General features: G+C 43.7%; 2 protein-coding genes and 1 pseudogene across 7 annotated transcripts in view; 2 read left to right on the top strand and 1 right to left on the bottom strand.

The window, feature by feature from the left end:
- The first annotated feature begins 10,131 nt into the window (after nucleotides 1-10,131).
- Nucleotides 10,132-26,025, top strand: LOC132418631 (small integral membrane protein 10-like protein 2A). Of its 2 annotated transcripts, none has more exons than XM_060002619.1 (2): nucleotides 10,132-10,824; nucleotides 26,002-26,025. In XM_060002619.1, exon 1 carries the CDS (start codon nucleotides 10,247-10,249, stop codon nucleotides 10,478-10,480), a length of 234 nt encoding a protein of 77 aa, XP_059858602.1. In that variant the 5' UTR covers nucleotides 10,132-10,246; the 3' UTR covers nucleotides 10,481-10,824; nucleotides 26,002-26,025. The 2 variants fall into 2 exon arrangements, with proteins under 2 accessions (XP_059858602.1, XP_059858601.1); XM_060002618.2 differs by lacking the exon at nucleotides 26,002-26,025 and adding an exon at nucleotides 12,398-14,342.
- LOC132418766 (myosin regulatory light chain 12B-like) lies at nucleotides 25,806-54,908 on the bottom strand (annotated as a pseudogene).
- A 19,970-nt stretch (nucleotides 54,909-74,878) lies between these two features.
- The window catches only part of LOC132419043 (integrator complex subunit 6-like), a 50,451-nt gene continuing 18,479 nt past the window's right edge, over nucleotides 74,879-106,850 (top strand). For all 5 annotated transcript variants that reach the window (XR_009518069.1, XM_060003169.1, XM_060003167.1 and 2 more), the window contains exons 1-8: nucleotides 74,879-75,340; nucleotides 75,482-75,559; nucleotides 97,091-97,240; nucleotides 98,046-98,135; nucleotides 98,352-98,535; nucleotides 98,795-98,923; nucleotides 101,314-101,477; nucleotides 103,954-104,106. Coding sequence is in view for 4 of the 5 variants with exons in the window: in XM_060003169.1 (XP_059859152.1) it covers nucleotides 75,230-75,340; nucleotides 75,482-75,559; nucleotides 97,091-97,240; nucleotides 98,046-98,135; nucleotides 98,352-98,535; nucleotides 98,795-98,923; nucleotides 101,314-101,477; nucleotides 103,954-104,106 (1,059 nt within the window). In the remaining variant the exon portion in view is untranslated. The remainder of the gene's footprint in view (nucleotides 75,341-75,481; nucleotides 75,560-97,090; nucleotides 97,241-98,045; nucleotides 98,136-98,351; nucleotides 98,536-98,794; nucleotides 98,924-101,313; nucleotides 101,478-103,953; nucleotides 104,107-106,850) is intronic.

The raw sequence follows: 106,850 nt of genomic DNA, 5'->3' as shown, positions 1-106,850 counted from the left end.
GGCAGTAACTTAGAGGAGATTGCCTTGCTCCCCGTTCGGCCCCCCTGCAAGTTTGTACTCCCCATTCCCTTGGTAAGAGTTTTATTGGGTCCATTTTATGGATGTTGTATGGCGATTCTTAACAGCTGTGCAGCTATCAAGGCTGGCCCTAAAAGCAGGAGGCTAAAAGACCTCGGAGAGACTTAGCCTTTCCCAGCCAGGCTGAGAAAGCTCTCCCTCGGGATTCCACAGTGGTCTGTCCTGAAAGCAGCGAGAACCTGCGATGGGCACTTTGAGGTTTTTGCAACAGTGGCCCTGCTGAATCAGCAGGGATTGTTTCCCAGTGTGCTGGCGAGGTTGTCTAGGGAACATACAGGTGAATCAGTGCCCAACTGGCTCACCATCAGGTGGGTGAACAGAGACATGAAGATTTGCCCTCTTGCACCTGCATCACCATAACATTCTGAAAAGAAACCGTCTTAGGCACTTCCAGGAAACTGCATGCTCTTTCTTTCTGCAACCCTCTCTCATTTCTAGCCCAGTGTATAAACTGAACATTCTTAAAAAGAACCAAAGCTTACACTTAAGCCTTGGGCAGCTCCTGCTTCTTTTTGAGTCCTCTGTAACAGATATGGAACAGATGAGAAGACAGCTCATCTCTTAGTCTTTCTTCAGCATTAATAATCAGCTTAGTTCCCCATTTCTGGAAATTCAACTACTGGGATTGGGGGTGGGGGGGTTAAGTTCTCTTCTCACCAAAGTGATGTGTAAGTTAGTCATTATCTAGTCTTTTTCAGCTTGCATTGTCAAACAGGACTTCTCAGAGGTCTAGCATGGCCTAGATTCACATTTTTTAAGGATCAGAAGGTATTAAAATGTCATCTTTCCTCTGAGTGAGTGAAGCCCATCACAATCTCCAACATGATACACTGATTTTCAAAAACAAAATTTTATTTCCAAGGATTACCTGGAAACCTGATTCATATATTAGAGAACCAGTTTACATTCAAAATATATATAACTCCTGAGTCACTGAAGAATTCCTCTAGATATTTTTTAGAAACAACGTTAGTAGTCCAGGTTGATTGTATGCAACCACTTACTGCTGCACTCAGAGTTTCCTTTCAACACAACAATGATGAGTCCGTCCGTGGTCTTCCCTCTCCTGGATACTCCTACTGCTGTCTTAACCTTTCACTGTGGCCTGCATTTTGAAGTGCTTAGTGCTAAAGGGAATGTTACCGAACTCAGGTTCGGCTGTTCACCACTTGAAAAGTCAATATTAAAGAGACAAGAGTTGGTTGGAAAGGAAATGTTGCTTTAATCAGGAAACCGGCTACCCAGGGAGAAGGTGGAATTCCAAAACCAACCCCAAAGACTCTGCTCAGTCATGAAAGTTTTTAAAGGGAAAAAGGGGAAATAATCTCAGTTAATCATTAAGGTAGAGGGTCAGATTCTTCGTCATTTTTCTGTTGCGTGCAGATCTGCTGACTCGTGGTCTTCCTTTGGATGCTATCTTGTCCACGTGGTTCACCTGCAAATTTGCTAATGGGGAAATTAGGAGTAGAGGGTCAGTCATTCTTCAACTATTTAATTCTTCATTCTTACTCCTTAGAATCCAGGAAATGACTCAACACGTTAGGGAAGGCATGGTGTACATTCAGAAGAGCATAAGTCAGGAGTTAGGTTAAACGTTACCTAGTGATCTCATTTTTATAACTAAGGTCTGAGGGGAAACAGAGATAGACAAACAGAAAAGGGGCAAAAGAGCTGCTTACAGGAAGATTGTGCAGGATGAATAATATTCTGTACTTCACACCACACTTTATATCCCTTAAACCACTTGCTTCTTCATACTCCCTTTCAAAACACAATACCTTTCGGCTCAGTCTTACCAAAGCCCCTGCTCTGACTTCTACATACACTGACCCAGATTGGATGCCCCTAGAGAAGTCAAAAGCATGAAATAGAGAAGCCGGACCACCCTTCTTCATGCAACTTCACGCTTATCCTTCAACTACTCCAGCTGCTGAAGAGCTCTAGAAGTTAAAGAAATCTCCCTGTGTTGTGTGTGCAGCACCTTGCCTGAGAGCGATTAAGTCAAGCCAGGCTGCTTCCCCTGTCCAGCTCAGCAAGCTTCGGGTTCCATTCAGACCTCCTTCTTCACACACTGAACTCTGAACAATAGAATCTCCAAGCTTCCGGAATTCCCTGGCAATCCAGTGGTTAGGACTCTGCGCTTCCACTGCAGGGGTCACAGGTTCGATCCCTGGTTGGGGAACTAAGATCCCGCAAGCTGCGGGGCGCGGCCAGGAAAAGAAAGAAAAAGAAAAGAATCTCCAAGCTTTGGAGTCTGGTTTTCCACTTAGAGAGCATTATCTTAACTTTCCCACACCACTACATTCCGATTCACCTCTCTAAAGGCCACTGAGATTAAGAGCATCAGCTAGCTCTTGGATTAATATATATAGCTGTACCAAGACCCATATACACGGGGAGAGGTCACCCATATTGGTAAAGGTGGGACTGAAAGTTCAATTCTATGTGATGCCAGGAAGCCTCTTAGTAGAAGTCATTTGGTCATAGTAAAGGTGCACGTCGCTACTAGATTTAGCTGCCTAACAGCTTTAATATGGAGAAGTTGATTTACCCTCAAGAAAATGGCTCACTCTCCTTTCTTCTCTGCTAAAAGCCATTGGCTGTTGGTTGTCTGAACACAGCTGTCAGTCTGACCTTCTTGGAGGGGCACCAGCTTTGCCTCAAAGGGGCGTTGCTTACCACTCTGCATTCCACTCTACAAAATGAATTGCAAGGTTTCCCCTTGTCCGCACCTTATAGTGTGATGACGTTGCTCCCCTAAGGAGCAAACAATACATGCTTTAAAGTGGACTTGTAGGATTTGAGTGTCTTTCTTTTGATTTGAAACTACATCAGTAGTTTGGTTCAGGGTTTGGTAGTTGTCCTGATCCCAAGCCTGTGCCATCTTTGTTATTGTTTTTTTCTTTAATTGGAGTATAGTTGCCTGTGCCATCTTTGTAACCTAACCTTTTCCTGCCTTTGAGGCAGCCCACGGGTATGTGCCCTCTTAGGCACTGAGGAGTAGTAGGGGTTTAGCAGCCAGTCTGGAGACCTGATCTGGGAGAGAGCCAGGCATTCAGTTTCATCTACAAATGCCCATTAGGATTCAAAGTCGACCATCCTGAAAAAGGGTAAGGCCAGCATGAAGCTGGCCTTGGGATAAGTTCAAGTTAAAAATGAGATAAGTATAAGGGTGTTCAGTGGAGTAAGTTTAAGGTTTATTGGGAGACAATGAGAATGATGATAATACCTGGAACTGTTACTGGTCAGGAGACAAAAAACATTAAGACAAAGATTTGAATAATGTTAATGTCGTGTGTGACAACAGCATAAAAATGACTGCTCGGGGTCCTGGCTCAGCGGGGAAGCGCGGTTGCACGTCAGAGCTGAGTGCGGCCGACACAGGGCCACCTTCACCGGGTTGCTGGGCAGTGGCGCGCCTCCCAAGGGGCAGTGGGTTCCTCATCTCCACACCCTCCCGTCCGTAATCAGTGACCAGGGCTACTGCAGAAATCACATCGCAGCAGGATAAATGAAGAAGGAAACGGGGAAGGGGCAAAGCATTGATTGCAAATGGCAAATGTCTTAATAATGAACAAATGTGGCAGGAAAAAAAAAGAAGGCAACTGACCATGGAAACAGTTGAATCCCAGCAGGATGGATCAGATTCTGTGTGACAGATTCTGTAACAGGTGTAACAGATTCTGTGGCAGAGTGAATCTGCTCATATGCAGACTCAGACTAGTCAAAATTCAATCCCTGGTTTAGCTCATGTTTCTGTAGCTGCGTCAGGCACCAGAAGAGCCTCCCCAGCTGTCACTCTAGTGCTGTCACCTTCTGGCCAAACAGTACATGCCCAGGGAATAATAAATGAGACACCACAGCCATCGGTTATTCAGTCACCACGAATACAAACTGTTCAGACAGCAGCGATTGCAGAGACAGATGAGTCTGCAGAATCAGAAGGTGTGATTGAATCTCGTAGAGGAATCCTTTCACGAAGACCCTTTATAGAAAAATACTGAATGAACTTTTCTCTGATGTGCCTAGTGTTCCCAAGATTGAGGAATAAAATGCAGAGGACCAAGGAATGTCCCCTAGCCTGACTACCATGGCAGTACCAACTACCATATATCAGACTAGCCAGCGCAATACAGCGTGTAAGATACAGTGTTAGGTTAGGCATCATTAATACCTAACCTGTGTATATAAAATTAAAAGTGAATGTTAAAGTGAGACATTTGCACTGGTAGCTGTCATATACTATTGAAAAGTAAAAAACAAAAATTATTACTGAATATAGAAGAAAACTGGGGGTAAAAATAAACAAGGGACAGTTTTTCCTATTTATATGTTATATCTACCCCTCATGAAAGTTTTCAACATGTTTTATGTTGTCTTTCTAATGCACGCAAACATGATAAGATGTAAATGTCTGTATTTCATTCTTGTTGGTTTTGTTACCAACAATTACATATCATACATACTAACCTAAAATAAGCACATTTGATTTCAAAATTATGTTTGAAATGTAATTCTGTTTTCACTACTTTCTACTGAGTTACTTTGTGCTGCACTTTTTTCCTAAAAGAGAATGGAAAAATGATCTACTTTTTAAAACTATAGCAATTGGACAGATCATTTTATTTTAAATGTTAAGCACCAAACAGATACAGTCACATTTACTTTTCAGATGACTTACATGAATTATATTAAGGTTCAGAGTGAGACAACAAGCATAAGTGACACCTGGAATAAAGTTAAGGTTCAGTATTTGGTAACAGGAATATAGATCTTCTATGGTTCAGCATGAAACAACACACATAAAGGGGACCGCTGGAATAAAGTTTAAGATTCAGGCTGAAACCGCAAGCGCAAAGACAACTATTTGTTCAGTGTGAGACAAAAACAGGAAATTTTCACTGGGAAAAGGTTATGGTTCAGTGTGAAAAAACAATCCTGAAGATTGGATTGGAATCTTCAATCCTCATTCTGCTGGAATGAGGTCAAGGTTCACTAGGCAACGCAAGCAATTAGATGACTGCTCAAATAAGATCACGTTTCAGTTTGGTGCAGGAAGCATAACAATGAATGGCAGAATTTATTCTTCAGTGTGAGACCAAAAGCATCCAGCTGACTGCTGAATGAGGTGAGTTTGGTGTGCGACGAGAAAGAAGATCACCAGGGAAATAAGTATAAAGCTCAGTGTGCCACAGGATTCCTGAACATGACGCTGGAATTAGGTAAAGGCTTAGAGGATGACAAGCTGGAAGGTCACTGCAGCAATAGGATAACGTTCAGTGTGACACAACCACCACGAAAATGATGGATTATTGTTAAGGATAAGAGTGAGACAAGAGCGTGAAGATGACTCCTGGGAGAAGGTTAAAAGGCCCAGTGTGAGATGCAATCAGAAAGATAAACACTGGACGAAGGTTATTCTTCAGTGTGGGACAAAATCTAGAAGATGAGTGCTGGAATAAACTTAGAGTCAATGGGAGAAAACAGGCCTGTTGCTGACTGCTAGAATTAAGGTACACGCGGTTCAGTGTGACCTGACAAACATGTTGGTGACTGCTTCAATAAAGGTTCAGGATGAGACCACCAACCTGAAAATGACTGTGGAAATATGGTTAGGATTGAAAGGGTGACGATGTGTATGAAGATGGCTGCTGGAATAAGGTTAAGGTTCAGTGTGCAACAATAAGCAAGTGGATGGATTACAAAAATAATTAGGCTTCAGTGTGAGGCAACAAGCAAGAAGATGGCCTCTGGAATAAAGGTCAGTTAAGTGTGAGACTATAATTATGAGGAAGACCACTGGAATACAGATAAGGTTTACTGAAAAACATCAAGCATGAAGCTGACCACTGCTATTCCGTTACTGTTCAGTATGAGTCAACCAACGTGAAGATGACCACTGATATAAGGTTAAGGTTAAGTGTCAAACATTGTCAGAAACATGATTGCTTGAATGAGGTTAAGGTTGAGTGTGGGATGGCAAACATGGTATGACTGCTGGAACCAACTCAAGATTCAGTATGAGACAAAATGCGTGAAGATGGCTGGTAGACTCATGTCTTGCTATGATGTGTGATCAAGCATTCAGTTGACTGCTGGAAGAAAGTTAAGGTTCACCAAGCCAACACAAACAAGATGAGTCGTGGAAAAGTTAAAGTTCAATGTGACACCAACAAACATTAGCACAGCCACTGGAATAAGATTAATATTTAAAGAGTGTCAACAATCTAGAATATTACTGATGGAACAAGTTAAGGTTCAGTGTGACACAACTACCAAGAGGATGCCTGTTGGAATAAGGGCAACATTCAGGTGAGTTAAGAAGCATAAAACAACAAGGTCCTACTGTATAGCTCAGGGAACTATATTCCATATCTTGTGATAAACCATAATGGAAAAGAATATGAAAAAGAATGTATATATCTATAACTGAATCACTTTGCTATACAGTAGAAATTAACACAAAACATTGTAAATTAACTATACTTCAATTTAAAAAAAGATGCATGAAGGTGACTACTGGAATAAGTTTAAGTTTCAGCATATGTCTGACCACAAGCATGACGATGAATGCTGATAGAAGGCAATTATTCAGGGTTTCCCTGGTGGTGCAGTGGTTAAGAATCCGCCTGCCAACGCAGGGGACACGGGTTCGAGCCCTGGTCTGGGAAGATCCCACATGCCGCAGAGCAGCTAAGCCCATGAGCCTACAACTACTGAGCCTGCACTCTAGAGCCCGCGAGCCACAACTACTGAAGCCCACGCACCTAGCGCCCGTGCTCTGCAGCAAGAGAAGCCACTACAATGAGAAGCCCGCGCACCGCATCGCACACTGCAACAAAGAGTAGACCCCGCTCACCGCAACTAGAGAAAGCCCGCGCGCAGCAACAAAGACCCAACGCAGCCATAAATAAATAAATTTATATTAAAAAAAAACAAAAAACAAACGGTTCAATTAGAACATGACAAAAGACATTTCACTAAAGAAGACATACAGATAGAAATAAGCACATAAAATGATTTTCACCATTATTAGCCATTAGAGAAATATAAATTAAACCACAATGAGATATCACTATACACCTATCAGAATGTCAAGAATAAAAAATAGTGATAATACCAAATGTTGATGAGTATGAAGAGAAACTGGATCTATTCACAAATTGCTGATGGGAATGTAAAATGCTACAGCCACGATGGAAAAGTTTAGCTGAGTCTTATGAAACTAAACACGCACTTACCATACAACCCAGCAATTGCACTCTTGGGCATTTATCCCAGATAAATAGAAATTTTTGTTCACACAGTAACCCGTGAACAAATATTCACAGCAGCATTATTCCTAATAGCCAAAAACTGGAAACTCTGGTGTGCTTCCTGGGTAAGTGGTATACAAACTATGGTACAACCATCCCAAGGAATACTAACTCAGCAATAAAAGCAGTGAACTATCGACACGACATTCCCAGCAAATTGGATGACTCTCCAAAGAATGATGTTGAGTGACAAAGCCAATCCCCAAAGGTTACATACTGTATGAGTCCATTTGTATAACATTCTCAAAAAGACGAAATTATAGAAATAGACAACAGATTAGTGATTGCCAGGCATTAAGGAGGAAGGGCAGGAAGGAAGTGGGTGTGGCCAAAAAAGGGCAACACAAGGGATCCTGACAGTTATGAAACTGTTCTATATCTTGAGTATGATGGTGGATGCATGAATCCACACGTGATAAAATTGCATAGAACTAAACACACACACACACACACACACACACACACACACAAAGTAAACTGGGGAAATCTGAACAAGATAGATAGATTTGTGTCAATGTCCTGATTTTGATATTGTACAGTACTGCAGTTTTGAAAGATGCTACCACTGTGGAAAACTGGGTAAAATGTACATGGGACCTCTCTATTTTTTCTTGCAATTGTATGTAAATCTACAATTATCTCAAAAGAAAAGCTTTAATTAAAAAATCAATTGCAGTTCTATATACTAACAATGAACATGTGGAAACCAAAATTAAACACACAGTACCACTTACAGCCACTCTAAAGGAAATGAGATAGATGTAACTCTAACAAAATATCTACAGGGTTGCTGAGTAAGTACAAAGAGGTAGCCCAAAGCAGTTCTTCTGTGGTGATGGAATATTTTTGTATCTTGATTGTAGTAGTGGTTACATGAATCCTGACATGGGATAAAATTGCTAGAGCTGGGCTTCCCTGGTGGCGCAGTGGTTGAGAGTCCGCCTGCCGATGCAGGGGACACGGGTTCGTGCCCTGGTCCAGGAAGATCCCACATGCCATGGAGCGGCTGGGCCCGTGAGCCATGGCCACTGAACCTGCGTGTCCAGAGCCTGTGCTCCGCAACGGGAGAGGCCACAACAGTGAGAGGCCCGCGTACCGCAAAAAAAAAAAAAAAAAAAAAAAAATTGCTAGAGCTATACATGCACACACACACACACACACACACGAATTAATGCAGGTTAGAAAAATGGTGAAAACTGAATTAGGCCTGTAGTCTAGTCAAGAGTAATATACCAGTGTCAGTTTCCTGGTTTTGATATTATACTCTGTCTATAGAAAATGCCACCATTGGGGAAGCTGGGTGAAAGGCACAATGTCTTTTTTGTTCTATTTGTGCAACTTCCTGTGAGTCTATAATTATTTCAAAATAAAATGTTAAAAATAAATGAGATGAGGCCAAGGAGAGGTTTCAGAAATGATTGGAGGAAACAGGTTCTGCAAATGAATGACGCTGGATCCAGTCTGGAACAAAGGGTTTCTATAAAGCATAAGTCTATATTCCTGTGCCCCTTCTTTTTCAAATAATTTTTATTGCATTATACAAGTAATACTTATAGATATACATATGGATATACATACATATACATGGAGAATAAAAAGTATGTCCTCCTTCCTACTGCCTTAACCAGAGTAAACAATGTTCCGTAATTTGATATATATCTGCCCTGGTGTTTTTTATGCATTCATATCCATGCATGGTTATATTGTTGATAAAATCATGATGCAATCCAATAACCTAGTGTCTCTCAGACTTACTTTTCTTCCTTGATCATGCAGGTAGACATTTGCTCAGTGTATATGAATCTGCTGGGTTCCTTAAACACTTATACAGAGGCTACAGAGATATTCAGTGTGATGGTGAACAGGCATTTTGAGAGAGACTATTAAGGTATTAATTTAGGCCAGTCCTCCTTGTGAAAATTGGGATGAGGTCTTCGTGAATCAGCTTCATGCAGACAGCTTTTTAAAAGTCCTGACCATAACGAAGCATGCGCATTTCAATAGTCTTGAAAACGTGACGGAGTTTGGATTGGATGTGGTTTAGAAAAAGATTAGACGAAACCACGAAAAGGCTTTAAAGCCCAAAGCAAGAAAAAGGCAATGAATGAGAGCAGATTAATACCTGAGAGGACCTTGTGCGGTATCCAGGGCAAAGATAGACTAAGAGGAGTGCTTAGAAATCACTACAGAGTGAAAGGTAAGGAAAACGAGGCAATGGAGCAATTCACGAATAAAGAAATACACATGACCAGCCAATATACCCGAAAGGAAAAAAATGCGCGTGTGGGTTTGGTGAAACTCCATAGGGCAGAGTTACCATAAACATGTGAATTCTTAGAAAAGTACAGTGGGTTGGCTGGCCCGGTTTTCTGTGGAGACAGGGAGGGAGAGGAGATGGTGTAAACGGGGCAGAGGGTTCAGGGTGGGCCTTCTGTGCAGAATCAGCCCAGCGGTCCAGACCCTCACGGCCTCTACTCCTCTGCTCTAGCGCATTCTGCAAAAGGATCCCAGGGCAGCAGCGCCTTACAACGCACTCTGGCCCTCTGGCCCTGTTCTTGGGAGTCGGGCAGGAGGCGGGGCTTGCCGGCGGGGCGTGTCCCGTGGGTGGGGCTGAGTCCGCGGCGGCCAATCTGTAGCCCCAGAAAAGGGCACGGCCACGCTAGGGGCGGGGTTAAGCTGGCGGCCGCCACTCAGGGAGCAGGCGAGGGGGTGGAGCTGTCTGTGGCGGTGGCTGCTGCTGCCTCGGGAGACGGCGGAGCGGGCGGGGCGGGCTGTCGCCTCCAGGCCTCACGTCCACCTGCCCACCCGCTCCCACTGCGGTCAGTCAGCGGGGTGTGCGCCGGGCCGAACCCATGGCGGCGTCGGCGGCCCTGTCTGCGGCGGCGGCGGCTGCCATGTCGGGCGTGGCGGTGCGGCTGTCTCGCTCAGCTGCGGCCCGCGGCTCGTACGGCGCCTTCTGCAAGGGGCTCACGCGCACGCTGATCACCTTCTTCGACCTGGCCTGGCGGCTGCGCATGAACTTCCCCTACTTCTACATCGTGGCCTCGGTGATGCTCAACGTCCGCCTGCAGGTGCGGATCGAGTGAGCGCCCGCAACCACCGCGCGGCCGCGACGGCAGGGGCGCCGGCATGAAGCTCCGCGGGACTCAGGGCCGCCGGGACGCGGCGGGGGAAGGAGAAGGGGCGGCCCGGGCCCCCGGACCCTAGACCTCGGCGGAGGTCACGGCCACCGAGCCCCAAGCCCCGGCTCTGGTGACCCACGTCGCGGCCGGTGACGAACTGCACAGAAACTCGCGAAACGGGCCCTTTCCATCGAACTCGAGAAAATTACTTGAGTGCGGCCGACCTGTTGCCTCACCTTGGGCGAAGTGGGGAGCAGAAGGAAGAAATTCTGCAGCAGGAACGTGAATGACTGGCCCTGACCAAAGAGGTAGGAGGCCAGAGGTTGGACTTCGGGCTGGAGGGAGGTGGTTGCCATGACATGTAGATGTCCAGGCCCCTCGGTGGTTTGGGGGAGACGTGGAAGGGGCCCGAGAAAGCCAGCCGGGAAAGCTGCCGAGCCGCGAGCAGGCAAGGCAGGGCGGGCGCATGCCCTCCAGAGTCCCTTGTCATATTTCCAAGATGGGGGTGAGAGGCGGCGGCCTCGGCATCTTGGAGGGTCAGCCCATCACCTCCCGGCCACGGCCTCAGTGGTGTCACCTGAAAACGGGGGAGTGGAGGGAAATGGGCTCAGGGAGGCCCAGGGAAGGCCCTAGAGGAGAAAAGATGCTGCTACCCTTGTCCTCTACACGCTGGGGGGCAGCCTGGAAGGGCGGCTGTGTTCTTGGCCAAAGCCCAGGTCTGTTTCTCAGAGCTTTGCAAACCGGCCCCCTGCCTGGTCTCTGCGGCCGGGGGACTGCTCTCTGCCTGCTGCTGCTGGCCCTGTTGCTCCCCTCTCCGCTCTCCTGGGGCATCCTCCAAAGCTCCGCATCTGCGGCCACGGAAGAGCAGGAAAGGTGCATTCCTCCCCGGCCCTCCCGCCATCTCAGCCACGCTCCCTCCAGCTCCTCCCCGTGCCCTCCCGGTGCCACAGCCCTGGACGGCCTCCAGCAGCCCCCGTGTCCCAGAGGATTTGGGAAAGGGGGGATCTCCTTGAGCGGAGGGCAGCTCTCAGGCTGGGGTGGAGGGGAGATGGAGAAGGGGCTTGTAGAGGAGGTGACACTTGGCGAGACAGGGACCTCTCTGGGTGGGGAGGCAGCTCTCAAGTCCCCATCTCTTTCTTTGTCTCAGGAACTGGTGTTATAGGAAGTGACCTGCCCCTTCTCTGGTCTTGTCAAGAGAGTGCCTAACCCTAACCCTGACCCTGACCCTAGAGCTGCCTGGGGAGCAGCCTAGAGAAGGGCCTGACCCACGAGGACAGGAAGGGACCAGGCACAGACCCCGAGGGGTGGGGAGGCCCAGTGCTCCGGTTCTGACACGGGGCAGGAAGGACAGACCTAGCGACGCTCTGCGGGAGCTCTGTCCTCCCCACCTACTGGGGCTCTGGGAGGGGAGCGCTTTGCCCTTATCACACAGGTAAGAAGTGGTGGAGCCGAATCTGCCTCTGGGCCTGCACTCTCCCACCTTCTTCTGGAAGACCTAGCACCGTGGGATGGGGGAAGGGAGCAGAGGCTCCCAGGGGACCTAGAGACAGAGGGGCCCATGGTAGGAAAAGTGGAGTGTATGGGAAGTCACAGGGAAGACCGGGGGACAGTCTGAGCTGAGATGGGCACGGGAGAGATGAGTCCCAGCACCCCCGGCGAGCAAGGTCCTCACCCACAGAGCCGGACCTCCCCACCCTGCCGCAAATCCCACCCAAGGCTGGACCAAGGGCTCCTCAGTGTTGAGTGGCACAACCCTCTCAGTTTGGGTGGTGGGACGGGAGGGTGGGTGGCTCCTGGGGACCGTGTCACCAGGAGGGGAAGGGACAGTGGTGGGTGGGGTGGGGCTGAGACCCACGCCTGACCCCATGTCTCTGTCCCCAGGCTGGCCCCTGGGCCCAGCATCTCACGGGAGAGTCTCCTCTGGATGGGCCTGCATTGGTCCTGGAGGCCTTGGCTGCGCTGCTGACTGACGCCCCAGGAGCGGCGCAGAGGGGAGGCAGGACAGACCCTGGCCCTCACCCCGCACCGCTGCCACGTCTGCTCGGGCGGTGGTTGCTCATGGTCGATGCACTCAGAGTTCCTGGGGCTGAGCACCCCAGCAGCCTGGTTGCCCCCAGGACAGAGCGGCCGAGCCTCACACCATGTGCCCTCCTCAGCTGCCCAGCTGGAGCCCGGGTCCCAGGTGAGGATCTCTGCCTGCCTCACCCCGGGGCCGGAGGCTGCACCGCGGCCACCACGTGCCCCCCACAGATGCCCACCGACGGGGCCTGATGGCTTCCTTCCTTGTGCCAAGTCACCCGGGAGCCCTGGTCCTGGTGGCCCTCCTCCAGCCCAACTGTGCCCACCCAGGGCCACTTCTGGGAGCCTGCCAGCCTGCGGACTGCATCCCCGGAGCTCTGGGGACAGCCTCTGAGACTGTGCCACGGGGCTGCATGGGAGGAGAGCAGAGGACGAGGGGCCTCCTTGGGGCTGATTCGCAGACGTGCCCCTTTCAAGCCCAGCTCTCACTCTCCGGGTGGCTCGATCCCCAGCTCCAGCCTCTTGCTGGGCCAGCCTGAGAGGGCCTGAGAATGGCACAGGGGAGGCTCTTCACTGACCGCGTGGGTGCCCGTGTGTGAGTGCGCATGTATGAGTGTGTGCGGGTGTGAGCGCGTGTGTGTGAGTGAACGTGCGGGTGTGAGCGTGTGTGGGGGTGCTTGTGCACACACACGAGTGGCTGTGCGTTGCAGCGGGCGCGGAGCTGTTGAGCAGTGAGCTGTGCAGGGTGCCCTGTCCTCCCTGGGCTCGGGGCTCAGCTAGAGCTGCCTGGGGCTGCTTCCCAACAGGGAGAATGCGCGCTGGAGGCCCAGGGGCCCGGGCTCAGAGACCCCCTCCCACCCATCGTGGGAGGGGCACGGCGGTGGCCCTGGCTGGGGCTGTCTGCGCTCTGAGGGGCTGGCCGTGGGAGGGGCTGGGGACGCGTCCTTAGCATGCGCTCCTGCCGCGGCTGTTCTTACGGTTCTGGCCCCGAGTCCTGAGCTGCTTCCGCTTCCCCACCTCTTCCTCGTCTCCCCCGCTGGGCCCTTGCTGCTTGACGGGCTCTCAGAGCACTTTATTTATTTGCCGTCTGTTTCTCAGGCAGTGGAGCTTTCACAATATCAGACACCGACTTGAATGAGACAACTTCCACTTTCCTGTGTGTGATGTACTCTGCACCGGGCAGCAGCGTCTGGTCAGAGAAATGTTCTTGTTTCGGGTGTTGTTAAATCTTGTTGTCTGTCTCAGTTAAGAAGAAAGTCCTTTGAGTTCAATCAAATAAAACCTGGAGGCCTCCTGTTTCTGCCGCCTCGGAGGAGAGAGGGGCAGCGAGCTCACCCCACTCTGTTGGCCGGGAGCTGGGGGAGGGGAGCACCCCGAGGGCTCTAAGGGGGCGGGGCTGAGGGCGGGGCTGGTGCCGGGTCAGAAGATGTGGCGAGACCCGAGCTGACCTGGACCACTGCTCCCGTGAGGGGAAGGCAGCAGCACAGGCCTGGCCCAAGAGGTGGCACTTTGTCCCATTCACAAACTTTATTTGAATCAACTAACGCCTAGGCCTTTTCTTCATCTTAGAGGCTGGTGTTAGAAGGCGCGTAATTCAGCTGAACCCCGAGGGTGGGCTGCGGTAGGTGAGGTGGAATGGACTGTCTGCAGATCATTTTGTGTCCCCGAAGGCCCTTCCGCAGCCACAGGTGGCAGGGTCTCCATCACCTCCCAGCTGGCCAGGTGGTGTCTGAGTTTTGGAGAAGATCAACCTCTGGGACTGGAAACCTGCCTCCCTTACTCCCACCTTAGACGCAAGCTGTCCCGGCAGAGAAGCCAGGGCGGGGGCTCTGAGGCTGCTGCAGGGGGAGGGTGGGCCGAGGACAAAGGGCTGGGGAGGGACGCCTGCAGGGGAGGGCAGCACCCGCCTCGGAGGAATGCAGGCCCATAGGACCCAGGAGAGGGGTGTCCTGAGGACTCGGGGTGTGGTCACACGAGGAGCGCAGCCTGGGGTAAGACACCTGTCGCCAAGAGCTCCGCAGGGGTCAGAGCAACTTGACAAGAGGGCCTCTTCCAGCATCCGCCACCCTAGGAGGGAGGGGTAGACTCCAGTCCCGGCCAGAGCCCCAAGCTTCCCGTCCCTTGGTCCAGATGGTCCTGTTCAGTCCCTGATGGTTCTGCACCCACTTCAGGGACCAGGTAGCCTGGCACAGCCAGATGGGAGAGAGGATCCAGCACCCAGGGCCCAAGGGACCGTGATGAGGGAGGACCGTATTCCCCCGCGAGGGAGGACCGTATTCCCCCGCGAGGGAGGCAGGCAGGCTGGCGCATCACACTCTGGTTAAGAGGGGTGCCTAGGACACCAGAGACCTGCGCGCTGAGCCCAGCTCTTCCACTGACCACAGCGGAGCCCCAGGCCAGCCACGGGCACTCGTGCATTTTCAGAAAGGAGCCTTCAGGGTGCTGTGGGCCTTCAGTGTGAGGATGTCTCTTCAACAAATGGCCCCAGGTCTCAGCCAGAGCAGCCCTGTCACCATGAGGAAAGGAAACGAACTGGCAGGTGATGAGAGCCTGCCGAGCTCCAGGCACCATGCCTTAACCTCATCATCCCCATGGCCACCTTCTGGAGGAGGTCACCACTAGGATGTCACTGAGGTTGAACCTCGAGCTGGCCTCAGCTCCTCACCCTTCCCCGCTCCTTGGGTTGCACGTTCTGCCCACTGTTCCCACAGCCAGAGCCCTTTTGAGGACGCGGCCTTGAGAGAGTAAGGCGTCTCTGGGACTATCTGGACCGAATATGTGACTGAATTCCATTAAGACCTCTACAGACTTTAAAGATTCTGCCAGGTGGGTGGGGAGAGCTGCTTGTCTTGTGGCCTCAAGACAAGCCTCATCTGTAAGTTCCTTTGCTTAGTAACCGTGCCCCCTTCCCAGTCTGGAGTGGTCTGCTTCTTTCTAGGTCTCTCCTTGCCTTCTGTGTACAGGACCAGTTTGCAAACCAGCACCACGGTTATCCCCATTTTTCGGAGAAACTGAGTCTCGGAGCCCAGTCTGAACTAGAAGCCCAAGCAGAAGCTGTTTTCCTGAGGCCCCAGTGCCTCTTGCAGGGGCAGGGAATTAGGCTGGAGGGGTGGTGCAAGGACACAGTCTGAAGGCGACCCTGGTCTTTCTGGGTAGGGGCCAGGGGCCAGATAAGGAACCCAGGGCTTGGGGGCGGAGCTGGGAGCCTTAGCAACGTGGAGCTCCCCATTGGAGCAGCTGGGGCCACGCTGAGGTGGGGCCACCTGTCTTCTTACGAACCTCCCACCTCTGCAGACTGACTGGGATCCAAGCAGCTGAGTCAGGGGAGGGCGAAAGAGCAGCTGAGAGGGCAGTTCCAGGAGGGCCAGTCAGAACCCAATACAGTCAGAACACGAGAGAGAGAAACGGCGTACAGAGTCCCAGCCCAGCCCACCCCGAGGGAAACTGCCCAGTTTCGGATGAATTTTCACTTTGTGTGCATGTCCTTTATATACGTAAAATTAGGAACATATGACTTTTTTCACTTTATGACATAAACACTTCCTGCTCATCTTCCTGTGTGATGAAGTAGGCTTCTGCTTCCAAAGCCACAGAGTATCTCTGGTATGAAGCTCTCATCATGTATTTTGCACTGCCTCTTGCTTGTTTTCCTTTGTTGTTGTTTGTTTGGGGGGTTGAGTTTGAGGTTGTTGTTGGCTTTGGTTTGCTTTTGTGGTTTTTATTGGGTTTTACTGATGACGCGGTGACAGGTGTCCTTGTGGATAAATGTTGTGGTGCAGTCATGGTCGATCTCTTACCATACACTCCTGCACGTGGGCCGCAGGGTAGGCATGCCTCAGGGGTTTGACACCCTCCAGAGCAGCGGTGCCACGTTACTGTGCTCATGCCACTCAGGAGTGAGACTGTTGTGAGACAAGGGTGGCAATTGTGGGTCACAACACGTTTCAAAATCTGTTACTGCCTTTCCTGCCTCAAGCTGGGTGCATTTCTCTCTCCTCAAGATCAGTGTAATCTTTCATTTAACTCATCATTTCCCTCAAACTCTTCCTTTCCCATCATCCCCAGTTCACGGCTAGAATTAAATCCACTCTCCAGTTGTCCTGGGATAAAGTCGTGGTTCCTTTCTTTCTGCTCCTCACCTTTGCCTGTAGCGAAGTCTCAAGACAGGTTTTGAATCTCTCAATTGGATAAGCCAAATTGTTTATTTTGATATTTTATTTTGCATGCCTTTCAACACATATCAAAATTACATTTTTTTCATATGTTCATTGGCCATTTGTAGTTTTCTTTTAAATTGTAGGGAGTAATTTTTTATTGAGATATAATTGATATATAAATTGTGTACCTTTAAGGTGTACACATGTTGGTTTGGTACATTTATATATTGCAATTTGATTACCACCAGTAGTGTTAGCTCACACCTCCATCACATCACATAATTATCCTTTCTTTTTTGTAGTATGAATCATTAAGATCTAGTCTCTTAGCAACTTTGAAGTTCATGATACAATATTGTTGACTATAATCGCTATGCTGTGCATTAGATCTCCAGAACTTATTCATCTACTTGTTGCAAGTGTGTATCCTTAAATAACTGATCCCTGATTTTCCCGCCTCCCAGCCCCTACTAACCATCATTCTACTCTCTGTTTGGCTTTCTTGGATTCTACATAATGTAACATCATATAGTATTTGTCTTTTTCTGTTGTTCTTGTCTCACTTAGCATAATGCCCTCAAGGTCCATCCATGTTGTCACAATTGGAAGGACTTCCTTCTTTTTCCACTACTGAATAATATTCCTTCGTGTGTGTGTGTGTGTGTGTGTGTGTGTGTGTGTGTATCTCACATCTTCTTTATCCATTCATCCACTGATGGATAATTAACCTTTTTTATTTTTAAATAGCCACACCACGTGGCTTGTGGGATCTCACTTCCCCAACCAGGGATTGAACCCGGGCCATGGTAGTGAAAGCCCAGTATGCTAACCACTAGGCCACCAGCGAACTCCCCACTGATGGATACTTAGATTGTTTCCATGTCTTGGCTATTGTGTATAATGTTGCAATAAACATGGGAGTTCAGATATCTTTTTGATATCCTGTTTTCATTTCCTTTAAATATATACCCGGAAGTGGAATTGCTGGACCATATGGCAGTTCTGTTTTTAAAACCTAGAACCTAGGGACATAGAGTTGTCCTGGTGCTGAGGCCAGCCTGCCTGTGGTTCAGGGTGAAGTCGGGTGCTCACTTCCCTCTCCTGCCAGGGCACAGACAAGTACTCAACAAACAATAGAATTAATGCAATCAGCACGGATGCCACTTTCCCCAGCAAACTTTCTCAGTTTAATGGATTCCCACCAACAAAATGACGCTTTCTCAGTGTCCCCCAAGTCATCCCTTCAGTGCCAGACTCGGGGGCAGGTTTTTAGGGCACAAAGGTGAGCAAGTTCAACGTGGCCCCTGCCCTCCGACCGGGGACAGATCCATGGTTCTTCCACTTGGCTTCAAATACACAGGCGTTTGTGAAAAAAAACCAAATTCACCCTTAGCTCAGGGTGATGCACCGTAGGGGAAATCTGGAAAGGCATCTGCTGCAGGAGCAGCTGGGGAAATGCAGGGCCGGGAAGCGCCCCCGTGGGCCTTCTCTGCCCCTGTCTTCCCCACTTGGGATCAATGCACACAAGACGGAGCCGCCTCTGCCGCCCAGACCAGGGGTGCTGTGGGGGGACAAGGGGACTGAGAGGTACCTGGTGGGAGCCCTGGCTGCCTGGGGCACTCTCCCTCTGCAGGGTCCCCCTCCTCCGGAAGACGGGCACCGCCCTGGTCAGAGGCCTGAGCGTGGTCACCGCAGCCTGGTCACGCACCACAGGAGATGATGCACGAGGTCTGCTTCTGTCGAAGCCGCTGCCTCACAGATGCCCTCTAGTCAAAGTGACCTCTCAGGGCCTGAGCCTCCTGCTGTCGGTTCTCAGCCTCGGTGCCCCCAGGGAACCCTGCTGCCACCCTAGGAGGTGACACGGGCCCCATGCTCCAGTCCCTGGGTGCGCAATGTGCAGGGCCCACCTCCGTGGCCGTCCAGCCAATGAGGGTGCAGCAGGTAGGCTCCTGTGGCCGCTAAGAGGAGGTGGGCGGGGACATCCTGGCTCCTCCCATCATTGGTGAGGGTGCCAATTTGGTGGCCATAGGGAAATGGGCTGGGGTCTATGCCCTGTGTGTGCTTCAGGGGGATGAGGGGCTCCTCTGTGGGGTCCTTGGGAGGATGGGAGACTGGCATGGAAGGTGTGGCTTTTTGATCAGAGATACAGCCCTAGAAGAAGCTGGGGGATCTGCACCCTCCTCACTATGATTCTCTTTTTTCTGCTTCATGGATCACATCCTCTGTGAATGGGAAGTAGGGAGACCAGCAAAGGCCTGGTCTAAACCCCCTAGACATACATACCATGACCAAGTGGCATTTATCCCAGGAACGCAAAGTTGGTTTCCGTCTCTATCTATATGCTTTTCATGGATATTTCAAAAAAAATGGAATCATACGATATGTGACCTTTTATATCTGGCTTCTTTAACTTAGGATAATATTTTGGCAGTTCATTCACATTATTGTATTATCAGTACCTTTTTCCTTTTATGGCTGAATAATATTCCATTTTATGGATATATGACATTTATCCATTCATATGTTGATGGACATTTGTGTTGCTTCCACCTTTTGGCCATTGTGAATAGCCCTACTATGGACATTCAAGTACAAGTTTGTTTGAACACCTGATTTCAATTTTGGGGGTCCACATCTAGGAGTGGAATTGCTGGATCACTTGGTAGTTCTATATTTAACTTATTGAGAAACCACCAAACTGTTTTACATAGAAGCTGCGCCATTTACAGTCTCACTCAGTAATGTATGATGGTTCCACATGCTCTCTAACAGTTGTTATTTTTCTTTTTTTAATTTATGGCTATCCTAGTATGTGTGAAGTAGTATCTCATTGTAATTCTCATTTGCATTTCCCTAGGGTTAATGATGTGGAGCATCTGTTCATTTGCTTGGTGGCCATTTATACGTCTTCTTTGCAGAAATATTAAGTACTTAGGGATAAATTTGACAAAAGGTCTGCAAGACCTGTACACTGAAAACTACAGAAGAAATTAAATAATACATACATAAATAAATGGAGTGATATACCATGCTCACAGATTTGAAAACTCAGTGTTGCTGGATGTCAGCTCTACCAAACTGATCTATAGATTCAGTGCATTCCCAATAAAATCACAGTAGGACTTTTAAAAGAAATTGACATTGACAAAGTGATTCCAACATTTCTATAGAAATGCAAAAGGCTAAGGACAGCCAAAAAATTTTGAAAAAGAACAAAGATGCAGGATTTACACTACATTTCAGGACTTAGTATAGAACCACAATAATCCAGGCAGTGTGGTATTGGCATTAAGATAGATTTAGAGATCAATGGAACAGAACAGAGAGTTCAGAATATACTCACAACTATATGGACAATTGACTTTTGACTGAGGTGCCAAGGCAATACAATGGAGAAAAAGATAACATTGTCAACAAAGTACTGGAAACATTGGAAAAGCACATCTTTAAAACCAAACTTGACTTAAAAATTTTTTTTAATTTATTTATGTATTTATTTTGCTGTGCTGGGTCTTAGTTGCAGCACGTGGGATCTTTGCTGCCACGTGCAAAACTTGACTCTTACATCATATACAAAAATTAACTCGATATCATGACATACATATGAGATAAAACCATAATACATGCCACCTGCGAATTACTGCAGTTCAGTATTGCACTGCTGGGTGCCCTTTCCCCGATGCCAATTTTAATAAGAAGTTAGATTCTATCACCCTGGGGATCACAGCGGAATGGCTAAAGCAGAGGCTCTACAACCTCACGTTGACACCCACTCCCTCCACTCCCTTCCTGTGTCCCAAAACCTCTCTTCTCTTTCTTCTCTTCCCCTTATCAAAACTGGCTGTGCACGGGTGCTGTCCCCATGTCTGAAGGCCTTGGCAACACAACACCCTCCAGTGGTTTCTGATGTAGTTCACGGAATCCACCAGGAGATGGCGCTGCTCCACTAGCGCCGGCCAGCCTCGGGCTGGAGCGTGGAGCTTTCACCCAGCTTTGGCAGAATTCGCTTTCTGTAAATGAACAAACCATGAGGACGAGATATATAGGTTTTCGAGTTATACGAGGTGCAAGATCTTGGGCAAATAAGAACCTATGAACTGATTACGTGCTTCCGATTTCCATGCACGCTACAACAAGACTTGCAGATGCATCCGGCGGGCAGGGCATCCCAGTAAGTCACCAGGGACTTTTCAGAACACCATCAGTACTGGAGATGGGCCGTCCCATCTTTAAACCAGACGCACGGCGGGTGGAGCAGGCTTGGGAGGGAGAAACCAGCTGGGCTCGAACCCGGCGTCTTCAGGTTACGAGCGGAGTCACTTTGGCCAGGTCCTTCAGGCTCTCTGCGCTTCGCTTCCTTCATCTGCGAGATGATTAGTAATTCCCAGGTTCTCTGAGGAATCGGTGAACTAACGCACGTCAGTCAGTGAACACCGAGCACGGTGGCTGACACGTGGGAGAGGTTCGAACACGAGGACTCGCCTTTATTAATGATCAGCCTGATTCGGAGCTGGTCGGACGAGCTGCTCAGTCTCAGGACGTCAAAAGGCAGCACTGCGTCAGGGTCAAGGGCGCAAACTGTCGTTGGACACAGCAGCTCTACCACTTAATCAGGGAGGCGGGATGGCCCTGGCCTCTCTGAGCCGCAGCGCCGTGACCGGTCCAATTGGCGTGGGCAGCACCCAGCTGGCGGGCTGTCGCGGGGTCCTAGGCGGCCGCGAGCGTGGGGAGGGCCTGGCTCGTGGGAAGGGCTGGGTGGGTGGCGGCTGCCGTGGGAACCCGGCCGCAGGTGCGGCGCCGCCGCGCACCGCCCGGAATCAAAGGTCTCCTTGCGCCCGGTCCGCGCCTAGTTCCCCCAGTTCTCCTCTGCTCGCCCTCAGCCACACAGAGGCGGTAGCCGAGCTCCAAAGGGAGAAAAGGAAACGGGAAACACAGGCGATTCTATCCATCAACATTTCCCCGGATTTGGAAAAGACAAAGCCACCCTGTGACTTTGATGGCGGTACTACCGCTGAAATCCGCGGTGGGCCTTCCTGAAGCTCACAGCCTGCCTCCGCTGCCTCCCAGCTTTGCTGGAAACGTCCAGAGGCCTAGTTCGCTGGAACCTTTAACCTCGCACCGCCTCTTAGAGCTGTCTCTCCTCGCCAGTGCCTCTGGGAGGACAACTGAAGGACAAGAGCCCGGCCACATTCCTGTCCCCACTCCGTCCTTCTTGTGACTTCACCTTGTCAGGGAGAAGCCGGCCTTGTAATGCTTTGTGCAGTTCCCTGTCCCTGCTTCCCGAGGTCGCTCCAAACCGGGCCCAGTTGTCCATTCAGTCCAGCCAGTGAGGCTCTGGAGCTTGTTGGTAGTGCGAAGAATTTTGAACCCCAGCATTTCAGAAACCAAAGATAGTCTTCAGGTTCGCTTGTAGTTGCTTTAAACAGAAGGCAACAAACAAACAAATCAACCAAACAGATTTAACAAAAAGTCTGGTTTGGTTTCATCGTCATCGCTAATAGTATTGTGACCACCTAGAGGGTGGGATAGGGAGGGTGGGAGGGAGACACAAAAGGGAGGAGATATGGGGATATATGTATATGTATAGCTGATTCACTTTGTTATACAGCAGAAACTTAGACAACAACATAAAGCAATTATACTCCAATAAAGATGTTAAAAAAATAATAATATTTATTGGACCCTGAAGAGGAACAAGGTTCTGGCCTAGGCACCTCATAGTACTGGATTCTACAACACTCTTTATAGACAATATAGATGAAACAGAGCAGCTTGTGTCAGATAAACATAAGGCATTCAAGGAACAACCAAGTTTTTTTTTTTAATCTTGAAAGCTTTCCCCCCCCAAGCTTTTAAATCTGGCTTCAAGCAGAGCAATAGAATAAATGTATTAAAATTATGCCAGAAAGATGGTAGTTGGAGGGGAGGAAGTAGGTTAGACAAGGAGAGGCATTTTATAGCCACATCCTCAATCATTTTCCGGGTCCAAGCTGTCCTCATGTCTTGCCTGGATGATGGCGACAGCCTCCTCCTACCTGGAAGCCTTTTGCCCCTCTACACAGCAGCAAGGTTGAGTTTTTTAAAACGTGAATCACGTTTCTTCCCTGCCTAAAGCCCTAGGATTCCACACTTAAACTACGCAGCAAACACCATCCTTGTGTTCTCTCGTGCTCCCCCAACACTCCTGCCACATGTGCCTTGGGAGGAGCTGTCCCTTTTGAACCCCGATCATCTCATGGGACCTCCTTCTTGTCATTCAGACCTCAGCTTAACGTGACATCTCAAAGAGGCCCTTCCTGACTACCCTCTGCTTCATTTGCTCAGTTCTTTGTCGCACAGGACTTATTTGAGATGAGTTATTGATCACCTGGCTCTCACTAGAGAGCGTGTATCCCAGGAGGGCAGCGTCCTTGTCTGTCCTGCCCCCCAGCTGTCCCCAACACTTAAACGGTGCCTGAGAAACAGTGGTTTAATGATGATCAAGATAATCCCACCACCTTTTCCCCTTTCCCTAAACATACAGTGATTTTCCACCTGGTTTTGTGACACTTCACGGTGACTTTACGCTTGTAAGTGGAAAAGGGAGCAGGATGTGAACCCTTGTACTTGAGAAACCTTAGATAAGTGCTTTGACTTTTTGAAACTTCAACTTGACTTACACTCTACTTACCCTGTGGGCTGTGAGGATTAGATAATAAATGTGAAATCTCTTATGAACTGCAAAGCACTGTACTAGGCCACCATAGTCGAACTGCTCCCTCATTTTTTTTTTATTGAAGTAGAGTTGATTTCCAATATTGTGTTAGTTTCAAGTGTACAACATAGTGATTCAGGGTTTGTTTGTTTTTTTTGCAGATTCTTTTCCATTATAGGTTATTAGCAGGTATTGAATATTGTTCCCTGTGCTATACAGTAGGTCCTTGTGGCTTATCTATTTTATGTATAGTAGTTTGTTAATCCCAGACTCCTAATTCACTCCGCCCCCCGCTCCTTTCCCCTTTGGTAGCCATAAGTTTGTTTTCTATGTCTGTGGGGAAAGGAAGCCAAGAAAAAAAATTCTTTTAAGTGATAGCAAGTCAACAGAGATCTGCCTACTGCACCCAGCTATAAAGCACAAATATTAAACAATATGTAAATGCATTGATTTTAAGGAGACAAAATTCCAATATGCTTTTAGGAGAGGGAATAGGTGTTGAACAGTGTTGAAAAACTTCTTTCAGTGGATATTTTCCTTTTTAAAATTGTTCTCTCCTGTTTGTCAAATTGCTGGGCCTTGAGAATTTAAAATGAGCTCGTAGCAGCCTTGTTTCCGTGTTTTTCAGTCCTTCGCCTTCCCTAGAGTCTACACTACATGAACTGCCTTCAAACAGACAATAGTATTGCTTATCATCTTTGTCTTCTGTAGTTTTTTTAAACCTGGGATAGAATTTTTTGAAATTCTATTCACATAATCAATTACCCCAATTATTTTAAATTTCAATAGTGACTACAGAATTATGTTATAATGTAATGGAAATGTCTTGATTCTTTTAGACATTTGCGGGTTTTCATAGAGACAACCTAGTGGTTCCAGCACTGTAAGCTCTGGGGTGAGGTGCCCTAGGTTGGAATTCCAACTGTCATGTTGGGAGGATTCAGTGAAAATCGTATATGTGCAATGCCTCAGACACAGTAAATGCTCAGTCATAACTATTCTATGGAATTTTGCCTCATCTTAGAATCTTAGATCAATAAAATGTTTAATGTTCTCCCAGATACATTCTACATGTGTCATTCAGTAGTTTAAGGCATCTTAACTTACCAGAAGCATAAAAAAACCAAACACATAACTAGTTTTTACTGCATAATAATGTTAAAGTGTACTTAAGAGTTTTGAAGGACACTGTCCCGCATATGAGAAAAATCAAGTTTACCATGAAACCTGAATTCTATGACATTGCAAGCTGAAAAAAGAACTATCCCCAAACCTCCACTCACTCATTTGTTTAACTTGCCATTATATTCCATTTCAGTCAGAATAATCTTTATTTCAAAATATCATTTTAATTATACAAAATTATAAAAATCTAGCAAAGCCAGAGATATGGATATATTTTCCTGGAGGTTCACATGTCAATTTTTATTCACAATGTCTTTTTCAATACAATTTACAACCTCATCCCCATTTCCAGTCTGATTATACAAATGCTAAGTGGCAGAAAGGTCTGGAATAAATATATCAAAAAAAAGTGGGGTGGGAGCTGTGAAACTAAGTTGCATTCAACAGGTTCTATGAGGGTGGGGTTAAGTGTCTGGGAAATAAAAAAGCGTAAGACACATAAAATAAGCTACAAGGATATATGTAACAATACAGGGAATATAGCAAATATTTTATAACAGTAAATGGAGTATAACCTTTAAAACTTGTAAATCACTATATTGTACACCTGTAACATATAATAGTGTATATCAACTATACTTCAATTTTAAAAAAGAGTAAGACAAACTACTATATATAAAATAGATAAACAACAAGATCCTACTGTATAGCACAGGGAACGATATTCAACATCTTGTAATAAAGTGTAATGAAAAAGAATAAATATATGTATATTTATACATATATACATATATGTATAACTGAATCACTTTGCTGTACACCAGAAACTAACACAACATTGTAAATTAACTATAGTCTAATAAAAACATTATTTTTAAAAAGTAAGATATAGTAAGTAGAAGTTGGTGTTTTGTTTTTTGTTTTTTAAAGATTTTTTTGATGTGGACCATTTTTAAAGTCTTTTATGGAATTTGTTACAACATTGCTTCTGTTTTATGTTTTTTTGGTTTTGTGGTCCCAAGGCATGTAGGATCTTAGCTCCCTAACCAGGGATCAGACATGTACCCCCTGCATTGGAAGGCAAAGTCTGAACCCCTGCACCGCAAGGGAAGTCCCTGGAAGTTTTTTGGTTTTTAATTTTTTAAAACCATTTATTTATTTAGGCTCCTCCGGGTCTTCATTGTGGCATGCAGGATCTTAGTTGCAGCACGCGGGCTTCTTAGTTGCGACATGTGGGATCTAGTTCCCCGACCAGGGATCGAACCCGGGCCCCCTGCTTTGGGATCACGGAGTCTTACCCACTGGACCACCAGGGAAGTCCCAGTAGTTGGAAGTTTTTAGCTAAAGTTCTTTCAATGTCTTCTTTGCCTTTTGCTCCAAGTTTAATAATGCACGTGAACTCAGTTAAATGAAAGTTTCCCTTTTTGTCAATTGTCTCTGAACAGCTCATCCACTTCTTCATCTACCAACTGAACTCCCATTGTCGTCAGATCTCTCTTGGATAATCCTCCTGAATGGTGCCTACTGCTTCTTTATCAAAGCAAGCAAGAGCATTCTTCTGGATCTGCACCATTTAACTTCTCACCAAACACCAGGAGGAGCAAGGTGAAATTTATGGGCCCTGGGACCTCATTCATCATGGCATTGAGGTATGCATCAGCTGGATTCTTCCCTGGAGAAACAAACACATCACGCAAGTTTTCCTTGATGAAACCATCTCTGTTCTGATCAATTACATTGGAGGCCTCTTTGAACACTTGAATCTGTTGTTGGTCAAATATGGCAAACACATTGGAGGTGGCGAATTGAGGACATTTCTTGGTGGTCTTAGTCTTTGCCATTTTGCTCTATGTGGTGGCTGTTTAACTCTGGGAATCGGTCCTTCAGAAGTTGCAGTTAATCTTGTCCAAACTCAGTCCCATTAAAGCATGAATGAATATCCCAGTCAGCCACTGTAGAAGTCTCTTCAACAGAGCCCAAGGCCAGACACAAGAGCTGCCCTGTGCCCTGTTTTTTTTAAGTTCCTATCAGTTGGATATGAAACGAGATTGACAAATTGCGGTACTTGTTGAATCTTAGTAATGGGTACTTGCAAGTTTGTTAGACTTTTCTTTTGAATTTGTTGTATGTTTGAAATCTTCCATAATAAAACTAGGTTAAATTATCCTATCCCCCCAAAGGGCTGCAATTCAATGGTTGTCAAGCTCTTAAAAAAATAAACAAACTGACTCCTTTTATTTTTCAAATAAAATCTTAGGTGGAACCCTAATGTAAAACAAATCAAAGGTGAGGTGCTCTGGCTGAAGCTAGGGTGTGGGGTGACTAGAGTCCTGCCTCTGGCCTTCCATCCACACCAGCAGTGAGAGCCCTTGAGCCACTTCTGTAATATATGCTTACTTGCTACTCAAAGTGTGGGTCAGGGCCCAGCAGCACGAGCATCACCTGGAAGCTTGTGACTCTGAGGCCTCCACCCCAGACCAACTGAATCAGGACTTGCACTTTCACAATGTGCCCAGTGATTCCAGTGCTCATTAGAGTTTGAGAAGCACAACTCCGTGGTAGCTTGAGGCTGGAGAGGCTAAGTGAGCTATATTTTACAAATGAACTAAGGAAGGCTCACAACCATGTGCACAAAGCCACACAGCTAGTGGGTGGGAGAGCCAAGGTTAGCAGCCAGGTTGCCTGACTTTCAGCTCAGCCATTTCTGCACTATTCTTGTCGATTGCACCCTATGGCAGATTCCCCTCCGGTCCCAGGGGACAAGTTCATGCTTTGTTTCTGGGACCAAGCCCCTGTCTCATGTCCTTGCATCTAAATCCATGGCTTGCTTCCTTACCTAACATCAAGGTGCTCCAGAACTGGGGTCAAGGGGCTTCCCTGGTGGCACAGTGGATAAGAATCTGCCTGCCAATTCAGGGGACACGGGTTTGATACCTGGTCCAGGAAGATCCCACATGCCGCAGAGCAACTAAGCCCGCAAGCCACAACTACTGAAGCCCGCGTGCCTAGAGCCTGTGCTCCGCAACAGAAGAAGCCACTGCAATGAGAAGCCCGCGCACCGCAATGAAGGGTAGCCCCCGCTCGCCTCAACTAGAGAAAAGCCCATGCGCAGCAACGAAGACCCAACACAGCCAAAAATAAATAAATAAATAGATAGATAAAAGAACTGGGGTCAAACCTGGTCCCCACTATTCCTCTCTCCTGACACATTCCTCACCCTGGTCCTTGCTAGAAACTGCCTTGGGAGTCTGACAGTCTGATAGGAAAAGGTCTAGGAGGGTAGGCATTTGGCACTGTGATGTCCCTAAGCTGGTGGGAATTCAAGGCTAGGATTCCAGTTTCTGGCAAGGACTGGCATGAACAATATGGGGACCGCTGTCCACTTCTTTGGACATGTGATCACCAATTGCTTCTGCTTCTGCTGTCAGGCAGGGCAGCTGCCACATACAATAAACATTTCAGCCTTGTTCCTTCTAAAGACCATTTTAAAATATAACAGATGCACCGAAATACTCTTTTTAAAAATTATACCTAATAAAATAATTTTATTTTTAATTTTTTAAATTTAAGTATTGTTGATTTACAGTATTAGTTTCAGATGTACAACATAGTGATTCAATATTTTTATAGATTATACTCCATCTAGCATTATTATAAAATATTGGCTATATTTCTTGTGCTGTATAATATATCCTTGCTGCTTATTTATTTTATACATAGTAGTTTGTACCTCTTAATCCCCTACCCCTATCTTGCCTCTTCCCCGCCCCTCCCCACTGGTAAACCACTAGTTTGTTCTCTATATCTGGATACACCAGAACATTCTTAAATAGAAAGCCTTAGTTTCTTTTTTTTTTTTTCACGGCTTGCGCGATCTTAGTTCCCTGACCAGGCATTGAACCCGGGGCCATGGTAGTGAAAACATGGAGTCCTAACCGCTGGACCACCAGGGAAGTCCCAAGCCTTAATTTCTTAATTCCTGATCCCAAAACCACTCTCACTCAGGCTGGGAATGCTTGATGTAGCCCTTGTCCTCGGCCACCCTGGCCTGGGTGAAACAAGGAGTAGGGTTTCATGGTGCTTGTGGTGTGTCCTGGCCCAGGACTGCAGGAATGGATTCCTCTGCAGAGCCTTGGCACCTTGTGACCAGCAGTAAGTAGGCTGGCACTATTTATTTAATTGGACTCTGCATACAATCTGAAATGCAACAATCTACCAGCAGATGGCAATGAGGAGGGAAGGAAACAAATCCCAGGACTTCTTCCTTCCTCCTGGGCTTTATTCAATGAAAACTAAACATCTGAGTAATGATGGCTTTGCCCACCGAGTAGAAGGAAAGGCTGGAAGGGCAGGGGAGCCTTCTGCCTAGTACTAAGGTATATTTTTCTCAGCATGAATAGGATGTGGGTATGGATCAGGGGAGAAGCACCCTACATTTTGAAATGACTTAGAGCTTTTCTGGACATGACTTGCTGAAGAGGAAAGATTTACTGATATGTTAAAGAACTGCTGTGAACATTTCCAAAGCTCAAGTCCATGCACGTGTCCGGTTGTGGGAGTAAGAAAAAAGGCTGGAAAACTGGAATGTTCATGGGTGCTTTTTCTATACCTTTCCTGGCCAGCCTGATGCTGTCTCATGTACAGTACCCATGAATGTAAAATGCATGACTTGGACTTCCCTGGTGGCGCAGCGGTTAAGAATCCACCTGCCAATGCACGGTACACGGGTTCGAACCCTGGTCTGGGAAGATCCCACATCCTGTGGAGCAACTAAGTCCGTGCGCCACAACTACTGAGCCTGTGCTCTAGAGCCCGTGAGCCACAACTACTGAGCCCACGAGCCACAACTACTGAAGCCTGCATGCCTAGAGCCCATGCTCCACAACAAGAGAAGCCACCGCAATGAGAAGCCCGCGCACAGCAACGAAGACCCAATGCAGCCAAAAACAATAAATAAAAATAAAAAAAGTAAATTAAAAAAATAAAATATTAAAAATAAATTCTTTCCTCACCACCTGGCCACTTTCCAACAACTACCAGGAATGAAAGACTTCTGGTTTCTGTGGATCCTAGAAGATATTTGTGAAAACTAACTCCATTAGTGCAAGCCCCTTAATTGTCCTTGAGGAAGGGTGTCCACTCTGAACTGGGGCCTTGGCAGGGAAACGGGCAGGCCAAGGAGAAGTAGGGCAAGAGTCAGGAGTCTGGGAACAAGTTAGCTGGGTCCTCTGCTCTGGGTTGAAACCAGACTGCTATTTTCATCTGAGGCTCAGGGTCCTCTTCCAAGATCCCTGGTTGTTAATAGAATTCCTTTCTTTGTGATTTTATGACTTTCTTGCTGGCTGTCAGTCAGCTGGGGGTCGCTCTCAGGTTCTAGAGGCTTGCCACAGTTCCTTGCCAAGTGGCCTCCGTACTTTTTTTTTTTTTTTTTTTTGCGGTACGCGGGCCTCTCACTGTTGTGGCCTCTCCCGTTTCGGAGCACAGGCTCCGGACGCGCAGGCTCAGCGGCCATGGCTCACGGGCCCAGCCGCTCCGCGGCATGTGGGATCTTCCCAGACCTGGGCACGAACTCGTGTCCCCTGCATCAGCAGGCGGACTCTCAACCACTGAGCCACCAGGGAAGCCCTCCATACTTTTGTAAAAAGAGAGAAGTTAAAAAGGCCTGGATAGTGATGGGAAGTCCGGAAAGGCAGGGTGAGGACGTCCATAAACCTGCTCCTCCATAAAAGCAAAGAAACGCTGGCAAAACTTGTCAGTATCCATTTGTTCAGAACTCTGGAAATTAACCAAAGGCTTGCAACACTCTGAGATGCTTCTATTCAAGCAAAACTGCTGAATCTCATAAGAACAGTGAGAACAACAGGCTTTATGGCTTTTTAACTTGGACTACTCCCATCCCCTTCTCCCCAGCTCCACGGGACCCTTAAAATCCAGCAGCCTCAACCATCAACCTGAAAAATGAACCAAAAAAAGCCCAAATGGAAACAGTCCAAATGTCCTTCCATTAATAGTGATTATCTATGACTGGGGAGTGAGATTTGAGAGACTTTTGCTTTTTTACTTTATAGCACTTCTATACAATTAAATTGTTACAAGAGTGCTACTTTAAAAATAAACAACAGTAATAAAGATAAAACAGAGGAAGAGAGGGTTCCTAAAAATGCTGTAATGATCGAGGAATGGTAGATGGAAATTGTACAGAACTCTTCATGGCTCTTTCTAAATTAAAACCTATATAAAACATTGACGTTCTTTTTATTTGATGTGCCGTCTTTAACATTTCATTTTAGTGAAAGCCAAAAAAAAGTTTCTAAGAGCTTTTATAGACACAGATTTGACTTTCGGTTCCTGATTCTACTTTCCCTGTAAGGTTCTAAGTTCATCAACTGTAAATTCTCTTACCATGATGGTTTTCAGGGACGTAACCATAGCAAGTGGGGAGAGACTATGGTACAGGACTTTATCTGGCAAGCTTACTTTACTACTCTGCAAAAATAACTATGTGTTAACTCGGCTATAATCTTAAAAGCTAACCCAAAGCAATTATAAGCAGCTTTTTGTTCCCAATGTTAAAGCCCCTCCTGGAGACTGAAACTATTTTTGACAGTCAGTGCAGGATAATGTATCCCGCGCCTAAGAGGTACATTAATTAGCAGGAAGACTTTGGGTAGCCACCTACTGTGATAACATCCCTACAGTTCTCTAGGAGGCCATCCGTGTGAATAAGCCTAGGAAAAAAACCTGCCACGAAAAATGTCCCCCACCTTCCACTCCAGACACAACAATTATCCATGTTTTGTTTGAGACAAGGAAGTAACCTGCAGGGTTCAAATTCTCCCCATGATTATTAGAAAGTATCTCTGCTGAAAACTAGGATGTAACCACTGTGATCGAATCTCTTACCATTACCCATTGACCTTGGATGGGATTCAGATGGTCTTTGATGGCCCTGAAATTGTAGGTATAATTTTGTGCTAATGTGAATTTGAGAGAGTGTCTGTTGCTTTCATCAGTTTCCTAAGGTGGCCTGTGGCCAAAAGAAATATAAGATCCACTGATCTAAGGGTTTCCTGGATTGAGACTAGAAGTAACAGACTGATGAAAGGCATTCCTTCCCCCCCACTTCCCTCCCCCCTGCCCCCTCCCCTGCCGATTCTTCAAAGACAGCTCTGAGTCTGGGGTTATCCCTGTACCTGCAGTTTCCTTGACACTATATCCGGGCAGAGGATGGAAGCCCTGAGGGGAGGGCTGGAGGAGGGAAAACATAACAATGACAGAATGGTATTTGCAAGCTCCTGAACTGAAAGGGTCTTCTGGGAGAAAAATCTGTCCCAGCTTTGAGAGTAGCCCCAGTCTTAGCCAAGCTGTGGAGCCTAGAGGAGAGGGAAGCTGGATGTTTCCGGATGTGAGGACCAGGCAATGAGTAATGACTGCCATGTTAAGAACCACCATAGTCCCAGTTTCTAGTGGCATCACAAGTCCAGAAATCTCAGTCCTTGGCTAACTGTGTGCACTTGAGCAAGACCCTTAAATTTGGAGATCGTATTTTCTTCTCTGCAGACTGTGAATTTTGGACTAATGACACAAGCATGTATCGTTTTGAGTTTAAAATTTTGTTTATGTTTCCAAAACTTGGAAAAGTCTGACTTAGAAGCTAATTTGAACCAAATAAGATGTGACTAAGGTGATCACCTATATAGGGTACCTACCTGGGACCCTGAGATGCCTCACACCACACTAGAGTAGATTTTGATGTCTCAATTGCTATCTTAGAGTGTTCGGCTTTGAATGAGATGCCAGGAGGAAAAGGCAGGAGGTGGAATGATGCTCTGAGCTGCAGCCAGAAAATCGCTGTCCGAAGAGAACTACGTGCATGAATCCCTCTGGTGGCAGCAGAATTGATCCGAGGGAAACGACGAGAAGATTCTCTTTGGGTGTGCAGCTTTATCACGTGGATCACAAATAAACTTGGAGGGATGATTCTTAGTCAATCTATGTAGAGGATAACCACAGAGGCTTGCCTATTCCCTCAGAGCTCAAGGCTATATTTGCGGAGCATTAAATTTCAGAAGTAGTTGATGAAACGTATAGGAACACTCTCCTATGTTACTAGTAGGAATGTCAATTGCTCTAACTCTTTTTGGAAGCAGTTTTCAAACATTTAGTAAGAGCCATGAAACTATTTGTACCTTCTGAAATTCCAATTTCGGACACTATCCTTAGGAAATGATCCAAATGATTGGAAATTCGTCGTGCGCAGATTGTCAGCAAGGCGCCATTGATCCTACTAGAATATGGGAAAATGATGCATAAAGTCTGTAAAACAACTGATGTTCACTGTCGTCTAACCTCTCCCCCCTTCCCCAGCCCCCAGCAGCTGCCTAGCACCCACATGCACACTCTTCTTTCTATTCATTTACTTGCAAAAATGCTCCTTATCATAATGTCACTATGTCACATGCGTTATGCCAAAGGCACTCACCCCCCTCTCAAAGGAGACAGCCCAAAGTCTCATCCTTGTTTTACATCGAGCTTCAAGTGCAGTACCTCGGGGTGATTATCCTCCTTCTTGATCCTTTCTGGATGCGGCACCTCATAATTCAAAGACCTACAGTTAAAGGATAACATTAACCGTCCCTAACAGTCACAATACAAGATGAGAATAAGATAACAGAATACCTGCAATACAATATCCATTTAGAAAGGGGGAGGGGAGAAATCATCCTCGGTGGTCCCCAAATGCTCACATATCTCACGTTCTGCTGGACAAGAGAAGCAGGGCCGCCCCACTCTGGCAAAGGCGTGAGTTTCTTAGGCGACCTTTCTGCTGCTCCTGGTTTCTGCTCTCTGGGAAGATCAACCTTGTCCATCTTTTGTCGTGGCCACATCTGAGGAAGGCACGGGGAAGCAGTCCCCTTCTGGGATGCAGCACCCACTTCCAGGTGGTAAGCTATGTGAGTGGTGGGGTAAGCACTCACACGTCCTTGATGGTGAAGCTAGAGGTTTCTCCAGCAAGATGACCCCTTTATCAACTGAGGAGGTTAGGCATCTCTTTGCTTCTGATCAATTCTATAGACTGATGACGAAAGCAGACAGTTACCAAGCACTAGATTCCAGACTGGGTGGTTTTGTCTCTTAGCATCAATCTGTGTTGGCTAAGCCCATTCCCTTGTCTCTGAGTTTAATGACCTCCTTGGTTTCTGCTTTAGGACAGTTCACAACAATACCCTGGGATGGAGAGGCCCCGTGAGGATAATTGGTATCTTTCCCAGGCCTAAGGTGTTTGGGAAAGACTGAGACGATCAGGCTCTGGCTCCCCCGAGGTCTCTGCCTTCACTGGTCCTACTTCACCTTGGGGCAAATAATTGGGCTTTGTTCACCTTGTACAATAGTCATCACTCAGCCATCTTGGAGTGTAGGCTACAGGGCTTCTATTAGGAGAGCTGTGTTTTCTTCCCTCTCTGCTTTCAGATGGATCAGTTTCACCAGCCAAAATTTGTCTCTTGCTTGTAGAACCTTTCTGAATGCCACAAGGAGCAACTAAATCAACACCAGTATCTCGATCCTCTACAAAATCCCATAAGGCCCTAGCCTTACTAGGCACACAATTGACAAAAAATGACCACTTTGAGGCCATATAACTGGTCTGCCCATTTCCCAACTCAAGACAGAGGGCTTTTCACTGCCATTCACCCAACCTTGCCTTAGACAATTCCACATTATTTGGCTTGTTTCTTTTCCAGGCCCTACTTCTAGGGACCAATTTCTGCATAGGAACACTTTAGTTGCCTGTGACAGCAAAACCTAATTGCTGTGTTCTTGTGATAAATTCAGCTGAATGGGTGTCAAGTAATGCTGGCTTGTGAGATGGGGATGGAGGAGTGAAAATTTTCCATACTTCATTTTTAGTCTTTCTGATGCCTATCAGCGCTTCTTATGCCCCAATGTTTGGGTAACTTGAAAGTGTCATGCCCTTCAGGCAATGGTCACCAGGAGCACACCTGCAGTCAGATGAGTTGGGTTTATTACTCACTTTGCAGTGAGGAAGAATGAACACCATGGAGAAACAACGAGGTCTTTCAGTAAAAGAAGTGTGATGGAGTTCTTCCAAGTATGTAGGACTGAAGGGTAAAGGGGGCCAGAAAGTGATATTAGCAAGAAAGTAATTGAAGGGTTGGACCTTGCAGTTCAGGCTAAATAAGAAGTCATGTGTGAAGGATAATTTTGAGGGCGGGGGAGAGGAGGACAGCAATCAACAATATCCAATACTAGGGAGATGACCAGAAAGAAAAAGACCATTTTGTCAAGACCGTATCAATTGAATGATGGGGGTAGAAGCCAGATTGCAGTAGTTGAGGAGTACATAGGAGAGTAAGATGTGAAGGCAGAAAATATAGACAATTCTTTGGAGAAGCATGACCTTGAAGGAAGAAGAAAGGGCAATAGCTAAAGATGGACAGAGTCGACGGTGCTGATTATGTTGGTGTTATTTTAATGGGAAAGACTTGAATTTGTTTAAATGTTGATGAGAAACATTAAAGGGTAGAGAAGGGGTTGAAAATAGAGAGTACAAGGGAGGAATGGAGGAAAGGGGTCAGGAGAGGATTCCTTCAAATGTTTGAGGGGCTACCATTTCCCTCACACTATATAGGTCCTGAAAATGCAGTAGTAATCAAAACCCAAAGCCCAGGTGGAGAGACTGGGCTCAGAAGGAGTGACCCCTCTTCCTCTGTGACAAAAAGAGAGGAGGCAAGGCTGGCTGCTGAAATGAGTGGGTTTTAGTGGCTTGAAGGTAGAAAGCTGAGGGGCTTCCTGCTTTAAAACATCCGTTTTCCCTGAAGAGTAAGAAGCATCTTTTACTGAGGGTTAAAAGTGGGACATGGAAAAATGTGATGGTTAATTTGATGTGTCAACTTGGGTGGGCCACACTACGGTGATATTTGGTCAAACACTAGTCTAGATGTTGCTGGGAAGTTATTTTTCAGATGAGATTAACTTTTAAGTTAGTACACTTTGAGTAAAGTGAGTTACCCTCCATAAAATGGGTGGGCCTCATCAGTTGAAGACCTTAAGAGCAAAAGACTGAGATCCTCTGAGGAAGAAGGAATTCTGTCAACTCAAAGGAACTGAGACTGTGGACTCAAGCTGCAACATCAACTCTTCCCTGGGTCCCCAGCTTGCTGGCCTGCCCTGCAGATTTCAGACTCGCCAGCCCTCACAATCGTGTGAACTAATTCCTCAGAATCCTGATAGATAGGTAGACATATGTTTACATAGAGATATATCCTATTGGTTTTGTTCTCTGGAGAAGCCTGACTAATACAGAGAGAGACTGAGACTGCTGGCTTGGGATACAGAGAAGACTGCTAGATGGCATCCAGGACTGAGTTCGGGGTGGTGACCAGGAATTTGTAGTGGCCAGCACCCATCCACATGGTGGCAGGGTTTCCTCTTGCAGCACTCAGCAGCCCTCCAGTAAGAAAGCAGAAGGAAGGCAGGTGCAGTTGGATTGATCCAGGCTTGGAGTTCTTCTGGGGAAGTGGAATGAAAATATAAGAGGATATGGAGTCATTGAATTATGTACCACAGTCTGTTCTGGATCGGGAAGGAATTGAAGACAGAGGTTAATTGACTACGAGAACATGGAAGCGTCAGAGGACTGAAATCTGCTGAGATTAAAAACCAAACCAAAACAACAACAACAAACACGTATGTTATGTGTTGAATTGTGTCCACTCCAAAAAAGATACGCTAGGGGCTTCCCTGGTGGCGCAATGGTTAAAAATCCACCTGCCAATGCAGGGGACACGGGTTCAAGCCCTGGCCTGGGAAGATCCCGTATGCCACGGAGCAATGAAGCCCTTGCACCACAACTACTGAGCCTGCACTCTAGAGCTCGCGTGCCACAACTACTGAACCCACATGCCACAACTACTGAAGCCCGCGCCTAGAGCCCATGCTCCGCAACAAGAGAAGCCACTGTGATGAGAAGCCTGCACACCACAACGAAGAGTAGCCTCTGCTCACCGCAAGCAGAGAAAGCCCGTGCGCAGCAATGAAGACCCAACGCAGCCAAAAATTTAAAAATTAATTAATTATTTTTTAAATATGCTGAAGTCCTAACCTCCAGTGCCTCAGAGTGTGACCTTATTTGGAACTAGGATCTTTATAGAGGTAATCCAGTTAAAATGAGGTCATTGGTATGGGCTCTAATCCAATAGGACTTTATACGTCCTTATAAAATGGGGAAGTTTGGACACAGAGACAGACACGTATAGAAGAAAGACAAAATGTAGACACAGGAAGAACATCATGTGAAGAAAGAGGATTGGAGTGATGAATCTACAATCCAAGGAATTGCTAAAGATTGCTGGCAAGCCACCAGAAGGTAGTAAGAGGGAAGGAAGGAATCCCTTAGAGGTGTCAGAAGGAGCACGACCCTGCCAACACTTGAACTTCAGACTTCTAGCTTCCGGAAGTGTGAGACAATAAATTTCTGTTATTTTAAGCCATCCAGTTTGTGGTACTTGTTATAGGAGCCCTAGCAAGCTAATACCAGCTATATGGAGAGTAAGGGAGTCAAAGAGCCGGAAGGATCAGAGTTGAGTAGAGAGTAGACGCTAATTGAGTTCAGACCCCTGAAGCAGTTAGGACGTTTTGAGGAGATGTACAGAATAATCAGTTGCCCCAGAGTTTCTGAAAAACCCAGATTTATAGAGGGTGATACCAGGTAACTAGGGGGCTTCACTGGAGCCACTGGACTCTTTCTTATCTCAGCCCAAATCTTGCTGGTGGTCCTAGGTCACCCCAGAGAAAGCCAGGGGTTCAGAATGTAGCCTCCCCAAGGTAACCATTTGGGGATCAAATGATCACTCTCTTGCTTTCACCAAACATTGCTACAAGGGCATTTTGTGTGAAACTGTAATGGCAAACAGACTTTCGGTTCACCAGAGGGTGACTTCCTTTGTCCGTCACTAGGCAACAAATCAAGATGGATCCATCTGTAGCCAATTACATGCTCTCCAAAAAAGACACTTTCTTTAGGAAGCAAACCTACAAGTCCTGTACAATACCATACCCACAGCAGAAATCCTTTACTTTGCTAAAAGCACTTTCACCTTTTGGAGTTTCTTCAAAATGAAGACGAAAACTTCACGCCGTACACTGGCTTATATGTGTAGTTAAGACACTCGTTATTGTATGAGGAGTGTCTGGTTTTGTTTTATAAAGCGAGGGTGGCAGGTGACCCATTTCATTGACCTACTTTCAGTCTAAATCGAAAGTGTCAACTAACACCCATCTCATGTCAGTTGCAGAGATCTGTCTTTCAAAATTGAAGTACTAAAGAAAAATATTACTTCAGGTTTCCTCATAATCAACAACAAATGTCTACTGGACATCGACTCCAAAGATGAATGGCACACAGTTCCTGCCCTCAGTGATATGTGCTACGACCTAGTTGGGGAGACAGTATATGTAAATAGAAAGATAATAATCAAAAGTAGCATAGAGATGATCTCATTTAATCCTCAGAAGAATCTTGTGAGGGAGGTACGATTATTGTGGCCATTTTACAGATGAGGAAATCAAGGCACACAGAGGTTAAATAAATTGCCTAAGAAAACATAACTATCACGTAGTACCTCCAGTGTTTGAGTCCAGGTAGTCTGGTTTCAGAGTCCACACTCTTAGAACCACATGACAGTAAAAATGAATGACTCTTTTAATGGCAGCCTCTTAGGTATTCTAAGTCTTGGACTAGGACAAGAAGATGGATTATTAAGAGAGAAAAGCCTTTTGAACAAAATTTCATATTCAGGGTCACAGGAGCTTTAAAATATGCATAGCTTTTTCAAAGTACACTAAGTTGTTATAAATAGAAAGTCAGCCAGTACTAATCAATTATAGAAATCATAGGTGAGTGCGATGAAGGCTCTGGCTTCTTGCCTTAATCATGTCCATCACTGTCCTCTAACTCCACTGTGATGGTTGGCCATCTGGCCACTTGAGAAAATACTACCACCAATAAGGAACATGCAACCTTCCATTTGCATTTAAAGAACAATAGCTATTATGACTATGTACAATAGCCAAGACATGGAAGTAAGCCAAATGTCCATTGACAGATGAATGGATAAAGAATATGTGGAATATATATATATATATATATATATATATATATAATGCACACACACACACACACACAGTGGAATATTACTCAGCCATAAAGAGAATGAAATAATGCCATTTGCAGCAACATGGATGGACCTAGAGATTATCATACTAAGTGAAGTAAGCCAGACAGAGAAAGACAAATATGTTATATCACTTATACGTGGAATCTAAAACAATCATACAAATGGACCTATTTACAAAACGGAAATAGACTGACAGATATAGAAAACAAACTTATGATTACCAAAGGGGAAAGAGGGAGGGGTAAACTGGGAATTTGGGTTTAACAGATACACACTATTATATATAAAATAGATAAACAAGGACCAGCTGTATAGCACAGGGAACTATATTCAATATCTTGTAATAAACTATAATGGAAAAGAATCTGAAAAAGAATATATATATATATATCTGAATCACTTTGCTGCACACCTGAAACTAATACAACATTGTAAATTAACTATACTTCAAAAACAAAACAATGGCTCATGCATTGAGCACCATCATGTATCAGCCTGTTTGTATATATTATTTCAATCTTCATGAGAAACCTATGGAATTAGTATTATCATTACCCTACTTGATGTCTGAGGAAACTGAGGCACAGAGAGGTTAAAGTACACACAGCTAGTGAGTGGTGGCTGGGACTTGAACCAGGTCTGACTATGGTCTGTTCTCTTAAACACTGCACCCTAATCAATTCCATACAATATTGAACGAGAAAATTATGTCTACGCGGCAATTGACTGTGCTGTTTTATATTCCTATCAATGTTTATATGTCCATTCTGCATGCCTCTTTTTAGCTTATTTTGAATATCATTGCTCTAGGACTTACGGTCATTAATTTTTGTGGAGAAACCAGAACTCCCCTATTTCTATAATGTATGGCAAACTTCTCTAATTTGGGCTAACTCATTCAATTCATCCACTCTTTCTATTTAGGGGTGTGCAGGTGCATGTGCACCAATGTGTGTGTGTGTGTGCGTGCGTGTGTGTGTGAAGCAACAAGTTAGCTCAGCATATCTATCAAATGAAGGACCGTACCTATAACAGCCTTGCATTTCTAGATGCTATTGCTGTGAGAGAGCTACTACTGCTACTACTACTGCTACTACTGCTACACACACACACACACACACACGATGTGCCTCAAGTTAGCAAAGTCATCCCCACCTTAAGGTCAGTTGGGGAAGTGGCCTTGGGAGCCCCCCATGCTGGGACTCATGTACAGGGAGTGCTGGGAGAAAATAATAAGTGTCTGATATAGAAAAATCAAACTTACCTGAGGCTCCCTAAGTGAGGTTGTAAAGTGCTCAGAGACCAGCTTCTCTGGCAGCCGCTCTTCAGCACCCACTGTCAGTCATCGTGCTCTGTGACTCCTTTTCCCTTTAAAACAATCTTGGCATGCATTTGAACTTGACTTTTTCCGGATTTGAAAAACAGACTGCAATGATCAGAGATGGCATTGTGAGGTGATTTTCTGAGGCTCCTGGTGATGGGGACTTAAAATGTTCTGTCACCATCTATTCTTCTCCAGTCCCACCACCTCCACCACAGCCCGGGCTCCCATTTTCTCCTGCCTGCTGGATCACTGGGTGGCCTGAATAACCACAATGACTCCCCGCTTCAATCCATCCCACATACCAGGTACCCGAGTAATAATCCTTACACATCCACACGTGACACTTACTCCTCTGAGCTACGCTTTTCAATGGCTCCCCTGATTTCCAATAGCAGAAAGTCTAAACTTACCTGTTAGTGGGAACTCTGCTCAATGTTATGTAGCAGCCTGGATGGGAGGGGAGTCTAGGGCAGAATGGATACATGTATATGTATGGCTGAGTCACTTTGCTGTGCGCCTGAAACTATCACGTCATTGTTAATCAGCTATACTCCAATATATAAATATATAAATATATATATATATATATATATATATATATATTTGCTTTGAAAAAAAAAAAACTTACCTGTTAGCCTATCCAGACCTTCCCCCATCAGGCCTCATCTCGGCCTCCACCTACTCTCACTTCCCAGACTCCTAACACGCCTCTTCTACTCTGATCAGGTCTGTCCCATCAGTGTCCCATGAACCCGGCAAGCACATTCATTCACAGGTTGTCATATCACAATGAGATGCTGTATTTGTTTCATTCAAAAACATATTGGAGGCCCGCTCCGTGCCAGAATCTCAATCAGCTTCTAGATCACAAAGTTGAGCAAGATGGTCCCTAGCCATCTGGTGGAGGTGACAGACAGCTAACCAGGCAATCAGATTGCAGCGTGATGGGCGGTGTGATGAGGGAGGTCCAGGGAGCTGTGGGAGCCCAGAGGAGAGGCCCCTAACCCAGGCTTGGGAGAGCAGGGAAGGACCCAAGTTCCGGAGGCATGAAGGATGAGTGAGAGCTCACCAGGCAAGGAGCTGGAAAGGGGAAAAGGCATCCCCAGAAGAAAGAGTAGCATTGACAAAGGCCTGGAGAGAGATCCTGACCTGTTCCCAGAACTGCCAGTAAGTAGTTCAGCCTGGCTGCAGGGTTGAGAGTGAGGGCGAGGAGAAAGGGTTATGAAAGCACACAGGAGGAAGCATTCAGTCCTGTCCACTGGGTAGCCAGGGGGATGGGGGCTAGGCAATCAAAGAAGACGCCAGAGGCAGTGAGTTTGAATATGTTTCAGACATCTTTGCACTGTGCGTGCACCTAGCCCTCTCCTGGGCACACAGGAATCACTTAGGAATTAATTCTTAGTTGGACATCAGCCTCTTCAGCCGATAGGCCATATAACGTTCATTTTGGCCAAGGGATGCTGTATTAGCTATGCCTTGGTAACGAACAACGCTAAAATCTCAGTGGCTGACGTCGATAAAATTTAATTTCTTGCCCTCACAAAGTCCATTGCCAGTCCAGGTGACACTCTGGAGCAGCCTTCCCCCATGTGGTGACTCAGTGATACCTGCTGCTCTGATTTTGTGACACCTGTGTCTCTACCTACGCTTCCACGATCACTGTGGGAGGCAGAAGAGAAAGTGGAAGGGCTCACACCGAAAATTGAAATATGTCATGAAATATGTCACTTCGTCTCACAAGTCATTGGCCAGAGTGAGTGACATGGTCCCTCCCAACAGCAAAAGGGCATGGAGAAGTGGAACCTTCCAGAGTGCTCAGAAGAAGAGAACCAGCTCAACTAACACCGGCTAGGTGAGGGCGAGACTTCTCCTAAGCATATTACTTAGGATTATTGTGTGCTAAGTGGGTCTGTTGGCTTATTGTTTTCAGAGAGCCAAGTACCCAAATGTTTGGGCTTAGACGGTTTTGTTACAGTTGTTACTTTTCCTAGCTGGAATCTATGCCATCATCTGCTCTTGGGTTTGAGCCAACAATGCTAGGCCATTTGGCAAAGTGATACATTACTTGAGCCGCAGTATTAGTGAAGTTGTTGTCACCATTTGGAAAATGCAATTTGTCCATGGTGTGAATGAAGCAAGACAAAGGGGTAAGCTGCAGACCCAGGACAGATGCTCTGCACTCGCTAGGTATTTATTGCCTGATGAAGATCTTCTTCATCTATGGCTTTTGACGGGCAATTCGGCTATTTCCTTGGATCAGGCTAGTGTGTAACCTATGTTACACTTTTATCCATTTTTATCTATATTTCCTATATACAAACTCTATGAAGTAATATGTACAAGGCATATGTCTGGTGTGTGCTCCCAGAGTGGGTACCTAACATGGCAGCTCCTGGAAAATGGCCCTCAGAACTTTCTGAAGACATTTGCAACTTATATGGAAGAATGATAGAGACCAGTTAACACTAGCTTCCTAATTCACTCTAAATATGGGTGCTTACCATATATGCATTGATTGTTGGAACAATAAGATATCATTTTTTGTCCATCATAGTAGGAAAGGTTTAAAAGTTTGATAATATTAAAGAGGATGTGGAAAAGCTAGCACACTCTTGCTGAAAGTGAAAATTGGTATAACATTTTCAAAGGGCAACTTGATAGTATCTATTAAAAGGTAAATTTCAGACCCAGTGATCCACCATTTCAAGTGCTAGAAATTTATCCTATAGAGACGTCACCACAAATGTGCAAAGATTTATGTACAAGGATGTTTATTGCAGTATTGTTCATAAGGGAAAAACAACCCAAATGTCTATTAATAAAGGAACTGAGAAAATATACAACAGTGCATTAAAAAAAACACCTAGATAGATCTAGTGTACTAATATGGAAAAATGTTCATGTTGTACAGATCAGTGAAGAAAGAAAGTTTAAAAATAGTATGGGACTTCCCTGGTGGCGCAGCGGTTTAGAATCTGCCTACCAATGCTGGGGACATGGGATCAAGCCTTGGTCCAGGAATATCCCACATGCCGCGGAGCAGCTAAGCCCATGCGCCACAACTACTGAGCCTGAGCTCTAGAGCCGCGAGCCACAACTACTGAGCCGGCATGCTGCAACTACTGAAGCCCATGCGCTCTAGGGCCTGCATGCCATGACTACTGAGCCCGTGCGCCTAGAGCCCGTGCTCTGCAACAAGAGAAGGCACCGCAATGAGAAGCCCGGACACTGAAACGAAGAGTAGCCCCCGCTCACCGCAACTAGAGAAAGCCCGCACGCAGCAACGAAGACCCAATGTGGCCAAAAATAAATAAATAAATAAACAAATAATAAATAAAATTTTAAAAATAGTATGAATAGGTTGTTTAAAAAATTGTTTTGTCTTAAAAAATGCTATTATACATACAAGAAAAATGTTTGGAAGAATAGATACCAACTCAACAGTCGTAATCTTTGTAGTGCTGGGACTATGGGATACTTTCGCTTTCTAGAATACTTGTATGGCTCTGTAATGATTTTGGAATCAGGAAATGACATTATTTTTTTTCTAATTTAAAAGACAATGTAAAAACTTCCTCTGAGAAGACATATAATAGCATTCTTTGAATAAAACCTAACTTCTGAGAAAATCCTGGTTTACTCTAGATCAGGGAGTAGATTTGACAGCACTTAACTTGACCAGTCATGTGTAACAGAGTAGAGTTTAGCAAAAGGCTCTGAGCAATTAAAGCTGCAGCATAATTACCAGGCATCAGAGCTTCTGATGGAACCCAGGCCTTTGCACTGTTGTCTTTGATCTGCTCTCAGGGCCTAATGTTCTAAGCACTTAACACTTTGGGGGATGAGAGCACAGTTCACATGAGACTACCTTCCTTAAAACCTTCCATGGCTACCAGTTGCCTACAGACTAAATCCAAATCATTTAACATGGCATTCAAAGCCCTATGCCATTTCCCAACCCTAAATTCCCAACCCAGTCAAAGGGCTTATACAGCATAATGTTTAAGAGTTCAGGCTTTAGATCTCCAGCCAGATCTAGGATTGAATTTTCTGCCTCAGCTCCCTTTCAACAAACCCTAAACTATTTGTAGCTCAAAGCCAAGTTCACCCATCCTTTCTCCATACGCTGCCCTTCCCAGATCCCCATCGGAAAGCATTAAACTGTTTTCCCCCTAAACTCTTGCATAGCTGTAACTGCACTACTTTCATGGTATGCACTTACACTATCTTACAGAGTGGTTTTTTTGTGATGACCTCCCTTAAAAAGGTCAGCCCGATGAAGTTAAACCCCATAGTGCACAGCATATTGCTTGCACATGCCAGGCTGATAGCAAATATTTATGGAATTGAATGAATAAACGAATGAATTTCCCTTTTAATAACCACCCGGCGAATTCATACCTGCTGCCAGCAGGTGGCGGTATTCTCCGTTGGCTCGTACCATTCAGCACACTGCTGTTCATCAGAGCCTAAAATCATTCTGCAAGTCGAGCAAATCCCAGTTTAAGATAGTTTGGCAGAGATGAAAGTTCTGAACTCAGGGTTAGGTAACCTGGCCTTTTAGCTCCATATCTGCCACTAACTACATATGTGACGTTCAAATCTGTTCCTTCACTTCCTGGATCTGTTTCCGTGTCTCCAAAATGAAGTAGTAGGATGGGATGATTTGCATAGCTTGACATTCTGTGATTTTCATACTCTGCAAACTCAAGATAACTAGAGGTATGAGATCCTTGGATAGTTGCCACCATTATTTCTCATGTATTCTAGAATGTTCTTGTGATAACAATATGGTCAGAGGCATTTCCTTAGAAGTCCTCTCCAAATACTCTTGCCTTGTTTGGATATAATGGGCTACACCAGGGCCTGATCATCCTGAGTCTCTGACTAGTGTTGACTCTCAGGAAGAAACTGGGTAATGATCCTTAGAAGTGGGGGAAAGAGGTGGATGAGGGGAGGAAACTCAGTTCAAGAACTGTGGAGTCAGCCAAAGCCTCTAATAGTGGGAAGAAACTCTGTTGCATGTATTTTGAAACTGCTTTTCTTCTGTATAAATGTGTTTCAAAAATCAGATTTTGGGGGAAAGGAGTAGTTACTTCTTATCTCTACTATTATAATTCAGCTGTTTAAATTTTTTAAAAACCACAGTTCTACATCAATTAAGCACTGTCCCTGCCTTCCCAGTTGGGGAGTAGACAGGAGGCCTAGGGAAGTACAGGTGGGACTAAGGAGAAGAGAAATTCTTATTGTCCAGGTCAGGTTCTAAAGGCAAGAAAGGACAAGGGGCTGCCAAGTTATTTAAAGAAAAAGATGTACATAGACAGGGTTTTATATTTGGTTACCAGAGTTAATGGGCATTGCATTTAAAGTTTTGGTACTTATAAACTTGTCATAAAGAGATATATTCTTTTTTTAATTTATTTATTCATTTATGGCTGCATTGGGTCTTCGTTGCTGCACGTGGGCTTTCTTTAGTTGTGGCCTTACGGGCTTAGTTGCTCCGCGGCATGTGGGATCCTCCCTGACCAGGGCCCGAACCCGTGTCCCCTGCATTGGCAGGCAGACTCCCAACCGCTGTGCCACCAGGGAAGCCCAAGAGATATATTCTTTTGATAAAAAGTTGAACTTAGTGTAGAAGTCCGATTCTAGATCCAAGGGAGAATCTTCACCCTTGATGAAATTTGGAATAAGGATCTCCTCTGAGAGGGAAACTAACAGGTAGGGGAAAAAATGCTTCCTAATTACAAAGAAAAACTGCTTAAACTTTAGCTGAATCAATGACCTTAATGCATCTAAAGAAATGATGTCTTTATAGATGACAGCAGGAGAGAGAGAGAGAGAGAGAGGTTTTTTTTTGGTACATGTGCAGCATTAAGGGACAGAGAGAATGAATCTCATGATATTAAGTGAAAAAAAACTAGATTTCAACCTCTATACACAATATGATCCATTGTCTTTCATTGTAGTGTATACACACAGAAAATGAATGGCAGAAAATATAAAAAATGTTCATAGCAATTATGATGGAATGACAGGTGATAAGCAATTTTTGTTTTCTTCTGTATAATTTTCTGTATCCTCTCAATTCTCTGTGGAACTTGTAGAATCTTTACAATGTGAAAAGTGAAACGAACATCAAGGCCTATTATGTTAAGAGTGGAAAAGGCAGGTAAGGTTAAATTTCTGTGGACCCTTGAAGCCCATCTTACTGCCCAACCCCACAGATTCCCAAGGGTAAGATATAGTCACAAAGATGGTCCAGGAAAGAGCCTACTTAGTACTGAATCACTAAGTAGTTACGTATCCTGCTAAACTGACCTGCATTACCTGTGAGGTGAAAAGAGCCCTTTTGCCCCTTGAGCTTAAGGAACTTAGGTCAGAAGCAGGCCTCAGCAGAACTAAGGTAGGCCTACTTTTTTCTCCTTGGTCCACCCTGCTTTCCTCTTTGGGCAAGGTCAAAGGTGCCTGTTCATAACAGGAGGTGACCCTGGTCTGTCATGTCATAACAGCCCAGAAGATGCAAGGGTTAGGGCAGTGGTCCCCAACCTTTTTGGCACCAATGACCTGCTTTGTGGAAGACAATTTTTCCACGGACCGGGGATGGGGGCTGGTTTCGGGATGATTCAAGCGCATTACGTTTATTGTGCACTTTATTTCTATTATTATTACATTGTAATGCATAATGAAATAATTATACAACTCACCATAATGCAGAATCAGTGGGAGCCCTGAGCTTGTTTTCACTTGTCACTCACTGATACGGTTTTGGTGTGAGTCTATAAGCAATGGATTTATTATGGTCTCTGTGCAGACAAACCTCTCTGCTGATGATAATCTGTATTTGCAGCCGCTCCCCAGCACTAGCATCACTGCCTGAGCTCCACCTCAGATCATCAGGCATTAGATTCTCATTAGGAGCACGCAGCCTAGATCCCTCGCATGCGCAGTTCACAGTAGGGTTCGTGCTCCTATGAGAATCTAATGCAGCTGCTGATCTGGCAGGAGGCGGAGCTCAGGCGATAATGTGAGTGATGGGGAATGGCTGTAAATACAGACAGAGCTTCGCTCGCTTGCCTGCTGCCCACCTCCTGCTGTGCAGCCCGGTTCCTAACAGACCACGGACTGGCACCAGTCTGTGGCCCGGGGGATGGGGACACCCCTGGGTTGAGGGATAACGTGGAGAGAACTTGCTCCACACTGAAGAGCAGTCCCCAGTCCTCTTCTAACTAAAATCACTTTACCACACCCCCCCGAAAAATCTCCAGCCCCTAGTAGAGGGGGGGAAGGGGAAAAGTAGGGGCTCTCAAACATTGATGACAATCCCAGTACACACATAGCACACACTCACTCACACACTTGGAATAAAATATCCAGAGACAATACCTCCTTTTTTTTGAAGTATAGTTGATTTACAGTGTCATGTTAGTTTCAGGTGTACAGCAAAGTGAATCAGTTATACATATACCCATTCTTTTTCAGATTTTTCCCATATAGGTTATTACAGAATACTGAGTAGTGTTCCCTATGCTATACAGTAGGTCCTGTTGCTTATCTATTTTATATATAGTAGTGTGTATATGTTAATCCCAAGCTCCTAATTTATACCCTCCTCCCCCTTTGGTCACCATAAGTTTGTTTTCTATGCACAGACAATACCTTTTGATCAGGGCCGGCTGCCTAGGCATGTGACCTCCAAGGTAGCACAGGATTCCGTGCTCGGGCCCACATTTGATTTAATGTCCTGCTGTCGCTGTCTTGAAATTCTGAATAATTTGATTTTTGAACTTGTGCTTTGCAAGTGAAGTCAGGTGGAAGAGTAGAGCATGGCTGCGAGCAGACACCATTCAGGCGGTATGTGTGGGTGCTGCCACCTCTTGCTGGCCCGCTGGCACGTAGTGTTTTTGATGCCCTGTAATCAGGGAACTGCCCTGGCCTGCGACGCTTGGGAGTTCAGGACAAGGTGAGTGGGAGTTCAGCAAGGACAAGGTGAGTGTGCTGAGGAAGGTGGGGCTGGGGTGGGGGAGTAGTGGTGGTGACAAACAAAAGAGGCCCTCTTTTCCTCTCGCTGGAGAGGAAACTTGTTTCCAGCGCAGAAGGCATGCAATCGAGTTCTGAGAAACATGAAGGCCGAGGAACCGTATCACATCCTATTGTGTTACTTTCCTATATTAGCTAACCTCTTATGCTGGAAATGATGACAGAGAAGGAAAGCGGACGATAAGGCAAGGCTTTCCCTCTCATCGTCCCTTACTCATCAGTCAGCTGAAGGGAGGGTGTGGGTAGAAGTCTTGTGTGCGAAGAAGTGCAGAGTGAAGTAAGTCAGAAAGAGAAAAACAAATACCGTATGCTAACACATATATATGGAATCTAAAAAAAAAAAATGGTCATGAAGAACCTAGGGGAAAGATGGGAATAAAGGCACAGACTTACTAAAGAATGGACTTGAGGATACGGGGAGGGGGAAGGGACAAAGCGAGAGAGAGGCATGGACATACATACACTACCAAACGTAAAATAGCTAGCTAGTGGGAAGCAGCCGCATAGCACAGGGAGATCAGCTCAGTGCTTCGTGACCACCTAGAGGGGTGGCATAGGGAGGGTGGGAGGGAGGGAGACGTAAGAAGGAAGACATATGGGAACATATGTATATGTATAACTGATTCACTTTGTTATAAAGCAGAAACTAACACACCATTGTAAAGCAATCATACTCCAGTAAGGATGTTAAAAAAGAAAAAAACAGTTGAATTAGTTTTGTGCAGAGCCAGCCCATTGCTCTGGTAAGAACGACCTACATAATATATATGCATGTATGAGCTGTAGAATTATGTAATTTTGGTGATTTTGCATATAAGTTAGATGCTCTTACATTTGCGTTTATTTTATTTTTTAATTTTTATTGGAGTACAGTTGATGTAAAATGTTGTGTTAGTTTCAGGTGTACAGCAAAGTGAATCAGTTATGCATATACATATATCCACACTTTAAAAAACTCTTTTCCAATATAGGTCATTACAGAGTACTGACATTTGCGTTTTAAACTGGCATCGCAAGACAAAAAGATGTAAGGGAAAATTCCCGTTAATAACGAAAAACATCTTTTTTAACTTAGGATGACAATCAATAGCACATGAAAAAATACTATGACAAGTGAAGCGGGAGGTTGTGGAAGAAAGGAAAAATGCTTATATTTGAACAACTTTAACAATACTTTTTATCTGCTTTTTGATAAGGGAGTCCCACATTTCCATTTTGCTCTGCAAACTCTGTCACCGGTCCTGCTTATAGTGTGTGAGGCCTTTTGATACTTGCTACTCTGGTCTCCTCTATTGGTTTTCAAATGATTTCCTGACCCCGAAAGGGTTGTGATGGGCACTTGAGAGAACACTGCATTAGAGGTTAGAGTGCGTGGTCTACATTCCCCCGGAACATTTTTCTCCTCAACTAAAGCAAAGGGCTTAACAGCCAGGCCTGGGGTCAATCAGAGGTGGTATTGTTCCCCCTTGAGGGAGATAATCAAAGGTATCAGAAAGAGTCCTGCCAACATCTTCACAAGACTGCTTGATTCATTATCGCCATGGCTTCTAGAACCAATGAGATGGGTAATTTGGTGCCTCGAGGCCTTATTCGCATCTCTTTGATCTTACCTCACCTCAGAAGTCTCTGTAATCCATCAAAGTAATGCTTCAATTACGTTTATCCCAAAGCTATTCCAGGTACTAGGTCAAGAAGTCACCCTCTATTCTATTTCCCATTTAAAATCATGCATGATTCTATGATCCCAGTAAGGTCATCAGACAGGATTATACAATATGTGCCAGTATTAATATACTGCGGAGGACACTACATTTCTAACAAAACTAATACTATGGTGTATAAAGCATAGCTTAGGAGTCAATTAGATGAAGATACTAATCCCAGCTCTGCTCCTCTCTTAGGCATGTGACTTAACTTTTCTGAGTTTTTATTTCCTCATCTGTAAAATGGGAATATTAATACCTACCTCCTAGTGTTACTGTGAGGATGAAGTAGTTCATGTTTACAAAGCGCCTGATAGGGCTTAGTAAATGATAGTTGTTGTCATTTGTATTTTCAACTGAGAAATTTAAGTAAAGTTACCTACAAATACATATTCCTTATAATACAACTTTCATCCTGAATTGTTCAGTCCAGCCAAAAGGTTCTTTCTGGAGTGTCTGTCCAGTGGTTCTTTTTTTTTTTTTTTTCAATACGCGGGCCTCTTACTGTTGTGGCCTCTCCCGTTGCAGAGCACAGGCTCCGGACGCGCAGGCTCAGTGGCCATGGCTCACGGGCCCAGCCGCTCCGCGACATGTGGGATCTTCCCGGACCGGGGCACGAACCCGTGTCCCCTGCATCGGTAGGCGGACTCTCAACCACTGCGCCACCAGGGAAGCCCTGTCCGGTGGTTCTTGATCAGGGGTGACTTCGCCCCACCAGGCGATATCTGGCCATGTCTGGAGACATCTTTGGTTGTCACGTGTTGGGGGAGGTGATATCTAGCTGGTAAAGGCCAGGGATGCTGCTAAACATCGTACAATGCATAGTACGCCTCCCGCCCACACACAACAAAGAATGATACGGTGCAAAATATCAAGAGAGGCGAGGCTGAGAAACCCTGCTCTGGTTGAAGCCTGGGTTAGCATCTGTAGGAAGGTACAGAGCTCCTTCAACGCCTCCACAATTGGATTACGCCAGCCCCACCGCTCCAATCTTCCAAAGTTCCCAGAGCTATCAGAATACATGGCACGTGATGTAGTATCAAAGAATATCCATAATTATCTGAGAAAGTTATTAACACCCTCCTTTTTTTTCCAGCTTTGTATCTATATAAGTCCTGATTTTTTTCACATACTGTAACCAAAACAACATATGACAACCGACTCAACACAGAGCAGATATGTGAATCTAGCTGTCTTTTATTATACCAGACATTAAAGAGATTTTTAAAAATGCAAAACAATGTCACTTTTCTCCCTCATGTTTTTAGTTTTGGGAAATGTAAGGTTTTAAAGCAATTCATTTTACCAGTTTTGAGAAAAACATATACTCTCTATGAAATTAAAATCACAAATGAGACACAGCCTTTATCACCTACCTGGATTACCACCACATCTAGGAATCATTTTTCCGTAAGGAAACATATTCTAAATAAGAATCTAGCTGATTTTTGTCATCTGTTTTGTAGGGATAGATACAACTGGAGTGAGAATATGAGTATTCCTGGAAAATGTGTAACTGGAATTGTTTGAGATAAAAACAGAAGGGCATTCCCATAGAAAAGGTTAAAAGATTTTATGGAAAGGAATTGATAAATAGAAGGGTAATAAGAGGTGGAATTTGAAGTAGAAAATGATGAGATAAGGCTAAAAAGTGAAAAATGAATTGAAGCTGGACCTTGGTCTACTAATGAAACTGGAGACAGACTGAAAGTTAACTAATGAGAAACCATTCAAATTTTCATTAACAGGATGATGGGTGAACAAACTGTAGTGTATTCATACGATGGAAAGCTATTGAGCAACAGAAAGGATGACTCTCCACAACATTGTGATGAGAGAAAAAAGCCAGACACAAAAGAATACATACAGTATGATTCCACTTATATAAAGGTAAAAAACGGGCGGAAATAACTGATGGGGACATGATTCAGGACAGTGGGTACCTACAAGGCAGTAGGGATTGCCTGGAAGGAGGCACAAGGGGACTTTCTGGGGTTACTTGGGTAATAGTAACATGGATGCTTACATTTCTCAAAGATCATAAAACTGTACAGTCAAGGTCTGTGCCTTTAACAGAATTAAATTATACCTCAATAAAAAAATAAAAATAAGGTAACCAACCAATGGATCAGTAATGCTTTGAAAGAATCTGTCACTGATTTCACCTGAGATGCTGGTTTCTTTCCAACTGAAATGGTTGAAGCAAAGCTGTCGCGTCTTGTGGTCTGTTCTTGTGTGTTGGCATGTCTAGCCTTACGGGTACGTGCCCCTGTGTCCTAACAGGGAGCTTTATACGACTTCTCCTTCTTAGAGTACAGAGAGGGCTAGAGTGGGGGAAAAGACTCATTTTTCCAGCAAAAACATCCCAAATCATCTATTTCTCCCCCCCTCCGCTACTCCACCAGGGTACACTAAGAGCCTCCCATGGGAATCCCCTGCTTCCCATCCTGCCCTGCTACAATTTTGGTCTAGACAGCAGCTGTGTGAATCAGATCACGCACTTCCCCCGCGCCAGCCTTACACTGGCTTCCCACCACATTCAGGAAGAAACCAGGCTTCTTCCTCTCTCCCACAAAGCCCTGCATGAACTGTCCCCCCCACCCGCACTCCTCATTAGCTGCTCCGCCACGTGTTACTGTGTTCCAGCCTTCTTTCAGTTCAAAAGCACCAAGTTCTTCCTTGACACTGGACACCCACGTTGGCTATTGCATCTGCCTAGAAAGCTCTCCTCTGCTACTCTTTTTTTCAAAGTTTGCTTTGCCAAGGCCTACAGGTCACACCTGATAATGCTTATCATTCCCAATTTGGCTGTGATTTATTTATTTATTTATTTATTTATTTATTTTTGGCTGTGTTGGGTCTTCGTTTCTGTGCGAGGGCTTTCTCTAGTTGCGGCGAGCAGGAGCCACTCTTCATCACGGTGCGCGGGCCTCTCTTACTGTGGGGCACAGGCTCTGGACGCGCAGGCTCAGCGGCCATGGCTCACGGGCCCAGCCGCTCCGCGGCATGTGGGATCTTCCCGGACCGGGGCACGAACCTGCGTCCCCTGCATCGGCAGGCGGACTCTCAACCACTGCGCCACCAGGGAAGCCCCGAGTTCTGTTTTAGTTTCCCACTCCGCTAAGGATATACCGACTCTAGGAAATAGCCTTTCTGTTCCTATATAAGAGTTAACCCTCTAGCTTCCTCTCTCTGCTCCTAAGTGGCCCTGCAGAGTCCCTGCTTCCCGTCCCCAGAGTTCTCCAGGGGCTCTGAGCCCAGCGCTGGGCATCTGGAGGGAAAATGGCCTCACACCTCCCTCCGCTCCTTTCTTGGGTGTTCTGTCACTGTGATGTGGGGTCAGAGGTCAGAGGTCAGGCAAGTCCGCCTTCACCTTTGGCCTTGGGGGTCGGGGGTCAAGGCGGCCGGAAGCGCAGGGGCTTCTGGGAAGCGTCTGTGGCTGACGCGGCGCGGCTGTGGGTGCGGCGGCGGCGGCTTCTCCTCTAGCCGGGAAGCGGAGACGAAAGCCCTAGAATAAGGTAAGAAATGCACGCGGCCGCGGACAAGCTGCGCGGAAGGTGAAGCTCGCTCCTTAGGGTCTCCGAGCTGCACGGGGTGGCTGCGGTCCCTAGCCTGTCCTGTCTCATTTCCCACCAGGGAGGCCTGAGCCCGAGCCCTCGATGCTCTCCGGGATGGGGTTGTCCCGCTGCTGCTGTCCCAGTGACAGAGCAGCCCACAAACTCCTGAGGACAGATGCCTGGACACTTTTTTTTTTTTTTTTTTTTTTTTTTTTTGCGGTACGCGGGCCTCTCACTGTTGTGGCCTCTCCCGTTGCGGAGCACAGGCTCCGGACGCTCAGGCTCAGCGGCCATGGCTCACGGGCCCAGCCGCTCCGCGGCATGCGGGATCTTCCCGGACCGGGGCTTGAACTCGTGTCCTCTGCATTGGCAGGCGGACCCTCAACCAGGGCGCCACCAGGGTAGCCCTCCTCTGCCACTCTTCAACTGACTAACTCTCAGACATTTTCCAAATCTGCTGGAATGCTGCTTCCTCAGAGAGGCCTTCCCTGAGTTTTCAATCTGTTAGTATCTCCTGTTATTCATCCTTACAGCACATCACATTCTTTTCTTTCATGGAACTTCTCATGATTTATAGGTATATATTTATTAGTGTGTTCATTTGTTTGGTGTGTGTATTCCCTATTAGAATGCTGTTTCTTCAGGGTCGAGGGCTTATTCATCAAGAAATATTTGGTGAATGAATGGATGCTTTCATCCTGCGAACTACTTTGAAAGGGTTTCATAATGGAGTACTTTGGAGGATGCTATGAAGACTGGATTAGTGAAAAAGACATGGGAATATCAGTAGAACTACTCTGGACAGAATAGAAAGAAAAGCGGTAGTGCGATAGGGCAGGGTATCTGTTGTTTCAGTGAGTGATTCTGGGGTGATTTCTCAGGTGATTCTGGGGCAGATGATCCTAAAGTGGGGCTTATTCTTTAGTTGATGATACAAACACATAATTAGCACTGGGTGCTGGGGATACAACAGAGAACAAGATAGACAGTCCCTGCCCTCACGGAGTTCACATTGTAGTGAGCAAATGACTGTCTAATACAATGCGCTTGGGCTGTAACAGTGGCTCTTCCTACTGCGTCTCCACCCTTGCAATTAGAAGCCAAGCAAGGACCAACAAGTACGACCCTCACCTGATCACGTTGCTTCTTCCTGCCTTCTCACTGTTTTAGAGTGAATCCTGACCAGGTCATTGCCCTTCCTATTTTCACTGTGTTTCCCAACCATGAATGAACAACAAAACTGTTTAGAGAGCTCTTGAAAATACTGACATCCTGGGCTCTCCTCCCTCAGACGTTGTTCTAATTGTTCTGGGGTGTGGTCTGGGCATGTAGACTTTTTTAAATCCCCAAGGTGATTTTAATGTGTAGCCAAGGTTGAGATACTTCATTAGAAAGAATACTGCAAGACATAATAAAGCTTGGGTATCTGTGATTTTAACAAGCCCTCTGCCTTGCCTGAACACTTCAACCCTAACCGGAAGTTCTCCATGTGCAGTACTCTGAGTGCCTGAATGTGCTGGGGAGCTTGTGAAATGCAGACTTCTCGATTCTACACCCAGAGTCTGAGATGAAGCCCATGCGCCTGCATTGAAACAAGCATTCTCCATGGCTCTTAGGCACACGACAGTCCGAGAACCTTGGGTCTTAGAGACTGACCACTCCCACCAACAGTGGGTGCAAAGCCCTGTTCTAGGTGGTGTTGTGGATTACAGAAAGAAAGAGTACATTAAGGACCTCACAACCTAGTAGAGGAGAGGAAAGCTGGGTGTGGATAGCTGAAAGTCAAGGTACAGTAACAGAGATGACATAGCAGAGATATTTAGGTAGAAAAATATTAAATTGCTGATATTCAAATATTTTAAAGATGGGGAAAACTTTAATAGGTCAAAATAGGGCTGGAACGGGGAGGCCCAGACACCCTCACCAGCCCCCTTTTCTGGTCTGGTGCATTGGGTCTCAGTAGTGTCAGGTTTTAAGGGTGGAGTTTTCATTTCTCTGGGATAAATACCCGAGTGGCATTTATCATGGGTAATATGATGAGGTTTTTTAAAGTCTTTATTTTTGGCTGCGTTGGGTCTTTGCTGTTGTGCGCTGGCTTTCTCTGGTTGCGGCGAGCAGGGGCTACTCTTCGCTGCGGTGCGCGGGCTTCTCATTGCCGTGGCTTCTCTTGTTGCGGAGCACGGGCTCTAGGCATGCAGACTTAAGTAGTTGAGGCTCACAGGCTCTAGAGCGCAGGCTCAGTAGTTGTGGCGCACAGGCTTCGTTGCTCCGCGGCATGTGGGATCTTCCCTGGCCAGGGCTTGAACCCATGTCCTCTGCATTGGCAGGTGGATTCTTAACCACTGTGCCACCAGGGAAGCCCTATGATGAGTTTTTAAGAAATTTCCCAACTATTTTTCAGAGTGGCTGTGCCACTTCACATTCTCATCCACAATATGTAAGTGATTCAGTTTCTCTGCATCCTGGCCATCGTTTGGTATTGTTACTTTTTTGTTGTTTCAATTTTAGCCATTCTGATAGGCGAGATTTCATTGTTGCTATAATTTATATTTCCCTAATGGCTAACGATATTGAGTATCTTTTTATTTGCTTATTTTCCATCTTTGTATCCTCTTCAGTGAAATGTCTGTTCATGTGTTTTGCCCATTTTCTGATTGAATTACTTGCTTTTTTACTGTTGAGTTTTGAAAGTTCTTTATATATGCTAGACACTAGTCCTTTGTCAGATGTGTGGTTTACAAGTATTTTCTTTCAGTCTGTAGCTAGTCTTTTCATCTTCTTCCCAAGGTCTTTCACACAGCAAACTTTTTTTTGCTTTTTGATGAAGTTCAATTTACTGATATTTTCTTTTTTATTTTTGGCTGAGTTGGGTATTTGTTGCTGCACGCGGGCTTTCTCTCGTTGTGGTGAGCAGGGGCTACTCTCCGTTGCAGTGCACGGGCTTCTCATTGCAGTGGCTTCTCTTGTTGTGGAGCACGGGCTCTAGGCATGCAGACTTAAGTAGTTGAGGCTCACAGGCTCTAGAGCGCAGGCTCAGTAGTTGTGGCGCCTGGGCTAAGTTGCTCTGCAGCATGTGGGATCTTCCCAGACCAGGGCTTGAACCCGTGTCCTCTGCATTGGTAGGCGGATTCTTAACCACTGTGCCACCAGGGAAGCCCCCATAAAAATTCTAGAATAATCTTGTTTATATTTGCCAGAAATCTTGCTAAGATTTTGAATTGTGTTAAAGCTGTACATCAGTTTGAGGAGAACTGAAGTATTTGCTATGCTGAGTCTTCCAATCCATGAACACAATATTCTCTGTATTTATTTAGGTAGTCTTTGATTTCTTGATCAGTCTTATGTAGTTGTCAACATACAAATCATAGTCCTTTACATGCTTTGTTAGATTTACACTTAATTATTTCATTTTTGAGCAATTATAAATGGTATTGTATTTTTAATTTTGGTGCCTACATATTCATTGCTAGTATACAGAAATGCAATTAATTTATATTCTATCTTGTATCCTGGGAACTTGAACTTACTTATCAGTTCTAAGAGTTTTGTGGTAGATTCCTTGGGATTTTCTACATAGACAATTATATCATCTGCAAATAGAGACAGTTTTACCTCTTCCTTTCTGACCTATATGACTTGTTTCCTTTTCTTGCCTTATTACATTGTAGAGAACTTCCAGTACTATGTTGAATAGCCACAGTAAAAGCAGACATCCTTGCCTTGTTCCCCATCTTAGGGAGAAAGTATTTATTCTTTCCTCATGAAGCATGATGTTAGCTGAAGACTTTTGCAGATATTCTTTATCAAGTTGAGGAAGTTACCCTCTATTTCTATTTTCCGATAGTTTTTTAAAAATCATAAATAGTTGTTGGATTTTGTCAAATTTTGTCTGCATCGATTGATATGATCATGTGATTTTCCTTCTTTATCCAATTATTATAGTGGATTACATTGATTCATTTTTAAAACTACTGACCCATCTCTGGAAAAAAAGTCATTTGGTTAAGGTATAGACTTGTTATATCTCTGGATTCTATTTGCTAATATTTTCTTAAGTATTTTTTTCATCTAAGTTCATGAAGGCTATTGGTCTATAATTTTTGTTTTTGTTTTTGCAACCTCTTTGTCTGGTTTTGATATCAGGGTAAAACTGGCCTCATAAAATGAGTTGAAAAAGTGTTCCTCTCTTCTATTTTCTGGAAGATGTGGTGGATTATTAGCGTTAATTGTTCGTTAAATATTTGGTAAAATTCTTGAGTGAGATCATCTGGGCCAGGAGATGTCTTTTAAGGGGGACTTAAAATTACAGAATCAATTTCCTTCATTGTTATCGTGCTATTCAAATTATCTGTTTCATATTGGGTGAGTTTTGGCAGTTTGTGCTTTCCAAGCAATTGGTCCATTTTATCTAAGTTCTCAAATTTACGTGTGTAGAGTTGTTTGTAGTATTCTGTTATTATCCTTTTAATGGCTACAGAGTCTGTAGTGATATTCCCTGTTTCATTCCTGATATTAGTCATTTGTGTCATCTCTCTTCTTCTTCATTCTTGCTAGAGGTTTTTAAATTTTATATACTCTTTAAAAGAACCAGCTTCTCTTTTCATTGATTTTCTGTAATGTTTTTTCCATTTTCAATGTCACTGATTTGTGCTCTTTATTATTTCCATCATTCTTGCTTTGGGTTTATTTTGCTCTTCTTTTTCTGGGTTCTTAAAATAGGAGCTTGGATTACTAATTTGATACTTTTCTTTTTTTCTAACATAAGCATTTAGTGCCATAACTTTAGTGCCCCTTTAACACTGCTTTAGCATGGTCTCAAAAATTATATGTTGTATTATCATTTTAATTCGGTTCAGTGTATTTTTTAATTTACCTTGAAACAACTTCTTTGATCTATGAATTTATTTAGAAGTGTGTTCTATAGTTTCCCAGTGTTTAAAAACCTTCCTGTTATCTTTCACTTATTAATTTCTAGTTTGATCCCATTGTGATCAGAAATCAAACTCTATTTGCCTTCAGTTCTTTTACATTTGTTGAGGTTTGCCTTAGGGCCCAGAGTATGGTCTATCTTGTTATTATGTTCTATGGGCGCTTGAAAAGTAGATGCATTCTGCTGTTGTTGGATGGAGTAGGCTCTAAATGTTGATTAGACCCTTTTGGTTGATAGTGTTGAGTTCTTCTGTATCTTTGCAGATTTTCTGCCTGGTGGTTCTATCAATTGTTGAGAGAGTGTTGAAATTTCAACCATAACTGTGAATCTGTCTATTTTTGCCTTTCAGTTCTATTCTTTTTCTGCTTTACAAATTTCTCAGCTCTGCCATTTGATGCATACACAGTTGGGATTGGCTCTTTTATCATGTAATGATCCTCTATTCCTGCTACTTTTCTCTGTTTCATTGTTCCTGCCTTCCTGTGGTTTTTAAAACATTTATTAGAATTCTATTTTGAGTTATCGATAGTGTTTTTAGTGTATCTCTTTGTACAGCTTTTCTAGTGGCTGCTCTAGGTATTTTATTATGCATGCGTAGTTTATCACAGTCTACTGGTATCATCATTTTACCAGTTCAGGTGAGTGTAGAAACTTCATCTCCCTTTATGTCCCTTTCATTTCCCCCAACTATAATATAATGGTCTCAACTAATTGACAACCAGGTCAAGGTAGTGTTGTAGTTTTTGCTTCAAACATCAGACATAATTTAGAAAACTCCAAAGGAGACAAAAGTCTATTGTATTTACCATATTTTTTGTTCATTCTGTTTTTCTCCCTTCCTGATAATCTGAGACTCCTTTTATTATTTCCTGTCTGTTTATAAAAGTTTCTGTAAACATTCTTTCCCACTGGCATCATATTCTCTTAGTTTATCTTCATCTGAGACTGTCTTGATTTCACCTTCATTCCTGGAAGATATTTTTGCTGAAAACAGAATTTTGGACTGCCAGTTCTTTTCTTTCAGCACTTGAAAATGTTGTCACTTCCTTCTGCCCTCCATGGTTTCTGATGAGAAGTCTGCTGTTATTTGAATTAGTTTTCCCCTGTTGGTAAGGTGTCATTTCTCTCTGATTTCAAAATTTTCCTTTTGTATTTAGTTTTTATTGTGATTTATCTTGGCCTAAATTTCTTTGGATTTATCCTGTTTGAGGTTTGTGCAGCTTCTTGGAGTTGTAGGTTTGTTTCTTTTGCCAAAATTTTTTGGCATTATTTTTTAAAATATTTTTTCAGCTCCTCCTTCTTCTCTGTTGGGACTCTATTGACATAAATGTTAGATCTTTTGTTATAGTCCAAATGTCTCCATCATAAGAGTTTTTATAAAAGGAAATTTTTATTGCTCTATTTTCAGCTTCAATGCTTCTTTCCTCTATCCTGTCCATTCTGCTGATTGGCCATCAATTGCATTTTTTATTTTTGTATTTTTCAATTCTAAAATTCTTTTTTTTTAACTTCTTTCATTTCTTTTCTGGGATTTTCTTATTTTTGTTTCAAATGTGTCCATAATTGCTCCTTGAAGCATTTTTATGATGACTCCTTTAAAAGCTTTGTTGGCTAATTCTAACATCTCTGTCATCTTGGTGTTGGCATCCACTGATTGTCTTTTTCCATTATGGGAGAGCTTCCTGATTCTTTGTATGACAAGTGATTTTTTTTAATGGACATTTTTGTATTATGCTGTGAGACTCTGGCTCTTATTTAAGCCTTCCACTTTAGCTAGTTTCTTCTGACACTGTTCTGGCCGGGGAAGGGCAGACATGGCCTCTTTACCTACAGATGAAGGTAGAAGTCCAGGTTCTCCACTTGGCCTGCATTGACACCTAGGGTGGCTCCTCATTACTGTTACGCAGGGATGCTAGTTCTGCCTCTCAGACTCTTCACTAGGCTTCCTTTGACTTCACCCTAAAGGGGGGTCAGGAGCCTTGTTACAGGCTGTGGAGGGTGGAAGTCTAGGTTCCACACTAGGCCTTCACTAGCATGGGTGGGTTGGGGCCACAGTCTTTTCTGTGGGGTTTGGCTGCAGTAGAGCGTTCATTGTCTGAAAGGTTTCTGTCTTGCTAGGCTGCCCCTCTCCTTGTCCTTTGGCTGGAGAGAGTAGGCTTTCCTTGGGGCTTTTCTGTCTTTGCCTTTTCTGCCTGTGTACCCATCCTGGGATCTAGGAGGCAAAAAGAAAACCAAGACAATTCACCATTGTTTAGAGCCTTGCATCCTCCAGGTTCCTACTCCTTCTGCCTTTTTCTCTCCACCTTTCAGTGTCTTCTTGGGTTTGTTTTTATAAAAAATGTCCAGAGTTTTAAACTGTACTTCGTGGGAGGAAGAGGGGAAAGCACATCTACTCCATCTTTCTGGAAATGTGTTTTGAAATTCAGAATTTGGGGTATTTTAAGATGGCAATTGGATGCACAGTGGTTCTCACACTTGAGTGTGTCAGAATTGCCTGGAGGGCTTATTAAAGCACAGTTTTCTGCCTGCATCTCTCAGAATATTCTGATAGGGGAGGTGTGGGGTGGGGCTTGGAAATTTGCATTTCTAACAAGTCCTAGCCAATACTGCTGGTTCAGGGACCACATTTTAAGACCACTCCCTTAGGGATATCTAGCCTGATTATTCTCCATTCTGAATGCCCATTAGAATCACCTGGTAAACTTAATTTTCAAAAAAAGCATGTCCAGTCATCACCTACCCCCCACCCCTCAGATACTTTTATTCCATTGGTCTGAGGTGAGAACTGGGAATCTGGTAGTTTTAAAAGCTTCCCAGACGTGAATGTTCACAGCAGCATTATTCATAATAGCCCCAAAGTGGAAATAACCCACATATGCATCAACTGGTAATTAAAATGTGTTATATCCATACAGTGGAATAATATTCAGCCATGAAAAGGAATGAAGTACTGATAGATGCTACAACATGGATGAATCTTGAAAATATTATGTAAAGTGAAAAAAGTCAGATACAAAGGGCCACATACTATATGATTCCACTTATAGGAAAGATCCAGAATGGGCAAATCCATAGAGCCAGAACTTAGACTAGTGGATGTCAGAGCTGTGGGATTGGGAGAAAATGGGGAGTGACTGCTAATGGCCATGGGGTTTCCTTTTGGGGATGATGAAATGTTTTGGAATTAGAGAGTGGTGATGGTTGCACAATCTTGTGAATATGCTAACTGCCACTGAATTGTACTTTTTAAAAAGATTAATTGTATGGTATGTGAATTATATCTCAATTAAAAAACATTCTTCCTGGGTAACACCTAACACATTCCAACAATTGGCAGCATTATACTTCACATGAAGTTGCAAATGCTGACAGGAGTTACAGAGATTTTAAGTGTCCAGGTAAAGGGTTTGTGTTTATTTCTGTAGATCACAAATTTAGTTTTCTGCATATGTCTGATTAGAAGAATTATCTGAGAGCTTGTTAAAACTACAGAATCCCAGACCCCTTCAGTGAAGATTTAGATTCTGGGTCATAATTAGATTCAGGTCTGGGGTGGTGCCTGAAAATCTATCAACAATACCCAGAATGATTTTGATGTTCAAACAAGTTTGGGAAATACAGTCTTAAGTGATGGGTAGCCATTAAAGGTTTTTTCTCTTTTAATTGAAAATTATGTTATTTTCTGAAATGTCTCCTTCTGTCAGCAGCTTATTTGAATAGTGTTAATTTAATCAGAATTTTGATTTACCACAGATGTTTGCCAAAGAGCAAGGAAGTGTTCTTATATTTGAGCTACGTTAAACAATGGGAAATGGTCTGTGTATTTGTAAAGTCCATTTGATGTTAAGTCTAATTATGTCTCTGTAGTCAGCTCCCACAGTTAACAGATGTGAATTGATGTCAACCGTAATTTTCTAACTGCTTTCTCATTGTTTCCTCCATCGTGTTCCTTTTTTCTTTTATCCATGTGTAGCACGTTTCTAACACTCACACCATTCATGCAGTGTTTTTCTAAGTGAAAAAATCTCTCCCTTTTCTGACAATAATAGAACAAAATTTTTAACTATAAAGGAAAAAACTAAAGTTCTCCATAGACTTGCCTACTTCACAGAAAGAACTATTAAAGCTGTGGTATATGTACTTCCAGACATTTTATGCATATACATAAATGTGAAATCATACTATGCCTTCTGTCTTTTTCACTTAATTTGGTAAACAACTTTTTAAAAATTAATTAATTTATTTTTGGCTGCGTTGGGTCTTGGTTCCTGCACGTGGGCTTTTCTCTAGTTGCGGTGAGCAGGGCCTGCTCTTCGTTGCGGTGCACGGGCTTCTCATTGCGGTGGCTTCTCTTGTCGCGGAGCACGGGCTTTAGGCGTGCGGGCTTCAGTGGTTGTGGCACGTGGGCTCAGTAGTTGTGGCACACGGGCTTAGTTGCTCCGCGGCATGTGGGATCTTCCCGGATCAGGGCTTGAACCCGTGTCCCCTCCATTGTCAGGGGGATTCTTAACCACTGCGCCACCAGGGAAGTCCTGGTAAACAACTTTTTAAGGATTTATCTACCTAATAGCTGTCCAGTATGTATGTATACACCATAATTTGCTTAATCAGTACCATTTTGAGAGACTGAAGTTATAATCCATTTTGTTGCTAATGTGATTTTTTTGGCCTTTGGAATAAAGATCTAAACATTTGAAAAATAAAACCATGAATGTACTAGGAGAAAATAGAGAACATTTTTTTATAATCATGGATTGGGGAGAGCTTCTTAAAACACAACAAACCCAGAAGCCATAAAGAATATGTCAATCAAACTTGACAGCAGAAAAGTTAAAACTTTTAACAGACACCATGAACAAAGTTGAAACACATATCGGGTGTGGAGAAAAGGGAACATTCTTGCACTGCTGGTGGGAATGTGAATTGGTACAGCCACTATGGAGAACAGTATGGAGGTTCCTTAAAAAACTACAAATAGAACTACCATACGGCCCAGCAATCCCACTACTGGGCATATACCCTGAGAAAACCATAATTCAAAAAGAGTCATGTACCAAAATGTTCATTGCAGCTCTATTTACAATAGCCAGGAGATGGAAGCAACCTAAGTGTCCATCATCGGATGAATGGCTAAAGAAGATGTGGCACATATATACAATGGAATATTACTCAGCCATAAAAAGAAACGAAATTGAGTTATTTGTAGTGAGGTGGATGGACCTAGAGTCTGTCATACAGAGTGAAGTAAGTCAGAAAGAGAAAGACAAATACCATAGGCTAACATATATATATGGAATCTAAGAAAAAAAAATGTCATGAAGAACCTAGGGGTAAGACGGGAATAAAGACACAGACCTACTAGAGAATGGACTTGAGGATATGGGAAGGGGGAAGGGTAAGCTGGGACAAAGTGAGAGAGTGGCATGGACATATATACACTACCAAACGTAAAATAGATAGCTAGTGGGAAGCAGCCGCATAGCACAGGGCGATCAGGTAGGTGGTTTGTGACCACCTAGAGGGGTGGGATAGGGAGGGTGGGAGGGAGGGAGACGCAAGAGGGAAGAGATATGGGAACATATGTATATGTATAGCTGATTCACCCTGTTATAAAGCAGAAACTAACACACTGTTATAAAGCAATTATACTCCAATAAAGATGTTAAACACACACACACACACACAAAACACATATCAACTGGTCGGATTAAATATTTACAACAGAATTAAGAGTCATACTGTATAAAAAGCACGTAGAAAGTATTAAGAAATACTGAAAATTCAATAGAAAAATGGTAAAGGATATGAGTCAATTCATAGAAAGGGAAATATAAGTGGCTCATAAATTCTGAAAAAACTATTCAACTGCGCCAATTAAATAAATACAAATTAAAGCAACAATGCAGAAGTATGTTTTATTATTAGCTTTGCAAAAATTAAAAATGATTAATAGTAGCCTGTTTTGGCTGGAGTGTGGGAAAATGGGCACCGACACAGTATTATGAGGGTGAAAATCGACACCACCACATGAGAGGGACAGTTTAGCGCTCCCTGTCAATCCATAATTGTCCACACCTTATGATCCAGTGGCTGCATTTTCTAGGACTCTAATCTACGGAAATGGCACAAGTCCATAAAGATATTTGCACAACAGTACTCATTGCAGCACTATTTGATAGCAAAATGTAGAAACAGCCAAATGTTTTTCAATAGGGAAATGGTTAAATAAATTATGGTGCAATACTGTGCAACTTTTAAAATGAAGTAGAGCTGCATTGTGCTGTCATGAAAAGATAACCAGGAAGTAATGTTGGGTAAAAAACAAAATTGTAAAACAAGATGTGTGCTGTGATCCTATTTTTATAAACAATGTTTTTCAAATGTATCTATCATGTATGTGTATATAACACGTAGCATGCTCTTTCTCTCTCTCACACGCACACACACACACACACACACGCCTAGAATACACACAAACACTCACATTTACCTAGAAAAATGTCTGGAGTGTAACATAGCAAATGTTAACAGTAATTACCTCTGGTGAGTGAAACATTCACTTTTTTGCACATGTCTGTATGGTAACAAACCTGAATTTGTTACAGTGAACAAGCAAAGCATTATTTCTGTAAACATATGTATAGAGAGAGTGTATATATATTTAGAATATATATATGCATACATATATTCCAGATGAAATTATAGAATTCATCTAGAAGGTATGTTTTTGTGAAAGTTGACAGTTTTAGAGCAGGGGTATGAAAATGAGGAGAGCTGGGCTTTAGTTTAATCTGGAGAGAGACAGTACTGAGGAAAAGGATAGATGGCAGAGACACTGTAGAAAGGAAATCTATAGGACCTGACAACTAATTACATGTAAGTGGACAGATGAGGGTGAGTTAAAAATAGCTCTGTCACTGAAAGAACTTGGAGATACCATTAACCTGGGTAGGGAAGCTAGAGGAGCTGATTTTGAAGGGAAAATTGTAACTTCAGAGTCTAGACAGATGTATTAGTTACCTATTTCTCTAAAACTTAGCGGCTTAAAATAACAATAATCATGCATTATCTCTATGGTTGCTGGGGGTTGGGATCTCAGGCTAGACACAGTAGGGAAAACTTGTTTCTGCCCCATGATGTCTGCTGGGAGCTGGAATCATCTGATGGCTCTTTCACTCACATGTCTGAAGATTGATGCTGGTGTCAGCTGGGGGCGTAGCTGGGACTGTCTGCCAGAATACCAACATGTGGCCTCTTCATGTGGCCTGGCTTCCTCACAACATGGTGGCTGAGTTCCAAGAATAATCATCCTGACAGAGAGACAGAGAGAGAGAGAGAGAGAGAGAGAGAGAGAGAGAATCGATCCAGGTGAAAGCCATTGCCTTTTATGACCTTGCCTTGGACATCTCCCAGCATTTCTTAATATATATTTATTTATTTATTTGGACGTGCCAGGTCTTAGCTGTGGCACATGGATTCTTCATTGCCGCATGCGGGATCTTCATTGTGGCATAGGGAATCTTTAGTTGCAGCATGCAGGATCTTTAGTTGTGGCATGTGAATTCTTAGTTGGGGCATGTGGGATCCAGTTCCCTGACCAGGGATTGAACCCAGGCCCCCTGCATTGGGAGTGTGGAGTCTTAGCCACTGGACCACCAGGGAAGTCCCTGGCCATCTCCTAGCATTGCTTCCACTGCATGCCATTGGCCAGTGCAGTCACAGCCCCCATCCCCAGATTCAAAGGCAGGAAGCATAGACCCCATCTCACAGTGGGAAGAATATTAGTAACATTATAAGATAAATACATAGATGTGGCCATCTTTGGACAATACAATCTCTCACACTCCATCATATCTTAAGGTGAATTAGACTATTAATGGCTCTAAGTAATGGATTATCACTTTCAGAGAGATTTGTATTTAGCTAAGGACCCCAGTAGTCCTCCATGGCTCAACCTAAGTGAATAAGTCATTGAAGGTGAGGAGGCTACCTCATTAAAAGTGGGAAGCATGATTCGAGGAAGAGTATTTTATCTTATTTTTTTGGAAAGACTTATTCTTTTTTTGTTTGCTTTTGTTTTTAAATATTTATTTATTTATTTATTTGGCTGCACCAGGTCTTAGTTACGGCCCACGAGATCTTTAGTTGCGCCATGCAGGCTCTTAGTTGTGCCATGTGGGATCTAGTTCCCTGACCAGGTATCGAACCCGTGCCCCCTGCATTGGGAGTGCAGAGTCTTAACCACTGGACCACCAGGGAAATCCCCGAGGAAGAGTATTTTAGTCTTTAATATAAAAGGCTCAATATAGAAAGACAACATAAAATTAAAAAGTCTCAAAGTCTTTAATATGGCACACAAGGTTGTCTATGATCTGGTTCTTGCCTAATTCTTAGATTTAATCTTCCAATTATTCCTTAACTCACACCTTAAATACAAAGTATGTCAAAATACCAGGTATGCCAAATTTCGAGAAGTTCATCAAACACACTATCCTAGGTCAGGTTCCCTGGAAGCAGAGCCTGGGAGAAGGATCCAGGTCCTTGCAACTTACTAAAGGAGAGCTCTCAGGAAGAAGGACGAGAGAGAGAGAGAGAGAGAGAGAGAGAGAGAGAGAGAGAGACAGGGTAGTGCAGGGAATGGAGCTAAGCAAGAATGTGGCCTCATTTGGAGTCTAGCTTTGGCCAGATCCCTAAAGCTGTGAAGCACGAATGACACCACAAGGTGATCCCATTCTGAGGCAAGGGGGCTGTGTCATTGGCTGCAGGTTGGGGGAGGGGAGGCGGGCAGGCTCTGCCCACATGGCATGGAGCCTAACCTCTGGGCCCAGGCATCTCTCCCTCCTGAGGGGAATTTTCCAGAGCAGGGGGAGCAGCGGTGAGCCTCCAGCAGCTTGTGTTCACAAAAGGGGACGTGGGCTGGGCACCAGCAGGGGCCACCAGGCACAGTCACCTGTTTCAAGGCCTCAGAGCCTGGCTCATACTAGTCCTTTATCCTGGGATACAACTGCCTCTCCTTTTCTTCACTGATATCACCTCCTCCAGGACGCTTTCCATGATAACTAGCTGGCTACAGTTTACCCTTCTGGGCTTGAATAAAAGCCTGTTACAACTATCTCTCTAGCTCAGCATTTATCACATTGTATTGAAAGTATCTGCTTACATAACCAGCCTCCCTCAGTGGAGGAGAAGCTCAGATGCACAGGAACCACGTCCTGCTCATCTTTTAGCCCCAGGCATTTAGCAGAGTGCCAAGCAGAGCAGGCCGAAGTACATATCCGGGTAACTGAACACCAGGTAAGTGACTTCCTAGGTGACGGTGCAAGGCCCTCCAGCTCTGCTATCAAGAGCTCTTCCGTCCCCACATAGTGGGGGGGGGGATGGAAAACCTGTCAATATATTTGGAACAAATTAAGTGATTTATGACAAATAAACTAGCTGTAAAGGTTCTTGCTACACCTAAGTACAAATACAGTTCTACCATTGTTACATTTTAGAAGGTATGCGCTAACGTGGTTTAAATGCTGTCAATTAAAAAAAATAGCCTTAAGGAGAGGGAAGAATTATGAAATCTATGCCTTAGCAGGAATAGAAAAGTTTCTCTTTTTTATGAGTGGAAATAGCTTGGTGTAAGGGCTGTTGAAGAATTTTCCGCAACACTAATCCTCCCCAGAAGTTAAAAAAGAAACTAGAGGTATGTCATTGCCATGCGCTAACTAAGATGCAAAGGGCCTAAACCAAGGGAAAAGGAGTGAGATGAATTTGAGTTACACCTACAAGGTGAAAACTCCCCAGTACCTGATGGCCTGGTGGATGGGGGAGGGGCGGAGGGCTCCAGTTGGCTGTGGTTACTCCTTGTGTGTGACGTGCCCCCTGGAGCTCCACAGAAGGAGTGAGGATGCTCTTGCCTTGTGAGTTCCTCACTGAAGTCCCATACCACAGGGGACATGGGGCAGTGGCCTCAGGGCGGTGAGATAGAAGGAGGGGGGCATCACAGAAGATATGAAAGGAAAAGAGGGAGATTCCACGATTGCCACCCAGAGGCTCCTACCCCCTGACTGGTGACAAGAGGTTATCCAAGTGGCAAAACCCGCTGGGGAGCTTGTCTGGGGGCTGCTCTGGGCCAAGTTTCATCATCAGCTCTTTTTATTTTTAGCCTACGCCACCTCTCAGAGTAACCAGGTCTATAAATGTCCATACCACTTGCTGTGCCTGGGCCCAGGGCAGAAGGGAGCAGCTAAAAAGCCTTGTGCCAGGCCTTGTACTGGAAAATTCGCTGCCCTCGGTTGGCAGATGCCTGGATCTCTGGTGCCCCAGGTTACCTCCTGGGCCACTGCCCTCAGTTCTCTGGGCATCCCACCATAGCCATCACCCCTCACCAGCTCTCCTCCAATCAGGCTTCCTGAGCACAGGCCAAATCAATAGGTGTCAGGAGGCAGATCACAGCAAAGCCAGGTCCCACACAATCCCACAGGATGGGTTATCCAAGGCCAGTCTGTCAGGGAATAAGAGAGCGCTCTCCCAGGCCTGTGGTGCTGCCTGGAGCTGGTGGACTCCCTCCCACCCTCCTTTCTCTCTTCTGGCCCCTCTGCACCCTGCTGGCGAGCTGCTCCCATGCTGGGCTCCTTCAAATGTGTTCAGGCTCTCAGGCACACCGCACATCCCTCTCATTCTGGTATTGCTCCTGCAGAGTCGGGGAGGGAAGCTTGGGCTCCGGCATTGGGCGGCTGACCACCTGAGCAACCTCAGTTTCCTCCCCTGGCAAAATGGGAAGAAAAATAATAGCCCTTACCTCTCAGGAAGGCTGCCCTGGTACATAGTGCTTAAGAAATGAAGCACTCACGACTCTAGTCAGAGGAGGGCAGCTTCTCCCCACTCGGAGACTTACTTTTACTTTTATACTTCACTCAGCCAACTTGTGCCCTTGCGTGCAGGGCACTGGGCTTTCTTTTTTTTTTTTTTTGCCACCGCACGGCATGTGGGATCCTTGTTCCCCAACCAGAGATGGAAGCCGTGTCCCCTGCACTGGAAACGCTGACTCTTAACCGCTGGATCACCAGGGAAGTCCCATTGGGTCTATCTTGTTCACTGATGTATATCTGCCTCTTGGAAAAACTCCCGGCACATAGCAGATGTTTAATAAACATTTGTTGAATGAACACACCCCACCCCCGCTCCAAATATGCATCTCTTCTTTTGTCGCCTGTGTCAGCGAGTGGACCCACAGTTTCCGCATTGCCGGATAAAATCCCAACTCCTCAGCAGGGCCTAGTAGGCCTTACATGACCTGATTCCTCTCACCCCCCCCCCGCCCCGCAAGCTCATCTCTAGCCACCTCTCTCCTCATCCTACTCTCCCCGCACCCCGCTCCCCTACACTCTAGCAATACAGAACTTTCTTTTTTCCATTGGTTTTCTTTCAATGTCTCTCACCATCTGACCACCTCACCATTGCCTGCCTAGAACATTCTCCCTCCTCGCCTGCCCCATTCCTTACCTCCTCGAGCCCTCCTTCACCAGGCTACTTCCTACATTTCCTGCAAGTCATATCCTTCAGGAAACCTTCTCTGTATGTCCTCCTGACCTCTCCAGCCCTTCTAGAATACACGTTCCTTCCACTGCTCCCAGAGCACTATGCATTTCCTCTCTCATAACACTTAATAAAACATTGCATCTACACTTTCGATTATTTTCCCCACTAGAATGTAATATATGAGGCCATGGACTATATCTATTCTTTTATTTAATGCCTACACAGAGATAACTCTGTGCTAAGCACTTCTGTAAACTCTGTAAATATTAATTCATTTAATCCTCATAACAATCCTACGAGGTACTATTGTTACCGCCATTATACAGATGATGAAGCTGAGGTGGAGTTAAGTAACTTGCCCAAGGTCACAGAGCTAGTAAACGGCAGAGCTGGGATTCGAACCCCCAAATCCAAGTTCTTAAAACTGTTATAACGTGCTGTGTCCCTTGTTCACCAATATATTCTCATTGCCTGTCATATAGAAGGTCCACCCAAGGAATGTTTGAATAAAAGAAAGAATGGCTAAATGAATAAAGATTGTGGAAATAACACAGTCCTTTTTGGGACCAGTGGGAGGAAAAGACTGAGACAGAGATTAAGTCAGAGAAGTTGAAAGCAAATAGTCCAAAAGGGGTAAGGAAGATTCCAGGACAAGTGGCAGGTGATGAAAGGCAAGGTGGCGGGGGCAGGGGAAGCTCAGAAAGGCAAGTGACAAATGGCTCTACAGTCGACAAAGGAAAATATAGAACAGACCATTGGATTTGGCCAGGAGCTGGCCCCTGGGACCTCAGAGTAGTTTCCAAAGAGTGCTAGGGAGAGAAACCAGATTGCATGGCCTTGAGGAGGGAGTAGATGGTGGAATTTGGAATTTGGTAGGGGGTAGTGATCAGGTTAAGTAAGGTCTTTTTGTCAAGATGCGGTGATTAGGGCCTGCTTAAAGGCAAGAGGTAACAAATCTTTGGCGAGTGAGAAATCAAAACAGCCCTCACCAAAACAGAGAGTCTGTTGTGTGGTGGTGGACCACCCCAAGGCCAGCCACAAGAAATGGAAACATGCACAAAGCATGCTAACATTTGTTGTGAACAGAATGAAGGCCAGGAGAGCAGTGCTTGATAAGAATTCCTTCCTCAGAGATATCTGGTAACCTCAGACACGAGGTACAATAGAAAGGCCTGGAATGAGGGGCTATGGTGAAGTATTAAAGTGAATTGATTTAGAGGCTACGAGTGGAAGAAAAGCAAAAAAAAAATAGTAGAGACATGAAGAGAAAAGAGGAAACTATTTTCAAAAGCTCAGGAGTTCAAAAAAGCAGGAGAAAACCAGAAAGAAGACAGGGACATTGGTGTAGGTCATAGAGCTGCGGCGAAAAAAGAATTCTGTTAACTGGCCAGAGGTGGCAGCGAAAGTGGGCCTGAAAGTTGGAAGCTGCAGGGGTTCTGCCTGGGGGCGGGGGCACGGTCAGCTCCAGGGCTTGGTCTGAAGGGGCCTACTGGGCCCCAAATCCCAAAGACCCTGCATTCACAGGGACAGGGAGCTGCTGGGGTGGGGTGACAGGCAGGGCCGGGCACCCCGAGGAAAGGGGCACCTGGGAAGACGATGAAAGAAGGGCAGCCATAGCACATGCAACTGTTTCTTTCAACAACAATTGATTGAGCTGGTACTTGGCACCAGGCATTGGTTATAGGCTCAGCCTGCTCTCCAGGAGTTTACATTCCAACAGCAGCAAAGCCAAAGCACAAGTCAACCTATAACAAGGGGGGCGGCGCTGATATTCTGTAGCAGAGAAAGATGTAGAAAGGGCTCTGGGGGTCTTAGTGTTGGTGTGTGTCAAAGAAACGCATAAAAGTACCCACCCCAGCATAATGCAGGGTTTACTTTCCCCTAGGAAGTGAAGGAGAGGCTTCAGGCTAAGGGCTTGGAATTTGGTTTAATCTGAATAAACTCGTAAATCCACCAGATGGTTATTTCTTTTATTGGGGTATAGTTGATTTACCATGTTGTGTTCGTTTCAGGTGTACAACAAAGTGAATCAGTCATACATATACATATATCTACTCTTTTTTAGATTCTTTTCCCATATAGGCCATTATAGAGTATTGAGTTCCCTGTGCTATACAGTAGGTTCTTATTAGTTATCTATTTTATATATAATAGTGTGTATATGTCAATCCCAATCTCCCAATTTACCCCTCCCCCCGGTTATTTTTTGTATATTGTCACTTTTGTAGTTTATAATGAAGACATGGCTGTTGTCCCACTGGAGCACTGGGTGACTAAGACTGTGCTTCCTTAGCATTTTTTGGAAAACTGTTTCAATAGTATTCACCTTGGAGGGTTTTTTTCTTTTTTCTTTTGGTAAGTTTGTAATTTGTATTTGGGATACTTTGTAATTTTTAACATAGCCTCTTTCCTGATTATAAAAGCAAAGCATACTCATTGTAAAAAGTTAGGGGAAAATTGTAAAGAAGATTTTAAAATGTCATCTTAAAATACTGTCTGTGAAGACATAGAGAATAGACTTGTGGTTGCCAAGGGGGGGGGATGGGAGAGGGATGGACTGGGAGTTTGGGGTTAGTAGATGCAAACTATTACGCATAGAATGGATAAACAGCAAGTTCCTACTGTATAGCACAGGGAACTATATTCAATATCCTGCAATAAACCATAATGGAAAAGAATAGGAAAATGAACATTTATATGTATAATTGAGTCACTTTGCTGTACAGCAGAAATTAACACAACATTGTAAATCAACTATACTTCAAAGAAATAAACAAACAAAGAAATAAATAAACACTGTGAACTGGGGAATATCACAGTCCATACACATTTATAATATATCATATACATAATACATAAATATTATTTATATGTTTATAATTAAATATCTTGATTATATTTATTATATAAATAAATATATGTTTGTTTATAAATATATGTGTGTGTATATATATAGCTCCTAATAGGAAATCTTGTATTTTTTCACCAAAGGATAGTCTAAACAAGCAATCAACCCCATGCATGTGATCCAGTGGGCTGAAAGTGCTATATTATGACTTGGAGTTGACTTCAACAAAAACTGTGAATGAGGCAGAGTTTGTTTCCAGGTAATAATCTCATCCCCACCTAATGCGAGGCAGAATTCTTAGATGGTCCCCATGATCTCCCCTGCGTGATGTTATGTCCTGTGTAATCTTCTCTCCTTGAGGGAGTGTGGGTAAGATCTGTGACTTGCTTTTAGTCAATAGAATATGGCGAAGGTGACGGATGGCACTCTCATGATTAAGTTACATCATATAAGGCTCCATCTTAGAAGACTGCAGTGAGTGATTTTCCTGTTGGCCCTGAAGAAGCAAACAATCATACTGTGAACAACCTATGGGAGGGAGGTAAGTGCAGGTGGACCGGAGGGTGGCCTCCACCAAGCAGACAGCCACAAGGAAATGAATTCTGCCAACATCCATTCAGGATTCAGCTTCACCTTGGAATCTGATTCTCTCCCACTCACACCTCCAGATGAAAACACAGCCTGGCTGACACCTTGATTGTGGTCTTGTGAGACTAAGCAGAGAATCCAGCTACACCATGCCCAGACCCCTGACTCATGGCAACTGTGAGATAACAAATGTGTCTTTTTCATCCTTATTTCCCCATTAATTCCCACCAGCTGTATCCCAGATGGGTCTGAATTGTGCTATACATGTTAGTATCTCTGGCTGAATTTTTGTTCCCACCATTCCTTTCAATCCAGAATCCCTCCCTTCCTGCTAAGTGCCTCATCTAGGAAACCTTCTGAACTTCGAGACCACTGGACCATTGCTTCCACTGCATTTTTTTTTTTTTTTTTTTTTGCCACACCACATGGCTTGTGGGGTTTTAGTTCCCTGACCAGGGATCGAACCCAGGCCCTCGGCAGTGAGAGCGTGGACTCCTAACCACTGGACCACCAGGAAATTCCCCCACTGCACTTTTTATTTGCACCACTTGTTTGTCCCTGATTCATACATTGCTATATGGCCTCTTCTGAAATCTTATTTTTATGAAAATGTTATTGAATATGGATTTTATATATATTACAAGGAACATATCAAATGAAGTTGTAAACTCACTGAAGTTCAGGATTCCACGCTGTGCACAGCATACTGCTGGGAATACACACCTCCATATTTAAAATTCGAGTTACATGAAGCAGTCAGCCAAGCGTGATTGGCCACTCATTGAGACTCTCCGTAGAGCCAGACCTGAGAACATCCCTCAGTGTTGTCCTCATCTCCCTGAGCTGCACTTTCCTTTACTGAAAATTGAACATAATGCCACCTACCACAATTATTTCAAAGACTAAATGAGACTAACGTGGGTGGCTGACACTTCATAGGTGCTCAATAAATGTGAGATGAATCAGAATCCAGGATGGCAAACCTTCCATGTGTAAAGGCTGCGCAGACACAACAGTGGGTGGAATTATCACAGGCAGGGCAATACTTCAAAGTGCTCAATGAAACTGAAGAAGCTTGTGCACACAAAAGGCCAGTTTAGGTAACTGTGTTTAAGTTTTAGTTTCCTTTCTCAGTAGATATACGCGGAATGCAAGGCCAGCGACCGACTTACAAACACTGATCAAGCGTGGGGAGGGATCTGAAGGAATGCGAGTAGGTCTTGCCAGGAAAGAAGTTTGCTGCTTCTGAAATGTTTTGGTCTTAGCCACTGGCAGGATTGATCGATTGCAGTTAGCAAAGCGTCTTCTGTACAGCCTGTCCAAGCATCTGTTTCTGTACCTCTGCACAACTGTTGCTCAAATTCACTCTTCCTTTCGAATTATCATCTTTGAAGAGCAAGAGAAAAGTCCATCCAAACCACCCTACGTATCTTAACAGCTTCCAAGTCCTTTAAAGGAGGGTCCTTAACATTTCCCCTTACCCCCTGCCTGGGTTCAAACTTCAACTCCCAGGGTTCGCCCAAGTCCCTCCCCTTGCCCTGTCATCTAATGAATATGCAAATAACATATAATTGGCAGCCAATGGCGTGGGTTCTGGTCACATGGTGCCCATGGTAGGTGAGCGGACAGAAGTTGTGTGTTGGTGAACAGAGACAGCTCTCAGTCTGGGGCGAGCGCTTCAGTGAGCTTGGACCGATGCTCGGGCAATAGTCCCTGCGGCGGCAGCGGCGGCGGCGGCGGCAGTAGTGGTGGCAGAAGAGAGGAAGGGGGAGGGCCCCGAGGGCTACACACGCTCACACTTTCAAGTTCCCTTGGAGGGAGAAGAGGTGGGGCTGCAGAAAGAGGAGGCCAGGAGCAGTTCCATCTGTCCCGTCCCGTCTCCCCCTCTTACTCTTGCTCCCTGCACCCTGGCTCTGCGAGAGTTGAGGGTTCGGGTGGCAGAACGCGGCAGTGAGGGCAAGAGGGCCAGGAGAGTGGGGACCGGAGCCAGGGGTACGGGGGAAGATGCCCATCCTGCTGTTCCTCATAGACACGTCCGCCTCTATGAACCAGCGCACTGACCTGGGCACCTCCTATTTGGACATTGCCAAAGGCGCTGTGGAGTTATTCTTGAAGGTAAAGGGAGGGGAGGGGAGAGATGGGGAGAGTTCCCTAGGGATGGGGGTGGTGGTGGATTTAGGTGCTTCTGTAACGTTGGTATCGCCCCCTCCTCCCCCCTTCCCTTCGCGGCCCCCTCCGTCATCCCTCGTCCCGCAGCTGCGCGCCCGGGACCCGGCCAGCCGCGGAGACAGATACATGCTGGTCACCTACGACGAACCCCCGTACTGCATCAAGGTAAAAGGGCCATCCAGGGGGTGGGCCAGGCGGGAAGCGGGAGCCGGTCGGCCTGGGCAGCCGAGCCCCCCTGCCCCCGCCCGAGGCGGTCCTGCGTCGCCTGGCGGGGCGGGCGGGGCGAGGTGGGGGCGAGGGCGGGGGTGAGTGGCGCCTCCGCGGCTTCCGAGGAGCTGCGGCGCCGGGGGTCGGGGAGGGGGCCGGGGGAAGGGCGGCCCCGGGGAGAAAGCGCAGGAGAGCCGGGCCGGTGGCGGCGACGAGCGCAGCCGCCTCGGAAGATGGCGGACATTTTGCTTTTGTATGAGCCGGAGAGGGAGACCGAGGGCGCTGCTGAGATGGAAAGGAGGGAGGGGAGGGAGGAGAGGGGAAGGAGGGCCCGAGACCCGGAGGGAGGCTGCGGGCGGGCCCGCCCCTTCGGGGCGCACCGCGCGCGGTGGAGGCCGAAGGGCCGGACGGAGCCGGCGACTCCGCCCCGAGGTGCTGCGGGCTCGCGCGCGGGTTTTCCTGGAGCCCTGGCTCCGCCCCCCCCTCCTCCCTTCCTTCGCCGCTTCTCCTCCCCCTCTTCCTCCAGCTCCCCTCCCCTTCCTGCTGAGAGCGTGGCAGAGCCGGCCGCCGGCCTTCAAAGATTAGACTACTGCTTTTGCGCTTCTGTGGTCTCTAACCCACCCCCACCCAATGGAAAATCAGTCCGCGGAGCCAGCCTCCCAACCCCCGGGCCCGGAGAAACTCTTTTTACTTCTTCTCCGGCATCGGTCCGGTTAAGCCCGGCTCTGTTACCTTAGCTACTGTTAGTGTTTCATTGGCGATTCCACCCAAGCTGCGACAGGGTGGGGCGGGGAGATGCAGAGTCTGAACCCGCGGGGACAGAGCTTTTTAGGGACCTGGCCTACCTACTGACATCATAAATTAGGTTTGTGTTAGTCACGTAGGGATTTGTCCAGGGAAAAGAAAGGAAGGAAGGGGAGGACTCGCTGAGCGCGGTTACAATAGTCAAATGCGATGACTTGATCCACAGGGTTCTGACCTACAGGAGAGAAGTAGGGAGCACTTCACCTCCCTACCCTTGTCCTAATGGTGAGGAGATAAAGAACTGCTTTGCCTGCAGTGGCCCGATAAAATAGAACTCAGACTATTAAAGCAACCTGCATAAGAGTCCTGCTTGCATATTGAAAATTTTAAAATACATCACCATAATCCTTGACGTCTTTCGCTAGATACCCTCTTTTTCTCAGAATTCTCTTAACAGGGTCGGGGAGGCACTGGATGTGTTGTAATCCGTTTTAGCCGAGTGAGGTGTTTGAAAGAATGGAACCTACCAAACTGAATAGTTGGCTATAGAGAGCGTTCCTTCAGAAATAAAACCAGAGAGGCTTTACTTTTGTAACTCGTAGCTTCGGTTAACAGTTTGATTAGTAGGTTCCCCTGAAAACCGGTCTGGTTTTGATGCTTTGTTTTCCGTTTTTGATTTATCTATTTAGAAAAATGGAGCAAGTAGACATCTTTAAGAATGCCATAAGCTTTTTAAACATGTCAGTTTCCTACAAGGGTGTGACCATTTTTTCCACATAGAAAAGCAGATGTTTGTCCATCCTAAGTATGAAAGTCTACACCCTTTGAGTACTAATACAGATAAGAACCCACCGTTTGTAGTGTGGCCATTTGAAATCCTCCTTAATTTGAAGTAGTTAAAAGGATAAACTACAAAGCAGTGTGCCTTTTTTTTCTTGAAAGGAATAACTTATTTAACATTTTCCTGAATGCCAAGACTCATAGTTTAAACATGATTTTTGATCTATAAAACTTTTATGGCAATATTTACAGAATCTTTGGAAAAGAAAAAGAAAGTCTGGCCACCTTCTTAACAACCATCATTACAGCTTTTTACCTAGCATTGTAATCATAATGTACATATTACTTTGAGTTCTGCCTTTTCCACCTATTTTGTCCTGTGAATTATTCCCGGTTGCCACATAGTCTTCATACTTAAAATTTTTAGTGGCTATGTAACTTATCCATGGTATTTTAGAGGCTCCAGATAGTTCTGTGAACAGAGGGGAAAAGTTGAATTTTGTTTTTAGTGGAAATTTCATCTGTCAGCTCTTTTTATCTTGCCATCTTCTACACTACATTTTTTCCTAAAGTAAAAAACCTTCTTCCAAGCTGACTTTGATCTTTCTCTTCTTATGCAGGGCAGGTGTGGGAAGATACTTTGTATAATACTTTCAGTTGCTAATCGTGAGTTATCTTCTTTAGTCTTCTCTAAAGTCATTCAGGTTTTTCCATTTTAATCTTACATGATAACTACACGTGCTAGGGAATGGTCAATGATCTTAATGATGTTCTTGTCATTTTGCTGTCTATACCTGAATTTCTAATGATATGCCATATTTTGGTAGCATTTTCTTTCTGTGAGTCCCTTTCGGTCACTCCCTGCTGCCCACCCCCGTCCCTCCCCTCAGCATGTGGTAACTATTTGTTCTTTTGCTTTTAGGATCTAGCCATTTTGGAAGGTCTGAAATTTTAGAACATTTGGTGAATTTTTCTTAAAATTTAGTCTAATCTTTCACTTGCTAATAGCTGGGAGCCATAAATGTCTGTTTTCTGTCACACTGATTATCAAATAGGTCTTTATTTGACTGTCAGCAGGCGTCTTAGTTGCTACTTGAAACTGCACTCTTCGCTAGGACCCTGAGGTCCTTTCAGCAAAGTGATGTTAGATAGGGTTTTATTTGTTAACTTGTTTTTCTGCAGAATAACGTGAAGTGTATTTTTGGATTTCTGTACAGTTGGAGGGCCATTGTTTATCTCTTGTCAAAGTAACTGCCTACTTATTTCTCAGGTCTTGGTTATATCCAACTCTAAACACTGCAAAACCAATTTTTTTTTCCTAGTAGAAGATTCAGTTCTGCTGGTGGTGTAACAGGCGTGAGTTGTGCATTTGGTTGGAAGGTTTTTTTCCTAATAGGCGTGGAACTATTCCCAGTATATCCACTTACAAGCTCTGACAATAAATCTTGTTGTGAAAAGTTACTGTGACTGGAATTCTTCACTAAAGTATACTGTTGAGCATGTGAATATAGTATTTCACCCAGGACTTAGTAGCTTCTTACTGCATACCCCTTAGGACATGGCTATGTGCTCTTTTAAAATTAGTCATACCTGTAACTTGCAGTCAGCTGGGCATGGATGGAATTAAGTTTGATTTGGGGAACCACATAAAAAGCATATGAAATGCAAGTATTTTGTGCTACATCTGTTTCAAGTGTTGCTTTGTAGACAGGTTTTATACATAGTGTCACAAATGTTAACACTACATTTATACAATGGTATCTTTAGTGTACACAGCTGGGATGAAGCCTTTTAATATTTTTAAATTTCCAGTGTATCCTTATAAGACTAATACATGGTTTTAAGAAGTGGGGTGGGGTTTTTTTTTTCTTTTTCTTTTTTTGGTATAATAATTCTTAATAGTTTTGGCTGAGGTTCTGCTGTCTTGTATGTTTTGTTTTGCTATGAGTCATAATTTCCTTTTATTCAGTGAATAGCAGAGGTAAGCTTGTCGCTACTACTAACTCTGAGCAAATTGAGGGCACCAAGAAGAAAGTGAGCCGTGAGACTGGAGTAGATAATAAGTATTCAAAATGGTTTGATGTTTGAAGCTACTTTCTTAAAGCGATTTCTTTTTTATTGAAGGAAATGCTTTTTTTCTAAACATAAAACTGAGTCATTTTTCTAGAAATAGCTGAAACACATGTATAAATCATGTACAGACTTTTTTTTAATAAATAGGGAGAGTTGTTTCAAAGAAATATCCCAAGTCTGTAATTTGAAACAGAGAGCAATTGAAAAAGTGCAATTTTCCCTTGAGTGTTGCTTTTTCACATCCTGTAGCCAGCCTTGCTTACTGGTATCTGTGTGCCTTTGTCAACATGTATCAGCAAAAGGCAGTATTTTGGCTTACAGATCTAAGAAGTAAACCTATGCTCTTTAAATGATCTGTGTTCCAAGCATTTAGTGGTATTTTTAACTAAGGCTTAACTTTTTCATATGCCCATGAGTATATTTTATGGGGCTTATTTGGAAAAGGAGTGACTTTTAGGGGAGCCTTTCATTGTGGTTGGAAGCTAAGGAAGTGGTTTTGGGTGAAACAGTGGCAACGTGGCTGGTGAGAACAACTGGAGGCAATGGAAGGTGCATTGAAAACTCAAAATGCCACAAAAGTGGGGCATTGACTTTTATAATTAGTTGTTCCTCCCCTGATCTTGCTTCCTTTTCACCTTCCTCATTGGCCATTTGAAGCGTGTGATGATAGTAATTTTGAAATGAAAAAGGGGGAAAGAAATCATCAACAAAATGAAAAGGCAACCTGCTGAATGGGAGAAAATCTTGTCAAATTATATACCTGATAAGGCGTTAACATCCAAAATATGTACAGAACTCAGTAGCAAAAAAACTAAACAATCTGATTAAAAAATGGGCAGAGGATCTGAATAGACATTTTTTCAAGGAAGATATACAAATGGACAGCAGGTACATGAAAAGATGCTTAACATCATTAATCATCAGGAAAATGTAAATAAAACCACAATAATATCACCACAGGCCTGTTAGAATAGCTGTTAACAAAAACACAAGTAACAAGTGTTGGAAAGGATGTGGAGAAAAGGGAACTCTCCTCCACTGTTGGTGGGAATGTAAATTGGTGCAGCCACTATGGAAAACAGTATGGAGATTCCTCAAAAAATTAAAGATAGAACTAACGTATGATCCAGCAACTCCACTTCTGGGTACTTATCTGAAGAAAATGAAAGCATTAACTTGAAAAGATATAAGTACCCCCGTGTTCATTGCAGCTTATTTATAATAACCAAGATATGAAAACAACCTAGATGTCCATTGATGTATGAATAAAGAAAATGTGATATATGCATACAATGGAATATTATTCAGCCATAAAAAAGAAGGAAATCTTGCTATTTGTGCCAACACGGATGGACCTTGAGGGCATTATGTCAAGGGAAATAAGTCAGACAGAGAAAGACAAATACCATGTGATCTCACTTAAATGTGGAATCTAAACCAAAACAAAATGAAAACAAAACAAGCTCATAGATACAGAGAACAGATTGGTGGTTGCCAGAGGCAGGGGGTGGAGGGTGGTCAAAGTGGGTGAAGGGTGGCAAAAGGTACAAACTTCCAGGTATAAAATAAATAAGTCATGGGATGTAATGTACAGCATGGTGACCATAGTTAACACTGCTGTGTTGTATATTTGAAAGCTGCTAAGAGAGTAGATCTTAAAGGTTCTCATAAGAAAAAAGAAAAAATGTAATTTTGTGTGACAATGGATATTAACTAGCTTTTCTGTGGTGATCATTTTGCACTATATACAAATATCAAATCATTATGTTGAACACCTGAAACGAATACAATGTTATATATCAAGTAAACATATATACATACATACATAAAAAGTAAATGCTTCCAGACTTCTATCCAACCTGTGAATTAAATATAGTTTACTGGAAAGAATTTTAAGAATGAGGTACTCTGCCTGATAGCTCTTTTTCTTTATGTAAGAGTAGAAGGAGGAATTAGAACTTTAGTGAAAGCTTATATAGAGAACCCTCCATCGGTCATGTGTATACTACTATGTTTATCTGCACTTTTGTTTGTTTGTTGTTTTCTTTTGCAGCGAATAAAATATTTCTTGTTAAAAAAAAAGAAAGAAAAGGGGAGATTTGGGGGTAGAAGACTAGATCCCTGGTCAAGGGAGTAAGTGCTACTTTCACATTAGGTACCAGCTGGGAGATGACTAGGGAGTGCTGAGACAATTATGGAGTCCTGTCTGTTCTGTATCCTAAACCTGTCTTGTATCCATTCATTCTTATTTGCTCCTCCCTTGTTTCAACTTTCATCTGGACCATTGTTTCAGCAGCCACTCAGTTGGTCTCCCTCCTTCTGGTCTTGCTTGCCACTGATTCTTCACCCTCATCACCACTAGATTGCTGATTCTTAAAATAGAGTAAATTCAAAAGTCATTCCCCTACTAAAAATTCTTCAGGGACTCCCCATTATATTTCAGAATAAAATCCAAACTACTTAACCTGGTTTTGCCAACAGTGTCTCTCCACACTCTTCAGAGTCACTTGTCCAGACTCACTCTGCCTCTTGCTTCTGTGCCATTGCATATGTTGTTCCCTCTGCCTGGGACACACTGGTTGGCCTGACATGCCTCACTTCTTCATTCTACATTCTCAAAAGTCATCCTGCCCCTCTGCCCACCCCTACTCCAAACAGTGTAACAACTTCCACTATGATCCCTTAACCCTCTGTCTAGAACTTAACCCAGAAAATGCTTCCTGCTTCTTCCTGCAATTCCTTCCTCCCCTGAAGGTAGCCGTTGGTCTGACTTTTACCACCATTGTGGTGATATGACCAAAATGGTGTTTCTGGCAGATAAGTCTGACATTGGATTGCTACTATAGCAGTCTAGGCTTTCATATACCATGTGTTCATTCAGCACCCTCTGTGGACTGTACTATACTATACTTGGGGCCGAAGGTGACACCAGGAAAGACTTGGCCCAAGGGGAAACTGGAATAGTAAAAGATACGGTCCTAGCCCTCAAGGGTCTTGAGAAGAGTCATTGGAAAAAGGTGACTGGAGAATGTGGATTAAGATACGGGAGATGTCAAAGAACAGTGGACTCTGAACCAACAGATTGCAGGTGAGGGAGGGAGAATTGACAGGACCCAGTGATGATTCAGTTTATCCAGTCAAGATTGCAACTAGTTAAGACTGGATCGCAAAAGGGCTTTGAAACCTACAAGCTAGAGTTTGTACATTTCTCCTGGAATGAAGAGCTATGAGGTGGATTTGAAGACAAATAGGATAAGGCTTGTTGTCTGTGTGCTTGCATGGTTATTATGCAGAAGCGTACGTTGAGGTGGGCTGGGGGAGATGAGAGAATGAGAGGTGGGGGAGATCTAAAATATGTAGTTGAAGTTGCCTAGTTTTGCATTAGTGCTGGCCACTTGAGAGCTTTTGACTTTGAGGTTAGGATGGGGGTAGGAAGGGTGGCAGAAGGGCAGGGCACACATAAGGAAAGGGCAAATATTGTCCTTTTCAGTTTGCCTTTGCTTCAGAAATATAACTAGAACTGTTCAGAAGACAGGGTTCTCAGTTTCACAGAGTGTTCCAAAATGGCAGCTGTTCCACGTCTCAGGGAGAAATGTGCTTTCCAGAGAAGGGCAGGACTGAAGGACCCTCTGAATGCGGGGAGGAGGGGACAGGGATGAAGAAGTGAACCAACCGGCTTAATTTAAGTACTTAAATGAAAAACTCTTTGTAAACATGGCTGTCAGTTCCCTTTTACTAAGAATGTAGATGAGAGATCCAGGCAGTCTCTTTGTGTGCCTATTGGAAGGTTGGAACACGCTATCTCCTGGATGCAGTGTTCTAAATGGTGATTAGGTTCCCAGACCTTCCTCCCCAGGAAAGCCTATTTAACCCTTCATGCCACTTAGCCACAGAACTATTGTGTTCGCTATTGTTTCTACTGGGAAATGGAGTTGGGTTTCCAAGGTGCTTTGTTAAAAACACATCCTTTCCCCCCCTTCTTCCTCACAACTCCAGGTGGACTAGTGGTCCCAGAGAGGGGTGGGTACACTCTAAGAGCTCCATCAAAGACGGTGAAGGGCTGAGGTGTCCGTGAGGGTAGGCATGGCTCTTCAAAATATACCAGTCACTCATGTCAGACTGGCTGTATTTGCGCCGTTCAGTACAGCATCCACTAGCCACGTGTGGTTATTGAGCCCTTGAATAGGTGGCTAGTTTGAATCAAGATGTGCTGTAAGTGTAAACTAAACACGGGATTTTGAAGATTTAGTACCAAAAGTATATAAAATATCTCATTAACAATTTTTATATTGACTACAAGTTTAGACAATACTTTTGATATATTAGATTAAATTAAATATATTATTAATCTCACTTGTTCCTATTTTTTAAATGTGGCTACATGAATATATAAAATTACTTATGTGGCTTTCACTATGTTTCTGTTGGACAACAGTGTTGGTCTCTATTTTTTCTTAACATATTTATGATGTTCATGTCCTAGAAATTGTTTCTGAAGGGGGATTCTCCCTCTCAAAGTTCTGTTTTAAGTGAGCACCTCCATAATGGAGTCATTTGTGCATGAGAGGTTATCATACAGTTCAGAGTTGATGGGTTGATAACCCTTGGCCCTGGGGTAAAAATATGAAAGCATCCCATTCTTGTTTGTATTGAAAGCCAGTTTGGTTGCTTAGACTTTTGGATACAGTTGGTGATCCAACTGGTTGGGTTAGAAGTTTTTTCCTGGGCTAAGTAGAAAAGAATATATATGTGAACTCCTAATGTAACTACAGTAATTCAGAATTCTGTTTGTAATATGTGGTCACCAGTGGCACAAAATGTTCCATGCTTTTAGTGCTATTAGAAATATGTAACATATCCCTTATTAGATTTACATAGCTACTTGGCCTAAGAATTCCCAGGAACAGTATTCATCAAGAGAAGGAGGATAAAGGATAAATTCTTTAGCTTGGCATAGTGTAAAACCTAAGAAACAAAGAGGGGTTTGTATCACTGCTCTTGTTGAAGGGTTTCTTGAGGTTCCCTAGCAAGGCCCTTGTCTTATATCATGGGAAGTCATCAGTAGCATTAAAAGGAGGGGGGAGGTCCAAGTGGGGCCATGGGCGGGCTCCCATGATCATTACTTTCTCTAAGCTCAATCCTCCTAAGGGGGATTACAGGAGTGACAATGTTATTTTTTGTTACTGTAATGGCTCCTATTTAAGGAATAAATACCAATGTCTAATTCTGAGCCTCGGTGAGAGTACAGATACGTTGATGAATAGCATGTATATGATGTGGAACCATTTTGTAGCCCTAGTTTTAGATCCTCCTAAAACCTATCTTATAGTCAAAGGTGTTATCTGGCTTTTACAGATATGATTCGACTTATATCTACTTCCTTATAATAATGAACAATAATATAATAGCTTTCTAATAATAGCAGCTGACATTTTTGAATAATACTTATGTACAGGGCAATGTGCCAATGAATGTACAGTGCTTATTTCATTTATCTTCCCAACCAGCCTAAATCACAGGTACTATTATTATCCCCACTTAACAGATAAGGAAACTGGGGGCCAGAGAGGTTAAGTAACACAACTGAATAGTAACCCAGGTCTGTCTCTATTCCAAAGTCTTAAGTAATGAGCCACTTCACTTTCCCTGTCAATTATGGTAGAATATTCCTTTTAATAACTTCTCAGTGGTATTTTCTCATTATGGTATATGTCCTGGGATCATGCTATTATTTATCATTGCTTTTGATAGGACAGTGTTTGATACTAGAGCAAGCACTCGATGAATGAAAATGACTACTGCCAGTGTTACCATTTTTATTATTTCTCTGATTCTTTGTAGGTGAATATCATGGTACATTTGTTTGTGAATCACTTTGGTCTTTGATATCACAGTTATGCCCCTACTCAGGGAAAGAGATGGAGTTGTTGGGACTCTCAGTTGATGGAACTTGAGATAGCTGGGGAGTAGAGGTTGAGTACTGGGGCCTAGGCCGAGTAGGCCCCATGGGAGGAACGGTAGGCTTGAAAAAGCAACATGGTGGTTTTTGGCGATCTAATGGCCTTCAGAAACAGATACATCATCTTCACCCTGTCACTCTCCTGATAAATGTTTCTCTTATAGGGAAAAGAAAGACAGTCAATGTACTCCACAGTAGCCATTTAGTTTCCTTTAATCCACAGCCCGTGGGAGAGGCAGAAGCCATTTTGTTAAAGGCCTGAGCATGCCATACTGCCTTCGCCGAGTTTTCTCTCTCAACCTGTGCCTGATCTAATGGTCCGCTCCCCATTTCAGCCAGATCTCCCATTCTCCTCAAGCCACACCCCTGCCATAGGCAGATAACTTTTCCCCCCTTCCTGCTTAGTTAGGTTGGTAAGGGATGGATTTCAGAGGATTGGAGGTGCTGCCAACTTAGCCACTGGGGTCTTAACCAGAGAAAAGTTACATGAAGGCTTTTGTGCCAGATGTGCCAGATGTTCTCAGAAAAAATAGAATTCTGTATCTTAAACCATATGTGCGTGATTATCTTAATATATATGTGCCTGTATCTTCAACCATATGCACCTGCTCTTTCGTTAGTTATAGCCTGCCCTGTTAAGTCGAATAGTTCACTAAACTTAGTACTAAGAACCAAACTCTGGACTTGAATGTTATTGAACAAGAGGCTCAAAACATTTGTTTGTGTGAGTAAGGAGTAGTACTACTGAGGAAAGTAAATATAGTTTATTAAGGTCTTAGGATTTACTATATAGCTACTTGGGCTAATTTACTAATGTTTATTCTTTTTGTCCTTGCCTATATTTGAAACTGTTAATGCTTCTTCCTTCCAGAAACTTATCACCTCCTCCCTTCTGTTTCTCCACCCCTGTCTCTGATAATTCTTTCCCTATCTGCCAAATTCTTTCCCTTGCTGAATGCCTCCTACCTCATTCATGATTTCAAATATTCCTTCTACTCCCCAACTTCAGCTTCTTACCCGGGCATCGCTAGCTGACGACGGGACATCTCCACTTGCCTGTCTCTCCTGCCATCAGCTTATAGTTAGCATGTCAAACAGACCTGCTTATGGCTCTAAAACTATCCCGTCTTCTGTATTCCCCATCTTTTTGTCACTCAGGATTGCACAGTGGACGTTATTCAGCTTTGATCCTGTCCTTCCATCTTCTTCTGAGGCCTATCCCTTTGCAATGTCCCTTACATATGTTCCTTCAACTCAATTTCTGCTGCCAGCACTTCAGTCCAGGTCCTGACTTCTGTGCTTTGGCCACTATAGCAACCTTCTTATGTAGTCTTCCAAGTGCTTCCCAAATTCCTACTCTCTACCCATACCAACTGCTAACTTTCTAAAAAAGGTGGTTTCATCATATCACTCCCCCGCTCATAAGCCTTCAGAGACTCCCCAGTGCCTATGGAATCAAGTCAAAATTGCTCAGTCTGCCATTCTGAGCTCTCTAGGACCTGCTCCATGTGTCTGTATAAACGTATTTCCCATCATTTCCCCACAGGAGCCCTGCCCTTCAGCCAGACCTCTCTCTTCCACCCCCTGAGTTTGTCTTCCCACTCCTGATGCCAACTCTTAGACCATCAGTTAACCAAAGGGAGAAGAGAGAGAGAGAGCCAGAGGGACCAGAGGCCTGGGGGAGGAGAGAAAATGAACTGAAAGCATGCCAGCAAGGGTGTGACTTGAGGGGGAGGATGTGACAGAAGGTGCTTTAAATGCTGTTATAATGATGAGAAGTTGCAGGAGGAAGGGGGAGAGAGCTGGACTCTGACCTTTAGCGGTTGATTAGCCTGAACCAGACCAAGATGTTTTTATTTAAATTGGCCTCAAGATGCTGGGAAGCCCTGCCGTATATTTAACCAGTCCCTCTTTGCCTTTGTCCCTGTGGAAGGGAGCTAGACAGTGGATAATGGGATTCCAGGGAGAATATCTAGTCTTTAATACAGCCATGACATTGGAAAATTGGGGGTCCCTCCTGTTGTATGTCTTGTAGGAGAACGTGCAAGATGTTTGGAGCAAAGTGCTCCTTTTTCTTAAAAGTTTACATGGGTATAGACATTGTAAATTCCATTTCATAGTGAAGTTTTTGAGCTATATGTTAGAAGTCTATTTAAAGTCTTCCTAGGTACTTTCATAAAAATTAGATTTGAAAAAGTGGTCATAGGATAGCCTGTCTGGTAGCTACTGATTAGACACATGACCCTGGGCAAGTCACGTAACCTTTTACGGTGGCAGTTTTCTTATCTGTAAAATGAAGGGATTAGACTAGATTATTTCCACTATTCCTTCTGAAAAAAGTCAGGAGAGAATTGTATAACTGAAAGGCAGGAAGTGGAATAATTCTGGCTGGGACGTCAGGGGGACTTCAGAATTGCTTTAATTTTTTTTTTTTTTTTTTTGGCTGCGCCGCATGCCATGCGGAACCTTAGTTCCCCGACCAGGGATCGAACCTGCGCCCCCTGAAGTGGAAGCGCGGAGTCTTAACCACTGGACCTGCAGGGAAGTCCCAAAATTGCTTTAAATTTTAGAAAACAGTTTCTGTAAGTGGTTAAAGTGCTGTATCACGTACCTACTGGTTAAATTGGTCACTCCATCTTATTGGTAAATGCCACTTCATCTTATTGGAGTCATTTCTGTTTGCTGCCAACAGTTTAATGTTTAGGACAGATTCCTAGCAATGGTTACCTCTGAATAGTGGTACTGACAATTTGGTGAAGAGATAGACTAACTTTGTATTTCTGTTGGGATTTTTAACAATGAACGTGCGTTACTTTTATAATGTAAAAAACAGCTCATAAAAAGTTTTTGAGAGAATTTTTTAAAAAGAATTAGTCTGGAGGAAAGAGATGCCGTAAGATCTTTAGAAAGTAAGGAATGGCCATTCTGCTCTCTCCTCTCTTCAACTCTTTCTGTAATGTTTGGGTGGCTTAGTCTCACTCCTGTCCTTGTGTATTTTCCAAGACCACTTTTGTTGATTTTTATCTTGTGTATGTGTTCATAAAAATATCTCCTATCAGAACCCCAAACCTAAGCAATTGAACATGTGCTCAGCACGATAGCGTTTTTTTTTTTGTTTGTTTGGTTGGTTGGTTGATTTTTGTTTTTGTTTTTTTCTAATAATGAGTATTGGTCAGTAGCTACAGTTGAAATGGACTGGGAGTGAAAGAGGAAACTTAACATTTATATCTGACCGAGTTTGGTAAATTCTTTGCAGCCCTATGATATTTTCCTTTCAGTAACAGTTCAGTTGCCTCTTGGACAGAGGAGAAAATTTGGTTTCTACATGTTAGCATCCTCTGGTGAGATCAAATTTCTTTTGATCTTACGCTTTCACATGAACTCTGAGAGGTGTGCTACTTCATAATTTTATCTTCATTCCCTTGGGTAAGAATTGAAAAGTCATAAATGAAGTTTGCAGATATTTTAGACTAATCCTGATGATTGTTAATCCACTAAAAAAAAAAACACCTTATCCTAGGTATCCTAAAGAGACACAAAATGGTGAACTTTGTGAGGGTGGAATCAAACTGAATCATGTCTTTGCCTGGTTTACTTAAAAATATGTGGTTATGAGAGTCTTTAACCATCTGCTGAAAAAACAATTCAGCAGGCCACAGACTGTCACATAAGTTTCTGCAATATATTAGGGGGTCAATTTCTAAGAATTTTTTTAAAAAGTAGAAGACTCAAGTAAGCTAGATTTCTTTTTTTGTGGTCTTGGCTGGTAGTATTTCCTGAAGCTTGTGGATGAAAATTGGTGGACTGAACCACAGAATGATAACATTCAGAGTTCTCTGGGAGAGAATTGATGTAATCAAATAAAATGGGCTTCGAGTATCTTAGCAAGTTCAGGACACTAAGAAGTGCCCCTGGGGAAGTAAATTTGACAAAAAGGAATCCAAGAGAACTGGATATTCTGTTGTTGTTTTTTTAACATCTTTATTGGAGTATAATTGCTTTACAATGGTGTGTTAGTTTCTGCTTTATAACAAAGTGAATCAGCTATATGTATACATATATCCCCATATCTCCTCCCTCTTGCATCTCCCTCCCTCCCACCCTCCCTATCCCACCCCTCTAGGTGGTCACAAAGCACGGAGCTGATCTCCCTGTGCTATGCGGGTGCTTCCCACTAGCTATCTATTTTATATTTGGTAGTGTATATATGTCAATGCCATTCTCTCACTTTGTCCCAGTTTGCCCTTCCCCATCCCCGTGTCCTCAAGTCCATTCTCTACGTCTGTGTCTTTATTCCTGTCCTGAGAACTGGATAGTCTTAAAACAAGTAATTTTACAAGAGAAAGCTGTATTAGTACATATAAAACACAGAATAATAGAATGTCTCCTTTGAACCTAGAACTGTATCAGTACCTTGAGTCAAGTGAGAAAACCACAAAAAAAGTGAAATCAGACCAAATTGCTACAGTATTAAGGGAAAAATATTGTGTCAGATAGGGTCAGAAAATATAGTGCGAGAAGAGTTTTCAAAGTTGATACAAGAAGCGAGACAATCCTATTCTTTCAATGATATAGCATCTTCCTAATGTGTATTTCACAGTTTTAACAACCTCCTTTATAGGTGCTCTAGCTGTAAACACAATTTAAAAAGACATTTTATATGGAGACACACCAAAAAAATAAAATAAAATAAAATAAAATACTAAAAAAAAAGACATTTGAACATATTAAAGTGATTTCAGCTGTTACAGTGTTCTGTTTACCTACGAGGGCAAGTAAACCTCATCTTATATGTATCAGAATTGGAGTCCATTTTAGTTGTGAGAAGAAAATTCTCGAAGTTGAAAACTTAACTCGCACAAATATTCCATGTAAAGCTAAGGGCAAAGACCAAGGGAAAAGTCATTTGTCTTCTCAGGAGACAGAGTTGATTGGAAAAGCAGGGCTTCTTATTTTTCATGTCATCCTGTCCCACTGGTCACTTTACCAACACAAGAACAGTTTGTGATGACAAAGATGATAGAATGTTAAATTGGAGAAGAAAGTTAAGTTAGTTGAAAAATGCCATTGAAGTTGATTTATTCAAATTGTCTGTGTTGTTGCAGAGCAAGTTTCTCCCCAACTTCTGGAGAGCAGATGGAAAAAGGAAAATAGTTTATCTTTCAACAAGAGAAATGATGGCCCTGCTAAATTTAGACTCTTTGGCTTTAACTTGCAACATCTGGGAAAATACTTAAATCCGTTAATCATCTTGTTTGTAACCACCTAGAAGAGCCCAAGGTTCGGGATAGCCCTCTATATGAGTTTATGAAGGGCAAATATTACCAGGCTGATTTCATTTCCTTTAATAGAAGTTAAAAAGTCTTGTCAAGGAGAGGGAAACAACATGTATTTTCTCTCTGGAATCCAGCGAGGCTTTTTATTCATTGTGAAGGGCTTGCTAACAAGCTAGGAAGCCTTGGATTGAATTGAACTCCTCCTCAGGGTAGGGTCCAAAGAGGCTTTCGGGTGCATGTGCTCAAAATGGGTTAGTGCAGTGGCTCAGCACCCAGTCAGAGGGACAGAGCAAGTGATGCCCTTCCAGTGAGAGGTTCTCTCGCTGCATGTGAGAGAGCCTGGCTTGTGACAGTCTGTAATAGAGAAGGATTATTTTTGCTATTTGAAAAGATTCACTGCCATTCTCTTTCAGGAGCTGTCACCCTAGAGAATTTTAACTATTCAACTGTTTTTTTATTTATACATATTCCATCTATATGGTCTTTTAAGGGGCGCTTCTTCTGTGGAAAGCTAGACGCAGCTGCCCTAAAAAAATGTTTTTCAGTTACCTTGGATGGAGAAGTTAATACCGTGTTCATTAAATCTGCACTATATACTGAGTCTAACACGATCATTTATATTTTGGAAAAGGATTGCAAGTGACCTTCAGAGATAGAGCAGGCGTTTACAGAAAGGGCTGTAACACCACTGCCACATCCTCTTCAAGGACAGTTGATCTGTTTTTATCTCTTTTACTTGTTTATACTTCCTGGTAAGATTTCCTTGGAGGAAAGAGTTCTTCATTTTAAAAAATAAAAATAAAATAAAAATCAGTGAATCAGAGAAATGGTCCTGCCGAAATGGAATGAAGTTCAGGAAGGACAAGTGTTCGGGTGCTGAGGTTTGGGGGAGCCATTAAATAACACCCCTACCTTTCCCTCCTCCATTGAAACCAATGGAGAAATAAGACACAGGAGCCCGCCAGAATTCTAAATAACAGCGTTATTCCTGAGGAAAGCTAGACTGGAGGGTATAACTTAGATGTGTGTTCATAAAAAGCTTCCAAATAGTTCACATGTTGACAGACCTCCACTATAGTTCTGTCATAGGGGCAAAACCTACCCTTTAAGCACCATATGGCAGAGAACATACCAGATAAGGACATGGAAATAGGGGTGCAGAGGGTAGTAGAAAATATTTCTTTTAGGCTTTGCCCTTCTGAGGAAAGGAGTACAGACTCTCTCCTTTTTGTGGTGATATGAGTAGGGAATAAAAGGCTAGTGGGCTAGTCCGTAGAGCTGCGGGGAGAACCCAAGTCATTGACAGACTGAAAGGCCCATACTCTTCCTGCTGATATTCAAAGATGTCTTTAGTTGGCTATACAAATTTAAACCAGACCTGAATTAGCATATTTATTAAGATATGAGGCATTTTCTTTCTGTTAGTCAGATTTATATAAAGGATGGATACAAGGTATGGAATGATAGGATATGAAAACTGGAAGGGACCTTAGAGTTGGTTTTCAGTTTTTTCATTGCTTAGGTGAGGAAACAGCCCCAGTAAGGGGAAACGACTTACTCTGGACCACTTGTTTTGCCTGTTAGTTACAGCCAGGATTAGACCAGGGTCTTCCAAGTCCTAATTCACTGCTCCCCACACCCAACTGGTCTGCGTTCTGACATCAGGGAAAGTAGACTTAAACTAATGAAATTTGGAAATTCCATTAAACTTATGAACCTTTAAGCTAGTATAACAAGACATGTCTATGAGGTGAATATGTAGAATAGGTAGAAGAACCTCTAGTATAGTGGTTTACATTGGTGGGTTCTAAAGTTAGGCTACCTGGGTTCAAATCCTGGCTGTGTCATTTATTAGTTGTTTTGACCTGGACAAGTTGTTTATCCTCTCTGAGCCTCAGTGTGCTAATCTATAAAATGGATATAATAATAGCATCTACTTCATGGGGTGGTTATGAGGCTCAGATGAGAAGGATAGGTATAAAATGCTCTGCTTAGCATAAGTGAGTTCCTGACACATAGGCACTGATTAATATTACCTATGATTATTATTTATCATCATCATCATTATTCTCATTTTACTTCTGGAAGACTTTAAAAACTTGACCTGTGAAGACAGTAAGCTCTTAGTTTAGGATTTCATTCACCCCAGGTTATTCCTTTGTCCTAAACCTCTGTTCTTTAGTTGTCTCAGGTTAGAAGTCTTGTAATCATCTGTTACTCTGTCTCATTTAGGCCTATGGTCTGTCTGTCACCAAGTCCTATCTTGGTGGTTCAAAATGTTTCTCAATTAACCCCTTCCTCAGGCCTAGATGCCTATTCTAACCTCCTAGCTTATTGTTCCTGACTACAGCTTCTTCTCCAGTCTATCCTATAATTCACTGCCAGACTGACCTTCCTGAGACACTGTTTGATCCTGTTTCCCCCAGCCTTGGAAGCTGTAATGAGCCTATTTTATGCTGAAGCAAGGCCAAGTTCTCCTGCCTGACCTTCAGTTCCCTCTAGATGATCTCTGTCCAATAGATATATAATGCCAGCCATACACAGCATTTCAAATTTTCTAGTAGCCACAGGTGACACTTTTAGTAATATACTTTATTTACCTAAAAGCATTCAAAATATTATCACTTCAACATGCAATCAGTCGAAAAATAAATAATGAGATATCTTCATTCTTTTTTGTTGTCGTTCTAAGTCCTCAACATCCCATGTGTATTTTACATTTATATCACATCTCAAGTCAGACTAGCCATGTTTCAAGTTCTCAGTGGCTGGGGGGCTACTGGATCAGATAGTGCAACTCCACAGACTGTGCCTCTCTGACTTATCCACTATCCCCCCAACAAACAAGTCATACTCAAGTCTTACCTCCTCCTGGTCTGTTAAAACAAAATAGAGATGGTAATACCATGCCTATTTTATAGGATTGTCTTAGGCAAATGTGAAGTATGAAAATGCTTTGTAAGCTGTAAATCTCCATAAAAATGTATGGAAGTTATTATCAGGAGTAAAGGTTTTACTGACATGAGAGTAGGATATCTTTGGAGCTACTTGAAATAAAAGACTGTATGAAAGAAGGTCAACGGGCTGTCCTGAATTCATTTATGAAAAAATCAACTGCAAGCAATGAATGAAGAATATAAACATACTTTCTCCCACTAGAACTAATAATTATCTTTTTGGAAGAATTTTTCACATTAATAAGGTTCTCTAGATATTTAAATCACTCTGTAGGCCTTTTTTCCCCTTCAGCATTCTGAGGACTGGACTTAGGGGCATTAATTCTTCTCTTGAAGGAGCTAAACTGCTACCAAGAAGTTTATTGCTTTGGGTTGTAAATGTAGCCCATACACTGTGTAGTACTGAGATAGGAATACCATTCAAATTTCAAGTATTGTCTAATTCATTGCAAAGGATTGGAATTGACCTAAAATTGAATGCCAGTGATTCAGGTGCAGAAACAATTTGTAAAATGTTTTCAATTCATATTAGAAAAGAAATTTTAAAGAGCAGTCATTCTGACAGATTGATTAGTAACAATTAGGACACATTATTCTAAACACAGATGAGTTATAGGGTGCTTGCTTAGGTGGTACTCAAACCTTATCCCAACCCTTTACCAGATCAAGTAGTTCACTGATTTTTCTTTAGTCATGCCTTGAACTATCTTGTGGCTCTCAGGAGTTCAACACTCGCTGCAGATGTAACTCTGAGTGTACAGTGTAGAAGTTAGATTGCTAAATGAAGCCATTCTGGAAAAAAAAAAAGTCAACTTTGTAAAGTGGCTTCTGGGTGAAAGACCCCACCATTCACAGGCTTGCCCAAGCAAGAGAACTCAACCTAATGTATGACCCTTTTTCTCCCTCACCCCTGCCCCTAATTAGCTACTAAATCCTTCTGACTCCACCTCTGAAATACTTCTTTAATCTGCAGCCTCCTCTCCATCCCCGCTGCCCTCGCTCAGGCTTTCATCACTTTTCTCATAAGCTATTGCAACATTCTCCAAACCAGTTTCCCTGCCTCAAGCTTCAGCTTCCCCTCCACCCCACAATTTATTCTCCAACTCCCAGCAGAACGATCTTGCTAAAATACAGATCTGATCATGCCACGCCCCTAATTAAAAACCTCAGGTCATTCCCAGGGCCAACAGATAAAATCCAGACTACTGAGCACAATGTACACAGCACGTTATAGTCAGAGCCCAGCTTATCAGCTTTGCCTCCTGCTGCGTACTCAGAGTGATGATAATCAAATTACTTGCGGTTCCCCAGGAAGCTCCGTCCTTTTATGAACTCTGTTCTCTTCCTTTGCCCTGCCCCCTCCACTCCTCACATCAGTGTGGGGATCCCATGATCTTCTCCTCATGCCATTAGACTTCTTCAAATGCCCCGTCTTCTGTGACAAGCCTTCCCTAACTCCCTGGTCATTTGTTCTTTCCGTCTCCATAACTGCATTCCTTATTCCTTTGCGGCAGGAACTCCTCAAGGGCTAATTCCTCTTGATATCTCCAGCATGTAGCATTCTGCCCAGCATAGCATACTTGGTCCATAAAAATTTGTTGGATAAATAAAGGAGAGAATTGATGCTATCCCTCTCCCTCACCCGCAGCTGTAGACCTTCTCTTCTACCCCAAATAAGAAAGCTAAGTTTTGAATTCAGTGTGATTTATAATCACCTGCTGATATTTCTAAGTATTTGATTAGGACAATTCAAATCATAATCCTTCCTTTTAACTAAAGTTTAGTTTGTCTAGTTCAGTAAGATTTTCCTTGGGTCACAAGGAATTATTCACATCCTCTACTTTTCCCAGCTACTATAAGTCATATGTACAATCTGGCCAAAGGAATGATACATGGAAAGGTTCTACCTTTAGATCCTTTGACTTACAGGATATGTTAGGAAACACACACACACACACACACACACACACACACACACACAGAGAGAGAGAGAGAGAAAACTCACATTTAAAAATAATTAATTTTATTTTTGACTGTGTTGGGTCTTCGTTGCTGCACCCGGGCTTTCTCTAGTTGCAGCGAGCGGGGGCTACTCTTCGTTGCAGTGCACAGGCCTCTCATTGCGGTGGCTTCTCTTGTTGTGGAGCACAGGCTCTAGGCGCGCGGGCTTCAGTAGTTGTGGCTCGTGGGCTTAGTTGCTCCACAGCACGTGGGATCTTCCCGGACCAGGGCTTGAACCCGTGTCCCCTGCTTTGGCAGGCGGATTCTTAACCACTGCGCCACCAGGGAAGTCCCTAAAAGCACATTTTTAATTTCACAGAATCCAGACTGTTGGACTAGAAAGGATCTTATCACCTTCACCTTATATGGTTATGGAGGTTGCGTACTGTTCAAGCCTGGGGGGCTCCATTCTCATGGGTCACAATGTGAATGGCTCTCCAGGGTTGTAACATGCACAGCCTTACATGGTATCCCTGTTTATCTAATCCTCTTCATTTTCAGATAATGAAACTTAGGTCCTAAGAGCCGACAGGTTTGCTCAAGGTCATGCATATGCTTCATAGTAGGGTACAGGCAATGGGCCCCTTTTCTGCCTTTCAGTCACTCTGACCCAGATTGCTTTAGGAGGCTATGAAACTAGAAAAGATAGTGTTTGCTATAGTTGTGTGGATAATGATCTTTAGCTGAACATGAAACTTCAGTCATTTCGTTTAGCTCTGCATTATTTGCGCTAGCTTTCCACCTCCAGCTCTACTGGTCTGGTTGGCATGACTTGAACCTTCAGCATATTACACTACTGCCCACAGGGCTACCAAGACTCAGGTGCCTGTTTGTCCCACAAAGTTGCCAGGCTGTGCTGTCTACTGTCTCCTTTGCTGGCCTATTCCTCTGTGACCTACTGTTAGCTGCCATCTTCTTTTGGCTTCTCTTCTTGGCGTTTTGTGCTGCTTTGTCTTTATAGCCACATTGCTGACTAGTCAACGTGGTCCTTTCCTTCTGTTCTACAAATGATTCAATCAGAGCATGTTGGCTGTTGACCTTGGGTCTTTGCTGCTGTTCATAGCTGCTGGGGGTGCCTAGGCGATGCTGCTTCTTTGTCAAAACTTTTTGTTTCTTTTCTTTCTCCTCTATTCTAGAATTGCGCCTTTCTGAATGTTTAAAGATGCCAGAAGGATTGTCTCCACATAGTTGTGGCTCCATTCCTATAATTCCACCTATACTCTTGTTTAAAGTGAAAATATTGTTTGGGAGAAAAAACTCTTGGTTAGAAAAGTTCATGTAAATCAGACACTCAATAGCTAATTGTCTCTATCAAGGACGATGAATTTAAAAAATTACTCCTTCCTCTGCCCCATGCTCTGTGCTCATCCTCAGTGTCAAACTAAGGTAAATACTGAGGTGTTTTGGTAGGTTTGATTGAGCCTGAATAGCAAATTAGGCTTCTTGAGCCAAAGCCCTCCAGCGATAATGGACTGAATGCATTGTTTGCATCTTTGCTCTTGATCATTAAGGCTGGCAGATCTTTCTGAAACTAATGGCCTGCTTGTGTTCCACTTGATCAGTCGAGATATAGAATAGAAGTAGATTAAAGAATTATTAACTTGTTAGAGGTTTGATACTTGCTATTTGGTGGTTGTTTGCACTTTATATATTGTTCATTGTATAATTGGGAATTTCTTTGTAAATGTTTGGTTTGCAGGCTGGTTGGAAGGAAAATCACGCAACATTCATGAGTGAACTAAAAAATCTTCAGGCTTCTGGACTGACTACTCTTGGTCAGGCTCTAAGATCCTCATTTGATTTGTTAAATCTCAATAGATTAATATCTGGAATAGACAACTATGGACAGGTAAAAAATAATTTGAGTGAGTACAGCTAATTTATTTTGGTGACTTGGGGTAAGAATTTAAAATTGGGCATGGCTACCAAGTTTTCTGCTCTTTTTTATAACGTCCAAAAGGAGGTCCATGTATCTTTTAAATACATACTTTAACAAAAATCGTTTTGGGGGAGTCTTTTATGTGGCTTGACCACAAAATATTTAAAATTGCCTACACATCAGATCATCAGCTATCATGGGATGAATACATTGCTGAGAATATTGGAACAAGACAATTGAAGAGAAACTTTCAGAGTCCTTAAGTCCCTCGTCCCTCTCAATTCAACAAAAAAGCTCTAGTATAAGAGGAAGGCAGAATAGCATTTGCTGATGTTATCATTACACTTTCCCACTGTAAAAACTCTGCTCACAATAACCAGTCACTGGCCAGGTTGCAGAGCATAAGTCAGGATTCTGAATGATACCCGGGTATGGAGGATGCTGCCAGTATAATCCCTTTAATATCTTTCTTTTATGATTACTTGGAAAGCAGAGGGAGAGGGGGATTTGGATGTTATAGTTTGGGGAGTTCCTGAATTATAAGAATTCCTCAGTTTATTCTGAATGTTACCTCTGCAGGGATTGTTATTTTGATTCCCACCCACTTCAGTCCCTAATCTTTTCCTTCTTATTTATCCAGGCAAATTTTATCACACACTTGAAAGATCACAGGCGAGGCAAATGTAAAAGTTGAAATACAATGGAGGCAAATGTAAAAGTTGAAATACAATGCTATTACTTTACACAGCTCTAATACTTTTAAAATGTATTTTAGGGGAGAAATCCATTTTTTTTAGAACCATCTATTTTAATTACCATCACAGATGGAAACAAGTTAACAAGTACTGCTGGTGTTCAAGAAGAGGTGAGATTTCTTTTTTTCAAATTTCATTTAAATGGCAGAGAACATGCAGCTATTTCAGTTAAGAATAAGTTTGAGCAAACGTTCCATCTTGGTAATCCTTGAAAGATTGCCTCATTTTATTGAGGACATCAAAGAAAAGTGAACTCCATAACCCTTGAACTGATTCATTTTTGTATGGGTTGTTATGATGAAACTTTTCCAATTTTGCCTTATCAGCTTCATCTGCCTTTGAATTCTCCTCTGCCTGGAAGTGAACTAACCAAAGAACCTTTTCGTTGGGATCAAAGGTTATTTGCCCTGGTGTTGCGTTTGCCTGGATTGGCTTCTACTGAACCAGAGCAGCTAGGGAGTGTACCAACTGATGAATCTGCCATTACACAGATGTGTGAAGTCACAGGAGGTATTGGCAATATTTACTATTTCTAAAGGAAAAATTCAGGGCAGCAGAGTACCATTTTTCTTGAATGCCACATCCAGTCTTTACTTCTTTTCCTTCCGAATCTTTCAACTCTGCTGCTTAAGCTCATCATTAGTGTGATGTCTGCTGCCAGTGTACTTTTGATTATTTCAAGTTGTATTTTAGGATTTCAGATGCTTGTATAGTTAAGTAGTGTTTTATTTGATCAAACTTGTACTATTTGTTTTTCCTTCTGGTATAGGTCGCTCCTACTGTGTTAGAACACAGAGAATGTTGAATCAATGTTTAGAATCTTTAGTTCAAAAAGTTCAGAGTGGTGTAGTTATTAACTTTGAAAAAACGGGACCAGATCCACTTCCTATTGGAGAAGGTACGGTAGATAACCTTTTTTTTTTTTTAACCTTAAAGTGTTATTATAGGAGAGTGATCTGAAATTGAGAAAACATTGAACTAATCACAGTAGATACGGTCTTCACTAGCCACACACAATCAAGTGGTTACAAACATCCATCCAAACAACTACCATTCATTCATTGCCTGTGGATACATTTCAGGTAGCCAAATTCTAGCTTTAATTCAATGTCAAATATTCCTCAGAAAATTCTCCCTTTTCCCTACCCATTTCATATTCCAGGTCCCAGTCTTGGGATGACGCTGAATTCTTCACTTCTCTATTCATGAAATATCTGGAGATTGACTACAGAGTGCCATTTAACCAGCCATCTGCTTTTGGTCTTGTGAGCGCCAAACGTGCCAAGCTATCTTGATGAGATCTGTGAATGTTTAGCCAGGAACTGCTAATATCCTATAAGAGCCTACACCAGTATTTTCCTGGCCACTTTTTAACTGCAGAACCTTTTCTCTTCAAATGAGATTTTATGGAAACTTCAACATCTCAAAATATGAAAGCTGAGCTACTTTTGTATTGGGAAAGGGAATCATACCCCATTGCACGGCTTCCTCAGAGCTCTGTTCCAGGCCATCGCTACTCCTCATTGCTGTTGGTTCACACACACACATACATACATATGTGTACCTAGACTCCATTATCACCACAGTGCTTGCCTGATCTGATCCATACATTTTAATCGCTGTGGCCACAATTAGTGGTAGCTGCCTGGAGAAGCAAAGGGAGTAAGTGCAAAGGGGCAGAAAGACCCACATTTCTTGCTGAAGCAGTGGATCCTGTGGTTCCTGACCTTTTTGCTATTTAGTCCCCAGAACCCTTTGAGAAGCTATTAGAAAAAATAGAGACCCCTCTCCCCAGGAAAATGGACATGGGCAACACACACACACATAATTTTGTGTTTCATTTCAGGGGTTCTTGGACTCCAATTTAAAAACACCTGCTGTAGGGATTTCCCTGGCAGTTCAGTGGTTAAGACTCCAGGCTTTCACTGCCAAGGGCTCAGGTTCTATCCCTGGTCAGGGAACTTAGATCCCACATGCCACGTGGCCAAATTAAAAAAAACACAATAAAACCAAAACCAAAACAACAACAACAACAAAACACCTGCTGTAGAAGACTGAGGCTTCACAGCCCATTTTAAAGTAATTAAATTAGTTGTAAAGGAAGGACATGTTATATTGGTAACGATTGACCACTCAGGTCTATAATTTTGTGTTCATTACCTTCATGTGAACAGGGAACTTTCCTACTGAAAACCAATTAGATGGTGTCACGTAAATAGCTCAGACATTCTTTCTTGCTCCATTTCCCCTTTGTCCAGGGTTCTTAACCTTTGAGATTCTGATGAAAGCTAAGAACTTTCTCCTCAGAAAAATGCACATCCCCAGAATTGTGATCTCAACTTTAGAGGGGGTGTCTTGGTCCCCTGAAGCACTACATGTATTCTCTAGAGCTCCATGGGCCGCAGTAAATCCCCTGCTCTAAAGTAATTACTTGTTTAAAGTAATGCTTAAGTAAATCAAATGATATTGAAGAAAAAAATGAGACTCAAATCACTAACACATATCTTTTACAAATATAATTTAGACTAATAAATCATCCCATTAAAGGTTATGTAGCTCTGTCTTGCCCTGTTTTCTGGGGGCAAATGAAATATGCTAGTTCAAATAATTAAAATGCATTCAGGATATATTATTCAGCATTATACAATGCCCAGTTTCCATGGGATTTTAATGATGGGATGGGCAAACTATAATGAATTAGTCCACATAAACGTGATGCATTTGCTTTGTGTTCCCTCCCCAACTATATACATAGATTGGTTGTCAGCATTCCTTCTACCTTTTGGTGAATTTGCCTTTGTGGTCATTGGGTCTAACTGTTTAGTAAAGAATACTTTTTTTCATCTGTTGGAAATAGAAAATCTAAATAGAATTTATGACCTATTTTGTCAGATTCAAAAATGTAAAACTATACCAGGGAATGAAAAATTTCATTTGCCTAATTTGGAAAAATAACTGTTGTGGTTTAGTGTGTTTAATTTATGTGTCCAAATCTCAGAAAATTTAAACTAACTTTGTAACAGTTTTCCGTATAACTACATATTTTGGTTGTAATTAAGGAACTGGGGGGGCAGGATGTTGGATTAGAGGGGATGGATTAGATGATGAAAAGAGTTGCTAGAGAGAACATTCAGAAATCCTAGTAGAGTCACTTTTTACTTCCATCTTTCATGAATCACTGTTTTGGTTTTGTTTTGTACTTTGCTTTTAACTGAAAAATCTGTACAAGAAGATCAGAGGCTGTGAAAGGAAATTCATGCCTTAGTCTGTCTTTTGTTTAACTTTTAGATGGACTTATGGATTCATCCAGGCCAAGCAATTCATTTGCTGCTCAACCGTGGCATAGCTGTCATAAGCTCATTTATGTGCGACCTAACTCTAAGACTGGTGTTCCTGTTGGACATTGGCCAATTCCAGAATCTTTTTGGCCAGATCAGAATTTACCTTCACTAGTAAGTGTCATAAAACAAAAAGGTAAACATCATTCTGGATTTTCAATTAGTTGATTGCAGAGAACCTTTTAAAATAGCTTGGAAGCTTTTAAGTTGTGCTTTCTATTTCTTACTGGAAAGTCTAGCTTGTACCTAAAAGCAAGAGAGCACCTCCTTTCTGTTCTGGCATTCTTTCTTTCAGTTGCCTTTGCCACTTGACCTGCCCTCTTCAGATGTTAAAATATTGTTATTTGCGATGCTGTTGCAATCTGTGACTTGGTTTTTATTTCAGGGCCAGAGCCGCTGACTTGATTTACATGGTAAACACAATCTCTAAAAAGGGCAGGCATTGGTTTTCATGTACATCCCCTGGAAATTAGAACTTAGTTTGCACCTTGTATAGGTTCTAGAAACATATTCAAAGCAGAGGTCATTCTACTTCCTCCGAGGGAGCCATTAGACATGTAGTGGGACTTTGTGGGCCTACTTCTCAGGTTTTTGTAATCAGTGGACTTGAGTTCCTTGGCAATGCACCTTTCAACAATGGGTAATTAAGCAATATTTTTTAAATGATCTCTAAGCAAGGGTTTATCTTTTTGTTCACTGTATTTGGTGGAAGAGGGTTTGATATTGTAGTGGCTCCTAGCACCACATGTATTGGCTTGGGAGGGGGAAAGGCGCGGTATCTAGTAATAAGGGAAACCATATGAAACCCACTCTCCCTTTCATCGTCCTCCCTCCCCGCAGCCAATATAAAAAGGCCAGAGTAATCCTTGAGGGACGGAGGGGGCACAAAAAGGTCACTGCTCTTCCAGCACCTTCTTGGTTCAGCTAATCTATAGTCTATCTAGGTTTTAGACATTTCTGACATGAACTGCAGTTTCTCCTGGATTGCTATTTTGAGGCTCCTGCATTTTTTTCAAAGGTGGCCACAAAAGGCCTGAATGTACGACTGAAGAGCCATCTTCAGCCCCTGCCGTGGGTGAGGCTCTGTCTCCTAATCCTGTCCCTTGGGGCACCAAGGTGGCACGCTTGTCAAACCTCAGGGCCCAGTTACTCTCAGCCCCTTCAAACCCCAGACTGAATGTTTTCGTTACAAATTTGCTTCATTATTGCTGGTGACAGGGTTTCACTCATGTCTTTTTTTTTATGAAGTTCTATTTTTTAAAATTAATTTATTTTATTTTTGGCTGCGTTGGGTCTTCATTGCTGCGCGCGGCCTTTTTCTAGTTGCAGCGAGCGGGGGCTACTCTTCATTGTGGTGCGTGGCCTTCTCATTGCGGTGGCTTCTCTTGTTGCGGAGCACGGGCTCTAGGTGCGCAGGCTCAGTAGTTGTGGCACGTGGGCTCAGTAGTTGTGGCTCGTGGGCTCTAGAGTGCAGGCTCAGTAGTTGTGGTGCACGGACTTAGTTGCTCCACAGCATGTGGGATCTTCCCGGACCAGGGCTCCAACCCATGTCGCCTGCACTGGCAGGCAGATTCTTAACGACTATGCCACCAGGGAAGTCCCCACTCATGTTTTTTCATAGATATAAATCTAATAAGCCAGATATATTTTGCAAGTTTGATTAAAATAAAAAACTTTTTAAAAACCAGAAAGAAGGAATTTTAGGAAACTCACACATAGCTCATAGCTTCAGCTTTAAAAGCACATTGGAAGGCTATTTTTCTCAGCTTCCAAAACATCTTGTAGGTTTGTAAATCATAAAGCCAAATGAGCATGTTTTTCCCTTTTATGAAGGAAACAGGTGTTTTGTCATATTCACATCAGCCTTACAGATCTCTCAGCAAGAGTAAGTAGAGCTACATCTCACTCTTGACCCTGGAACTTGTCCTAAATCTTTTTCTCTCCATTCGCCCTTGCTGCCACCATTTCTCTCTCTGGTGCTCTCCATCTCCACAAGCTAAAGCCATTAATAACATGGCTGCTCCATCAATCTGCTCTGGTACCCCAGGTACACGGGCCTTTCAGCCCAGCCAAAAGCATCCCCAGCTCTAGCTGTTCAAGGAAGTGTGTGGGTGTGAGAAATGTTATAAAAATTCAGCTGCAAAGAAAATTTCAACCAGGCTCTGGAGTTGTGACGGGCTCCTTTTCAGTCTCTATCTTGCCTTTTCCATGCCTTTACAGTTGTTCACCTTGCTTGTTAGTGGCTCCAACTCTGTCATTACCGCATTAGAAAACTTCATGGATTTCTTCTTTCCTAGCGGTGTCTGGCCTGTCTGAAACCTCATAGTACAAAGGAGTGAAGGGCAGGTAGTCCTTGGAGGTTGCAAAAGTGGATCTGAATTTCAGAGTTCTTAATATTCAAAGCAGTTTTATTTTTTACATCCCTGAAACCGTAGTTATGAGTGTTATAATTTACCTTTCTCAATTCATCTTTCTCAAAACAGTAGTCTGTATCTCAGCGATGGTTTAACAAAACATAAAAGGGTTGCAGAATTATCAGAAATGTAAACTCTCTTGATAACGGATTATATTTTCCCCTCTTGTTTTTTAGCCTCCACGAACATCTCATCCTGTTGTGAGGTTCTCCTGTGTAGATTGTGAGCCAATGGTAATAGACAAACTTCCCTTTGACAAATATGAACTTGAACCTTCACCCTTAACTCAGTACATCCTGGAACGAAAGTCTCCCCATACCTGCTGGCAGGTACTTATCCTTTGTTGTCAGCCAAATGTCTGGAACCACTCTGAGATCTTTGAATTGTTTTAAGAAGTTTCAAAGGTTAATCTGGGAATAGTCGAGCTGAGTCTGTTGATAATGTTTCTCACAAATGCTGTCAAATAAGCAAGAAGGCCAAGCAAATAATTTCAGACTGATATGAATCACTAGCCTACCATACACTGCCATTTAAGGAAGTATGATCTGATGAAACCTATGTATTTGAGGATTTGGAAGACTCCCTGAAAGCCTATCCAGGGACCCCAGGTTAAGAATCCCTTACCTAGGTATTTCCCTGGTGGTCCAGTGGTAAAGAATCTGCCTTCCAATGCAGGGGACGCGGGTTCAATCCCTGGTCGGGGGACTAAGATCCCACATGCCGTGGGGCAGCTAAGCCCGTGAGCCACAACTACTGAGCTCGCGTGCCTCAATGAGAGAGCCCGCGTGCCGCAAACTACAGAACCCATGTGCCCTGGAGCCTGTATGCCACAACTAGAGAGAAGCCTGTGCACCGTAACAAAAAGATCCCTCATGCCTCAACAAAGATCCTGTGTGCCACAACTAAGACCCAACGCAGCCAAAAAACATAAGGAAAATAAATAAATTTAAAAAAAAGAATCCCTAGCCTAAATGATGTAATTCTATTCAGCTATGGATTCTTCAGCTGAAGCAATGTTCTCAGTCCTTATTGTGAACTTGACAGATTGGAAGTACAAGATTTTTTTCTTAATTAAAAAAATATTTAAAAATTTAATTTTTAAAATTGGGATGCAGAATCTTAGTTTCCTGACCAGGGATCGAACCCGTGCCCCCTGCAGTGGAAGTGCGGAGCCCTAGCCACTGGACCGCCAGGGAATTCCCAGTACAAGATATTTTTGACCAAAAAATAAATAAATAAATAAGCCTGAAACTACTTTATGTATTTGTGTAATGTAATCAAACCCTTCTTCCTGTAGTACAAACCACATTGGTGAGTGTAGTGTGGATTTTCCTTGGATGAAGCAAATGCACAGGCAAATGCACATACACTGGCTCTTCCAAGGGTTATACTTCAGCCGGAAGGGCTTGCTGATTTGTTAGTAGACTCACCTTTGGATTTTAATTTGTGAAAATCCGGGCGTGGCAGTCACAGCCTTTTTAGTTGAATATAATAAGGAAGCCCTACACTGTAAGGATATTTGTTCTGTTTCTAAACTACAGCACCGTATAGCAATCAGTAATTGTTAGGTTCTACTTACGCAAAAAACACTTTCAGACTGCCATCTGTTTCATCCTAAAATGCGAAATCATTGCTACTAGTTGCCTTTAAGCTACTTGAATTCTCCAAAGATGCTAAAACTGGGTAGAAAAAAAGGAACAGGCATAAAGCAAGGATGGAAAAGTGCAAGAAACAGAATGATCTCCTAAATATAATATTGAGCGAAAGAAGCCAGACATAAAAGATCACATAACATATGATTCGACTTTATATAGTTCAAAAAGAGGTAAGACTGCCTGACTCTGTTAAAGGTCGGGACAGTGATTTCTCTTGGGGGTACAGAGTAGTGACCAGAAAAAGACACGAGGGGGTTTCTGGTTAGGTTCTATTTCTTGATCTGGGTGCTGATGACACACATGCATTCATTTTTGAACATTCATTGAACTGTATACTTATAATTCATGCACTTTTTTGAACGTATGTTTATATTTCAATAAAATACACCAAAAATGTGCTAGAAATGTAGAGATAGGGATGATAGAATGCTAAGTTAAAATCAAGACAGAGGCTTGAATTTATGAATTGAAAAACATTTTGGAATAAAAGCAAATAAAATTATAAATTATACTTCCTCCCTAAATGAAACCCTCTTTTCTATATGGCACCTTCCTTGTAAATCTCCAAAGGAACTTAAGAAATCCTTAAGATCCCTGCAGCACCCCTCAAATATGCCATATGTCTTTCTCTTGCATCTTACGTTACTTTGGTTTAGAGTAGTTTAATGCGATGAATTAGTGGGAGTGAAAAAGAATAAGATGAACCAGGAGCTGGGAAATTTGGCAAAATCATAATGGAGACTGGATTCTAACCCTAGCTCTGCCACCAGCTATGTGGTCTGGGATCAGACACTTTCTCTAGACTAGATGGTCTCTAATGATCCCTTTGAACCCCCAAATTCTATGAATTTGCAGGTGATAAGAAATTTGGAAAAACTCAGGGGGCTTATGGGAAGGAAGGAAGGAAGGTATGAAGGTGGGAAGGGAGGGAGTAAAGACAGAAAGGGAGTGAGAAGGGAACAAAAAACAGTGCTTTGGGGCTTCCCTGGTGGCGCAGTGGTTGAGAATCCGCCTGCCTATGCAGGGGACACGGGTTCGTGCCCCGGTCCGGGAAGATCCCACGTGCCGCTGAGCGACTGGGCCCGTGAGCCATGGCCGCTGAGCCTGTGCGTCCGGAGCCTGTGCGTCCGGAGCCTGTGCTCCGCAACGGGAGAGGCCACAACGGTGAGAGGCCCGCGTACCGCAAAAAAAAACCCGTGCTTTTCCTTTCGGGGGAATTACAGGTCTGATCCTTGCTGGCCGTAACTTTTTTATCCTTTATAATGATTTTCCCCCTTTTCTATTATACACACTTAGGAAACTGGAGGAAATCCAACATGTTTTATTACAATTATCTGTTTCTATTAAGGTTCAGATTAAGACATGAAATCTAGTAGGTGAGTCATGTTTTAGCACACTCCATTTTTTTGTGGAGGCAT

This window comes from Delphinus delphis, chromosome X (genome assembly GCF_949987515.2).
Source record: "Delphinus delphis chromosome X, mDelDel1.2, whole genome shotgun sequence".
Taxonomy (NCBI): domain Eukaryota; kingdom Metazoa; phylum Chordata; class Mammalia; order Artiodactyla; family Delphinidae; genus Delphinus; species Delphinus delphis.
This window is presented reverse-complemented; position numbering and strand designations above follow the sequence as displayed.

Bases quoted from the DNA above. Each gene is read 5' to 3' on its own strand.
- LOC132418631 (XM_060002619.1), top strand. From the start codon at position 10,247: ATGGCGGCGTCGGCGGCCCTGTCTGCGGCGGCGGCGGCTGCCATGTCG.